The sequence below is a fragment of the Saccoglossus kowalevskii genome, chromosome 15, assembly GCF_978046115.1.
Source record: "Saccoglossus kowalevskii chromosome 15, keSacKowa6.1, whole genome shotgun sequence".
Taxonomy (NCBI): domain Eukaryota; kingdom Metazoa; phylum Hemichordata; class Enteropneusta; family Harrimaniidae; genus Saccoglossus; species Saccoglossus kowalevskii.
In genome coordinates this window covers 28207101-28351279 of record NC_140655.1, presented here as the reverse complement: position 1 = coordinate 28351279, position 144179 = coordinate 28207101, and the positions used below count along the sequence as shown (strand labels likewise).

The 144179-nt window shown below is 36.3% G+C and overlaps 4 protein-coding genes and 1 long non-coding RNA gene across 5 annotated transcripts; all 5 read left to right on the top strand.

The window, feature by feature from the left end:
- The first annotated feature begins 45553 nt into the window (after positions 1-45553).
- Positions 45554-53165, top strand: LOC146734295 (uncharacterized). Its single transcript, XM_085490676.1, has 7 exons — positions 45554-45709; positions 48245-48376; positions 49649-49780; positions 49937-50068; positions 51180-51302; positions 51642-51704; positions 52211-53165. Exons 1-7 carry the CDS (start codon positions 45637-45639, stop codon positions 52369-52371), a joined length of 816 nt encoding a protein of 271 aa, XP_085346802.1. The 5' UTR covers positions 45554-45636; the 3' UTR covers positions 52372-53165.
- Positions 53166-68332: 15167 nt separating this feature from the next.
- LOC144349997 (uncharacterized) lies at positions 68333-74764 on the top strand. Its single transcript, XM_085508374.1, has 5 exons — positions 68333-68593; positions 71513-71617; positions 71863-72138; positions 73141-73310; positions 73635-74764. Exons 1-4 carry the CDS (start codon positions 68515-68517, stop codon positions 73278-73280), a joined length of 600 nt encoding a protein of 199 aa, XP_085364500.1. The 5' UTR covers positions 68333-68514; the 3' UTR covers positions 73281-73310; positions 73635-74764.
- Positions 74765-76815: 2051 nt separating this feature from the next.
- Positions 76816-84918, top strand: LOC146734294 (uncharacterized). Its single transcript, XM_085508373.1, has 8 exons — positions 76816-77142; positions 78489-78620; positions 79095-79226; positions 80811-80939; positions 81249-81383; positions 82600-82725; positions 82984-83046; positions 83275-84918. Exons 1-8 carry the CDS (start codon positions 77070-77072, stop codon positions 83523-83525), a joined length of 1041 nt encoding a protein of 346 aa, XP_085364499.1. The 5' UTR covers positions 76816-77069; the 3' UTR covers positions 83526-84918.
- Positions 84919-88180: 3262 nt separating this feature from the next.
- On the top strand, positions 88181-90273 carry LOC100369852 (uncharacterized). Its single transcript, XM_085508558.1, has 3 exons — positions 88181-88662; positions 89034-89117; positions 89420-90273. Exons 1-3 carry the CDS (start codon positions 88181-88183, stop codon positions 89706-89708), a joined length of 855 nt encoding a protein of 284 aa, XP_085364684.1. The 3' UTR covers positions 89709-90273.
- Positions 90274-95425: 5152 nt separating this feature from the next.
- Positions 95426-97962, top strand: LOC100378896 (uncharacterized). Its single transcript, XR_014926584.1, has 4 exons — positions 95426-95548; positions 96145-96168; positions 96574-96618; positions 96771-97962. It is a non-coding gene; the product is annotated as an uncharacterized LOC100378896 (long non-coding RNA).
- The last annotated feature ends 46217 nt before the right edge of the window (positions 97963-144179 follow it).

The following is a 144179-nucleotide window of genomic DNA, read 5'->3' as shown; positions in this document are numbered from 1 at the left end:
ACTATACAATATCGCGAGATTTGAATTCTTTTTAAGGGAAACGTGTTGCTCATCAGGTGATTCACAGGCCAAGCACCAGCAATAATGCACATGCAATAACCAAGAATGTATAGGAAAATGAAAATAACACACAATCGTCGGTCCATAAACAAAACAATTGACAAACTTGAAACAATCTACAATACCAAAACAAAACAACTTAAAGTAAACACACTAAATACTAGTCTAGTAGTCAAATCGGAATGAGAAGAATGAATGGAATACTTGAAGTGGTGACAAGTGTATTTAAAATATGTGAGTAATTCATAATCAATTGGGGTCTGTATGAAACCTGATCAGATAAGTGACATTGATGCCATCCTAGAACATCTTTGTACCGATCTTATTGTATTTAACCACAGGCTTATTATACCTGGCAAACATTTTGTGAATAGACTCAATGGATTTACCGAACTTGCGTCTTTAGGTGCGATATCACGAACATCCAGTTGTCTCTAAATACAATGTCATCCGTTGAAGTAATCCAGAAAATTTCCCTCTTGTAGTCCGATGAACTACCAAGAGCACAGCTGACCCATCAAATACACTGCATTCTATACTTTGTGATGTATTTCTGGCCAAGATTGTGTTTTCTGGTGTGCCTTGGCTTCACCTATTTTCATGTATTTGTGAACGTTGGGGCGGGAAACGACGTTAATTCACGAGCAAGCTCAACATAACGAATTTTTCTTGAGTGATATATTTTCAAAATACTTCACGTGGAAACATTGATATAAAGAAATGACTGACACATCGCATGTTCACAGATGCGGGATAGGTAACATGGCACAGAAGCAAGAGAGGATAAGCAACAGGAAGCCATCTATTAGAAGCCATTATAATAATTTATTCACAGAAGAAGCGTAATTGACATCAGCTAGAACAAGAAACATCCTCACCATATAATGTAGCTTAAGCATATATGTTCTTTCAGGTTGCATTTTATGTTTGTAGATTACGTTTTGTGGCAAGATTAAGTTTTTTCGCTGGTGAAAAAAATTGGCAAACAAAGTACGTCGAAACAGAACCATGTATTTAAACATGATAACAATAGAATCAGTACTCCATTGTTGACTGTGTGATGAAATTACCAAGCCTCTATTGCAAATACTGAAATACCCGATGAAATGATGCTGGCATTTTTGTTAAGGCTGATTGTTTATATGACTGTTGTACGTGTCAAAGCCTCTGGGAGGTGTGTGTTGTGTGCCTGGCGGCCGGACTACAAGAATATCTCGAGAGTCAACCATACTGAATATATCGTCGCTAGTCTACGCCTACGCGAATCAGTGAGAAGTATATAAGTTATACAGTGGTTCATCAATTTATCTTACATGTATTATAATTGTACAGATTATTCAAAAACTGATAATTAGTATACAATGCTGACTATTATTATATATTTATGCTAATAGTTATGATTTTAACATTCATTAGCTGATTGCACCATATGCGCAATTTAAGTATATTAATGTTCCAAATATATATGCAATCGTCGCCGCCATCTTGAATTCATAAATTACTAAACCATACAGGAAGTGAACATTCCAATAATAACAAAATATTCCAGTATCTGAAAAATTATATTTTATTTTTTGAACTAAACAGGTCTTGTTGACTAAATCTATACGGTAGTTTAATACTATGGCGGCCACCTGAATTTATGCAAATAAAGTGTACTGGTATTAATGCAATTATGGAAAGTTAAAATGATCACATGATTAGTTTAAGAGACATTTGAGGAACAAAAATCCATCAAAATATGATGTATTTTGTAGAATCTAGGACCAGCTCAAAAATCCTATTTGGCTGCCTGACAATGTGGAATTATTCACTAGAATGGGTACATCACAATTCACCTTAATATTCTGTAATCTATCTTTATGTATATTTTAAGGCGTTGGAATTGTTGTGATTAAATGGTTGTACAATTATCTCATCTAATAATCTGTTTTATTAGCCAATAATAATGTCGTTTCAATACCTGAAAGCTAAAAAGATTTTTATAGTACGCTATACGCCGGCCAAGCGTTAGCGTCACAACGGGCAATTTCTTATAGAGGCGACTCATGGTTTTGCTGGTCGTAATTTTAAACTGTAAAGCAGGTTTGATCGTGTTTATTGAGTGCTCAGTGACAATACATGGTGGAAGTTAGAAAATGATTTGTTGATAATAATGTTGACCTTACATAAATTAAAGCAGTTAGTGTAATATAAATTGGTAATGCTACGGTACATCGGGAATTTTTTTTTCGGGCTATGTCCTCACAACACCCCGTTTGTCCCGTATTTAGTCTCCATTGTGGAACACTTTTGTTTACTTTGCCTGAAATTACGTAATGCATACGTGTTTACCTAGCCTACTTTATTACCAATGTTAGTGTCTATGTGAATAATCGCTCGATTGTTAGTTTAGACAACTCCTCGACAGTTAGTACGTTTGCTTGGCGTGTTAATATGCGGAATATACCATTTCAGATCTATGTATTGATGCCTGTGAGGACGCTGTTAACGGTGATTGCGATGACGGTGGTGACAACGCTACATCATCTTTTTGTGAATATGGCACTGACTGTACTGACTGTGGTGCTCGTGAATATGGTCCCGATCGTAAGTATGTGTCACGTGATTCAATTAGTCGGCGGGGTAATATCAGAACTTTATTTTCGCGATGTGTTCAATGTACATTAAACCAGATTCCGTGAAATATTATAGTAGCTTTCCCGATATATAACCATTTTTCGCAATATCAAATCAGAATCCGCGATATATTCAACCAGATTCCATATTACATTATACCAAACTTCGCAAAACAGATACTATGATATATTAAACCTTATTGCATGATATTTACCAAACTTCGCAAAACTTACTAGTATATCCAAATTCCGCGATAAACAAGTACGCGATTTATATATTACAGATTCTGTAATATAACACGACTCCATCATATATTAAACCGAGATTTCGCGCCATATCAAAGTTCGTTGTCTCTGTATTACGTTCCATGAGGAACTGTTTTTAACCCGTAAATGCAAACCCAAAGTCATATCTCACAATCTTCTTGTTCTCTCATAGTATCGTGTTGGAATACGTGCCAGTACGCCAACGATGGGTCATGTGACGACACTGGGCCGGGCTCTGATTTCAGTGAGTGTGTGTACGGGACGGATTGTTTAGACTGTGGTCCGCGTCATGATTCCGGTCAACGTGAGTATTCTTTCGTTTTAAAAATTGGTAGTCTTCGCGTCGCGTCCAGTTCGATATGGGACTCATAGCGACGTACACAAAGCGTGTAAAATACGGAAGCAGTCAACGAAGCTGTTCGTGTGAAAAGCTGTTCGAGTAAGGTTTTGTGAGCGGGCGGGGAAATACTTTATAGAGGAGTGGGCGGGGAGATTTTTCGGATTTGGGAGGGCAATTTCACTTCTATGCAAATAGTACAGTGGGTAAAATAAATTTTGGTGAGAGGGCGGGGAATATTTTTCTCGGTTGGAGGGGTGTGTTTTTTTCATGTAGTTTACAATAAGCCACTAAACAAGTCCCAACAAATCACTTTCGCAAATGTATTTTTTTTCAACGTTCGGTAACCCGCATAGCTAGAAATCCCTCAGCGAGTATGGCTCCCTTTCTCTTTACCCACCGTAACCAGTAGCGGATGCAGAGGGGGAGAAAGGGGCTATGTCCACCAGAACGCATGACGATTCATATCATCAGGATTACCTATAGCTTCTCTGCGATTTACGCTCCGTAATTTTAACGGTGTTTTAAGCGAAGCTTACCCCCCCCCCCTCACCGTAACGGCCGTTATTCAGCGGTAACCCGGCTTTCATCATTAATACACACATGCAATTTTACTTTATGAAAAAACACCAAAAAACAAACAAGCAACGTACTAGTAATACTAAAAATAAGTACTAGTACGTAACTCGTTACTGCGTTTCAGGTGACATTTGCTATTGTAAATTAACCGAAAAACACGAAATGGGCAAGTAATCCAAATACTAGTATTCTACACTTAGTCTTGCTATTATAATATATATATACTACGCATTATTATCCAATGCCTATGGGAACAAACCCGACATACACACATAACCCGTTGTAAAATGTCGGAGACTATCCACGTTCTTTTCCTTCCTGGCTGAATTACTTTTTTTTTCAAGTTGGACTGTTTTTCTGTCCGTCCCGCCTAGTTTCTCGGACACTTCAAGCAGTGGTGACCATGATAATAACTTCCCGGATGGGAGACTAGATACCGCCTATGATATAGGCCTGTTTATACAATTTCCCGAAAAGAGGAGAGAGAATGATTGGATTCCCGACTACCTAGACTGTGATCAGAACTATGATGTCAACAGTCATGCGATAAGATACCTAGGTGCGATGTTTCAATATTTATATTTTTCGAAGAGAACGGGCGCCATTACTTTAGTATTAAGTTCGCTACTATAAAAATAACGCATTACTATAAATCTTTCAACAGTTGTTGTACAATGATTCACATCGCCCTGGCAACACGACATATATTTTTTTATTTAAGAATTGGGAAAAAATAAAGTAACCTAAACAAACCCCTTCAGGGAATTCAAATAAATATGAACAAAATAATATTGCCCGTGATAAATATGGTGGTAAACAACATGTACGTAAAGATACGACGCATGCGATGTTGATCACAGCGCGGTATTTCAGACCAACGACGAGCGCTGAATAAAAAACTGTCTCTGGAACTCAAGGCTGTCCTAATGAATATGCAAATTTGTCATTGATCGATAGCACGCGCTGGACAAACGCAAAGAACTCTGGGACTGTGAAGAAGAGTGGCGCGCAATATCAGCTGACGTAGACCTGCAGTCAAGGAGTGATCAAATCGGCTCTATATTGTCACTAGTTTTCCGTTTTTTCTCTACCATGGTTAATTTTGTTGAAGGTAAGTTCATTTTTGTGTTTTCATAGATGGGTGTGAGTGTTTTCGTTTCTCGAGTGTCTGTGATCTTACTACTATTGTGAACTGCACGACCAAACAACTACCGCCAAAAACGCACAATTTTCTGCGTTCCACCAATTGTAGTTTTTTATCGTTGTTCAGACGCTCTTTGGTATAAAACCTATACTCTGATCCCGAGGTGGAAATTCTTATATCCCGTGTCGCTAAATTACTGACAGATCTCCGGCGTCCGCCTTGTCAAACTGACGGTAAACTTAGAATCACAGAGTTTTACTAACATCCTGTTGTATAATTTCTCATCTTGACCATCAGCCTTGTTATCATTCCTTTTCTTGCAAATTAAATCATACTTATGCACAAATTATCCAATCTGACATATTCTTACACGTTTAAATAATTGATCGAAATCAACTTTTGGCGCCATCCTCAAAATATTGTCATAAATCTACTCATCTCCAGTAGGCCACTAAGCCTGGAATCCAGAAATTCCTAAATTATTCGTAGATTTTTAGATTTTACAATCATAGACAGCTTCTAATTGATTCATATAATTTGACGTTAGATTCAAAATTTGTGAAATGTGTACACTGAATTGTTGGCGGTTAAAATATATGGTGGTCAAATGGTTTCGCTTGATCATTTTTTTATGGATTTGGTATACAACATTAGATTTTAAAGAAACTATAATTATATACAGTTATCCTAGAGGAGATACAAATTGTAATTTGTATACGAACTTTGAAGGAAATTTTGTTTGCTGTAAGAGCAATTATGAACAGAAAAAAAGTTTGAACAAACAACGTGCAGACGAGGGGGTTTTCCCAACAACTTTGCTGTGCCCCTCAGAACATCAACTGAGCCACCCATTATGAAGTTATTCATACATAAAACAGCGATGTTTAAATTTCTTTGAAAGCACAAAAATGGCAAGATTACAATCAACAATTTAACTGATCCTTTTTTAAAGTGTACTGTTTTTTTTTCAACTTTCACAACTCCACTAGAGTTACAGGAATATCCTGCTTAGTACAATAAATCTTATAAAGAGCTACTTAAAACATTGATAATATAAGCATTCCTTTGCCCACCGTTTTATGGTTCTTATCTGTCATCACCATTCACTTCTATCAAGATTCTAATCATGATAAAGGGTGAGGTCCCACTAATTTAAAAGAACCTGGTGAGGCTGAAAAAAATCCACTTCTCTGTGAGTCCCAACTATATTTTCAATCAGGTCAAATACAAATAAAAGTACACTGCCATAAAGCACAGAGAAATTTCAAAATCTACCTCATTAGGGCAAATGAGTTGTGAAAATATTTCTCTAGACCTGTTGACTCGCATTTTGTGCTGAGCTGTGCCTTCTGGCTAAAAAAAAATTATAAATAAAATAAACAAAAGATAACACATTATACATCTGGAACTGAATACAATAGAAACTCGGTTACTCTAAAAAACTGTACATAATGTCAATGTTAATGCTGCAACATTTCCGTCACTGTGTTTATAGAAGTGTATGAAAAAGTCTCATTCAGTCATCCAAAATTTGCCAAAATTAGTTTGAAGATGCAGGGGTTGCATTAGTGTTTGATAATGTGGAGTCCCTGGGACCCACCCCTTATAAAATGTGTGGGTCCCTTAAAAATATGTGGGGTCCCTGCCGCTATCGCACTTTATTTTTTTAAAATATTTTTTTGCACGAACTATTACACAATAAACATAAACAGGCATTAATCACATTTATATTGTACTTTATTTACATGTTCATTCCAGCCTTTACATGTCAGCAATCTGCATTATTTACTTGGTTTTCTTCTATTTTTACAGTTATTAAAATATAATTCTGCTTTTACAAATTTTAAATCATTACTGGGTTTACCCTCAAGTTCTTCATAAGCCAAGATAAATGAACTGGTGTCAGACTTAACTTAGACTTAATACGGTTCTGGCAAGAAAATGCATGGCCTCATAGAACCTGCCGGGGAGGAGATCTTGCAAATAACTAATCGATCCATGGCTTCTAGAAAAGTGATTTTTTTCTCCCATAGTCACTTGTGTTATATAATTAAATAGTTCATTGTTTCGATTAATATTGTCCCAAGAAAACAATACACCCAAAATTTGTACATACTAGTACCAGATTCTGCAGTAAATTTGCCTCTGGGCAGTTTGGGTTTTTAAAAAAATAAAATGGGACCAAGAAATCGGCGATTTTTCGGCAGATTTTATTTAATATTTGTTATTTAAATATTTAGGCGTAATTTTTCGGACATTACAATCTCCTGACGCCTAAAAAGAGTTTTTATTCAAGAGTATGTTTTTTGTGACTAGCGAGAGTGCGTAATCACCGTCCCTCAACACCCGGTTAAGAAACGCTATTGTCTAAAGGTGTTGAGGGACGGTGGCGTAATCTTCGTTTCGGTTCGAGTTGTTGTCACTGTAAACGATGTTAAATTAGTCTTCAAATGCGCAGTTTATCTTTTGAAAACAACTATTTTTTGATTTGAAAAAAAAATCATACCGTTTTTCCATGAAAATCCAATCATTCCTGACGGCTAAAATAGTCTAAGTTTTACCGTAAGTCATTGACGTCTACTCAAGAGTATGATTTTTATCGAGACTAGCCACAGTCACTTGGGGGCTGAAAATCAATAAATACTAATTTTCAATAAAAATCATCCGCTATACGTATATAAATAAACAAGTTGTGAAACACGGCACCGAGTAAATCGACACCCTGTCGGTTTCAAATGTCGATTTCTTACCTTAAAATGCGAAACAAAAATTTTAGAGGGGATCAGGTGTTACGTTAATAACTATTGTTCATAATCGCTAACTTGGTTTTATTCAAAACTGCACAAATCCCACGTTTTCTGATGATATCCGACGATTTCATGAACGAAAATGGCCAGCAGCCAGAATCAAGGGGGATTCGCATAGAGTTCTGGGTAAATCAAGGAAATACTCGCTGTTACGGCACGCCTGATTGGCTGAAAATGAGTATGCGCACTTGATTTACCCACAACTCTGTGCGAATCCCCCTTGATTCTGGCTGCTGGCCATTTTCGATCATGAAATTGTCGGATATCACCAGAAAACTCGCGATTTGTGCAGTTTTGAATAAAACCAAGTTAGCGATTATGAACAATGGTTATTAACATAACATCTGACCCCCTCTGCACTTTTTGTTTCGCATTTTAAGGTAAGAAATCGACATTTGAAAACGACAGGGTGTCGATTTACTAGGTGCCGTGTTTCACAACTTGTTTATTTATATACGTATAGCGGATGATTTTTTTTTTTGAAAATTAGTATTTATTGATTTTCAGCCCCCAAGTGACTGTGGACTAGCGTGAACGGGTGAGCTTAGTTTTGACAATGAACTGTTATCACTGTAAACAATGTTAAATTATTCTTCAAATGCTCAGTTTATTTTTTAAAAAGAACTAATTTTTTGATTTAAAAAAAATCATGCCGTTTTCCCATCAAAATCCAAGTCAAAAGATCGTACTACAACATCGGCAAATCTCTTCCGCGTTGCGTTCAATAACATTAACATATTTAAATGAGCTATGGTAATTTGAACACGTTGGCGTCATCCAGCATTTTTATTGGTTAATTAGCGATTTGACCTATTAGGTTAACCATGCAAGACAAGGAACATGGCGGATACTCGAAAGCATCGAGCGTTAATTTGCGACCGGAATTATTTGCTTACGACGAAACGAAGTTGAATTTTATTTGCATTTCATAACAATTCAACAAATTTGTTTTTTGTACGTTATTATAGTCACTACTGAGTAATACCGGTAATCGACAATTTTGAAACGCAGCATGACTGGATTGCGCAACCATGATCATTTGTTGCTCGGCAGTTGTATTCGTTTTTACTTCGTTAAGAATATAATTTCGTTACCAATAAAATTAGGAAAAAAAAGTGTATTTGACGTACCAGGGTCGTTTGTTTTTTGAAAAAAATTACTCTGGGTGACATTGTAAGTTTTAGGCGGATAAATTAGCAGGTCACAGTGCATTCTACTTGTCTCAGTATTGACTGTCTCGCCGTACTTCAGATGGGACTTCACACATTCCATTGTGAAATGTAGATGCTAATAGGTGTTTTTGAAGACAATGGCACAGTAGTGTACGTGAATTTAAAAGCTCTATGAACTTTGTATGCGGGACAATGGCATCGCAGACGCACACAATGCCTTTAGACCTATCATAATACGACCGAGTTGCGTGCTCACCGGATGCGTCCCAGGGACTCACCAGTTAAAAAATTCATGCGTCCCACAGAAAAACTATGCTTCCCGGACGCGAAATTCCGCGTTAACGCATCTTAGATGTATAATTGTAATAAAGTTATCACAAGAATGCGGAAAACAGGACCGCAGCTGCATCAACATTCGCATCAGTTGATTACAGCTTCAGCCCTGTTATGACATAATGTGCATATTTTGTCATATCCTCACAATCTGTCATTTTGTTATGTAAAATAATAAAGTCACATTTGAATCTGTTGATTTTGAGTTTATTGTAACTGACGATTAGTTTATACAGAAATACTGTACTCTGACTCAACTTTATTGTTGTTGTAATACATACTTCCTATAACCTGGTTGGGACCTTCCATCCTCACATTGAGACCATTGAAATTTATTTTTTAGAACACCTCTATGGACAATAGGGAAAAAAGTTAATTTCGAGCCCCGAAATGACTATTTTTTGCCCAATTTTGACCATTTTTTGAGTCATTTAAGAGATAATTTTGCTCACTTCCAAACATGGATAGACAATGTTCTAATGTGTTTGTATGTGCCTGGGTTCGGCCAATATATGGAAATATGTGGCGTGAAAAAATCGTGTATGTTTTTTTACCCATTTTTCATCTAATTTTCAACAAAATATAATATTTTACAAATCATTCGCGATGGGAATATTATTTCCATACTTCGATTTTGCTGTGGATCATATATATGTCAACGATGTGCTGTCATAATGCCTTATAACATTACTTTTTCCGTACATGTGAAACCATGTCATATTTGTGTCATATTTTGCAACATATTTTCTCCATATTTTGTGCAAAAAGTGTCAAATGAATCAGCTTTTATGCCATAACACTGCAATTCAGTTAATTATATGTGAACTCTGAACAGTTGGTATCGCACAAATGATGTATTTGCAGCATTCTCGCATGGCAGAATAAATTGTTTGAGGGAACTCAGAAAATGTCAATTACTTCAAAATATACTTTTTTTTTGCTTTGATTTTTGTCTATTGTTAAACAAACACATTATCTCTAGCAGTTCAATTATGGTGTGATCAGTACCAGGTATTTTTAAAATAAAAGCCCAACTAAATTGTAAAAAAAAGTTTAATCAGAAAAACTCTGTGAAACAAAAAAAAAATTATGAATTTTTATGAATTATAAATTCCTGAAAATGACATTTTATTCCACAAGCTCACTGCCATATTACAATATAGTTAAATACAATTTCAAAACACTTATCTTCTACCTAATGTTCTTCTAATTGAGAGAGTGCAGTCTTATAATAAACATGACAGTGGCGAGTTTTGTAATAATGCATGTATTTTTTTTCTTCTTTCAAACGTAGGTTTTTTTCACTCAAGGTATAATAATGGAGGAACATATTCATGTGGCAGAGCAAGTTAAGTAATGTTTTATAAAATAATTTTAGTTATCAGTGTTCTTATTGGTAATATTTTGCATGTTAATTCTATATCAATCATGGATTTCATGCTATTTGGTACTTGAAATTTTGGTCAAGTTCTACTATTGCCCTTAGTGATAAGTAGTAGAACAAACATTACACTCCTGTCAGTTACATTCACATGTGGAAGTCATTGGATGTGGATATGATCACGTATAGACTATCACATTTCACTGTGAAGTAGATAGTGGATGACTTGAGAAACAGCATTGTAGATCATGTCACTTGTCTGTAAGTGCTGAAACTTAGGGACTACGTCAAAAGATCGATGTCAAAATCGATGTCGGATAAAAAACTTAATTCCTTTAGTTTTTTTCCAAACCCCCCTACCCCCCACTGAAACTTAATTGATAAATATTGGTCATGGTGTTAGACTACATTCACCATTAAATACAAATTTATAATCGAACAGTAGTATTGCATAGCAGTTGGTTGTCGGGTGGGTGTAAAAAGATTTTACAAATGCACCTTATTTGACGCACAGATTTACACTCGAACCAAACCATTTTCTCATCTTGGATGTGTTTTTTTTCCTTTTCGGTTATTTCTATCCATGATTGGATAGTAGAAAGAAAAAAAAACTACAAATACTCCAAGATATTTTTGACTTCATTAAAAAATAAAATCGTTTTTGTAGGATGGAAACTTTTTGAGGTCAAAACCCTCCACCCCCAAACTAAAGGAAATAAGTTTTTTATCCGACATCGATCTTTTGACGTCATCCCTTAGTGGGTTCTTAGAAAGAAAGAATATTATTTATTGTTCTTCAAATATTTTAGTATAAGGTAGTAATCAGATAAGAGTGTCATTTTTATTTTGTTTTATGTGTTATATTTCAAAAACCTTTTTATTGACTATTGTGAAATTTTATCTGACTGTATTTGCTCTATAAACAAACCCATCTAAACGAGCATTGCATTTACTGCAGGGATGTTTTTAAACAAGGGAACACAGTGTTCTCCCCAGGCTCAGAGGCAAGCATGGCGGTCTAATTTGCATGCTAATTTGCATATTTTTCAGGATTCACTCTCACAAAAACAAACATACAAGACAGTATTAAAATGTATGAGAGACTTTATTTAAATTACATAATACTTTACATAATATACCATAATTTGACAAGATCGTCATTTAATGTGAACTGTTCCATAAAACTTAGTCTAAACTATTCCTTCTGACTTTGTTGTGCTCCAAACATTGGCTGCCTTACTGTAGTTAAACTCGTCATAGACGTGCACGGGACTTTGTTCCATAAAGAAGATCCACTCTTTCCAGTCATGTTGTGCTTTGAGCATTAACTGCACAACATTCCTAGTGGGAAAAAATGAAAAATAATTAAAAAACAAGTCATTGTCAATGACACGTCCCCGTTCCGTTCATATTTGAGTGACATATACATTCAAAGCAGATCATGACCGAAATGCACCTGCATATGTACAATACATTGTGCTAAATCTGAACAAAATCCATCCATGCATGACTGAGATCCGGTTCTGGAATTGTGAAAATACGTGATTTTGATGCATTTTCGGCCTTAAAATGGCCATCATTCCGCTATTGTTAAGCAGATCATGAAACAAATGCACATATCTATTTGTGACATGATGTACCATGTGTGTGTGAAGTTTGAACTTGATCAATCCAGACATGTCTCGGATACGGATCCAGAACTGAATTCTTTAAAACAAAATGGCCGCCAGTCGGCTATTTCGAACTCGATCCGAAAAAAAAAATGACGTGCATCAAGGTCCTATTATGTTTAATGTATGTACCAAATTTGAATGAAATCCGTCCATGCATAACTGAGATCCGGGTCCGGAATGGTGAAAATGTGCGATTTCAATGCTTTTTCGACCTTAAAGCGGCCGCCATTTGGCTATCGTTAATGAGATCATGAAACAAATGCACATACATATTTGTGACATGATGTACCTTGTGTGTGTGAAGTTTGAACTCGATCAATCCAAGCATGTCTCAGATACGGATCCAGAACTGAATTCTTTAAAACAAAATGGCCGCCAGTCGGCCATTTCGAACCTGATCCAAAAAAAAAAATGTTGTGCATCAAGGTCCTATTATGTTTAATGTATGTACCAAATTTGAACAAAATCTGTCCATGCATAACTGAGATCCGGGTCCGGAATGGTGAAAATGTGCCATTTTGATGCATTTTCGGCCTTAAAATGGCCGCTATTCGGCTATCGTTAATCGGATCATGAAAAAAATGCATGTGCATATGTCCCATATAATGTGTGATGTATGAGTGAAGTTTGAACTTAATCGGTCCATGCATGTTCGAGATACAGGTGATCACGGACGCACGGATGCACGGACGCACACAGGGCAAAACATAAGTCCCCGTTTTCGGACTGCGTCCGAACGGGGACTAAAAAACAATGAGAATTGAGGTTCAAATAAATGTAAACATAACGATTGAATTGTGCCACGATCGGGAACCCAGTGCCGTATGGATAGCATTTCGTCTGCAAAACATGTTGTTTACATGTTGGTTTTGTCAGGTCAACGACAAGGAGACTCGGGAATTTCGAGGAAAAAAAACATGAGGTCACTATTCAATTAAAATTAAAACGTAACGATAGAATTATGTATACAAATCGGGATTCCATCGATCATAGCGCGTGATGATAGCAGCTGTCGTTCGCAAGACGTTGACAGGCCGCCATCTTGGAAATACACTGTACCTACACAGGTCAACATGTGACCGGAAGATTACAAAATTCGATTTTTTTTTTTGCTTGGACAAATTATAACATACGCGTACCCATTAATCTATGAAGATATCCATAAATAATCTAAAAAAGTTGACAGTAACGAGTGATGTTTTTTTTTTTCATGTCGTGTCTATACCAGCCTCGTGTCTAAGATGTTGATTGAAATCGGTGTAGGCCTACCATGTTCGGTGTTCTTACGATCGGCAAAACATACACACACTGGCATTTTATTTCTAAAATTACGAAATCTTACCTGAACAATTGACCTTAACCAGGGAAATGTCTTTTTCCACGACTCATCAAAACCAGCCTCACGCCGTTTCCGTGTTTCTACACGCTTCCGTTTCTGTGCTGTGCTAGCAGTGATTGTACGTTTTAGCCGGGCGGCATCACCTTTTTTTCCTTTACATGTTTTGTCATCTAGCATCTCGGTGTTTGCAACTTGAGTGACAATTTGTTCCCCATTGACAGCGTCTGTACTTCACACGTGTTTAACAATGGGACTGTTTAATTCGTCCCGGCAAGTTCAAACCGCCGTGGCGTAGACGGTGATAATTTATGCAGTGCTACGTGTGAGCGGGTCAAATGGATGTAAACAATGCATCCTATTAGCATGGCGGTGAAGTTGTAAGCATGGCGGTCCGAGCCCAAGCGTGGCGGCCGGGTCGCCAAGCATGGCGGTGCCGCCATGCTTTGTTCTATGTGGGGAGAACACTGGAACAGGGTGCAGTGCCATGGCCATGTGCCCCTTACCCTGAGGAGCAGATCCTCTGGCAACCATAAAATACTGATTGACCAGGGATCACATGGCCACAGTCTTCAACTTTGACCTGTCTGATAGTAATTTTGGCCACAAGGAAGCCATAGAATGCTCCATTTTAACTTAGAATCAGTGTTCTCCCAGACTTCATGTCAAGCATCACGGCCAATTTGCATAACAATGCATCTAATTTGCATATTTCTTATTTGCATAATCAGTTTTTCCAAATATTGTCAATCTACAATTAATTAAAGACAAGATATTTTTATATCTGATAAATTTTATATCATTTTACTGCATTGTATTTTATGTTTTTGTATCAAGTCAAATAAAGTTTGAAATGGAACAGCATAAAAAGGAAAAATAATTGAAAGACTTGTGTTATAGGCCAGTCAGTGAATATACTGTTATCCATGGATGTAACTGGTTCATCATTGTGTATAAGTTTTAGAGCCCATGTCAATGTCGGTTCATATAAACGTCGGGGGAAAACATTTTTTGGTTAAATTTATAAAGTCGGCAAGATATCGAAATATGTTGAAATTAATAAATCAATAATTAGAAACAAATTCTACAATGGCAGTTCGGCGATTTTTCATTGCAATATACCTTGTGAGTACAACACTACGATCACCGTAACATTGTCAGCTGACGGCATTGCGTTGGACAGGTATTCACCGCTGCTATTGCAATCATCTGTATCTGACTTTTTGGTGTGAAATACACAAATTTCTTTTAAAACGATTCATTGACGATTATCATAGGCATTACATCAAAATCGCCAACGAGATGTTGTTTTTAAACATCGCGGAAAATCATGCATTCTGCGCCGCCATCTTCGTTACCTCGATCAGAACCCCTGGTAACCCAGCATGCATTGGTCACAATGTTGCAACGTGCATTGTGTCGCTTTAGGGCGGCGTTCTTCTGTACTAAGGCACCCTATGAATGGGGTATTTCCAGAAGTCAGAGTTTTTTCTCAACCCGTTTCGTCTGCTGTTGAATTATTCATACTTTTCTTTCCAATGCGACTTAATTTCACTTGTTTTTTTTTTTTAATTTTGGGGTAATTAATGTCACCGGCGATTGAGTGATAGCAAATCAGAGTGCAGCAAATCGGGGTTGATCTTCGCGACGTACGCCGTGAGTTGTTTTGTCACATTGTTGCCGTTGCGTGTAATGGGCAAATTATTGCTACTCTAGTTAATTTTTTGTTTGATTTGGAGGCTCTGCACCTTTGAAAGACTTCGCAACATATTGCAGACTTCCGTTTTTATCACTGTCTTTGTATGGCTAACGAAAGCGGGATTACCTAAATTGATAAATGTTATTGTTTTAAATACGTGCAAGACGAGACTGACACTTGTAAACAAAAACATAAGCATCACGGGCGAGTGACCAAGCGTCACGGTACCGTGTCGCTTCAGAGGCCTGGGGAGAACACTGTAGAATTATCAAAAACTACACACCCTGGTAGAGAGAACCCTATCTCTCACACTTGGTAGCACGCTGAATTGCAGTGCTCCCTCTTTCAGTTTTTTTTCTAGAAACAAAAATATTGTATACTGTATGGTTATTTTTACCATACGATCACTTCATTCATGCATTTCTAATTTAGTAAGTTAGTCAACTTTGTTTTGACAATAAGCTGTTATCACCATAAAAAGTGTTAAATTCTGATTGAATGCTCTGGATGAGCCAGAGTTGCTTTATTTACATGCGTGGATGTGGTGGACTGTCACTAGTTATGATATCCCTGTCCATGTCCGCCACCCAGGAAAAACCAGAAGTAAAAACCCTCTGGAAACCTGTGTCTGAATGCAATGCAGTACATAGTAGAGGGAAAGTGTTGGACTACATAAAGGTGAAAAAGTGAACTTTTAAATATTTGAGGTAACTGAACTTGAACGTCTGTCAGTTGCTGACTAGACTGACTACCACTATTCCCTATCTGGGAAAGAATATGTCTTCACTATACTCTCATTCCACTGAATAAATTCCATTACACTTCATTCATTCAATAATGATGGATGAGCCAGAGATGCAACAGCTTTAGATTCCACTAAAGAAGGGAAGGTTGTCAAGCTATTTGATTACAGACTAAGGTTTTGGGATACAAGCAGTTAAGATTCCAGTGAATCATCAAGATGTCCTTTGCAGTTTAGAATTTCCATCTATCATGTTCAAAACCTATTTCATTGATGTTGACATTAGCAGCAGATGTTGTTCCCATGCACTGTAATGAGTGAAACTCTATCAGGGCAATCTGTTTCAATCTAGTCACAAGAGTTTCCAGTGCCCTGGTATAACTTGAAGGATTGTTTTGAAATACACTTTACAGTATCCAAGCAAATACTCAAAAAGTCTATCTCAAAGCGAGGCATCTACACTTTGTATCAGACAGCTCTGTCATCTGTACATTGTATGTAGATAGCATCCAAGTACTCAAAAAGTCTATTTCAAAATAAGGCATCTACACTTTGTATCAGATAGCTATGTCATCTGTACATTGTATGTAGATAGCAGCATCCAAGTACTCAAAAAGTCTATTTCAAAATAAGGCATCTACACTTTGTATCGGATAGCTCTGTCATCTGTACATTGTATGTAGATAGCAGCATCCAAGTACTCAAAAAGTCTATTTCAAAATAAGGTATCTACACTTTGTATCAGATAGCTCTGTCATCTGTACATTGTATGTAGATAGCAGCATCCAAGTACTCAAAAAGTCTATTTCAAAATAAGGTATCTACACTTTGTATCAGATAGCTATGTCATCTGTACATTGTATGTAGATAGCATCCAAATACTCAAAAAGTCTATTTCAAAATAAGGCATCTACACTTTGTATCAGATAGCTCTGTCATCTGTACATTGTATGTAGATGGCAGCATCCAATTACTCAAAAAGTCTATTTCAAAATAAGGCATCTACACTTTGTATCAGATAGCTCTGTCATCTGTACATTGTATGTAGAGAGCAGCATCCAAATACTCAAAAAGTCAATTTCAAAATAAGGCATCTACACTTTGTATCAGATAGCTCTGTCATCTGTACATTGTATGTAGATGGCAGCATCTATTAGTAAATACTCAAAAAGTCTATTTCAAAATAAGGCATCTACACTTTGTATCAGATAGCTCTGTCATATGTACATTGTATGTAGATAGCAGCATCCAAGTACTCAAAAAGTCTATTTCAAAATAAGGCATCTACACTTTGTATCAGATAGCTCTGTCATCTGTACATTGTATGTAGATGGCAGCATCCAAATATAATAATAATAATAATAATAATAATACACTTTATTATACCTTAATAAATAATGACAGTTCATCTTAAGTTGAGGTAATAAAATATATATAAAGTATATATTTGTTGGATGTGGAAATTACCCTAAATACTAAAAAGTATGTCTCTACACTTAGTGGCTGATAACCGTGTCACTTTTACACTGTATGTTGATAGCTATCATTACTTAAAGTTTCACAGTTAGTTTCACCTTTATTTTATTGAAATGAAACGACCCTTAGAATGTGCAAGTTAAAAATGTGTTGCACTTATAATGTACTATTTATTCTTATGTTAGATCTGTCTTGTTATTTCTGTAGATAACTCAACACTGGTCTATGGGCAAATCTCTCAGTAATGATAAAAGGCGTTAAAAAAACAGTAATTTTGTGCCCACACTCAAGCTGAATGTCCGAGCTTTTCAATCCTGGAATTGTAAGAGGAGATACATTAGGTGCGAAGCTATTCAAAAAATAGTTTTTTTGGTTGTTGCTTTGGCAACAGTGGCCCGATATTTTGTTATATTTTACCACCTAACTAGATTGAAAGTTTGAATTCATGCCGACTATTTATAAGTTTAGTTGCAATAAATTACTAATTGTCATAAAAATTTATATTTATGGTGAATCGAATGTCATAAATACTTTCGTAAAGATTAAAAACTCATTCACAGGAAACTAGGTTATTGCAAGAATACTAAAATTAAAGTATGCCATGAAAATACCATGAGTGTAACAGTTTCTTAGGTGCTGCTCCACTCGTAAACCCAATCTAGGTGAGAATACTGACGCACCAAACCCTGATGCATACACCTATAAAATTGCTACTTTTCTGAATATGGCAGTCTACCGAATTGTCTAAAATATAACTGCTGTCATTGTTTTGAAATGTCGTCTCTTAATATGTTGATCCCATAGATGATCATAGCTTATGTCATGTACAAAATATGACTTTAATTATTGATCTTTTTTTTGACAGGATCTGCCATTAAATGAAATATTACACAATCCAGTATGGATAGATGACTACCATCTTCATGAATCTGATAGAACTGAATTACTGACTCCTGGGACTGTTATCTGATCTTCATGTAAATGCTGCTCAGAAGCTATTACAGCAGCAGTTTCCTTCTATTAGTGGATTTCAAGATACTTTACTTTCTCAGAACAATCAATTCTTTCCTATTACCTCATAGTCTGTCCAAATACTATTCACTTGTTCAGCACATTGGGTTGTTGTGTCTAGTGTAGGGAATGAAATCTCATACTATGACAGCATACCATCTAGTGCTCCAGCAGTAGAAGTACAGAACCAAATTGCTTGTATATATCGCTTCTTTGAAACTTATGCATGCCACAAATCCAACGACAGTTAAGAGGTTCTAACAACTTTGGTATTTTTGTCGTTGCCAATTCATTAGAGTTATGTCTTGAAAACAAAACAAAATTGCCATATATGAATTTTGATCAAAATAAAATGCGACAGCATGTTGTCTCATGCCTTGAGGCCAAACAATTCCAAGCATTTCCAAAGCTTCAAAATGTAACATGCTCCAGCAAAAAGGTAAAGTTTTTATAATAATGCTCTACGGTTCTTGTCGTTGGCCATACAATGATGGTATGATACATTATTGTCAATGTTTACAGTGGTATCACAATAGGTGCATAGGTACTGTTCACAGGAGTTGCAAGGACTGTTTACAAAAATGCATCTCAAAGATTTACAAGCATTAATACTAATAATTTAGCTTCTACTTGATCCCTGTATAGCAGTCAACAATTTTGACTGAAGCTTGAATAAAATTAATTTTCTATAATTAGTATCACTTTTTACCTTTTTCTGTACAAATACAGAGGAGCTATTTATACCATGAGGTAGTTTGTTTATTTGCTGCTTACCTGAGGATTGTAGACAAGATATATTGAATTTCAGAGCAACAAGTACATTGTTTTATGATTACTAGTATATAGCTGAAGTGATTCTCTGTCAAAATGTTACTTGTATAAAAACATGTTTTTTTTAGAATGTTGCCAGATGTGCTTTATTTAAAATGAATGCTAGTACCCTAATAGTATTGTAATTGTTTTGGTGTTTTAGCTTTTCTGGTTAAGGGGTTCACATTAAGACAGCCACAATATATGATGTGTTTTTGAAGCCTGTTTTATGTAATTAAACATTTTCCAGTGATTTTCAACAAATGCGATTGCCAATTCTTGTGACTACATACATATCACATGTCATATTTTATGAAAATGTATATTCAGCAGCCATTTACTGTGTGCCTAATAGAATCATAATTAAGTAATAAACCACCGCCGGAGGTGGGTATACCATGAGATATTGCACAATTCACTCCATATATGGAGTGAATTGTGTAATATCGAGTGGTATATCTGACTCCAGCGGTGGTTTATTGCTATTATATTATACCAACTTCATTTCTGTAGCATTTTCGACACTCGGCCTTTTTACAAAATAAGAAAGTCGTTTTCGAACGACGTGTAATGAGCATCGGCTGGTCGACACGGTGATTAGATGAAATGGGCCCTGGAACCAGTATGTAATCTCTTATCACACACTCGCACAAACGCACAGAAGAGCAAGTTTAGATATCATCACAATCAAAGGGAGTTTATTTCTACAACGCAAGAAACTAGCAAATAATTAGAAATTGAATAAACTGAACAAGCTGAAAGCTAAATTTACATATGAATAGCTGTGAATAAAGTATCATCAGCAGAAATTACAGGCAGCGTGCACTGCGCTCCATTTTTGAAAACGTGCTGTGGACTTAATATCGTTGTCGAATTTTCTATTTTGTGTTTGTTATGCTGACATTAATCGGTCCACTAAAGGTGCAGTTATGGAACAAAGCAGATGCTGCATGTGTACTTTGATTGTGGGTATTAGAAATAGAAGCGGTGCCAGATTCTGCGGGAGTTGGTCCAGACGCTACTATGCCGGTGTTTTCTGGGGTACGGATGACGTTGTCGGAAAACCGGCTTTGATCGCTACGGTCACTTCTCTATCAGAGGATTTGTTTTTATACCAAAAACTGCAAGACAGGATACTGGATGTCCCTTGACTCTGATTATTGGTGACTTTGTTAGTGTAGGACCGAACACTGAAATACATAATTGTGTCTGGTTTCAATTCCTGCCGAACACAGTGTGCTCAGTGGATGTGTATGAATTGTCAACACATTTGCTGCTATCAAAATCTCTTTCATCATAGATTCCAATTTATTTTCATGAATACCAGACTATGTCAGTGTGTGTTACATTTACATGGGGTCCCTGAAACAACACATTTTGCAATTTGGACAAATACATTTTGAAATACTTCAACGGGACAATTTTCGCCGCCGGTAGCATACATTTTAGCCTGCGTTTCCAGCTCCCGAACATGATACTCTGCCATGTCTATGTTGCAGACAACGAAAACATGTCGCAAAGAATAGCCTGCGAAAATTGTAGGTTGTACAATTTTTACCTTGCCCGTACCATCAAAGATGGAAGGGAAAGATATATTAAGGGAAAAATTTCTGTCCGGCGTCGTCGTCGTCGTCGTTAATAATGTTATTGTGTGCACAATAACTTTACTAATTCTATTCCAAACTTTATCAAACTTGGTCACCTTATTCATGAATATAAAGTATTCCCTGGGTATGAAGAACAGATGTCCTGTATGAAAATATCAGGCAAAAATTGAGAAAATCTGATAAAATATTTTCTACTTGACTGATCACTCCTGATACACATTCAAAGGTCACTGATCCCAGTGTGAATGTGCATTGCTGTATGTGTTCAATGAAGCAAATCATTTATCTTGTAATAATATTCTTGGTAATGTATATATATGCTAGACTGGATTTCAATGCAAACTCATGGAGAGAGTTGTTGCACAGTCTGATTGATACACATTTTGTCAAAATTGATACACTGGGTGCCAAACTTTGATCAAGATCTGACGCTAATAGAAAATCTGTTTAGTTCAAAGTTATCAAATCAAAAACAATACATAAAAAATACATAAAAGGCAAAACATTTCATCTACATTTTAAAAAGAAAATTGTTCTAAAATATATGTATTCTGTATTTGACAAACAGTTCATTCGACAAATGAAAACTCGCAGGAATATGTTTCAGCTATTAGAACAGAATGATAGAGTTTTTATAATACTGGTTTAAAAACGCACTTCAAAGATTGCAGTGTTTGAAGATGTAGATTCTCAGGAGGCAACAGTACTGTTGACTTCTCCCTCCACTGGACACCAACTAACTATTTGATTTGCATACAAAGCAGAGCTTGCAACATGATAGCTATTCATAAAGGGTGTTTTTTTTTTTTTTCATATAATACAGTAGTCACACAATGAGGCAGTTCATAATTGTCTCAGTGAATCATTAATTTTTGACAGACACCTGTACAAAAAACTTGGACAAAAGCCAGCTAAGATTTTCTGTTATCTTGCATGTTTTATGAATCTATTCACGTCTAAATGCAGCACTTTTTTTTTTGCAATGAGGCATTTGTTTTTATACTAAAATATCTGAATTACTTTGAAGAAAGCTGGAAATTATGTCCCTTAAAATAATTAAACAAATAAGGCACAAATGTTTTTGTAAGATATTTACATCTTTAAAGGACATTCGGTAGACTGATTCCCCACTGTTAGTTCAACCCCAAAACTTGTTTGTATTCAAAATTAATTATGACAATGTATATTTATATTGAAACAAATATGTTAAAGGGAATTGTATTATATAACAAAGGGCAAGGTCACCAGAGTTCAACTATGTTTATTTTATTTAACCACTGCCAAAATAAAATATGTATATAATATCTTCAAATCATGCTATCAATATTACCCCAAAATTTCCCTAAAATTTAAATGCCTTTCCCTTTATTTGTTTACGAATTGAACTTGTATTCATATTCTGGGGCCTTATTTGGAACACCATAACTGTGCATTATGCTCTATTTAACCATGGCTTGCATAAATTAAAACAGTCTCCCAACCAATCACATTGATGGCAGTGATACACTGGTATAATATAATTAATAGTAATGTTTATGTATGACAATTTTTGTGTAAATATAGAAATTAAATTTTTATTTACACTTGTTTACCTACTGAGTCTATGCATATATCTGTGTCTGTATGTCCCCCTGGTTGATTGTGCAGTATTGCAGATAGTATTAATTATGGTATTTCTATGCCTCTAGGATATTGAAATAAAAATGCAGTAAATACTGATCTACTCTTTTAAAAGATAACTTTGTGAAAATGGGAAGTGACATTTTGTTGTGAATCATTAAAAGCTATTTTCAGCCCAATCCTTCCAGACAACTTAAATGTGTATGTCTTAACAGAAGGATGGGAGGGAGAGAAAAAAATGGTCACCATCTCTTGATTCCAAAATGGAGCTCTAATTTTGTACAAATTCTCATCACCGTGGAATTAAGTATTGCCACTCCCAATTTTTTTTTCACATCTTGAACAATGGGGCAATTTTCCGTTGCTATCACTTCATGGTACTGAGATAAAATGATTTTTTGTTTGGCATATTTCTTAACATATCTGTATTGGATTCACTAGTTCTGCCAAATTGTACCCAGTTTTGTGCAAAATTTATCAGGCATGATTCTATGAGAAAAAAAATAGTAAAATCAATTTCTGTGGAAATGAGTTCCCCTAATATCTATATATATATATTTTTGTTTTCACATATAAAATTCTCTCTACAATTAAAGCCAATGTTCAGCATGGTAAATAAGAGTGGCTTAGCCATCTTAAAATCACCTTTCATCCACCTTCATAAACTTCTACAATTTATAACACACATAATGGCAAAGTACATAATTTCATTCATGATTGTGATTAAGTACTTCAATGCAATGTGTTATAGATCGGGTGTATTTTAGGTTTCTGCAGCTATAAAATGGTGTTACAGTTTGGACGAATCAGTTGAGCATTTTCGGGTTTGTGCACTATTCAATAGTTCAGTAGTGAATGACTTGTTTGTTTGTTAATGGTATTGTAATGTTGTATATTGCTATTCAGCTTGCTTCGCCATCCAACTTCCATCCAGTGTCCCTTAAGGTCTCATGCCACTAATCAACCAATGGCTGCTCGTAGCCCAATTTAAATGTCTTGCAAGAACCAATGAATTTTTTTAAATATTTGTTTTTCTTAGGTGCTCCCTGTTTCAGGGCGTAATCACCTGGGTCAAGGGTGAGACCAACATGTGGTCTTTTGTTTACTACTTAGCGGCTGTGTACCTGTGGGTATATTCTGTGTGTATTTGGATGTTCTAATCTTGGTGTTTTTCCAGTGATTTCTCTTGGTGCAATCCAAATACAAAATGTACAGTAGATTTGTCTTGTTTACCTGAGATTTGCAAGAGTTTATGCCAACATGTTAGTTTTTTTCATATGGTTGATTACTGGCATGTTGATTTCCCATTTTTGAGCCATATTTTCAACTTTCTTCATCATTTTTATATAGCAATCTCGTCATATGTTAACATTGTCGTCTATGGAAATTCAATTAGTGGTATGAGCCCATAAGTCTTGTTTCATAATTACCACTAGAGGGCGTTATTTTTTGAAGAAAAATAATGTTCATGAAATTGTTTGATTTTTGATGTGTAATGTGTATGGTGATACTACTTTGGATACATTTTAATTACAGAAGCTGTTCGACCAAAAATGTTCGTTAGTGGGAGGGGAACACATAATTTTATGCAGTGGGGAAAGGGGAGGCAGAAAATGAAAAGGGCGGGCAGAGTTTCAATTCCACAATGGGAGGGCACTTTCTGAAAGGAGTAGAGGGAGGGCACAACCCGAACAGCTTTGGGGTACCCTAATTTTCGTGAATGACATTTAAAATCGATAGGAACAACTACATGGGCTTTTCCTAATAATTTGAATGAAAATTTGTAAAATCGTTCGTTGGCTGCTTCTGAAAATACATTGTTTGTTTACATGAAATTATAATACACTCTGCGCGAAGTCTGATTTCGAGAATAAGTTATTCACAAATACGCATTTGACAACCGTTCTGTGTCAGTCCTTTAAGTATGGAATGATCGCATGGGTACATATGATGTAAGACATTATACTAACGACATCAAGTACATGTCCTGTTCAAGTAGATTTAATCTTAAATTATTGGATTTCACTATCCGGGGAAATTAGGAGCTAAAGATATATCCTAACTTTTCCCTGTGTTTTCTTCAACTTTATATGTGTACTATATTCTGTATCTCACATCATCTCAAACTGAAACTTTCCATCTATTGAGTGTAGGGAACACTTCTTCAAATGTGCCCAACATCAAATCATGTATCCAATTATTTCCTGCAGGCGAACGGTACTCAGATGAATAATTACCCCTCTTATTATTCACTTTCACATAACCTTAATGAGCACGTATTGTCATTTATTTTAGTTTTTATCTTATGTAATACTGTACAAAAAATATCAATGTAGTGTACATAATGACAGAAAATAACTAGGAGTCAGACTAATCTGTTTGCGAACTAATATTCATTTGTAGCCATTAAACATGAGTATATGTCACGTGATCTGCCACATTGGCCCCCTAAAATAGTATGTTTGGCTTAGTAGGACATAGATTCGAAAATAACAAGAAATGGTAAACCTCTCAGGGTAAAACATTAAATTAAATATCGAATCTGACGATGGTTTCATTAAATTGATATAGAATAATTTGTAATTTGGCAAATTTCATTTGGATATCAGCTTTGGTGTTTCGAATAAAAAAAAACATTTATCTCAATCATGATTTTATTCTTAATATTGTCGTCTTTTCTGTAGCAACGTGTTTCGAGACTTGCGTATATTCAAACAATGATGAATGTGACGATGGTGGACCAGGTGCCAACTATACAGATTGCTTTTACGGCACAGACTGTGCAGACTGCGGTACAAGGTATCACGAGTTTCAACGTAAGTCAACAGTTTTCGAACGATTGAAATGAAAAGAAATGTAATTTTTTTAGCAGTCTACAATATATTTAGTTGAAATATATTTAGTGTGTTAACAAAAAGGGCGAACAAAAATTGATATTATATAGGAAACAAATAAAAAAGGCGTGTTCCAATTATACTAGACCATCTCTAATCGTCAAAAAGATCTGTATATTTGACCCCTGTCAAAAGTGCCTTTTTCCACTAAACACTAGATCAAGGGTATATCAACGTGTTAAGTTAAGTTGAATTTAATAAGTATTTTTGCATTTGCTTTTTATCGATTGTGATAATAAATTCTAAATGGGGATTTATATATTCACAACTATGACGAATCCATATGTGCGTCATGTCATTCGTATGCATATGCATTTGTTTCTCGATCCAATTCAAAATGTCCGAATGGCAACCATTTCATATACCACTACTTCAAAATGCAAGCATTTCTGCCCTTTCAGAGCCGGATATTTGTTGCGCGGGACCGACACCTAATTCGTTCAAACTTAATACATATATTACAAATATCTAAGGAGGATACACCATGCAAAAATAGTAGTGTTGTAGAAGATGAAATTCATTTAATTTCAACTTGTGACAATCACATCAATGAACGCTAAAAAATGTATAGCCATTTGACGAAGCAAATTCTGGACTTTCAATTCCTTTCGAAGACAAACAAGTTTATTACAATAATGAAAAATTAAAACATGCACCTGATAAGGTAGTTGATTATTTAAAAACTTCATTTAGTAAACATAGCACGTTTTCAAAATCAGATTCAAAATGGCTGATTTAAATAAGTGGCCATATTGTTTAATTTGCATAATGTTGTTCCGGGGCATATATCTGAACTGCCTTACCTGATTGTATTTACACAAACATTCTACATTATATAACGAATGCGCATTGAGATATATTCAATAAAATGTGTTAAGATTAAGATTTTTTGGAACTAGATTCCAGGTTACCGTGGATTGATTTGCTTTAAATGTGATAGATACACTAGTAATAACATTTTTCAACATTATCACATGTTAGTTCGTAATTTCAGGAGTTCGTTATTAAGTTTTCTAAATCAATATTCACCATCTCGGCATGCATTTGAACAAACACTTTGTTTCTATCGAGTTTTTCTACACATTAGCTAGTTTTGTTACGCTGTTACTCATCCAATACTACCCTACAAATGATCAATTTTACCCATTGCCAGTCAAATCCACTTCCCAAAGTTCACACACATGAAGATTTAGTGATCTAGATGTGAAGTAAAATGTATTCAATTCGTACACTAAGTAATTATGATACTATTTATGTTATTTTCAGCGACACTCTGCACTGACACGTGTGATAGTGCTAACAACGGCGAATGCGATGATGGCAGCTTCTTCAGTAGCAGTTTTAACTGTTATCTTGGTACAGACTGCTCGGACTGCGGCATACGAGGAGGTCAGTAACCATGACACTGTCATGTATTCGGCACCGCCAAATAAAATTTGCAACATTATCATGGATGCTCTTCAGTTTCAGAAGAAAAAAATCCTGAAAAAATCTCGGTCAACTTTGGTAATTTGCATAAAAACTCGCACATGCACTACAACAATTTTTCACATTACACCATTTTATAATATCTGTTCAGTTTTACCAGACCTGTACCTTTTACCAACAACGGCAAATAGTGAGACAACGGTATCGACAATGTCAACATCGATATCAACGACGAAAGAAAACGTGACAGGTGAGTATAGTCAATGTTAGTCTGGTGATAAAGCAATACAGATCTAAGAACCCTGTTCTGAAATGAAATCACGTAAAAGTATAGTTTGTATTTTGTAAAAGGTCTTCTGGTTGGCTACCAGATTCTGTCACAGGAGAGCTCAAGTTACGAACATCGGGTTACGAAACATCGAGTTAAAAAAATGACCACGCCCATATTTTGAAAATATGAAATACTTGTAAATTTGTGCCATATTACACTCACTTTCAGAAGACAGTCAACAATCGTGGATGATTATCGGAGTGGGTACTGCAAGTGGTGTCCTCATTTTTGCCATTCTAATAGTTACTACGGTCGCGTGCATAAAACACCACAGCCATATGAAAAACCAAGTCACGCCCGTCCATCTGATACAAGAATAAGAACCCTGCCGTGCCGTTTAGCCTGAGTGAGCGGTCAATATATCCAGATTTATCATGCGATTATCATAGCTACTAGCAGAACGACGACGACCGTGGGCGCCATAGAAGTCACACGTTCAAATACAACACATTTTTACAAATAGACGAACTGAAGATAGACAACTGTATTCAGTTATTGTTTTGTAAACAAAATTAAATTAGCATTTATTTCGAATAATTATTTCTATTAGAAAACAAAACGCGAAGATTTACGGGTTTAATAAGTTCATCGGATTTACGGCGACCTACGTAACCGGGGTTGCTACAAAACTCGTATACAGTACACATTAAACTCACAATGAACACTGGATTTACGTAAGTCGTAGCCAGGTTTATTTAAGGAAGATGTTACACTTTAACGACGTCAGCGCGTGAGAATATATATATCCACGCCTTATCAAACATTTGTTGTTTATGTGCATTTCAATCTATATCTTCACCAACCTTATTTAGCTGTCGCCTCATCGTTATACATTGGCAGAATTCCCTCTGTAAACCTGTGTTCATTCTCGACAAAGTCAAAGACAGCGGCGCGCGCTCTGGTGCGGTACCATGGTAAATGGAAGGCGAAGTCGAGCGTAATCGAACGTGAAGTCGCGTGCTTACGTAATTTTTAAGCATGCCCCTCCCCGTGGTTTAAGTTATGTATGTGATATATGACGGCAACATATATTGGATCAATTTTGAAATTAATGCGAGTTGTCGTTACAAGGACGCTAATTGGTGGATCCAGTACCCCGGAGCGTCCAATCAAATCATTCAATGAAACTGAGGACAAATACAGATTTCCCTAACACGATCACGCACGGGTTCATAAGCACGGCATTGAAACCGTGCGATTCGGAAGATGTTCAAACTGTCATGATTTATATTTCAGCCTAATGGTGGTTGCCATGGCATCTACTGATAGGGTTAAATGACGAGGCCAGTCAGCTTAATAGTGGTTGCCATGACATCTATTGATAAAGGTTAATGATGAAGCCAGATGGCGAACTAGTCGAAATCAGCCAAGATATCTCATGAGTTTGCAACTTTTTAAAGATTACAAAGTATGGGAATGGTAATCCTAAACCAATGTTGTTGCGATTCTAAACTCATGTGGTATCTTTGTGGAATGTTATTGCAAGACTATTAAACCCATAAATATTAGTTGGCGTTGACAATATGATAGTGATTTTCTTAATAGCTTGACGATTAATCAATTGATTATGATGTGTAAAACTTTCATGTGATTGGTTGTTTGTTTGAGTCTCTTATACTGATTGTAATTGGTTAAGGAATGACAAGTAATAAAGGGTGATTTGAAGCTGTCTCGGGCGGAAGCTGGAGACTGGTGGAGAATCGATAGAACATGAATGGAGCTTGTGCGTGTTTTTTTGTGAGTCCAGCGTGGAGAACAATCGAATCCTGGTTACCTAAGTGAAAGGTTTTCAAACATCAAAGATACCTATCACACGTGGTGGAGAACCGGGCAGGTGTTTAACACACATTGTCATCCTGTGAAGAAAAGTGAAATGGCGAAGATATGTCTTTCTTGTGAACCGAACTAACAGCTCGACGACTCAGAAACCGCGCTTGACGACTAACGACTTTACCCGAATGACACCGATGTACAACACTGAAGACATGAAGACTTCAAAGCCCCTACGGAAGGATGAGTATCGTATAGGACAGTATAATTAAGAATAGAGCGACATTAAAGACAGGAAGAAGAGAAAGAACGACCCGGACTAACCCGACAAGAGAAGAGACGCTTATAGACTTTGACTTTAGCTATTTGCTTAGACAACCGCTCGTTGGACACTGTAATTGACACTGTGTAACTCAAGGACGTTGAACTCTTTTCCACAATCCTAACCCTATTGTTCGGTAATGTATTGCTTGCTTTTCCTATCGTTTTTTTACCCTTTTTTTGTGGTGTCGAATTGTATGTATGTGGGCGCCCAGATTTTTGTTTCGAACTGATATTTAGTGACGTTCGAGGTCCTTTATAACGATTTAAGCGCGCCTCAGAGGATAAGTATTAGCAACACAGCGTTATGAGTTTTGTGAAGTTTTATGGTGTTTTAATGAGTTTATGAGTAGGGATATGATGGGGAAAGTAATGCCCCAAAGAGTTTTTCAGAGTTTTGAGATTTGTCGATGTACAGAGATATCGACGTTTTAAGAGTTGTTTTTGTTTACGTGTTGTTCCGGAATACTTCTGACGCTTTTTGAGTTTAGAGCACCTTTGTAACGTTTTTTAATGTCTTTTTGGGATAAGAGTATGGTGCGCCCATATACGTATTGTTTGATAACGCAAGCTTTTGTTCATGATTGACAGGATTATATGTAACTCAGTAGATTTTATCGTTTTAGCCTTTTTCCGTCTTATTGCCAGAGGAGTAATGTGTTTATATAGCGGCTTTATCTTTGCATTCCGTTTCCACGCCTGTATGACTTTTTTTAGATTTGACGATGAGTTCAGTTGAAGTTTATAAGCGTATAAGACAAGAGTTTGATTAATAGCTTGTTTATTCATTGTTTATTAGTGACCGCTTTGCAATGCTTTAACCGAGAGACGCATCCCTGGTAATCACGTGATCGTGCTGTCGACGGCCGCGATTGGCCGATCGCTTGGTTACACCGCCATGCCTTAGTTTTTTGACCTTTTGATATAGAGTTTGTAACGTTAGTAACAGAGACAGTGCAGCGAAGGGTTACCCTCGGCGGACCCTTTTGAGAAAAGTGAGTCGATTGGTAGCCTTTCCCTTGTTTTTTGATTCATAACCGTTGATGTTTGAGACTTTATAACCATTGTATTTAGACATTATAATCATTGTACTTAATTAGTGTGTTTTACTCTTTTTGATTTATACCTTTTCTTAGTATTGTATTTAACCTGTATGACGATGAGTAGAGGACGGTATCTTTGATTTGTGAACGTGTTATGCCGGGAGGCATATCTCAGTTTGGGTGAAAGGATGTGTCATGAATTAGTTTACGCGTATCTGTTGACCGACTTAATTAGCTGATTATTAGCGAATTGCTGTGTTATGTCTGTCATTGTTTAGGCCTATTTGAAGTTTTGGACAGAACTTGGCTCAGTGATTTGGAACTAATTACGAGATAACCGTCGCTATTCTGACTATTAATTCTGACAGTTGGTATCCATAATTATTAATGTAGTGAACGATTAATCAAAAGATATGACGTATTCAGTACTTAGTGTGATTGGCTTTATGATTGAAAGTTACGCCCTAGAGTCTTTTTACTGCTTTGTAATTGGTTAGAGTTTTGAAAGTGAATAAAGTTGTTTTAGTTGATCTTGGGGAGCACAGCACGATAGACGCAGTCGAGTCCAGTCCTGGAGAGTCGAGTCCTGGAGAGCCTTGGGGCGAGTGTTGACGCAGTCTAAGAGAGTCTTGGTTCAGCCTTGCGATAGTCTTGGTGATTTTTCCCCAGGGCCCTGTGTCTTATAGAGTGCTCGACAGTCCGACTAAGACGAGAGCTGAAACGTATTTCGTTGTGTGTGTCTTATTTGACTGTAAAATATAAGTGACTTTCCCGATCCCGCACCTCGAGGGGACGAGATATAGAGACGAGACGAGATTCCCCCCTGGCAAGTGTGGAGAACCCCGAGAGAAAAGATTTTCCCCCTGATAAAACTATGGATACGCTATAAACCTCGATACCGGGCCTTGTTCGTTTTTTTTTAATATTTGTGAACGGCCATCATTCGTTGACCCGTTTACGTCACGACATCTCTAGGGGGCGCAATGACAACCATCGCGGTGAAAACAAAGGCCAAACACTCGCAGAAAACAGTACTTTGGGATGGTTGTTGAGACTCCCCTGAACAGTGTAACAAGATTAGCCATGCACGTGTAACATTTTGGTTGATCAGGATTACTTCTAAGTTAAGTTTGTGTTGTTTTCTCGAATTTTCACCGGCTCGACCGGCGTTCCACAGCAGCGCGCACGGAGCCCATAGAAATGCATGGTACAGTGGTGTGACCGAGTTTTAGCGACGTGGAACGTCTTGTGACGTAGCTCCGCGCCCGAGGATAATCTTTACAAACAATGAGCGGTATGCCCTCGACGTGCAGTGTGAATTTAAGTTCCTTTGTATTTACGCACGGTAGCGAAATACACTCGGTATGCAATGATTATGCCAATGAATGCATAAAGTCTGGTAGATGGTGTTGATAAGACGGTATTCAAAATATCTGTATACCTTAAGTTCGCAATATGATTGCATAAATCTAAAAAAAATACCCATGAACCACTGCGATTCCATTCAGAATGGATATGTCACTAACGTATAGACAGTAGCAACATCGTCGCATCACGTTCATAATATGTTTCTATTGATTTTTTTTTTTCACAACATTGCGATGATCCTGCTTGTATCAAAGAAAAAAATACAGCAAATCTTTACGCTGTGTTCACACGTGTGCCAACAAGCCAGTTTGCAGACCAGCTTTATAGTTAAGCCGGCGTTGAAACGTGTATGAACAAGATAAGCCGGCGCCACGCCGATTTAGTTTAAGACGTCCTAAAATGGCACGTGTGAACAATAACGCCGCCTTAAAAAGCACGCCCTCTATGTCAGCCTCGCTCTGGAGTTCCGATAACAACGCCGACTCAGTTCAGTCTTTATACGCGAATGAACACATAACCAATTAAAACCAATGATAACGATTGCTTACCGAATTAATCCAGAGTTATATTCAAAACCGTAAGTCAGAATGTTTTCAAATTTGATATGCAAGTACCTTGGATGGTTCTTTCTCAGATTTGTTCATTTCATTTCAAAATCCCAAATTCTCTATTTTTGGTGAATAATGTTGTCATTTTTGGTAAAAAGTGATATTTTCGACTTCTTGTAAAAAACCGCAAGTCCGATTACTTTTACATTACATATATAGGTACTACATGTGGACCTCTCTCAGATTTGTTCAGTTTGTGATGATATCTTTAATTTTCGAATTTTTATGAATATTTTTGTCTTTTTTTGGTAAAAAGTGATATTTTCGACTTCTTGTAAAAAACAGCAAGTCCGATTGCTTTGATATTACATATATAGGTACTGCATGTGGACCTCTCACCAATTTGTTCATTTCATGGTGATATTTTCAATTATCTAATTTTGATGAATATTTTTCGAATTCTTGTTGAAAACAGCAAGTCCGATTGCTATGATACTATACATACTGTACATTTTCTAATGATATGTTCAGTTTTTTAATTGAAATGTGTATCGCTAACAGCGGAGCTATCTCGACCGACAGGCTGCTTGTTTACCTTTTTAAACTACCTCGCTACTACGGAAATATTTTTTTTTATTCCTCGGTACCTTGACTTTTTAAACAACATTTTCAGCTCGGCAATGAGACCCCGGGGATCCGATTTGTGGAAATACCTGGAACCCGTGTCTGTGAAAGGGGTTTTCAAAATGACCCTAAGCACGTTTTAAAAGGTTAAAATTCCGTACCCTTTTCACTGTTAGAAAGCTAAAAGATCAAGCACCTTAAACTCGCGCCTGATCTCGCGATATTTGAGCTTTCTAACCCTTCAGTGTAAGCATGGGGTTGGTCATATACTGTGATCGTCCGTGATCGAGGGTCGTTAACCAGGGGAACGGACGTTTTCCTCGTTTTTGCAATCATTGAATTCTTTAAAGCAATAAAAAAACGATAATGTAACACTTGCCACGCGTAGACGTTCGCAAGATATACTCGTATAAGAAATCAACAACGTTATATGGATCGCGCCCTCTTTCGGTAACTACAATCTCAGTCGACCTGTTCGTTGTCATTTAATTTCTTATACTGAGCGAATAAAAACCATTGTCCTTGTGTCGATATTTGCAATAGTCTCTATTCGTTGACACGGACAATTGTTCTCTACGCACACAATCTCCAATCACTATCAATTTAAAGACTGAAAACGATCAGCACTACTTCACTTTCAAATCATTCAGGCGTCGCTAAATTGACTACACTTGATTAGCGTTACTGAGAAGATAATTCGATCAACAAACACCAAGAGAGACTTACAGAGTTCGTACTATAAATGCATTCTATCCGGTTTTTATTCCCGATTTAATTGAAATTTAGCCAGGAGCAGCTATATTATATTTGTTGTTGTCTGATTACTTTATTCTTGAATGCATGAATTGCAAATTAAAATACAGATCTCACAATTATTAAATAATGAAATATTGTAGAATTATACAACACTAGTCAATAGTCATAGTTTTTTTTCACATATATATATGAGACGGCTTTTCGACATTTTTGTTAGATAAAGAGGCAATATAGACGAAAGCATATGATTTTACATATTATTTTTGAAACATCACACTGAAGACCAAATTAGATTATGGGTTATCGAGAACTACAAATATTGCGTTTGAAGAAGTGTTTGTAAATTGAAAAATCAAAATCACTAATACAAATGTGCATTGATTGTTATTGTACATACTAAAACAACCGGTGGTCCACAGGCGTATTTGGGAATATTATCCGTCCTCTTATCGCACGAAAACTCGGAGGTATATGCTACAAGAACAGCGTGTTGTTGTCATGGTAAATCATAGTCCAATATATTCATATGCATTAACATAATGTGTCAAACGAAAATATTGAAAAGTACATTTTTTCTTCCATAATGCATCTTCAAAACTCGTCACAATGAATGACCCACGAGGCATGCGTGGTGTAGCGTGTGAAACAGTTTCTATAAAGAGTCCGCAAACATGGGAACGAGACGGATAATTAAAACGAATACCTGTATAAACACAGGGTAATTGACCGGTCAGCCACAAAAGTTAAATAAACTATTTGTAGTGAACTGGTTCTTTCACTAAAAATCTCAATGAAGGTTTCATTATTGTAGGCTGTTAGTTGTTATTGGAAACGTGCGGGAGGTGTCTGAGATATAAAGATGATAACACCTGCGTGGTCAACCCGAACACGTGACAACGAACACGTTGGCTCATTCGTTATAATTAAAAACAAACGCACAATAATAAAAACAGACACGTAACTTGTTGAGACACATTTCATATATACACCTGTGACATTAATATCATTGTCTAGATTTGTAAAAAAAGAAGCTTTTATTTTTGTATTGTAAACTAATGTTTTATTGGTTTATGGATTGTTGGCGTATGTCATTATAATGGACGTTGTGTGCTGTTTGAAATGTCGTAACTATCGTTACGCTGTCTAGTAGAGAACGACAACTCGCTATTTGGGGCAAATTTTAAAATCAAATTAGAACAAGGCCAACTGAACTATGGATATAATGATTCATTAAATTAATTAACATAATGTTTGGTGTTAGATAGTAAAATTGCTGTGGTTGGCTTGCAATCGCGTCATTAATTATACAAAACTATGCGAAAAGCAAGGCAATGTAACTTACACAACAACTTTTGTGAAAAAAAAGAAAAAGAAAACTGCTCTTTTCTGATTGATACAGTCACGTGATGAGTAGAATTATTTAAACCCGACAATAGAGATTTGACCCCTTAACTCATCTGTCAAACAGTTCTGTATAAAGACGAACAAAAGTAAGATTGCAAAAAAATTGTGCTCATTTAAGTGAGTGTAGGTGTATTTGCTGCGATACGCGTCACTTGATAGACTCAATCCCATTGGCCGAATCGCATGAATATATGTAAGTATTAACGATGTGCATATTACGTGGCTCCAAAAAAACTTGTCATTGATCTACTCCATGGCTACCTGCAATAAAAGAGAATGGCAAAATATATACCATAATTATATATGCCGTCTACTTAGTTCAATCTCAATGGAGCACCTCAAATTTGTGAACAGGTTGACAAACTGTAAAGTTTTCTGCTCATCATCGTACATTATTTTGGTGTCATATATAGATATTTGTAACAGGGAAATAATCTTCGAATAATACGACTACACGCCCTAGTCAATGCATAGTCGCCACAATGCGTACGTGACTAGCATTGCAACCTGAATTTGCATGACATTTGATTTTTGTTTTATTCGGTATACATATTACTATTACTGACGCTTGCTGCGGTCGTTATACCGATTTGGTGACTCTTGGAGAGCATTATTAATCTCTGTATTTCGACCTTAGTACACCCTAAACATATTTCTTGCATTACTTGTCCTTACCAACCACATCTTCGGGTTTCACCGCTGTACGTCTTTGTTTATATCGATAGTAGAGATACACAAACACTGTTGTTCCACTTATCCCAGCTAAACCTGCCAGAGAGACGGCTATTGCCCAATTCCGATCTGCTGTAATGATATGAAGGTGTAAATAACACGTGCACACGTGGTGTCAACTCATGATCACGTCACCATATAGTAGAATATCGAATATCTCAGCTTAATAATAAACTCACCTGCGTTGTTGACCCTGTTTCCTTCGTGTGGATCAGAAGTAGTGTCAATGTAGTGTTGGATTGTCGTCATGGGTATACTACTTCGATCTAGTCCTGTAGTTGCAACACTAGTACTCTTCGCGGTAATTTCGTCACTGACTGAAGCAGTATGAGTCGATGGCAGTGCCGTTGTTTCTGATCCTGGTGTGGTGGTTGGCGCTGAGAAATAAAGGACGTATACAGAGTAAGATTAATCACTGGATCAAGAAAAAAAGCACCACATACATCGGGGCTGTAGTACGATATCAGATCGTCAGTTTTACGTTGTCTCTTTGTCGCTAGTTGATAACTGATATGATTTTACACGTATTTACACTCGACACGAGTGTTCCACATAATATGTGCTTGATTGAGACTATAGAAATGTTTTAATTACCCAGTGTTCTATGGTTTTGACAAACAACGAAACTCATTAATGTTATTGGACTTTGAGCATCTTATAATATATACGGATTCAATTTAATGCGCATGCATTCATATATTCCCTGAGTATCTACAAACAGCATAAACAGAGAAAGGTACATCAGAGGTACGGTGAATACACACATATCACTGCCCTGTCAGACACGATTCGAGAGTTTAGGGGGAGTTTCCCGTACAGTGCACGTCGTTAGCATCGCAAATGTCCAGAATTTGGACAAAGTACTTCTAATGAACTGAATTGCTAAGAAAAACAATTGCAAACAAATTTAGACACGAATTATTTGACCAGCTCACACAATAAGAAAATAGTCACGTGTCATACCATATCGTTTGCCACAGTCATCGCAGTCAGACCCCAAATAGCAGGCTCCCGATGATGCGTCAATTCCGCCATCCTCACATATCCCGTTACTGGAAGTTTCACCAGTCGGCTGATTACATGAGTCCTCACACAAATATGCTGTGAAACGTATAATAGAAATAGTAGAGTGAGAGTATATAATTGGTGGAATTACTGCAAGGTGGCCAAGTACTACCATTTGCGGGTATCATGGGATGGATTACGATAACTCCGAAAATGTTACCCCGTTCAAGATTAGTATTTTGTATTTGATTAACTTACTTCCATCGTGGGCGTACGGCCATGTTCGCTCTCCACAGTCGCTGCAGTCAGTTCCCCAGAAACACCCACTGTTGTCCGACCAATTGGTGCCTCCATCTTCGCAAACACCGTTGTTGGCAGATACGCACGTATTTGAACACAGCTCAGCTGTTATGTCAAGAGAAGTACATACACTACCACGTATTAATGTTTATATTACACATTCATACAACCGTTGTTTAATGCAGTTGAGACGCTATTAAACTGTTTCACCACTGTACTAATGTGTTTATGATATCGTGGTGATATTGTGTTTGTGATATTGTGGTATTGTTTTTTGTGATATCGTAGTGATAATGTGTTTATGATATCGTGGTGATATTGTGTTTATGATATCGTGGTGATATTGTGTTTGCGATATCGTGGTGATATTGTATTTATGATATCGTGGTGATATTGTGTTTGTGATATCGTGGTGATATTGTGTTTGTGATATCATGGTGATATTGCGTTTGTGACATCGTGGCAATATTGTGTTTGTGATATCGTGGTGATATTGTGTTTGTGATATCGTGTCCGTGACATCATGGTGATATTGTGTTTGTGATATCGTGGTGATATTGTGTTTGTGCTATTGTGTCTGTGACATCGTGGTGGTATTGTGATTGTGACATCGTAGTGGTATTGTGTTTATGATATTGTGGTGATATTGTGTTTGTGATATCGTGTTTGTGGAATCGTGGTGATATTGTGTTTGGGATATCGTGGTGATATTGTGTTTGTGATATCGTGGTGATATTGTGTTTGTGATATCGTGGTGATATTGTGTTTGTGATATTGTGTTTGTGATATCGTGGTGATACTGTGTCTGTGACATCGTGGTGGTATTGTGTTTATGATATTGTGGTGATATTGTGTTTGTGATATCGTATTTGTGACATCGTAGTGATATTCTGTTTGAGATATCATGTCTGTGACATCGTGGTGATATTGTGTTTGTGACATCGTAGTGGTATTTTGTTTATGATATTGTGTTTGTGATATCGTGGTGATATTGTGTTTGGGACATCGTGGTGATATTGTATTTGTGATATCGTCGTGATATTGTGTTTGTGATATCGTAGTGATATTGTGTTTGTGATATCGTGGTGATATTGTGTTTGTGATATCGTGGTGATATTGTGTTTGTGCTATTGTGTCTGTGACATCGTGGTGGTATTGTGTTTGTGACATTGTAGTGATATTGTGTTTATGATATTGTGGTGATATTGTGTCTGTGATATCGTGTTTGTGCTATTGTGTCTATGACGTCGTGGTAGTATTGTATTTATGCTATTGTGTTTGTGATATAATGGTGATATCGTTTGTATAATATTCTGTTTGTGATATTGTTGTTATTGTCTTTATGCTAATGTATTTGTGATATTGTGACGATATTATGTTTGTGTTATTGTGGCGATATTGTTTTTATGACATTGTGTTTGTGATATAATGGTAATATTGTTTTTATGACATCGTGGTGATATTGCGTTTGTGATATTGTGGTATTTTTTGTGATATCGTGGTGATAATGTGTTTATGATATCGTGGTGATATTGTGTTTGTGATATCGTGGTGATAATGTGTTTATGATATCGTGGTGATATTGTGTTTGTGATATCGTGGTAATATTGTGTTTTTGATATCGTGGTGATATTGTGTTTGTGATATTGTGTCTGTGACATCATGGTGATATTGTTTTTGTGATATCGTGGTGATATTGTGTTTGTGCTATTGTGTCTGTGACATCGTGGTGGTATTGTGTTTGTGATATCGTGTTTGTGGGATCGTGGTGATATTGTGTTTGGGATATCGTGGTGATATTGTGTTTGTGATATCGTGGTGATATTGTGTTTGTGATATTGTGTTTGTGATATCGTGGTGATACTGTGTTTGTGACATCGTGGTGGTATTGTGTTTATGATATTGTGGTGATATTGTGTTTGTGATATCGTGTTTGTGACATCGTAGTGATATCGTGTTTGTGATATCGTGGTGATATTGTGTTTGTGATATCGTGTCTGTGACATCGTGGTGATATTGTGTTTGTGACATCGTAGTGGTATTTTGTTTATGATATTGTGTTTGTGATATCGTGGTGATATTGTGTTTGGGACATCGTGGTGATATTGTATTTGTGATATCGTCGTGATATTGTGTTTGTGATATCGTAGTGATATTGTGTTTGTGATATCGTGGTGATATTGTGTTTGTGATATCGTGGTGATATTGTGTTTGTGCTATTGTGTCTGTGACATCGTGGTGGTATTGTGTTTATGATATTGTGGTGATATTGTGTTTGTGATATCGTGTTTGTGCTATTGTGTCTATGACGTCGTGGTAGTATTGTATTTATGCTATTGTGTTTGTGATATAATGGTGATATCGTTTGTGTTATATTCTGTTTGTGATATTGTTGTTATTGTCTTTATGCTAATGTATTTGTGATATTGTGACGATATTGTGTTTGTGTTATTGTGGCGATATTGTTTTTATGACATTGTGTTTGTGTTATTGTGGCGATATTTTGTTTGTGATATAATGGTAATATTGTTTTTATGACATCGTGGTGATATTGCGTTTGTGATATTGTGGTATTTTTTGTGATATCGTGGTGATAATGTGTTTATGATATCGTGGTGATATTGTGTTTGTGATATCGTGGTGATAATGTGTTTATGATATCGTGGTGATATTGTGTTTGTGATATCGTGGTGATATTGTGTTTGTGATATCATGGTGATATTGTGTTTATGACATCGTGGTAATATTGTGTTTTTGATATCGTGGTGATATTGTGTTTGTGATATCGAGTCTGTGACATCATGGTGATATTGTGTTTGTGATATCGTGGTGATATTGTGTTTGTGCTATTGTGTCTGTGACATCGTGGTGGTATTGTGTTTGTGATATCGTGTTTGTGGGATCGTGGTGATATTGTGTTTGGGATATCGTGGTGATATTGTGTTTGTGATATCGTAGTGATATTGTGTTTGTGATATTGTGTTTGTGATATCGTGGTGATACTGTGTTTGTGACATCGTGGTGGTATTGTGTTTATGATATTGTGGTGATATTGTGTTTGTGATATCGTGTTTGTGACATCGTAGTGATATCGTGTTTGTGATATCGTGGTGATATTGTGTTTGTGATATCGTGTCTGTGACATCGTGGTGATATTGTGTTTGTGACATCGTAGTGGTATTTTGTTTATGATATTGTGTTTGTGATATTGTGGTGATATTGTGTTTGGGACATCGTGGTGATATTGTATTTGTGATATCGTCGTGATATTGTGTTTGTGATATCGTAGTGATATTGTGTTTGTGATATCGTGGTGATATTGTGTTTGTGATATTGTGGTGATATTGTGTTTGTGCTATTGTGTCTGTGACATCGTGGTGGTATTGTGTTTATGTCATTGTAGTGATATTGTGTTTATGATATTGTGGTGATATTGTGTTTGTGATATCGTGTTTGTGACATCGTAGTGATATCGTGTTTGTGATATCGTGGTGATATTGTGTTTGTGATATCGTGTCTGTGACATCGTGGTGATATTGTGTTTGTGACATCGTAGTGGTATTTTGTTTATGATATTGTGTTTGTGATATTGTGGTGATATTGTGTTTGGGACATCGTGGTGATATTGTATTTGTGATATCGTCGTGATATTGTGTTTGTGATATCGTAGTGATATTGTGTTTGTGATATCGTGGTGATATTGTGTTTGTGATATTGTGGTGATATTGTGTTTGTGCTATTGTGTCTGTGACATCGTGGTGGTATTGTGTTTATGTCATTGTAGTGATATTGTGTTTATGATATTGTGGTGATATTGTGTTTGTGATATCGTGTTTGTGCTATTGTGTCTATGACGTCGTGGTAGTATTGTATTTATGCTATTGTGTTTGTGATATAATAGTGATATCGTTTGTGTTATATTCTGTTTGTGATATTGTTGTTATTGTCTTTATGCTAATGTATTTGTGATATTGTGACGATATTGTGTTTGTGTTATTGTGGCGATATTGTTTTTATGACATTGTTTTTGTGTTATTGTGGCGATATTTTGTTTGTGATATAATGGTAATATTGTTTTTATGACATCGTGGTGATATTGCGTTTGTGATATTGTGGTATTTTTTGTGATATCGTGGTGATAATGTGTTTATGATATCGTGGTGATATTGTGTTTGTGATATCGTGGTGATAATGTGTTTATGATATCGTGGTGATATTGTGTTTGTGATATCGTGGTGATATTGTGTTTGTGATATCATGGTGATATTGTGTTTGTGACATCGTGGTAATATTGTGTTTTTGATATCGTGGTGATATTGTGTTTGTGATATCGTGTCTGTGACATCATGGTGATATTGTGTTTGTGATATCGTGGCGATATTGTGTTTGTGCTATTGTGTCTGTGACATCGTGGTGGTATTGTGTTTGTGACATCGTAGTAGTATTGTGTTTATGATATTGTGGTGATATTGTGTTTGTGATATCGTGTTTGTGGGATCGTGGTGATATTGTGTTTGGGATATCGTGGTGATATTGTGTTTGTGATATCGTGGTGATATTGTGTTTGTGATATCGTGGTGATATTGTGTTTGTGATATTGTGTTTGTGATATCGTGGTGATATTGTGTTTGTGGCATCGTGGTGTATTGTGTTTATGATATTGTGGTGATATTGTGTTTGTGATATCGTGTTTGTGACATCGTAGTGATATCGTGTTTGTGATATCGTGGTGATATTGTGTTTGTGATATCGTGTCTGTGACATCGTGGTGATATTGTGTTTGTGACATCGTAGTGGTATTTTGTTTATGATATTGTGTTTGTGATATCGTGGTGATATTGTGTTTGTGACATCGTGGTGATATTGCGTTTGCGATATCGTGGTGATATTGTGTTTGTGATATCGTGGTGATATTGTGTTTGTGATATCGTGGTGATATTGTGTTTGTGCTATTGTGTCTGTGACATCGTGGTGATATTGTGTTTGTGACATCGTAGTGATATTGTGTTTATGATATTGTGGTGATATTGTGTTTGTGATATCGTGTTTGTGCTATTGTGTCTATGACGTCGTGGTAGTATTGTATTTGTGCTATTGTTTTTGTGATATAATGGTGATATCGTTTGTGTTATATTCTGTTTGTGATATCGTTGTCATTGTCTTTATGCTAATGTATTTGTGATATTGTGACGATATTGTGTTTGTGTTATTGTTTTTGTGATATTGTGTTTGTGTTATTTGTCTGGGATATTGTGTTTGTGATATAATGGTAATATTGTTTTTATGACATTGTGTTGGTGTTATTGTGTTTATGATATTGTGTTTGTGTTATTATGTTTGTGCTATTGTGTACGGGATATTGTGTTTGTGTTATTCTGGCGATATTGTGTTTATGATATTATGTTTATGACATTGTGTTGACGATATTGTGTTTGTGATATTGTTTTCGAGATAATGTGTTTGTGTAATCTGATATTGTGGCGATATTGTGTTTGATATTTTATTTGTTTATGACATCATTATGATAATATGTTTGTGATATCGTAGTAATATTGTGTTTGTGATATTGTATTCGAGATATTGTGTTATTGTGTTTGTGCTATTGTGGCGATATCATGTTTATGATATTGTATTTGTGATATTGCGACGATACTGTGTTTATGATATTATATATTGTGTTTGTGATATTTTGTGATAGCGATATCGATATCGTGGCGATATTGTGTTTATAATATTGTATTTATGATATTGTGTTTGTGATGTCGTGGTAATATTGTATTTGCAATATCACGGTGATATTGTATATGTGACATTGTGGTGGTTTCGTATTTGCGATATTACGGTGATATTGTATATGTGACATTGTGATGGTATCGTATTTGCGATATTACGGTGATATTGTATATGTGACATTGTGATGGTATCGTATTTGCGATATTACGGTGATATTGTATATGTAACATTGTGGTGGTATCGTATTTGCGATATTATGGTGATATTGTATTTGCGATATTACGGTGATATTGTATTTGTGATATTACGGTGATATTGTATTTGTGATATTACGGTGATATTGTATATGTGACATTGTAGTGATAATGTAGCATTTATAACTTTGTTAAAATTGTAAAAACAAAACAAATATCATAAAATAGCAACAACAAATGTGTACTTATATTGAATTACCAGTAATACTATTGTAATATGCGTCATAGACAGTTTTTACCTTCTGTTACTTTCTGCATCAAAATAATCACAAGAACTGCAAATACTAAACAATGGTAGAACGACTGATTGGTGCACATGGGCTGGTGTATGTTGTCGTACATTGCAAAACGTGTTCTCCGTGCAACCCACATTGAAAAACTTCTTGGCTGGCAGAACGTATCAGCAATAACCAGTAGTACACGCTTGTCCGTAAAAGTAAATTAACATCCAGCGTTGATGAAAGGCGATGCCGTTACCAAGCAACCGAGACAATTCGCGGTTCTGAAGTACTGCTGTGAACACTTGAAAGTTGTACCAACAGTGATATTGAATGAGTCTAACATTGAGATAATGACTCTTTGCGAATTATTCCTGATTGACGATTCATGTTTAGTGGTATTTTAATACTAAATCCATGTGCATAATAATATGTTTGACAGATATCATCTCCAAGGTCAAATCCATCAACAAATGAAAGTGAAAAAGTCGCTATGTGCAGCACAGAATAGCTTAAAACCAGTGTGGGCGTATACACGACGTTAGCATATATAATAGCGAGGTAAACACTTCTGACAACAGATAAATCAAAACTATTTAACATTGCAAACCAAGACAACATCTCAGCAATACAAACTGTGAAAGAAACTTAGCGTATGTTAATCCTGTTTGTTGGGAAATGTTAACGTGCGCTGAGTTTTTGCGTATTACTCTGACAGAGTAGTACGGCTGCTGAGTAAAATTAAATAAATAAATAAATAAATAAATAAATAAATAAATAAATAAATAAATAAATAAATAAATAAATAAATAAATAAATAAATAAATAAATAAATAAATAAATAAATAAATAAATAAATAAATAAATAAATAAATAAATAAATAAATAAATAAATAAATAAATACATGTTTTGCTTCCAACTAATGTACCACATGACATCGTTCACATATGATTGAAAATACAAAAAAGATAAACTCAACAAATATCATATATGATTAAGACCAGTGGCTGCATCGATACGGTGCGATGCGTACGAATGCATGAAGTCTGACATCGCCCTCATGAGGAACGATTATTCCAGCTATACACTAGCATTGTCCATTGTGACTGTGCGTGTTAAGAGACACACTGCCTCGAACCACCTATCTCGTATATGACGGATGATTGATGATTACTTTTACTGTTCGGTGGGATTTCAATGACAATACTCAGGTTAGGTTAGGCTACACAAAATTAAAACATTGTTTGACGTCAGTGCAATCTTTGACTACTGGCGTTTTTCTTGCAAATGTGAGATCATTTAGGATCAAGACTCCTATTATCTGTTTAGCGACATTTTAATCTCGTGATTTTACAAGTACCAACCAAAGTTGCTGACCAATTGTTTGTTTGCCAGTACTAGACTTGTTCACCGTTTGCTGCTTAAAGCGAGGGAGTCGTCACCTGCGCATGCGTCAGATGGCCACAGCGTGTAATTGTTTACAAACGAGCGTCTACCCATGGGCCTTTGCATTTTTAGCGTGTGTTGTTATCGTCGCTTGGGACTAAATTCTCGCGCGTGCGCAGGTGACGACCCTCCCGCTTTAAGTATATATAAGTGGAGGCAAGCATATGCTGCAAAAGTGATACCACATCCCGTTATTTCCTCTGTTATACTGGAATTATCGGGAATAATCACTCAAGGCGATGCGACAATCCAAGAGTCAGAAATAAGACTAAAAATAAATCCCCATTCAAATTATCTACAAAGATACGATGAAAACTTGTTATGTTTACAGTGCGTCACATTTTAGTGTTTGCACCCATGTTTAGTACTATAAAAGATTACTCCGACGTTTTCGTAAAAGATTCGAGATTAAGAAAAACGAAAGATATTTCGCGAGTTTTAATACAATGGACGCAGAACCCAAAAGATCTGTAAACTACAAGGTCAATATTTTGGAATAGATAATTAATCTGTCCGCCGCTTTTTCTAAATTTCAAAGTGACGTAAAACATATTTCTATGTATATGTGGCCTTATCATCGAACTGACTCCAGTTGTCGCAATGCTGATTGGCCGCACTTGTTTTCAGGCAGATTAAGTTTTACCAACAAATACTCGGATACTATTGGATTGTTTCTAAAACCAATTCCGTGTTTGTGTAGGAATTAGGAGTGAGTGACAATTGGCGAGAATATATCACTGGTAAACTGGTAGGATTCAAGTTTAAAAACACCGGATATACTAACTATCATGAATATACTTTTATCAACTTTGGTTGTCCTCATCGCGTTATCAATATCCACCACAGGGATTATGCCGCTCGGTGAGTATTCTAAACAAAATATTGTGGAAATACAATATTCTGTTATTAATATTAGTATGATCATCCGAGACAATACTATTACAATAGAATATTATGGTATGAAATCATTGAATGCTACGCATACCGGGTCGTTTTTTATGTCAGAGGAAGCGCTCCCATGTGTGAGAAGGTGAGTTGCGAAGATATAAATATGTTCCATTTCTGTTCAGGGAAAGTTCTATCGAAGCTGTCAATTTACCGTACACTTTCGTGAGATTACTATGCTATGCACTGTCAACTAATTGTTGTAACGCTGTCGGGCTCGGTATTTATGAACTAGTTTGAACGGCTACACACTCACGCAATCACGTCCCAAAGGATGTCGCCGTGTTTGCTGTTGGTATCTGTTCCCGTGAAGGATCAGTATTACGCTACGTTAAGACCATGCGTAATTGATGTTTAGAGACTTACCCCAACCTTACTCCTAAAGTTATACATTTTAGAAATATATAGAATTGTATTTACATAATTAGACTGTCAATAGTCTCTCTGGTCGAATATATAATTACCGACTGTATCAGAATTGAATACAATTCATCTACAAATTTGTTCACCTCGTTATGGTATCTCCAAATCACTATTTTCAGAGATTATCTTTGGTAAAACATTATATTTTTGTTAATATATATTCGTTGAAAACAGTCGAATGCGAGTGAATTCTCTGTTTTCTGAGAAAGATTTGCCAACTGTAGCCACGATCTAATTTAGAATAAAAACAATAGGATATTTAAAAGTGAATTGTGATGTTCAAAGGGCTTTCGAGTTTGTATTGGTTGCTACTCAAACTTGTATCAACTATGTCTGACTATTATAATGCTCCCTTTTATGATCTTCCGTTTCAAGATATTTTGTCACTTCACATACTCAGAATACTGTGGGAAGAACTTGAATGATTGCGCATGCCAAAAATATCACATGCATTTACAATACACCTACTTACAAATTCAAAAAACAAACAAAAAATAATGCGACTGATTTTTTTGCTGTAAAATTCTGTTATTTTTGATTGATTTATTAATTATTTACTTGGCATCAACAATAGTAATTGTCAAAATGCAATATAAAAATAACATATAGCTGCATTCGTATTAATTTGCTTACAGCTTCTTACAGGACGAGGAACCACTTTGCGATAAACAGGTTAATAGTTACTAGTGACGTAATTAGCAACAGCTCTCTGAGAATAATTACACTTACTTATAATCACTGACATGACTAGATCCAAATCTCTTTATTCATTACCCACATGTTTAGTTACAGTTGGATCAAAGAGCGGAGAAGAACAATAATCATAATAATGTTGACAAAAATAGTAGGCTTTCCAGCCAGCTAGGCTTTATACGAACCTTACTGCGCATCTATTTTCGCATTGTGCATAAAACTATTTTACCGAGACTCCGGAGATTCAACTATGACTTTATCAAGTTTATTGTAATTGTGTATTTGGATATTTTCCACACCATCACCCAGGTATGCATCAATATATGTTTACGATTATTGTCTATCCGTCGGGATTACCTAAACAAAAAAATAATAATCCACACCCTGCACAGATCGTCACCACTATACGATTCCCAACAACTACTATTTATTTGTTTGTTGAAATGATTCTGTTTATTGACATGTTTCAGGGTGAGATTAAAACACAGCACTACGTACGGTACATAGAGACGGCAGACGTGACTCGCACACCAACAGCGCGTGCGTGTGCCACTCTATTGGGATGACGTATTTCGTAGATAACATAACATCAGCCTGTCTAACTTATAATTAGACGCCTTCACAAAACAATTTCAGCCAGACCTATGAATTATCCAATTATCTTACCCTGTATTCAATATCGACGTTGTTGTTGTGATGAATAATACGTACATCCCATAACAAAATGAACAATGCACACCGCCGAATTGAAAAGTATATATTGCATCACATTTACGGTGTCAGGTCTCGGTAGTTACAACAATTCACGTCTGAATGCACACACTCCTAATAGACATACGGCACAAAGCGTCCGTTTGTATGGCGGTTGTTTTTTATCTATTGTAAACGATGACGTCAACAGACATCTTGCCCCGGGCGTCGTTATAGGCAGATTTCACTAATACTACTTGGATACTTTGTAACGGTTTTATGAGAAGCTTAATTTAACATTTTTCTGTTTTATAACACCTTTTATACCCATCGGCGCAAGATCGGCGCCCCCGGTAATATTACATCACATGGTTCACACGGTGTCAATCACGTACACCATGCTCTTCGTAAGTAGAGAAACACAATCATATTGCTACTAAATTACGGCCACAATTTATCAGTTAGCGGACCCTCAGACGACGACACACCCTTTGACGTCTCTCTAAATCTAGTGTCCTACCTATTTAATAATATACCATATCACCTTGAATTTATTAAAAAAATAAAAAAAACAATAAATAAAGTTAAATACAGTAGTAATATCATAACAATAATATCGTTTCATACACGGTGTTTTTGTTTCAGACATGTGCACCGATGCCTGTGAGGACGCTGTTAACGGTGATTGCGATGACGGTGGTGACAACGCTACGTCATCCACGTGTGAATATGGCACTGACTGTACTGACTGCGGTGCTCGTGAATATGGTCCCGATCGTAAGTATAGGTGTACTGTGTTGTCAACGACTGTTGATTACTGATATATCACTGTATGAGTAGGTGCATGTTGTGTGGTTTCACTGTTTAGCGTGAATTCGCCCCCTGTGTACTGACGTAAACAATTCTTACACAATTCTACATATATGAAGACCAATCGTTGCTATCTTATCTACATTATAGAACTTTTTTTTTTAATTCATATCCACGCACTCGTCACAAACCATTTTTATGGTGATTCTTCATAAACATCGACCGACAAATTACCTGAGTAGTAAATAATATATTGCATGTCTTGGCATGTCTTATAATGACATAACATTTTGAAGAGCGATTTTTAAGTGCATTGCGGCATTAGAAAGAAATTAACCCAGTTTTATGCAGTGAAGTTAACACTTTTTATGGAACTTATTTTCTTGCAGTAATTGTAAACGTCCATAAAAACTACCCAACTAAGATTTGCAGGGAACGGCACCTCTACATGAAGTCCGTCTTCTCAAATAAATCTACGGCGACTAAAGGAAACTTCTTAAAATATTTGTTTCTGAAAAGTTAGACATAAATTGATTTATTTTGTACAACCACGTCATTGGTAATAAGCAACAATATTATGTTGCCTGTTACGGTACAACAGTACTTCGAGAACATAATTTACTGCACTTTTTAAACCAGTTTCAAAGAACACTAAGTTGAAGCGACGCGACACAGCATTTCTTATCACTTTTTAAAATCTAGATTTATGAAACTCTAATACCAGAGTGTACACCATTAATCAAGATATATATATGTGATGACCAGCTAAACAATTGAGAAATGGCAAATTATTTACGCCATGATAGGAAGCAAGGTATCTAGTAGCCGACAAAGTGGCTACCGTTAACAGTAAATATATAACCATCATTTTCTCAATTTATTTTGATGAGTCTAAACGTTTTTTAAGTCAACATATTGGTCGACAATACTGCCATGTTTATTTCAAAATGGATAAATTTAGGGTATTTTAAATGACATGAATTAACAATATAATTTCCACGTGCGTACCCTAGAATTACGTCGTTTTAAAGTGAACTAAATACAACAACTGAATCTCCTAATCAGTCAGGTGGTTCGAATCCCAAGGAATGTTACATTCTTTAGTTGGTTGTTGTTGAGTTTATCTTGAATCGGTTGTTTAACTGACATATTGCTCAATTTACAATGAATAACTTAATTAGTCGCCTGGCTAATCAATTTTCTCAGCAATGTCCGTTTTTTACATAACTGTTTTTACAGTGTCCTGTTGGAATACTTGTACTTATATAAACGATGGGTCATGTGACGATTCTGGTCCCAACGCTAACTTTAGTGAATGTTCCTACGGCACTGACTGTTCAGACTGCGGTCCTCGTGAAGATGCCGGGCAAGGTGAGTGTGATTCAATTAAGTGTCACCATAGCTCGAAGTAATCCGATCACCGTTCTGAAACGTCAATACTTAAAATCGACGAAAGACTTATTGGGTGGTTGTCGTCGAGCGTCAAGACGACCACTTCCTTTTAATATATATTTCTATATATTCTAGCAACCTGTTTCGAGACTTGTGACTATACAGACGACGGATCGTGTGATGATGGTGGACCGGATTCCGACGAAGCATTCTGTTTTTACGGCACTGATTGCTCCGATTGTGGTGTTAGATATCACGTATTTGAACGTAAGTTGACATTCTCTACACATCCATTCATTGTTGTTTACACGACGACCTTCACATCTTTAAGTATACGGAGCAAAACACATGTACCACCCCACTCCCTTCAGTCCGCAAAAAAATGACAAATAAATTGACAAACCCAGCCCTCCGCTCCGTTTATCCCTTCAAATTACTTTTGTCACAGTAATCTCAGAAAGTATTCTTTTATCCCTCGTTGTCTTGTCTTTTGAAATTGTATTTATAGTATTGCTGGTTCAGTGGACATTTTTACGAGTCTATCTTCTTTCAAGACATCTGTTTTAAATGCCATAAGTTGATCTTTGGGTGTTTCTTTTTATTGTATAATATTTTTGTAAATATTTTTGTATTTGTATTTTATGAGTGCTTGTAATTGGGGAAACCTGTTGGTATCTAGAATAAATAAATAAATAAATAAATAAATAAATAAATAAATAAATAAATAAATAAATAAATAAATAAATAAATTAATTAATTAATTAATTAATTAAATTATAACTATAGTGTATATTTGGTTCCGAATCTAATGTTACAAATTTGAGAGTTTATTATACAGCAACGTGTATTGGCCTCCGTCGCATGAGACCGATATCGCGAAATATCGTTCCCGAGTGGCTGTTAGTGGGCCAAAACGCAAAGTTTCCAGTCATGAGACTGATCACATTGACTGTCTCATACTAGAAGGATAGTATTGTATTTTAGGTGATTAACCTGTATGTATGGTGCATAGTAATAACATTGGCGGATTTAGATGGGGCCGAGGGGGCCGCCTCCTATTTTTAACAACCAACAGGGCTTCGCGCCATCGGCGCTCGCGAACTTGGCCTTAGGCCAACTTATCGCCTATTCCAGAATTCTAGATCCGCCCCTGAAAAATAATGCTGGACCATGCACTTAAACGTGCTCCATGCGAATTTACTTTGTTATAGCATTGAGGTAAAAGGCAGATCTTCCACGACAATTTTTAATATGAGGTACATACGTACTCAAGTATTAAAAATGCACAATCGTCTTGAGCTTAAAATATGCATTTAGAGCTCCCTGCGTATATTTCCATGTAACATAATGTATGAAAAAATGTTTTGACCTTTTACAGCAACTTTATGCACAGACACCTGTGAGTGGGCTAATAACAGTGCGTGTGAAGATGGAGGGATATTCAGCAACTCATTCGACTGCTTTCTGGGGACGGATTGCACGGACTGTGGAGTGCGGGGAGGTATAAACCATGCAACTTTATTGTACGACAGTCGAGTATGAAATAATGTGTTACAATAATATGCATCGGGTGGTAGGAAAGGTAGTATGCAGGGAATACGTTAACTTCATATCCTGCTTTCCGCTCCCGGCCCCCAAATACATAGTGATCCATTCACGATATTGTCCAATTTGTTTTTAAATATACACCAAGTATATTGTTAATTCCGTTTCATTTTTTCATAGGGACTGAAACATATTCCATTACTTGTATTCATGTATTGTTGAACCGTGACATGTTAGTAATTCGTTTTAATATATTCATCAATTTGTATTTTATATATTTGTATATTATCTTCAGTTTCACTGGAATTATATCCCGCACCTATGTATTCCACGGAAACGCCGACTGAAGAAGAGACAGGTAATAATTATTTTATTATTAATTCATGTCCATTACGCACGCTGTAATTTACATGATTTACGGTGACGTGTATTGTGAAGAAAGATCACGATCCTGAGAATGAAGAGACAAACATTTGCTTGCCCTCGATGAGACTTGGTGTAGAGTTCAACACTGTTATTGGTTTAATCGACTACATGGAGTCTCACCATTGTCTAATTGAATTACGTGATTAAAAGTGGTCGAATATCTAGTCCGGTATATTGCGAAAAATCAGCACCCTAGTGCACTCTCACTCTAGTGTCGCACATTCCTTCAACCCGCAGTGTTAAAAGAGTCGGTCATCCATCGTCATCCATGGTTCCTGCTAAAATAAAAAATGGAATGTATATCCCTCAAAACGTTGGCTTCATGCCTTCTATTATCAACGAGTTCCATGACTCGTTACATTGCTTGTTTTCTTGGCGAACCAGTAGCATTGTATTTAATACATACAAAATAGCTAGCATATCTCGATTATTTTTCAGACGATTCCTCAGACGACGACGATGATGGCGTGTCACCAGTGGTTATCGGAGTCAGTGCCGCTGGTGGCGTAGCTGTTGTAGCCACCATGGCTGTGATCACGGCAGTGATCCTTATAAAACACCACAAGTTGAAAAACACTGTTGGGGACCTGGAGAAATAGAATTCAGTTTTCCGGGCAGTTTTCATAACACAATTGAATACTTGAATGGATGACGCCATTGATGTCAACATGCAATGTTAAAAACATGTTAGAAAAGAGTAACTTGAATCAAACTTTATACCATGCCCTCTACCAATTTTGTGAAGTAGCGGGTCAGTCGATTCATATTTTACAAGATTTTCACGATTCTAAATCGGAGGAACGTATATGTAATCAGAGTTGTCGCTTCGATTGGCTCAGCTTTCACTACCTCATCTACGTCATAGCTTATTCTTGAAAGCATCTTGTCGCTAGCAGGCGCTACTTACAGAATAACACACGAGACCCGTAAAAACACGTGATTAACAAAGAAGTAAAGCAATGCTGAATGAGCATTAATTGTGCAAATTTTTTTTTATTTTACGCATCACTGTTTGTTTTACCACGGATACTAATAATATTAATATATGTATTACACACTGTAGACCCATGCTCGACGTACACAGATATTAACACAATAGAATTAAAATGATTGATGACGTAATGAAAACATAAAGCAAGTATAAGATATATACACAAGTAATTACAGACATTAAAGTGATTAATTTAATATCTCCTTTCGCAAAATTAAACGGACATGTACAGATTAGAAGTTTACAAACTTTTACGGGACGGGAATCTTCAACATAATATTGAAGTATATATTTGTCCTTCGGGGTTTTGAAAACGAGAAAGTTTGAACAGATATGATATTATTATATGACTTTGTTGATGCAATAAAGTACATGTCTCTAATCTGGAGATATTAGTGAAAAGTTTGTCAGTTTCAATTTTCAGTTAACGCGCAGATACACATAACCTGAACAGTGCAACCCAAGTAACTCTAAAGTATCCATTCAGTGGGTGCATACAAATAAGTATACATGAATCTGTAAATTTCAATATGACTAAAATATCATTTTCATTGTAGAAATCATAAACAAATTAAATTTAATTTAATTTAAAATCAATGTAAAACATGTCTTTTTATTTTGCATGTTATTTTAGCTAATTTAGTTAATCAATATTTTCGCTATGTCGCTAATTTGATATTGTTGGCGCTTTAACTAAATTACTTAAGATTCTGTTATTTCATGCTTTGATTTAAATCATCGCTAAAACGGCATACAGCGTGTTTTACAGTAAACCAGCATTTAATCGTATGAACAAAACTACTGTGAGTAGAATTGTTGTTATCCCGAAAACACTATTTTCCACAAAAGCAAACTTGAAATACACCTTCCATCTAGCGACATAGTGTCTCTGTGACGTCATTTGTGTACGAGAAGCCATTTAGGGCGTCGATACTGTTTTCATAAATAAATAATACAATTTTTGAAAGTTTTGTTATATTCTATATGACAACTGAATACACGACAATCAAAATTGTCAATTTCAACGAAATTGCTTACACTCATGTTGACCGGCGTCATGTGACAAGAGCGCTACGTCGGCAGAGGGCGCGTTATATGAACGGTGTACTTAGAATGTTTCAGAATCGTAACAAATTCTTGTGCACAAAATGCGAATATTTCAAACAAAAATGTATTTCTTTATTCCAAGCGCGTTGGTAGGACACCATTAGTAAAATTGTTGTGCCGCTTGACGCAGAGGACCACGATTACCACCATTAATACAAGTATGAGGGAACCACATCCAACACTAACTCCGATGGTCACCATGGGCAAATCTTCATCTGAAATACAAATTAATGCAGTTTTCAGTTAGTGTTGGAATACCTGAACGTACCGGACTCACATAGTACGGAACCGTGTGATACCAAAGTCGTTATTGTGACATTAAAGAGACCTAAACCACTCATTGTGTTACATGAGTCGCCCCGTCGTATAACTTGGCATAATACAGCAGCTTGTCAGTGAATCGAAAATCAATGATTCAACATTTCGTACACGCTATATTTCCTGATTCTGACTGTACCTGAGCTATTCGTAACTCGGTAGCTAATAAATAGTGGCGTGAACTGTTTTCCAATGGTTTCCTCAATCCTTTGTAATGACGACTTCATTCGTAAACGGCCGTCGAAATCTCGTTGCTGGCGAGAGAGCCACGCGACTTCGAGTTGTTTTGTCCCCAAATAGTGTGCCATTTTACCACCCTTGCGTCCACTTTTCTAAATATCATGGTTACATAGGTCAAAAGAACAGTAGACGCGGTGACGGCTTTGTTGGAAGAGCAAATCGCGCGATTCTCGCTCTTGGTGAGATCTTGGCAACCATTTGCAAATGAGCTTTGTTTATCTACCAGAAAATACTACAAATCTAGTTATTCGACTATAAATACCGACAAAAACTACGGCTTTGACTTAAAGCCCACTCACCATCAGCCAGCATCGTTGTATTATCAGACAAGGTCGACGTTGGTGTTCCCATTGTTGGATCCAGACCCAGTGACGTTGGTAATTTCGGTAGCACTGAAAAATGGTCATTGTATGATTTAACAATCAAACAAACAAAACAAACACACAAAGTACAATACAACGTTCAGTGTCCAATCATACAAGTTTTGAAAATCAACGCTAACATATATAATTTAATGAGGCAACGATAAACATGTTGTATTATGTGTGTCATGTCACGTCATGTCATATATACTCACCTCCTCGTATCCCACAATCAGTACAGTCTGTTCCCAGGAAACACTCGGCTGAGAAGCTAAATAGTCCACCATCTTCACATAATCCATTATCACTCCCTACACACGTCTCCGTACACAAAGTAGCTGTTGACGACGTGGGAATAACAACAATATTATAAATTCTGTAACGATTTTCGTAATACCGTTATGATATCTTGTGACTGTTCGTAGAATGCAATGAAAGTGTACGTGCTACATACTGGGTCTTTTTTTTTCTGAAGATATAAAAAGGGGCAGTATTCGGAATTGTTTCTTTTTGCGTTCATGAATACTAGTTTGACGTATAAAATCATTGAAACAATTTGAATGACATCTGTGTTGAATATAACTTGATACTTGATGACATGGGAAAAACAATCAACTTGCCAAATCGCCGGGATCTGTGACAAAATTGTCCTGAATATTCAACGAACATTTACAAATTGTTACTGCGAAGCAATTCCGTGACGTAATAATGACGTACACGAGTGACAACAATGTCGTTTGAAACAAAAATTGTGTTTGATGTTTTATCATTCGTTAATTATTTAGAGCAAAACTTTGAAACATATTTACTGACGACTGCAGAACAAATCAATTCGTGGTTCGCCACTAGAGGGTGCAAGTAATAGGGAAGTCGTGTTGACTACTAGTATATTCGAGCAATTATTAATGAATGTTTGAAGCGCGGTGGTCGTCGCGCAGTGCGTGTTCGAATTTCATGTAAATAAACAATGTATTTTACACGCGTTGTATACGTCGATATAAGTCCCATATCGAACAGGACTCGGCGCGACGACAACCACCCTTTAACTATCTCCAACTCAGCACTAGCTCCCAGTTAGCAGGCCAATTTTAAAGTTACTTTTAATTATTCGTAAACTTACGTTGAAACACATGGTCTCTGGTGCCACAGTCTTCGCAGTCAGTACCATAAAAACAGACCGCATAATCAGCATTCGGACCACCGTCGTCACATGAATCGTCATTTGCGTATGAACATGTATCGAAGCACGACGCTGCAAAACAAATAACGTGTTTGTTCTCAAAATATAATGCAGAATCTAAAACTACATATAATTTTGCATTTGAACAAATAACAAAATTGAAGTCTGTCCGTGGGATGGCAGAGATACTACTGCATGAAGCGAAAAGACGTTTACCGAAGAAACTTTATTAATAACCAGTCGGGAGTTTAGTTCGAACATATTCGAATGTGCGAGTCGTGTGCAAAACTGCCTTGTAATACGTAATTGAAGCTTAGTGACGTCTGCGCAACAGTCAAAGTCGCATCTTTGTTCGGTCTTGTGCGGGATAACGAGATAATTCCGACGTCAAATTCTATTTTGTCCAGCGACAGTGTACAAACGTGCGCCGGTGTCGGAGACGATCACGGTGACCAGCTACACCAGAACGGACATATTTCGCATCTAACTCAACCCCATGCAACAAAAATTGATACTATGTGTTCATTATGGTCCATTCTTCCTCGACGAACAAGTACATAAGTGACAATTTAGTCAAAAATGAGAAAACTGTACAAGAAATTTGCCTTATTTACACGTATCGACAATGCAAGCTGCCATGCGACTTCCCCTTCTGACGTCACAAGAGGAATTTATGTATGCAAATGAGAAGCTAATGAGGAGCCTCGTTTTAAAATACACAAAAATAAAGTTGCCGTAGACTGAGTTTAAAACTCATTTTTTCACTTAAAAAAATAATTCATGCTTAGAAACATAAAAATTAGTGATATTTATATATCAATGGCTAATTTTTGGCGTTAAAATAGCAGCCATTTCACAGGCACTTTAAGTAGCACGTATCAAACTGTTTGGAGTTCTGGTCAATACAAGGAGTGCTGCCATCACGACTGCTTACTACCAATAATGATGTAATGCTAAATAGATAACCGCTCTAGAATACATGTACCTCTTTTAAATTGTACAGTATCTGCAACCGCGTCATTTGTCCAAATCACGCGAGATCTCGCAAAGCTGAAAATTTAACTTTTATACAACTTACGTTGTTCGACATCAGGCCGCGGACCACAGTCAAAGCAGTCAGTACCGTAGGCGCATTCACTATAATCAGAATCGGCGCCACTGTCATCACATGACCCATCGTCCGTATATATACATGTATTCCAACACGACACTATGAGAAGGAAATACAAAATAAATATTTTACAGAATTATAATAGCGTGAAGATCATATTGTTTTGAAACAACACAACACAATTATATCAATTTTTATTCATTAAAAGCAATAAAATATTTCAGCAATTATTATGTATTTCCAGTCTAATTTATAATACTAGTATATCTAAGCAATGCTGAAGTGTCAGAATATCGGAATCTTATATTCACCATCAATATGTACACTTTGGATACATCCCAGTGCAGCAGATATTTAAATACACATACATATTCTTAATTCACAATATATTTATATTATATTTTGTAGTAAATTTAATTTTCGATGGAATTGATACATACAACATAATGTATTTCATTATTTGTAAAGAAATAATAACCAAATAATCACATGAAATGTAAGAACTAAAGTGAAAGTTTAACATGAAGCCAGAAGTTAAACCTCTTCATCAACCCGTAAAGTCCCTTGCCTAGATCCCGGTCGAGATTCGCCAGTAACGCAGGCGATGACACGCAATGCCATGTGCTTATACTCACACACAGTGACAGGTACACATCACAGGTGCAGCAAATCATGATGACATGTACACATATACATGATGACATGTACACATATACATGCACGGCATGAAATCGCGTGTTTTCGGTACGGTTACACAACGATTACATGGCGGTTATGCAGTAAATCCGCCGCGTAACCGTCGCGGAACCGTCGGACTATGGGTGCGGCATATCCGTCGCTTAACCGTCAGCCGGAAATGCTACGTTTGTCGTCCATTCAGTCCAACGTAAATAAACGGTAATTTCTGAAAAACCGCAGATTTCCGTTCAACGTTTATAACGTATACTTTTAAATAACCGTTGATTAAGTTGGACGGAAGAAACGTAAATGCAAAAATATACGCCAATTTACGTTGAAACTGAAACAACATATACAGCTGGGTAACCGATCATTACGTGAACGGTTTCCGGCGTATTCTTGTGTTTTTCCACGTCATGTACGCAGAGTACGCCCATTGTAAATTACATTTATTTTGACGTTTTCCGGGAACTGCCTTATAATATTTATCCTTACATGGTGTGTATCACCGTTTACAATTTAAATGTGACATGTACTCCTATTCATTATGCCATATACACATGCTTACGATGACGTCTACACTCAATCACGATGACAGGTACACCTACACATAGCGACATGCACGCATAAACACGATGATAGCACCTGTGTGCATCTATACGCCTGACACGTCATGAAATTACTTTAAAAAAAAACACGAAGATCATTGTGTATCGCGCCAAATTTTCTGATTACGTAATATAAAACGCAATAACCTGAGACAGTCTCATACGTGTTTTTAAACGTCAGTACGACCGACGAAACTCACAGTGATGTCATTCACTTGGATCCAACTAAAATCGACAGAAAGTGGACACATTCGCTGAAATTATAATTATGGATACACATTCGGCATTAATAATTCGTCAAAAAACGGTAAAATATAACAGCTGGTCTCATATACTTAGTAGTTGACAGAGTTAATTTTGTTTAATCAAGTTATCAAAACACTGAAACCCTGAAACACTGAAAGTATCTGTGGGACATTATTAGAATAGTTAGATTGATACCGTTTAACAAGGGATTTATTTTAGTTGCCACATGTGCATATGCGCCCGCGACCCGAAAACCCTTTTACGGATATCGCAGAGCATGATGGTAATTATACACCCTGAGAATTTCTACACGCACTACTGCACGAAGTTGAGCAGGTATACACACTTACGTTCTGGCTCAGCTTCACGGAGACCGCAGTCATAACAGTCTGTCCCGTATTCACACGTAGCTGACGTGGCATTGGTCGCACCGTCTTCACAGTAGACATTAAAAGAAGTATCACAATCGTCCGTACATAAATCTGAAATTAAATCGAGTGCGAGAAAGAGCTGAGTAAAATAAAGGCACTTTCATTTTTTTTGTATGGAAAAGTTTGATAGAAATACGCGTCGGTTAAGTTTTATAAAACTGTAGTGGTTTGAGCAAATTTTGAATGCGATTTTAATGAAACTGAATTTAACAACATTTATAGACAAGTATATACAATATAATTAAAAACTAAATCAATAAACTATATAAACAGAATTATATCCACAACAGTGTTGGTTTCAATTGTAAACAACTTGAACGCAATTACCGAATCATACCAATGCTAAATAACAGGAAAACAAGTTTATACAGCGAAACAAAATCGAGAGTACGACAGCTTTGACTGAAATATGCATAACAAAACATGAATACCGTTACAATTTGGGTATCACACGTGATAGTAGAGACAGGCAAAACATGTGTCTAAGAATAATCATTTTCATTGCATTGTGTCGACGAAAACAGGTATAGGAATATTGATTAAAAGATTTTTAAATTTTGTTTTACTCACCCTCTCCGAAAACTCCTGGAACTGGAAAGAAAGTGAGTAAAGTAATTATAAGTAGCGTTGTCGATGATGTGTTTGCCATGATCTTACTAGAAGTGTGGTTCCGTAACTGGGTGTCAATTTGTGTGTGTATAGTCATCAAGCAATACCCGCCGGTTTACTGATAGATATGTCTGGTTTCAATAATCTTATACCGGGCATATCTAATTAAAATGTACATGATTATTGTAATGAACAACACACCTGTGGCAGAGTCACGTTGCCATTAGTATGGACGGTATCTTCCACCCCACCTCTAATTAAGAAGTCTATTGAGATTGGCGGTGATAAAGCATTCCACGCACACATCCGCACGTTGTCATGGATACCAACTTGATCACGCGCAAAAAGTGACCACTGATCCACGAGTAGAGGTTCTTAAAACTCTGTCTTATCAATTTAAAAAAAATGCCCACAAGTTTTCAAACAATCTCGAACAATGTCAGCTGTCATATATAGCGTATAAGATATCACGTCAATCAACACCAACGAACGGCGTGGTCAATAATAACCCAGCCGCCAACACTCGCTGACAAAACAAATCAATGTTCGAATGTGATACAAACACATCTTTCCTTTGCTTAACGTTGTATATAGATGTGATACAAACACATCTTTCCTTTGCTTAACGTTGTATATAGATGTGATACAAACACATCTTTCCTTTGCTTAACGTTGTATATAGAATAGTTAACCCAAAAAAACTGTAATTAACATTAACGTCATGATGAGGCGCTTATATTATTTCAGTTTAGTAAAACATTTATTGAAATTCTAGCTTTTACGAAGTTATACTTATTTTGTGTGTCTTGGGGTGACTTAGTGATTTGGACTAGAGTTCAAGGAAAACTGTGAACATGCTCAATGTGGCAGAAATGAATCATTAATTCAAGCGATGTGAGTGACTCAGTCAATGATGTATTCATACTGGTCAAGGAGAATAATTGTAATTAGTTCTCGCTAGTCTAATATCACTATGGTGAACGGATTATTTTCAGCGTGAAATTATATTTACTTTCAGTGACAATTGCAAGTGTGGATGCTGTTCTGCCCCAATGGCGCTTACCACCGCTAGATATCATATCATATATGTTGATTTCATCACATAGTCGTTACAGATTCTGTGCAATGATTGATCACGTGATCTCAAATAGAATTACGCCATCAACTGCACATGGTGTAACCTAATTTTGTTGGAACTTGAATATATCAGGGAATTTTATTGTCGCAATGTCGCGTCACATTGCATGCGTACACGCTTAGGAACTTGTATACAAAATGGCGACGGGTGTGTCCACTGCTTACAACACAAGACGACATCTTTCTGCTATTCGCCCTGTCAGAAGAGGAATTTGTTAACCAAGTAACCAACAAGTGTCACCGTGACTCAAAAATAACTATTCAACTGTTGTAGGTGAGACAACATTACTTTAAGGGTCACACAGTACTAGAGTAAATTGTGTGAATGTTTCAGCGTAATTTATAATGTATTAGATTAAACAGGTGGAAAAGTTAAATGGCGGTGGTCGTCCCGCTGCGCATGTGCGACATTTGTGTTGATAAACATTGATTTTCCCACAATCCAGTGCGCTCTTCTAATGAAATAACAAGTGTTAGGTTTGCACTTGCACTAATTGCCGCCGGTTACTCCTTCGATACCTTCCAAGCACCTAAAAATACCTAATTAAAGCTCGGTAACGTCTCAGTTTGTACTTGTTTATCTGCGCAACAGGCAAATTCGCCATCTTTGTTTATATGAGACCCATATATTTCGCGCATGCGTGGCACGACGACTACCACTCTTTAACGTTCAGCATAAATTTGTTCGTTGTATTAGTTTTGTAATAATAATTACACACTTATAAAGTATGCAACGACATATGTGTCGTATCTGAATATAGGAAGTTATTTAATTAAACTTCGCCATATGAATTTCCCATACTTTAGAAACGATATCCATGCATACCTCTCTCGTATCTATAAGGTATGTATTCCCGAATTCATTCGCTATGCCACAGTCTGTAGTACATATGCATACACTTTCTTCTTTCCATCAAAATATCAAACGAAGAGTTTTGTAGAGAACGACTAGCCTTAACATTCAATATGTCTTTTTGCATATATAATGAGCTTATGGTTAACATTACCGGAAAGTCAAACATCCGTCCATACATTTAAAAAAACTAACGCGTTGCTTGAAAGCAGGAGAGGTGAAAAACTGATTTTAACATAGGGCTCTATGGGAAGATGCGAGTCCCCCCCCCAAAAAAAAACGACCTCTACAGTTCATTTTTCTGTCCCACAATCCTTTGCAAAATCTAATATGGAGTTACCATATTACATTATGTACTTCCTTATAGAGTCCATCCATTTTTTCTTCTTACTGCTTGGACTATGCACGCAGTGTCATTATTTGTCAGTCATTAGTTGTGTGCTCTTGGATCTGTAAATTTGTTTCTGATTATGGACTTGGGTATGTTGTGATTTTCTCTGGAATATAGCAAGAGACTATAATGCATAATGATAAATTCACTTACGTAATGTATAAACAAATTGGGGCAGTAAAACTACAAATATCATAAAATATAAATTATACTTTGGCTAAGTGTAGATTTATACGTGTGTGCAATTTCTAGACTACCAGACGCTCTAAGTATGCCATTCATACAAGGCCGCCATTTTGTATACAAAGCATGTTCACAAACGGGATGACGTCACTTTGCAAAAAGGCCGCTGATAAATTACCAGAATCACGTTATGAAAATCATCCATCGAAAATTATACAGTGGATGGCATGTCATGGCGTGTTACGCCATTTAAGTTCACGTGGCAAATCCTTACACAGAATTTGTAACGACTATGTAATGAAATCACCATATATGATATGATATCACGCGGTAGTAAGCGCCATTGGGGCAGAACAGCATCCACACTTGCAATTGTCGCTGAAAGTAAATAATATTTCACGCTGAAAACATTTCTATCACCATAGTGATACTAGACTAGCGAGAACTAATTACAATTATTCACTTGGCCAATATGAATACATAATTGACTCACTCACTAACACCGCTTGAATTATTAATTCACTTCTGCTACATTGAACTCAAGTTTAAATCACCAAGGCAACACAAGGTAAACAAAATAAATAGAACATCGCGAACTTTCACACTTTGAACGAGGTCGAACTTTCGAAAAATGGAAGTAATCCACCTGTTTTGTTAGGTATATGAACACACCATTGGGACACTAATGTTTAGAGTTGTTTTGTTAACTGAGGGTTAAAGGACGACTACGCGAACGCGCTGACGGTAGTTAACGACCTGTTTGGGGTTGAACTCATGCGGGCCTCCGATGTTTACTCGGACCTCAACCCCACAGAGGCCGTTAACTGCTGTTGAAGTACAAGTTGCCGTACCTTTAACGAAGTAATACTGCGCGTCTAGCAATTTTTTGGTTATTTTCCTGCAGCCCCATCGTGGGTTATATGTTCTCAAAGCATACTTCCTTTGTAAATAGAATGATAATGGGAAAATGAAATGTAAAATCGCACCTGATTCAGATAGGTATCATAGTAAGCTACATGTTGCATTCCACCACACATAACCTACTAAGTTCATTCTTTTTTTAGCTCCATGATTCATCAGAGTGACCATGCATTCACACATCTTGTCTCTATGAAAAATCGTTGGTTGTAATCCAGTGGTGGTATAGACTATAGACAGACTTGAAAATCGTTGCCGTAACTTCTAAAATAAAAAATACGTACTCGTACTCTTACCACTGAATTGGCGAATGCTATGGGAAACGAACATGTTTTGTTTTCTAGTGAATTGCGCATTATTCCGGTAAACACGCGTGTCTGTGCTTCTGTATAAAAAACAAAAACAAGCTTCTCTTTGATTGGTCTGATTGTTAGGTGTTCGGGTCGGGTAGCCAATCAGACACAATCTTGCAAGTAGCTTCGCAGTGGCTCTAAGTAAAGAGTAAATGGTAAATTATCTTTACTAAATAAGTTTTCTACCGCTACTCGAATCTACGCAATCTGATTGGTCAGCTACATGTGTACAAATGAGGTCAACTTTTAAAAGGATACAAGCTGTTTTCATAGCAACGGGGTGGGTTGTCTGCATGTCAGTTAACAATTAAATAATCTGTATGTAGACAAACCAAATGATGTCAATTAAAACTCAGTTTATTGTCAATAGCTAAGCTTGTACACACGCTATACTGTAACTATATAGCATCTTTATTTTGAGCCAGAACAAAATGCGGTGTGTGTAATCCATTTATCGGTCGTTTTCGCACAGATATACGTATTTCTCGTTACTAGTTGGCGATTCTTTACACTGCAAATGATTGGATTAAAACCTCAAAAGTCGCCAATGTTCCAGTAGATTAGTGTTTGTCTTTTGAGCTGCACACGTATGTAACCGTGGCATGGATCGGAACATCTCATGGAATGTTACAACTGAGATTAAAATCACTGTATTGGTTTTTTAATATTGGTCGGTCTTAGATCATGTGACCAATGTGGCTCTGGCTTGGTAATGTTTAAAAATGTATAGAACGTCTTTTCCTCTCACAAGGACGGGCTAGCTGAGTCAATCACGTACCCGGTTGCTTCGACCAAAAGCAAATAATGTAGCACTTTTACCACGATCAACGCTGATTATCATATAAACGACTGCCGTCGCAATGGCACTGATGTCAGGTATGTACAGTGATAAACGGATAGCATATATGTAAAGTAAACTATTTTTTTCTGATTTCAGTTAGGATGCGATTAATTCAATTATGAATACTTTGTGCAAATGTACGGTATTTGACATCTACTTCAGTTTGTTGTATATAGCAAAAGCTGATTGAATAACCGCTCGGACATACCGCTAATCGCACCTGTAAGGTAAAGATGTGATGTCTTAGCGTAAACTCGTCAGTATTTGGTATGACGGGTATTTGAAATGGAGAGGAAATTACGTTTTATCGTCAAGTATTAACACTCAATTATAGATGACAACATGTATTTTATGAAAGAGTTATTTCTTCCGTATTTTCATGTCATACTGGGCCAAATTGTCCCTAAATTTGTGTATCAAATGAAAATACGTGGAGTGAACACCACATAGACAGTTCAAATCTAAAAGATTGTTCAAAGAAGATATTGATGTGCTCTCATTATATATATATATATATGTATACACCATTGGGCGTGGTATATCACGAATTCTGTACAATGTCGTTGTGACTGTTGGTGAACACGTTGATTTATTGGAAACTGGAGACGTTGCTTTCGCTGCATACACAAAACAAATGTCATTTTCTCGTTCCGTTGCGTACAATTTCAAGTTGTAAGTTCACAAGAAGAAACATAATCTCTACAGATTCTCCTTTTCAGTCGACAGTCTATGAAGGGGGTGTGGAATTACTAAGCCACATAAAGCATAGTTAAGCACAACAAATTGCTGTTTCTGGAGAAACATAAAACACAAATTTTATTTGACCTTTTAGAAATCCTCGATGAAGAAACTGGTTGTACTAAACAAACGCGACAAACACATTTATGCACTCTTTAAAGGTTGTACATTTTCGCAAAATCCTTTGAAATGGGTATCCATTTCGCATTTTGTAATATTTCGAGAGTAAATGGTACGGATATAGGAGCACTGGCGGTACACCTCTGTCTTATTGCCATGGTAACCCCAACGTACCGAAACCCGAGTTAGTAGAGACATCCTCATTATTGCAATCACATGTGACCAGGTAACACGACAAATTGTAATCTTTACTGGCGCCTGGAAACGAATTGGTCTTGTTGATTTCAAGTTCCGTAATCCACCATGACATTGTTGCTGTTGAAGTACACGGCAATTTCGGAAAAAAATTGTAATTTTTAACTCAAAACTTTGTGGACGGATTCTCATGAAAGTTGCAGGAGGAGTTGTGGATCAATCTATGAAGATTTTGGTAGATATTCAGAAATGGTTGCCATGGAAACAACAATTTCGGGAATGGTCAACTTTCCATAGCTCGGGGGAACCATCGGTATGGAGTTGATTCGGCTTGAGATCTGGTTGCCGTGAAAACGGGTTTTATTCAATGAATGTTCGTTGCCAAATAACAAAAAAGTTAATGAAAATAATTTTTGTGTTTTTAAGGGTAGGGTTTCAAAAAACACAAAAAACAATCCATTATATTTCAGAAGAAATCTGAATCCAGATGCTGTGGAACTATTTTTAACGTCTTTTTCACCATTGCCAGATAGCGTCATCATTGAGAACAAATCTATTGAAAACTCAATTTAGCCTGTCCTTTCGAAAAGATATAATAAGCTATGTGAGTACGATAAACATATACAATAGACCAATTGGGCATTTTTCATCTATGGCGGAGGTTTGTGGGTTCGTGGCGAATGTCTTCCAGTAGTTTAAGACGAATTAAAAAACAAACCTTGCCACAACATTAACAAATCCAAACAATTATATTTTCGTTTATATCTCTTTTGTCATATATTGCAATACAAGATACTAGTACTAGTGCATGATTGTGTAAGTTATGCATTGCATTGGGGTATATACTATATATGTAAAATTAAACCTAATGATGTGAATTCGTTTTGCTATTTTTCTACATGACTTGGTCAGAACATCGTTACTGTACATATCGCCATCTACGTTAAAGACCGGCCATCTATCAACGATAAATATGTCTATAATATCCTCGTATACAGGTAAAGTAGAGCTATTTATTATGGTATCAGTGTCGATTACGAAATATATAGTGTAGGGGGGTACGACAACCGCTCTTGGAATAATTGCTCTAATTATTCACAAGTTTGAAATATACATTCGTCGATGTTTTCAATCAGAGATTACGGGGATGGACGGACACCAATGTCTCAGGCGTTATTATTTGTCATTATATAGTATGTGAATAACATAGCGACAGTTTCCAAACTATCAAAGAGTGCAGTGGGTGTCTGCAATGAAAAAATAAACACGTTAAGTCAAGTTTGGTAAAATTTGTGCCTAGAACTACATAATTATCGTGAATGCCGAAAGTCTAACACCCCTTCCCCGTATGGTATCGACCGCATTATCGCCTGAAAACAGAGAACTCAGAACATGTCTGTTAAAATATAGGCAACATTATTATTTATTATGAACTATAAAACGAAAAACTGATATATTGAGTATGAATATAAATATTGATTCTTTTGTGACTTCATCTATCTCAAAGTATATGCTATTATTTCTTTCACAAAGACGTTTTGCCTAACATTTACGACATGGGTACCCTTATCTTGAAAATATTGCTTACCAAATATTTCTCACCAATTTGTTCTTACCAAAGTTTAATCATCAATTCAATTTCCTACCCAATGTATTCCGTGATTTTGTTAATTATATTAACAGCTGTTTCTTGTGAGAGGGCGCTATTTGTTGGGAGAAAACTTTATGTACATAAGATAATGTTGAAAGCATTTATTATTTATGAGCATATTTAAATATTTGTGTTTGATGAGCGCTGTCTTGGCAACAAACATGGCAGTAGCCGTTAGTTGAAATAATGATTAGTGCCCGGAATTACGTATACATACAAATAATTCAAATAGCATGCGTACTCGAGTTTGTATTAAATTTTGACAACTCTTTTACGATATAGCATAATTTATTTTTTGCATCAAAATAGCAGGGGTGTAATAGACAACCATGGCTGGTGTCGGTGACGATCGGGCGCAACGTGAAAACAAATGACGCACCCTTCCAAAGAAAGAACTTAGATGACGATCTAAGATAGGAATATAATTATAACACTACAATTTCTAAATTACTGCGAGTTACAGAATATGACAGTTTGGTCACGTTACCAGGGAACATACTACGCCATCGACGAAAGAAATAAATGTCCATATTATGGATGTTCTAGCTACTAAGTAATTCAGCATAAAAGTTTACTATTTATAAAAGTATAGATCAGTGTGAAAATGGACAAAAATGATCTGTTAACAAGTGAATTCTGACATCGGAAATAATCCATTGCCTACACAATCGTCAGCATGGGAATCTTGTTATCTGAGTGTCAATGCATTACTAAACAACGTATGTATTTTAAGTCCTGTTTGTCTGTGTGATGTCCAATAACCAACAAGATGTATCTGTAAAGCTCCGTATTCATTTTGGGTTATATAAGCCATTTAGAATCCATCTTGTATTCTAGTCAGGTGCGGGTTTGTTTATGTCTTTTCTTGTGCGTCACCTTCGTTATGGTAACGGCTCTTGGTGTGAGTCAGTGTCGCAACCAAGGTACAACGCTACAACTGATCTGGGTGGTCTTCTACTTTGCCAAACTGGTGCGTACGAGTACGCATTGATGAAAACATCGGGCGAAGGTTGAAAACAAGCTGGCTGATTGAAACGAGAAGGTGGACGTCGACGGTGGTGCCATGCGTTATTGGAATGGTTTTCATTCAGTCCGATGTCACTATGGTAAGATGACGCATGCGATCTACACCTGCCGACGACACAATCTGTCAATACAATGAAGCTCCAGCTCTAATTTGAGGTATACATCAGCCCGATTATAGTCTGTGACCAGAGAAACTATGGCGCCTGGTAGAGACTGTGGTATCTCCGCGAAGAATGCGGTAACAACACGAGTGACTGGCCAACCACTCAGTGTTTACGACATGCCCCCGCCGCACCTCATCGTAACGAGCACGCACACACAGTCCACATGTATTATCCACGCCGCTTAAACACAACGTCCCATGAGTCATTTTATTCCGCTGTAATCTGTCTTATTACCGCGTACAATACCCGCATAATTTCAACAACAGCGTTGGCTTCACAACATTGTGAAAAATGGCTCATGCTGTCAAATTCTTGCTTGGACTACTCACCATCACGATCATAATGGCAACAGTTGGCTCTTTCACGGCAGGTAAGGAATGATATGAAATACATATTCTAAACAAGTCTTCCAAGTGTAAATGTGTGTTATTGCCATCCGATCCAACTAACAAATATAAAGACAAACTAATAATGTCCTTTCTATCAAATGGCGGACACCTGATTTGAATTTGACGTTTTCACAGTTGTTTGGTAATAAATAAAATTTTCATTATCGGTGAATAGAAATCTCTAAAGACAGTATTTACAGTGACATCCCAAGTGACGTACCTTCTTCAAAATTAATAGAAATGTACAAACCTACCTGCCACGAGATCCTACAATACAAATCTAATTTGAGCGATGTTATGTCTTTTCGGTAACTTTTAAGTTACGTTTTTATATTCTTTTGAAACACCAAGAGAAATTTGTAGTAAGGTGCATGGTTTTGTGAGATGCGACAATGTGACCGTGACAACACGCCCGGTAATCCATTCACCTTTTCTAGTGAACACGTTTCTACATTGGTTTCAATGTTTGATGACATTCATTTCAATAATGGTGACGTTAATTGAGACGTGTATATAAGGCCAATCGATGAAGGCCTCCATAGGGTAGGGGTTTCTGCAATATTTGACTGACTAACTGAACTGGGTATATATCTGTTACGTATCTTAATATCTAGAATGGACCACGACACCGTAACAAAAATGATTAAAAAATAATATGTCGTATCGTACATACTTTTTGTGGCGTTTATGAACATCTTAAGTCATGTGTCAAAGCGCAAGTAAGCCTCTGATGCCAGGCTCATGAATAAAAGCTCTAGGCCTGCTCTGTGCGGGGATATGTTTGTTTACCAAACACACAGACGTATTTCGTGTAGCTTCAGTAGATTCGGAACAAATTTACTCATGAAATTTCACTTAAATATTATGTTGACGAATTTTACATTTTTCAAAATATGTTATACATCCTTGCATTTCGAGTCGTACGTATTCAACAGGTTTGTGTTCAATCACGGGCCAAGTGGTAACGTATCGTATTAAAGGGTTATTACCCGTATTTAAAAAACAAAAACATTTCAAAATGTATATGTTATGTTATGCGGACCGTGTTTGGTTGAATGTACAACAAAAAACGCTTTGTCTTAATTATGGTGGATGAACATGTATGTAAGTTGCAGCATTGTGTTAAGGATATGTAAAAATATGGCAATATAAAACCGCAATACAGTAATTATCGTGACTCTGAAATAAGATTTGGCATACATTCCTCCCGAAACTGCTGTAGTTGAAATGACATGTAAACCTGGCCATGGTATCGAACGTTCACATTATATCTGGCGTCTTTCGATATACATATACTGTAAACACTTTGAAATAGCTACATCCCATTTTAGCGAATTTGCATCAATGCATAAATTAACTGAATCTTAATTTAGCTAAATATATAGAATAGGGACATCTTAATTAAGCGAAATTGCGGATAAGCTAAATTAGCTAAAATAACCTGCTAGCTAAAAAGACGTGTTTTACAGTATATTATGAGAGCGTTCCTTTGTAGCCATTCAACAATTTTCCTTCGCCGTTGTCGGTGTTCACATACACGCATATAAAACACGCCGATAACTGGTTCCATTAAATTACGACGTGCACAAGTAAAACTTCTACATTATTTGTTTGATTTAAAATTATATTTTTGCGCTGCTTTATGTTAAATTACGAATATGTGGTATTGCATCTGTGTGTTAACTAGGTCTAGAATTTATTATACTCAGTATATCACGTTAATAATGAGTCCGTACTAATCCTTTAATGCAATTTAATTTGTAACACATGATAGCACATGAAATACTGGCAAACGAACAATAAAATATAACAAGAGCACAGACAGACTAGACAACATTAAAACGACGTCAGTCGGGCCTTCCATGTGTGCATAACAGCGAACGTATTGAACGGAACAGAAAGATATATCTAACCAATACGTCAGCACAAACGGTAATTTCGACTCAGGCGCATCGCACAGGAACATGGCTATAATATATGTAAGATATGTCGCTAGGCATCTCGTCATTGTCGTAATCGTCCAAATATTTTGAAATCACCGTAATACATGAACGTGCATGATATTATATAAAAAAAATAGCACTTTGGGAAATCACTTTGAAATGTAAAGCACCAGCTAGACCTCGTGCATTGTGCTTTCGCATAGGACCTATATCGAACACAACACAGCGCGATGATTGCGGTGCTTCAACTTTCGCTTCGCCCCATAATGGGTATTCCGTGTAAAAAAAATGTTTTGCTTCAACGAACTTAGAACACCGATGATCCACTCCCATAATCACAGCGTCAATGTAATCGAGCGTAGAAAGTAGAAAGTTGTAACGAGTTGTAGTGACGATGCCTATATGAGTACCATGATTACACCAAGCACTGTACATTGCCACAGTGTAAAGACAGACATGTCTGGTGACTGATACTGTCTTGGGAATCTGTAAAGCTTTTCAAGTTATTCGAATCACGCGCATAAATTAAAATTCTGTTTTCATAGCCAGAATTGTTGTTTTACGAGATAGAAACCATTTTCAACTACTGATGAACCTACCATGGCAAGCAATCTGCCAAAAATGTCAAATGGTATACTTTATTTACGTATTTAACGTACACCATCATTGAAGTAAAAACATTTCACACTTTATAATGATAATGATTGTATTGAGCATACCATCTAAATTGTAAAACCGTAAATATAACGACTTTGTTCAGAAATGTACAATTTGGTAACGAGAATGCTTCGTCCAAATTCGAGGTGATCACCACACGCGCGTGTAAATGTTGCGATCCTATCAGAAAACTAATTAACTAATTGATTGATGTTGTAGTATTACTTGAACTATATATGAAGTAGTTGATAATATCACACGTGACTGAAATACAACCGTATTGTTCACCTATACATATAGGTGCTCCGCTTTTTGGGCGTACTAGAAAAAATGGTCACACATTTCTGAAGAACCTAAGCAAGTTGAAGTTGCCCACACGGCTGGAGAAAAGAGGACTTGTAACAGGTAATTCAACGCTTTATTCTGTACACTAATACATTAAATGTACACCGTGTTTAGTCTTAAACGTGTTACCCTTGCGATGACGAGTTGTTTTGTTCAAGTTGGGCAAGCCACATTGTGAAACATTCTATTATTACCGTCGCTATTCCTTGCGGTTTTAGCTGTGCTTGAAACGAACAATGAATGCTTCACGAGACATCTATGATTTCCCACTTCTTGACAAATATAACACCTTTCCCATTTTGTAGACACTATGGGAAATTCAACTGGATACGACTCAGGCTCTGGTTCCATTGATTATGGATCTGGATCTGGGTCTGGGTCGGGCTCCGGTGACTACAGTTCGTATTCCTATTCGAGCTACGACTATTGGGGAAGTGGCGGTGGTGGAAACGGTGGTGGAACCGGTGGTTGGAACGGTGGCGGAAACGTCGACAATGTATACCTATCCTACTCGTATGGATTCAGCCCTGGCGATGGAGAGCATAAGAAAGGCCCACGGACATTCGTAATAGAAAGACAAGGTTTGTGAACTATCACTCATCATCATTATTATTATGCGATCCTAGTTATACCAATCCAGTATGCAAGTCGTTTCAGAAACGGAGAATAAACATCAATTGTTGGTATTACTAGTATTCATTTTTGTGCCGTACAATTGCATTTATTAACATATCACAACCAGGGACACCTTTTCTAGCGCATATTGAAAGAATATCATTTACCAAATTTTAGTCTGAATTAAAAATCAAACCAAACTGTTAATGGCAATGATGCCATGCTTTTAAATTGTATAATCTCAAATGCATTGAATTGAGATCTCATAAATAGTATAACATTATTGGCCAGTTTTCCTCAGTTTACCGCGACATACCTTCGTTCCACACAGCTTATATATAAAAATAGGTATTTTTATTTGAGAATATCTTGTTCATTTTATTATTTGTTAGAAATAGTCTCACTTGCGATATATACGTGTAACCTCAGGCAAATTATTTCGATGTCAAAATACACACGCACACACACACACACACACGACTACGGATATATAGAGATATGTCCCTTTGTGTTTTTAATTGAAACTGCGTAAAACGTACTCGTTTGTAACAGTCGTTGTGTGGGAGATATGTTTGTGTTCGTAGCTAAGCGTACGTTCCCCGACAGTTTGATTACATCGTGGCGTCATTACTATACATCATGTATGTTTGGAAATTATGTAACATAATTTCCAAACCCAATTTGTGAAAAACGTGGGTATATAACCTGTTAATTTAAATTAGATTGTTATGTACAATTCTAATAAAAAAACAATTCTAATTCAAATAATCGGTACTGATGTCAAATATATGTATATGCTTTAGAATAACGCGTCTTCGCATCACCGTTATCATTTGGCAATATCAGCGCCCTCTTGCGAACTGGATTGCAATATGCACTGACAATGCGATGAGGCAAACACAAAGTCCAGCTACATCGGTGGTTAAATTAGTAATCACAGATTTCTCTATGTTCATTTTTCCGCAAAGGTTCAACCAGAACATTGGTGGTTCTTATAAGCTTAACAACGTTTGTTATCGGGACCCTCCTTACTGTCTCTGCTGTATGGATTTACAAGAATTACTCGACACTAAGAAGAGTTCTGGACAAAAAACAAAACAGAACTTAATCTCTGATCAAAATTGGGGAGTAAGCGATGGTAAGTTAGCAATAAAAATAAGTACTCAAAGCATACCCCGTATGTGGCATAAAACAACCCCTCGTAACTACCCCGTATATGGTATATAACGATTCCACACACTTACCCTGGGCATACGCCGTATATTGATGTTATATCGATGTTAGTGATGTAATATAGACGACAATGCGACCACATGTCATTTATTACTTTTATATTCTAAATTTTTGTTTTAACTTGCGCATTTATAATAGATTGACGATGACAGAAAACAATAACGGGCGTATAAAATGGTTGTTATTGCTTGATTTAAGTTACGTAACTGTTTTGTTTGTTTAATTTCAGAATCAAATCGATTTGCATACAACAACAAGTGCGGTGTTCTTAAGAATCAGCTAATCTCGGCGTTGGATTGGCGTTGATAGAAGCACCCTGTACAGTTACACAATAGTTGCCATCGAAGAGATAACGGCGCATGCAACAATTAAGACCAGTAGTTGCACAGTTTTTTAGTCTAAGTATAGCACTGTTAGTTGTCACAATAGTTTGTCATAACCGTGTCGCTTAGCGTATCGTGAAATCATAGCCCAATACACACACGTTGCGTTTTTTTTGTCCCAAGCTCGCTTATTTAGGAACCCCGCTTCTCGTGTACGTTTCAGTCAAGATTGCTTATTAAACACGCCAATGACACACCGCTTGTACAACTTTGTCTTGCTATAGGGTTGAATGTTTTATCATTTACTGTGTATGGAGAGCCGTATAACTTTTTTTTTCTTGCTGTTCATGTGTAGTGCATGTTTAGTGTCAGTACGTAGCGCACATAGATAATTTTACAAAGGGGGAATCTTAAAACAACGCACCGTGCATTGCATAACACAACGCGGTAATAATAACAGGTGCACTAACTGTGGTGACGGGAGACAAGTTGCCGGAAAACTCGACATTGCGGTTTTTGGACGATGTTACCTGACGCGATTATATCATAGAAACCGGAAAATTCTTGAGTCAACGAACCAAGCAATACACCTGTTGACCCATGCGAAGCCCCGCCTTTATCGCGTCGCCAAGATGGATCGTCAACTGGTCGCCAATCGTCACAATTAGTTGTCTCGTTTTAACCGTCATTGCCGTCGAGTTACCTATTGTGTTGCTTGATGCGTTAGCTAATGAATTTCTCGTGTAGAACGGCCTTTATTCGTAATGAAATTGTGCATATATATATTATGTGTTCTCAGGTATCGAAAAAATAATAAGAAACGACAAGGGGTTCAATCAAAATATCGTTATTTTATGTATCTGAGCGGTTTCAATTCCACTAGTATGCGAGTCGAAGTTAATCATTTGTTTTGTTTTCTTAGACTAAATATCCCTATATCACTTGTGTTCAACAATTTCTGGTTGGGTTTTTCAACTTTCCTTTCAGTATTTCATTTCCTTGTGGATTTTTTTATTAAAAGAATATAAGAACGACACTCTTGTCCACTATCGCCTAAAAGACAAAGCAGTGAACACCTGCTTCTCCCATTGTCGTCGATCTATATTGTTACAATTCACGAGTATTATGGCATCTCCCGGAGGCGGAAACTTGACAACAATTTCAAGGATACTATGACTCATATGTTAATTAATTATTGGTAAAAAATGTCGACCAGGCTGAAAGGATACAAACCTCGATGCATGGCGAGTAACTCCTACAGTTTAATCATGTAGGTGTCTCTATTATCCTTTTCCAAGTTCAGCGGATTGGTCGAAATAACAATTAGCGTATCGGTTACTTACGCTCATTGTTGGTGGGCTCGTTTTTAAATTGTCAAAGTGGTCATGCTCATTTCATTCTCCCGAGTGAAGCCACTGATTTCTGTCTCTCTCTTTATACAAGTTTGATAACTCATGCGTGCCATCTTTATTCCAATCCATGTAACCAACATTGGTAGTTTTTCCGTGCATATCCACACCGATAGCGAACTATGAATGCCCGACACCTCAGATAATGTTTTGATACAGTATGAGAAATATGACAATGCTAGGCAAATAGTTGTATGTATTATAGATACGACCTTGAAATATACATTACGTTGTAGCGATCTTGTTCTACGACTGTGTTAGTGGGAGGGGCTCCCATTTTCACTGTGTCAACACCGCCATAGAAAACAACTCGGTTATATTAATAAGTACACATACATTTCTACAGCGGTGTGTGATCATACCTCGCTGCATGGGATTATAGTATATAGGTATTGTCAGGCCTATCAAGGCTGTCATATCGCATCAACAGTCGCGGAAGTCGTACCTGTATTTGAACAAATCAACACAAGAAAATTAAAGATTACATCATTCAAGGATTTACAGAAATGTTTGAGTACTGGTACACTGCTGCCGAATTGAAAGCATTCTCCGTCTTATTGTGCATATTTTGAACCTAGGTGGACAGGAAGTAATGTTACGCGGGTGAGATCATTGTAGCCCAAATTCCAAATTTTCTGTCCACTATATTACATTGTGTTGATGACTTCGCCTCGATATATCACCGTAGCTATGCTATAGTGTTGTGTTAAATCATCTTAAGATTGGTTGTATGTAATTACAAAAGTCACACGTTGTGCTAAGTATTTGATGCAAACGTTCAAATATTAATAATATTTATTAACCCCTATGGAAGACAAAATTCGTCACACATAAAAAAATAAGTAAAAAACAACAACAAAAACACAATTAACAGCAACTGTCTGGTCTTTCTGAACTGAGCTATAGAAAGTGACATATGTTTGCTGTCATAATGGTATTACATTTATAACTCCCGCTACTGGTTCCAACCATGTAATGTACTACACATATTTGTGTAGTGTATCGGTTATGTGTTCATATCATCACATATTTTAAAGTTTCATATCAACAAATTATAAATGCCTCATGAATATTTTACAATAGGTGGGCGACATAGATATTTAATTCCTCGTTTACAGTCTCCGGGTTATCGCGTTTATGAAATTCCTAAATCCTTAAAGGCACATCTACGAACTTGTTTTACATTTACTAGTATATCATCGGCACTGCGATTCACAGTGTATAACAACATGTTGTTGTTGTCGTGAGAACTATTCAAAAGTTTGATACACGTTGTGTATTTTGTACCACATAAGTGTCTACCTTGCCGTTTCTGTCAACTCGAATGTTAAGTCGAGAGTATACAATACAGCTTGGGATGGAATGTAAATGGATCACATACCAATCGCAAGTGGTTTGTAGCATCATTATGCTAACAACTTGAAATGAGAACTTTGGTACGGTACATGCGTAATATAATATCATAATCACTACATGTGTAGCTATGTTCACATGTTCTCTCAGATATGATAAAGAGATTCATCGCAGTTTGGGGGCAAAAATCGTTCTGATCGGGAGATATAAGTGAAAGAACGAGTCTGCATTCAACGTGTGCAGCAATGGATATTACCATAGTGAAACTGCTCGCCCGGGTCCTAATTCCACAATAATCACGGATGACTGAGACTGGAAGCTATGCGCCTGTTCGATTCTTTGAGATGAGAATAAGAAGGATATTGAAACAAAGCTCCGTTGTTGTTCTGTATTGCCTTGGTTATGAGAAAACGTGGAGGCAACACACAAATATCGCACCAATATGTACAACTAGATGAGCCCTACACACTAATCGGCCACTACGTCACTGTGGGAGTCAAGTACAAATAGAAGGTCTAGTCGCAAACCTAGTGGGTGTAGAGGATTTGAGTCAGTACTCAGATAACAAAGTGCTGCAGTATGGAACCCACGAGATTGATTTATAACATTGCACTGATCTCCCTGATGCTCTGCACTTTAGCGAAATCGACAGGTAAGCCTGATTTTTTTTTCACGATTCTTTTTCATACTCTTGCGTCACCTGTTGGAGACCTGAATTTCATTTCTTCACCGGCCGTAATTGAAATACAATTAGAAACTTCGTACATTTAAACAGCATTGTGACATATAGAGTGTACCTAATACTGTGTACAATCATAATGACATAACCTTGGCACGAGTCTTTTATTTCAAACAGTTGACTCTTTTTTTTCAACTGAACGGTTTAAACACGTTAGATTGAACAAACATAGGGAGTGTATGTCACCTGTGTGTTGACCATTATAACATACTTAATCTGAAGGACAGTGTCTCTGTTAGTGAGCGGTACAGATTTCAGCCCCGAATAGAATTGATGTAATGATGATATGAGTGCAAACGATTATGTCAAGTTGAAGTTTAAAATGTAGGAAACCGGTATCCGAATGTCACACAGCAATCGAGTTAAATTTAAAGTATTTGGATTATAATCTGGCGTGGATTTTTCTGGGTTGATTTGTCGCGAATGTGTAAGTCAAACATCGGAAGGTATGCGACAATTAGAGAGCACTGAATACCTGCTAGTGGTCTACGTAATGGCGCATCGATCGATATACTGACTTCAATATTTAAAACGAAAGCGAAAGACAGAGTAAAATAATTCGACTTATTTGTTGCGGGATTGGAACCTAAATAGAGGTAGTTCTCAAAATTAGCGTCGACGATGACACTGTTGATCCCGTGGCCATGCTAACATGTATGGTGTCAAAGTACTTGTATCGACGACAAATACAGAACATAGAAGTCACACGGTTGCCAGTGTTTTGTTGACACTCGAAATGTACCAGTCAAAGACTAATTCAACTCAGCATGAGGTGTAACAAAAAGACTTCCCTTTGTCACATTTTGACAAATCGCGCATAACTGTTGTTATCGAAATACATAGCTGGGCGTCTTAATTGGACACCCCCGCGAATAATTTGGAATGTTCCGTGATGTTGTGTTTATTGTACTGTGGGTTAAGTTATCAAATCGTAGACAATACAATATTGTAACGTAACGTAACGAAAAGCAAAATAAAGTTAAATAATTTGGAATGTTCCGTGATGTTGTGTTAATTGTACTGTGGGTTAAGTTATCAAATCGTTGACCTACAATACTGTAACGCAACGCAACGTAACGTGACATAACGTGACGTAACGTAAAGCAAAACAAAGTAAAATAATTTGGAATGTTCCCTGATATTGTGTTAATTGTACTGTGGGTTGTTCGTAGACCCTACAATATTGTAACGTAACGTAACGTGACGTAACGTAAAAAAAATAAAGTAAAATAAGTAAAGTAATGTCATTCTCGTTGTAGTGATTTGCACAGATGAGTGTGAATACAGTGGAGATTCCGAGTGCGATGATGGGGTGACCAATGCAACGACGGCTAAATGTGATTATGGTACTGATTGTACTGACTGTGGTGCCAGGGATACCGACGTTGATAGTACGTATATGTAGTGTTTCCCTTGGTTGCTATAACATATAACAATACCATTTATAACATTATTCTGTGGAAGATAATACCAACTCTGGCAACAGTTCACATGGTGCTCAAAAGAACCGTCGAACACAATGCTTCACTTACTAGTTCCACTTATGGTGGTGCACTTACTGGTCGCAATTTTCAACTTTTGCCGGATTCGTCTTTTTGTATTGAATTTAATTCTCCAGTGCTTTGAATCCCGCTACATTACCATGGATTCGCCCGAAAAGTGACTCCTGACGAATTAAAATATTTTTTTTTAGGTTTGCCCATATCAAATAACTACAATGGTTTCAAACTGTTACGGTGCATTTTAAAAATGGAGTATTTGGTAAAGTGCATGTGACGTAGAATCCCGCAAATATATTGACTGGTATTGTTATGTTTTTGTTTGTAATGGCTGTGTACTAATATATGCGACTATATTTTTTGTAGTGCTGTGTACTGATATATGCGATTACGCTGGCGACAGTCAGTGTTACGATGGAGGATTTGACGCCCCGGGCTACGAATGTAAATACGGAACCGATTGCACGGATTGCGGACCACGCGAACCCTTTCCAGGATGTAAGTGTCTAGTATTTACTGCGAACCACCAGAATATTGAGTCTGTTCACCGCGGTTTAATATGTAGGCTTAACGGCACATTCCGCGGCGACAATAACACGATTAGGCGGAATAACTTTGATTTTAAAACTATTTGGGGTTTCCCTCGTGATCGATTTGCTAGATTACTGACCAATTTACACGCATATTTGATGCCTTCAAGCAACTTTCACGGTATTGATTATAATAATGTTAACTCCTTACTACGACACACAATCAATTAATTTACTTGAGTTCCTTCTTCTAACTGATGCGTTGGAATGTTATACACAATCTCAACTCTCTCGTTCTCCAAAACGATGTTATCAGCGGGAATCAGAACTATAAAATATTCATTGTTTTGAATCTGTGACACTTTTTCTTTGCATATTCCACGCTGAGAACGCGCAACCCAACTCAGTTAATTGGACGCACGCAGCGTACCCGGCGGATTGGGTTTAATGTTCCCAGCCCGGTAGTACGATGACGGATTGCAAAACTTATGAAGCTCGGCATGCAATAATTTCGGTTATTAGGCATTCTTTTAGGAAAGACCGGTTGTCTAATAGAAGCCACGCTGGAGCGTACAGGTGGGCGGTTTTTTTGTGATGTGGTAGACAGTTCAATAAGGAGAACACATCGCGAACTTACATCTAGAGCGAACAGCGCACAATCGGCATTTCCTCTTGAATTGAATTGAATTGAATTAAATTAAATTAAGTTTATCATAAATCGCATAATTATGTTCCTTTCGAGTTATTATGTTCTAAAATTAGAATAAAGAATCATCATGGTAATAGTAAACAAATTTCTGTTATGTAATATAGCACCGTATTTTTTAGAAAATTTGCCAAATATTATTCGCAATTTTTATTTGTGAATAATTAAAAATAACAAAATTACCCCAAAGTAACCAACCAACAAATTGAGATATTGCCTACATATCTTTGATACAGACAAAATGAAGATCATGCGCTTAAAAACAAAAGCTTTAATTTTCAAAAGAAAAAAAAACTAGGGCCCTAAACGTGTGTAATGTAAGCATCTTTATTGTAAGTATGGCCAGTCACAGTGCATAGTATTGCGTACTTTATACACCTTCTGTTGAGCACCGTGGACTCTGTAAATAATGATAAAAATCAGTTAGTTTGGCCACAGATCATGAAAGAAATTAGATCTCTGACACTATCCTGCCCTGAAAACGCCAACACAATTTTACTCGAATAGTTTTTTTTTATTTCGATTTAAGAATTCTGTTGGATACGATTTGTCACGAGCTGTAGAAAGACCAAAGCGTTTATGATGTATATTTTAAAGCACACTTTGCGATAGAAGGAATGCACTTAGTGCTTTGTCACATATATTAAACTTATCTAATTACACCAAATCAATTCCGTCCATTTATGCCATTGTAAGTTGTAGTTGACGTTGTGAGTTCACTGATTAAAATATATTCCCCTTACTTCCATGCGCATGCGCATTGTTCATTCCAAAAGCTAACAATTTACACCATCGAACGATCAGTCAGATAATTGCTAGGTAACAAGACGAATTATTGATTTACAGATGCGTGCTGGAATACTTGCATGTTCACCGAAACGCTCGAATGCGAGGACCAGGGGGACGATCCACTGTGTGCCTATGGCACGGACTGCTTAGAGTGTGGTCCTCGGGACAACTTTAACACATCCCTCCGTAAGTCTCAATAATTTGAATATTATAATTTCCTACATTTTGATCAAAAGTTAAACACGTACGTTCTAGAAGAATGACCCACTCTGGTTGTACAGTTTACTCACCTCTTATGCAGGCTGATTTTGAAAGAGTACACACATGGGAAATGTGTGACAATTTATTGTCTTAGAAAGGGGTATTTTTCTTAGTTTAAAACGCGCTGTTTTCACATATAGTTCATTCAACGAGAAGGTTCACAGAAAAAAAAAGTGAATACAAAACTGTTTGACGAACATAATCAATTTACCTTTCCATATTTCTTTCCCGAAGCTTATTGTAAAAACAACTGCGGGGATTTCATCAGAGATGGAGTGTGTGACGATGGTGGACCAGGCGCCAACACTAGCTACTGTTTTTTCGGAACTGACTGCGAAGACTGTGGAGCCAGGCTCTTCTATGGAGACGGTACGTACGGAATCTTCTTGTTTTAATTTGTGGCATTGAACGTTGACTATCAATGCATGCATAGTAATTCGGCTTACAGTTGGCTTTATTGCGTCAGATGAAATGTCACCAGTCAAGTGTCGAAAAGCGATACGAGATGAAGGCAAAACCAATGTTTTAATTCTACGTCACGAGAAATAGCGAGTCGTTACCCGGCTAAATGGAATGCTTATATATTTGTGGCAGGGGTCAGCTGGAGCCCATACAACTAAAAGAATTATTTGTCTGGGGATGGAAACAAAGGATTGTTACGAGAGGGTTAGATACATGGGTGGATATCATCAGTTTTGCCTCGGGACTCGTTCTTACTCTGACACGTTGGAAGAGTCGATACAGGGACGCGTAACTGTCGCTAAACAATGGTCACCTTTTTTCGAAATTGAAGGGCAGTGGTAGTCGCGCACCGCGTATTCGAATTCGGCGAACGCATCGTCGTCTTATTTACCACAGAACGGGTCACAGACAATTCATACAGAGACTCTGTCGATGATTCGTAGATTGGTTGATTGGTCGACGTCATATACAATTTATGTTAGCCCCCTTCACCCCGGTAACGGTTTACGCCCTCACAAATACTACACCAGACAAGTAAAACTTTGCACAATGGATCCTTCCATCATGCTTTAATTGGCGAATCTTGACATCTTTGCAAGATTTGTTCGTCAAGTTCGAAAAAGCATTGATCCAATGATTAAAAAATAACTCGGCGCGTATCACGTCAATTCGTTGAATAAATTGAAGAATGGAAAGCAGGTCAACATAACCTAAATGTAAAAATATGTCTTGAATCTCACTGAAAATAAGCGTATATTAATAAGCTCCAAAGTTATGTTATGTTTGAGAACACGTTTATAATATGATATTTTTAATTCTAAAGATTGACCTCGGTACTTACTTGCTGTTAAACAACGTTTTATACGTTCCAGGTGTCATCCATGATAACTCGGTGAATATTAATTAACTAATTTGCATATCAACCATGTGGGAGTTTTAAAATTTACTTAAAACTTGATGTGGTGTTACAAAGCTGTGACTCCTATACACAGTGCCTGAATATATTTCAAGTTTATTCACCACAAACATTTGTTTTTGTTTGACTATTCTCTAAAATAAAATGATCAAACAAATATTTGGATATGTTTGATTAGTATAATACGACATTCGAATTTTATTTCAGAGAGACTTTGTGACAACACCTGTGTTTTATCGAATGATGGAATGTGTCAAGATGGCGGACTTGCTTCTTTTGAAGCCTTCTGTTACTACGGAACCGACTGCTCCGACTGTGGTGCAAGATATTATGGTATGACATTCATACACTGACTGTGCATAAGTAGATAAGTGGCGTTGAAACAAGTATAATACACAAGTAGTTCCAGATTACCTAGATTCCGTGTGGCCCAGATTACTCATCACATGATTATTGTCGCAGCAGTGGTACCAACTGAACGTGGTTATTGTTATCTTCGCAAATGCATCCATCAAAACGAGTCTTTTAAATTGTTGAATCTAAAATGTTACATAACGCCTTTAATCTATATATTTGCCTTCTTGATTTCAGGTCTGTACGATGGTCCACCAATCACCCCCACACCTGGAAACTTCACAACCATTGTTATTCAGGGTACGTCAATGGGACTTCCTTTACCTGGTTTTCAGTCGTTATATCTACCAAACACATACACGTGACTGGCGCTAAGCATTTTTTTTTTACTAATTAATTATTCATTTATTTGGTCGTTTTACGCTCATTCATTCATTCATTCATTCATTCATTCATTCATTCATTCATTCGCTCTTTCCTCTGTCCTTCCATTTATTTATTTGTTTGTTTATTTATTTATTTTAATAGATGATGAACTTGTAAATACTTTGATTGGATTGCTTGGCTGTGCTCTTTTCATCATCATCGTCATCTCCCTGGTACAAGTGTACCTGCATCTAAGGCTACAAAAATTGTCAAAGATCAGTCCCGGTGAGCCATCGCCAACATCAACAAAGGCATCAAAGAGATCGCAAGTGGCGCCCTCTAGGGGCAACGATACTCTCGCGCTCGTCGAGACAACAGAGTTCAGCAATGCCGCTACTAGCAGTGAGATGTAATGTATTCAAGACGTTCGATCGGGAATCAAACTATATGAGCCGACGAAGGGATTACATTTCCCAACGCAAGCAAAACAATTTATGCTGCGTCATATATTGCGACAGAAAACCAGTCGTACTGTTCATATGATATTTATTTGAGGAAACCGCATTATGTGTGCATTTAAAATCAAAATCATTTGTGTGTTTCTCTGTGGAGATGATATTTCACCGGCACAATTAAATATAAAAATATCTATTCACAAGAAACGAACTTAGGTTTGCTATAAATGCCTACACAGTTTTTAAATTTGCAATAGGAATGAATTAGAGAATGTATTTTTTGTAAATGTTGTTGTTTGATTCTGCATATAAATGAACAAATTCGATTAAGTTTACTATACAGTACGTACACAGCTTAGAATTCGTTCCAAATAGAAACTACAATACTCATGTGTTTATGTGTTTTCAGTGTCAACAAACAATTTAACAACGACGTGTTACTTTCGATAATGCGTTTTTAGCGGATCGTTGATTTATTGGGCTTGGGCCTACATATTTATAAAAAAATGTCACTTTCACTTCGCATCTATGCAGCTGTCAAATTCACAGGCACCTAACATGTAAAATCTGGCAAGTATTCATTTTACTAAAACGACTGTCACTGTTTACCGTTACATGCTCCGAACAGGTTTAATATTGTTTTATATTGTTTTACGATAGCCGTATAGCAACATCTCATAAAATATTTGTGTTTCGACAGAAACAACACTAAATATTATTTATGCTAAATCAATGTATTAAAACATGCTAAAAATATCCAACCTGATTAAAATCTGATTTGTGTGTGCTTGTAGCTGGTTTATTTCATATAATTCATATATTTTCTTTTTCTTTTATATATCTTTATTACATTTATCTTATTTTATGTTACTGTAACTATCACCACAAGGTAACAGAAATCTAAACAAAGCAACTAGCAAATAAATGATAAAGTAAAATAAAATATATGAACACATGAAATAATATTTTTTCTTGAAAAATGGGGTGAAAAAAAAAAGATTGAAAAAAAAAATGATTTTTTTTACTATTCTATCCTGATATTAAGCTTAAATTCTCAACACTAAGCAGCTTCTATTATAGGAACAGTTGATCGGTGTGTAGTCACGTTATTATTAGAACAGTGCCCTCAATCGGCGGCTGTCAACAACATTGCCGCCACCAGCGCGCGGCCATCTTTTCGTTGACACAAGTTTTTGTTAATCCCTGATTTTAATATAATAGTCAATTTGCCCATGTAGCGTAACTGGGCCGTGATATCTTAACTTAAAAAAACACGATCGATGTGAATTTTATAAAAGGTACTAGTATCTAGTATAATGGGAATCTGAATAAACTTGTATTATTAATAAGATTGTGTGGTCTCTTTTATGTTTATTATTTGTCGGTGTTTCTGTGTATCATGTTAATGCGATCAACAAAACATGGGATATGTTATATTTTTATGAATGTGTTGTTTTCTCTGTAATGTCCACCAACCCTTACATAAGTTACCGTACTGGACAGTGAGGACCGGTGAGTCTTCATTTTCATACCTTCCACTCAAAGGTTTAAAATGGTGGCACTCCGTTAATTAGGTTTATCGAAATTTCATTGTTCCAGGGCTGATTGTTTTTTAAATTATAAAATTATAATTTTAGATACTCTCGCGTAATGGGTATATGTTTAACAAAAAAAATATTGACGGGAACATTTTTGGGTGATTATACTTTTATATAATTGTTACTCAAAATGAAAATAGAACACGTAGTGGTCGTTTAAAAATGTGCGAAACAGTGGGGTTCAATAACGTTACCTGCGTGAAAATGTGTTGAATGTATCCAAACCATATAGTAAAATCACAAATGATTCTAGGCACGTTAAGTTGTTATCTTCAGTTCTGTTTTTGAATAGTTGAATAAACTGTGTCACACTTGAACTTCAGAACTGTACTTTAACTTATTTATCCTTATGTTTGTATGACACATACCGATTATATTTCAATTTACTTCACTTCATTCTTGATTGAGGTTGCTGTTTGCCACCAAACACATTGCTTGTGATGCTAGGAGAAATCAAAGAACTACTGGTGTAAATGTCTGAACATCGGTTGAAATAGACCTTAAAATGTGCATCAAGACGTGCATACAAGTTGGCAGGTATAAATATCATCAGATAATGGCATTTCTGTTTGATGTTTTTTCAGGATGTTTCGACCGGTTTGACGGATGTAAAAGCACAGTCAGAGAGTGAAGTCGAATATGGAATACATAAAATCATAAATACGTCGCTGCGAATGTCACTGGATGTAAAAAAAAACGGCACATGCATTTTCACTCCAGGAATAAAATTATTTAGTTTCAGCACAGAAATACTACCTGTGAGAATGCATTGAAATCAGCCACGTGACAGTAACTACGTACATTGTCGTGCTGTTCTGCACGCGTATCTTTTCTGAGACTCAATCGTCGCTATGCGTTTGAACTGAGTAGCCTCGTAAGATGATTCAATCACCAAACCAGCAATCAATCCACCCTTACTTCCCCCACTATACAGTGTTACTTAGATTCCGTCAACAGCGTTAAATTATGTCGAGAAAACGAGAAATATGAACGGATTAAGACTAGTATGCAACTAATATACTTGCACACATTAAGTTCATGACGTGGGTTATGTTGTTACTACGTACGGCATTCACAATATGATTAATGCCAATTGACCTCATATGCATGGGTAGGTGAAAGTACGACTGTTTACAATCTGCTTGGTTGGAAGGCAGTGTGCACGTCTATTCAGTCATACAAAGGTACTAGTCCTAAATCACTCACGCGTGAAACAAGATTTTAAAAGTTGTCAAAACACACGTCGTTGAAGCAACCACGCCCTCAGCAATTGCCAGTTAGAGCGACATAACGATGGTCGGATACTCTCAAAGAGAGGTAGCAAGCTGTTGAAATGATACATCACCCGGTGTCGGAATTGACTGTCAAACAGAGTTCTTTTCAATCGTGTTTGCGTCAATTGTAATATTTTGTTTAATACTTTAAATATGTACACAGAACACGCACGCATGCGCTTACTAATGCAATATACTTGTCGAGCGTCACGGTTCACCCATCCTCATACGATGAGCTGAGTCATACCTCGATCAAGTCACCTCCTCCCCCGGTTTAATCTTGCAAGTCCCGGTAAATCGATCATCATTGCGAACAACTGTTTCATATAAATATTAGCGACTAGCAGTAATACGACGGTGAGAAAATGTCATTTGTGATATAATAATCAGTGGAAAAACAAAAACACGTGGAACAGCTATACGTTATACCTCATCAAAAAATGTCTGCATTTTTAGAGAACATTCCCCATATATTTTCCTGAATTCCCAGGATTAACAATAAATTTATATGCAAATCAATCTATCAGACTAATCTGGAATTCAAAAAGGTGATAGGTACACCAACAAGTGCATGAGCAGGAGGGCGGCCATTGAACACCGATAATGATTGGAACGCACTTGTCTCTACTTGTTTCTACTACATCAACATTCATAGACACACGTACGGCGTCGTTCGACAGAGCCATTCCCCCTATTTTATTCCTGTTCAGAGAGTCCATAAAAGTATCAAATTGGCATACTTTCATATCCCCAGGGCTACTACTTGAGTTACTACCGCTTCCCAAAATAAGCCTTTCAAATTGGCCATATCATACTGCCTGTGATTTTTACGACAAACAAAACCAGCGTTAACAATTATCCTTCTTACTAGACCCCGTGGGCTAGGAGATTACCTCTGGTATGCCCTTATACTGTTAATGTCCTTCATAACTTTTTAATAGACCCCATTGGTCATAAGCACCTTTGTGGCGAGCTACTATTATTTATTTCTGAAGCATAGTTCTACGTGCTAGATTTGTGTTTTGTACCAACAACCCTCATAACACAGAGCTGAATGCTTCAGGCGCAGCGCAAGTCTCAAAAGATTTCAACTTGTCAAGTTTGCTAGCTATGTACAAGTATCGGACTTATTTCGTCGTGTGGAGACTTGTCTTTGTCGGATCAGTTTATGGTGGGTTTCGGGTGAAGGTATTTTTGTTATCTTTCCATAAACAATCACATTCGTTATTTTTTTAATATATCTTTGAAATTTACAAGTGTGTTGGTCAAATCGAAGACCGATTTCAAATAACGAACTATTATGACAGAGTATTAGTGTTATTACTAAATTGATAGTTGTGTTGATAATGGCTGGGCGACTGAACAAGAATTTGTTCGTTGTAGCTGTATACTACGGTATATATGACCAGTGCTGGACCAGGGCTGGGAAGAACTGAGAAATTGATCAATATGTATTGTTACTCCTGTTTTTTTTTTCTTTTGGAACTATGCTACAGTTTTCTTTACATGCGTCACGTAGTAATATATTCTGGCATTTGATGGTTGTTAGTCCCGACTGACACCTGACGGATTTGTTTTCAATAACGTTCTATGCTGCTGCTTCTTTTATCTAGTTTAATACTGAATGTAATATAGATAGTGTATATTGACTCGATGGCCTGCGTTCGCGTACCTTCATGTCGTAGTTCTTTTTTTTTTTTTTAAAGTTGTCGCGCATACATTGCTATACTTATACAAAAAAATGGCATTTGTTGACACTGGGTGTACGTTCCTATGCACGACATGGCAATACAAAATATTTAATTTTTGTACAATATATGTTATTATAAAACGAACAGCTTCCTCGTGCGGTGAATGGACTGACTGGATGGACGATGAATTTGGAGGTATCGTCGATTTGACCACTGGTGAATTTGAACTAGTCGACGACCTTCGAGCTAATTTCAGTATATGCTCTTCGCCGTCGTCCTTAGAGTGCCAGACGGCGATTCCTCCGTTTCTGTCCTATGATCAGACTGGACAAACAGTCACGTGTCAACTTCCACATGGATTAATATGCTTTCATACAGACAACGTATCACCATGTAGGAACTATGCTGTAAGGGTTTTCTGTCCAAGGGAGTGTACTACGCAGAACCCAATAACCATGGGCAGCGATTTGTCAACCGAAGGTAAAGAGATCATACTCATTTTAAAACGTACACAAATATTTGAAGCTCTCATGTCTTTTCCAAAAATGAAAAAAGTTCAGGGCGTATATTAGGATCAAATATAATGCGAGGAACACTGAGCGGAAATAGGTTAGATTGTAGGTTCAAGAATGATACGATGGAAATTATGGTCGATATTGGATTAGGAATAAGTCTGGAGAACGGTGGGAGACAGAGTGAATAGCGGGTTACTGGATTCCACTGGAGACGTCATCGGGAACGGGAGTATAAGGTGCATACATGATGATGAGGGCACTATTAGGGTATTGGGTTCACGAATGAACAGATGAATTCAAGAACACACATACACACGAATGATTGAATGAACGAATGAATGACATTTAAGTTTAATATGTAAATTTATTTATTGATTTTTCTCAATAGATTACAACGACAGCATTACGAATATATCTACACCAAGGACAGTAAGCAATTCATCAGAACTACATTCAATGCGATCGTCGCAAGGTAAACTATCGGCATTTATCACATATTCATACATAATTATTGCGTTACATTTATTAAGCAAACGTGTAACATAGTGTAGCATTTTGACTCTACAAACTCGACACATCATTGATAGTGGAAGTAATGAAGCTGATTGGTATATCGGTTAAACACGTCACGTCTGATGAAATGTATACTTGAAATATTGTCACGATATGAGTCGTAACATGAACCAAAATATCTAGTCGGCTCGCGATCAATCCACGATGTGGTCTCATGTTTTGCCAAAAATTAAAAGAGTTAATAATGTTTGTTATTTTTAGATGTGGGAGTTGTATTGACAGTGTTAGGGGCCACGATCGGGTCACTAGTCCTATTAGGCGGGACAATTGCTGGTGCTATCTACATATCAAAGAAATACCAGAAGAGTTCGTGAAGAGGTGGGACACTGGTTGTGTGGCAATGGTTAGCTTTCACACCTATCTACGTGATGGAAAGTTGTATATTGGAAACAAATTCCGACCCATTCGATTTACGCTCAATGTGGGATGGTTCTCTTTTGTCGTCAATTTCATCGAGGCGCAATCAATAGTGCGACAGACCGTATTGTGACGAGGACTATCCCGGCTCTGTGTGTGTGCGTGGCTTGAACGCGATCTCATGTCAACAGGAGGAAGTCATCGACTTATTTTTCGTTATTTATAGATATTCATACGGAATGATGACGTTGTTTTGTTGGGCAAGCTTTTTTCCAGAAAAAAGTGGTTTAATGGCAGTCTCGAAAACCTACTCCATGCCTCAGCAGTTTTAGGTCAATTATACTCTCAAAGATAATTTGAAAAGCCGTAATATGTGACTGACCACTCTGGGATTTGATGATCAGAATTCCGGTCTACTACTTTCTACACACGATTAGGATGTCCCATTTCACGCATATACTTTATAATGAGTTCATTGACATACAGATTTATATTACGTAATGCCACCTCCCCTCCTCCTTTACGACCAACCCACACATGCACGTACGCTCAGCGGGGTGTTTTACATGTTCTTTGGTCCATCTATACAAATTGTCACCGATATCTCGTCGAAGGCGAGAGCGCGTCTAAGATCTATCAGCGATATCAATCATCATAGCCAATCAAATGTGTTATTTGATTTCTGAAATGCGGCGGGTGAGGGCTCACTTCAAGTATTTTCTGAATCTATTTTGAGGAGTTATTGACCGAATACCTATATTTCCAACATAATTGTTGTTTTTTAATGAATTGACGCACTGAACCTGAAAAACAACAATTAATCAGTTTTGTGAGGATTATATAACGCCCATATGTTGTTGTTGTTAAGCAGTTGACAATCCACGCAAATATTCATCAAAATTATATTCACATTTTTAACTAGGAAAACTGCTGTTAGAATAATTCTCCGGAACGTCGATTCTGTCGATGTGAATCAGTTTATAGTGGATTGGGATATTCGCAGCCTTCAAGCGCGCCACCAACGGCCATTCATTTTATTTATTTATTATTGAACTCTTGAAACGACAAGACCAACTTATACAAATACCTCATATGCGCGATAATCAAAATGCTCTAATCGTTTTTTTCGACGGTCATTTTAAGGTTGTCCCAACTGAATAAGACCAAAATAAAAAGAGCCGGAAGTGAGGCAATTGATGTAAGACCGCCCTCTTCTGGTGAAAGATTCAAATATTTGTTTTGAGACAGACATATGTATTGTGATTAAATAAACTTGCGGTGTATGTACACAAATATTGACTTCGTTTAAGTTTAATAAATAATGCGTTTTTATTGTCACATTTATGATATACGTTTGAAATTACCAAGTGGGAAAAGCAAAGATTATGGTTGTACTAATTCTCGTAGAGTAGAGTTTGTTATTTAAATAAATATATAATAAATAGTAAATATATCAAATATTGTGAAATCATGCACGAATTTTGCATCATATTTATTGCATGTATTTGTCATGCAGCTTCGAAAGGTTATAACCGATCGCCGTTCATTAGCAGCGAGTACTGTCAGTTACCCCATAGTGATTAGAAAATAAAGTTGTTTTTTTTAGAGCTATCACCATATTCACGGTTTCGGGAAGCATTAGCAACATATTATGACAATTTAGGTGATGACAATGGAAATTTTGGAGACAATGCAGACCGTGACATTTGGATACATTGAGCTTGGGATAATCTGAAATTATGTTTTAAATACATGCGCCAACTATCAGAAATATTCAAATGAATGTAATTCATAATAATAATTCAAGTAATATTTTAGAAAACACTACGATAAAGACTTTCCGTTTTTGACATTGTAATATTTTTTCGTTTTTTGGGGGGGAGCTGAAATCAACTAATTTTGACAAGAAAATTCATAAATATATTAAAAATAATTCATAACGAAATATTTTCCGTATGCACACCAATGACATTTTTCATAATTACCGTTTACACAAGGTTGTAACGGAAGAGGGTAATTTGCCATATTCTCTATATTTATGTCTTTTATTTATTTGCTTTGAATTATGACTGAAATTGAAGAAGCTGAATAAAATTACCTGTATAAACAAGAACTTTAATAAATATGATTTGGCATGATAAAAACTACATAAAAACGAAGGAATTTTACAATGTCGAGATGTTCACATTTCTATATATTTTTGCGTTTTATTTGTCTTCAATTGTGACTGAAAGACGCTGAATGAAATTACAAACTATGTAGTGTGTTCAACAACTCATGTATGAACAATAACTTAAATAAATATGATTTGGCTAGGTAAAAAATACTGTATTTTACCTCATAAAAACGAACGAACTTCACAAAGTCAAAACGGGAACTCGTTATCGTAGTGTTTGACTATCCTCCAAAAACCCATTAAGCATTTAGAATATTTTGTGATTGTCAATTATGATAATAAAAGTTTAATCTGCTTGCATGAATCAATAAGATCATGGATTTGTATTACACAGTATTGCATTATTACCTGTTTTAGTACGATGAAACACCATCGACAATCAAGAGAACGGAAACGAATTGTGTTGTGAAAATCGTGTTATAAAGCGTGATATCGTGACTCAACTTACATTGGAGACGAAAATGAAATGAATATGCTCTTATATGTTGAACTGTCTACAGATGAAGGAAAACACCCACTGTGAAGATATGGAACTGTGCAACAAAAACGCGGATATTCTTTTGTCAACAGGAAGGCTTAGAAACAGTGTGGTTTTTATTGTGTTCAGACAGCGTGTCACCATTAAAAAGGTGTATCATTATAAAAGACAGTTTGGGATGGTCCACAGTGTCAGTACCAGCGGTGATGGCGTACAATACCCGCTAGTGTCCAGCGCCATGTCATGACCATTAAACGGCGTGATCAATCGGGTTAGTATCTACATATCTTCCACTACATATAGTTACAATATTGTGCCTTAATGATATATAATCGCAGCTTAAGAGTTATGTTCCGGTTCGAGATAGTCTCTCGTATATCTGCTGGGTTAAAGTACCTTCTCTGTTACCAGCAGTACGGTATTTGCGATAACACAGTCGGTAATCACTAGTCAGCCGTATATATACTAAACGCCAATCCCTCGTTGGCGATTGTCTGCACTTATCTGGGGGACGCGAAGGTGTAGGTGTCCTGCTTAGTTTACTTGTGTTCGCAATGCGTAAAAGACGCGCTATTCTCACCATGCGAAGACCAATATTATTTTTCTACGATGAGATATTAACAGTGCTTATATTGCTTTCATGGACGGGCTTCGTGTGTATTTATAATAACAACTGGTTTGCGCATTTAAATGTGGGTTGAATTGGTTGTTATACGCATTATATAAACAAACTCGTAACTCACTTGAATTTGACGGCCCACTAATACATGTACATTACCCTAGATCACAGCAAGACCAGACAAGTGCGGTCGTGCCTTTCGACCCCAATTCATTACGCTGAGAACTACTACACCTTGGGGCTCAACTTTCAATTCACAATTTGAAATCACTGAGCAATAATGGATGTCTTTGAGATTATGTTGAAAACAGCGGTAGTTGTGGTGGCTGTGTTAAACCTCGTAAGTAATTGCACTATATGATATTAGTAGCTACGATTCGATACCATATATCACATATCATTGATCAGGGTATCATTGATTATATAATGTAATATATGATATGGCAAGACACGCGACAGGACATGGCAGTATATGCAACACAATTACATGGGATAAGAAATGATATGACAAGACACGACATAACATGACATAACAAATGATACGAGATATGATTATGTGAACAGGACATGACATTACTTAACAAATGATATTATACATGATATGACATGACATGACATGATATGACATGACATGACATGACATGACATGACATGACATGACATGACATGACATGACATGATATGATATGATATGATATGATATGATATGATATGATATCGTTGTAATTCATTAGGTGCATACGTCATGTGATACATACGGATGTGAACACCTTTGTGTTGATGTCGCCAATGACTCAGTGTGTAGCTGTAATTCGGGATACGCATTGGATAACGATGGTTTGCATTGTAATGGTAATTATCATTAACTTTACTATTTTACACAAAATAATAACTACAGTACACTAAAACAGTGAGTACGTCAATACAAATATATATATAGACAGCTGAGCGTTGCCAGTTGTGATTGGGAATCTCATCGGTGATTGATGTTAAATCTTCCTGATATGTGCCTATATATATAACTGTCAACTATACACTGTTTATTTTTATTTAGATGTTGATGAATGCTTGCACGGAACATCAGGATGTTCACAGGTGTGTATTAATACAATTGGCGGTGCGGAGTGCGAATGTTACGCTGGATACCAACCTCACCCGAACCGACGGTTTTCACATTTATGTGTCGGTAAGTCCCAGGGCAATATACAATACAATAATATACAAAAGTTGGCCCCGACCAACAGATTTGTCAACCCGAAGAGAGTAAATTATTGAATCTGAAATCTGTATAACGACCGCGACAGAGTCAATATTTGTATTATTCTGCCCACGCGTATATACAGAAAGAAACACTGTATACTGGGTTCACTAAGACCCAACAAATAACTTTATTTGGTGATATTTAAGATTTGTTCTGTGCTACTCAAATGTACGATACCCAAACTAATTGGACAACATACAATTTCATCGCATCAATTAACTTCCATAGCAACAAACATCAGTACATGACAATGTCGTATCATTATTATATACAGTACAATATATGAAATAACTTTTAATAATAAGACAATAATTGGAATAGAAGGGAATAGTTTGTTTACTACTGATTTTAGATCTAGATGAATGTTCCATCGATAACGGTGGGTGCAGTCATAACTGTACGAACACAGAAGGTAGCTACAACTGTTCCTGTGTTGATGGATTCATACTCTGGGAAGATGACCATTCATGCGGTAAATACATCATTTAACTTATATTTGTTTAGTATAGACAAGTAACCTTTTTTACGGCTACGTATTAAAGGCCGGCGACATAAATATATTATTATATTGTTATGATCAATACCTAAGACTAGGCCTGGGAAACATCATGTAGGAATGTGCATTGCACACAACCCACTACCTCTTGCCGTCCTATCATTTCAACTCTCTCCTTCATTAGCATTGTTGTATTCTTGGAATAATTAATTTAGTTAATTTGGTATTCCAGGCACCAAAACGACTAGAATAAGTGAACCTGTATGTCCTAGATTATAAAAACCGACTGCCACCCCAGTCGCGTTTATACTTCAGTTCTCATATGTCGGTGTACAACTTTCGATGGACTTTACATTTGTGGGTGGGGATTCAACTAGCAAATGGTATAGGGGTTCATTTACCAACCACAGAAGTCACAACCATGTTGAAGTATTGTGATGGGTTTTATAGGTATACATGAATAAGTTTCGCATGTCAAAAAACTATAATTTGAATACGACAGTGATTGATAAATTTCGCATCGTCAGAAGAACTTCCTCCGTGTTGTTTCATCGTAACATCAGATACATTTGTCGCGTGTTTAGGAGTTTACGGAGGACGTTGCTAATGCCATATAATATACCTTGTCACTGAGAACGATCCCCTTTCCATGGTTTTCAGCGCGCGTCATTCGAATTGACAGCATTTTTGCCAATAACAGCGTGACAGCAGCTCATCGCATGTAATATTGCTGTTGTCAGCTGCTAGTAAATATTAAGGCAGAAAATACTATGTGAGCGTCATTGATTAATCATACATTTTTTTTTTATCTACCGATTAGATATTGATGAATGTGTAATACAAAATGGAGGGTGTTTCGATTTGTGTATAAACCATTTAGGAACATTTGAGTGTACCTGCCAAGATGGATATTATCTCACGAACGATGGAGTTTCATGCGAAGGTATATGTTCATTATATAATAGAGTGGAATAATCAATTCGTGTAAGAATGCGTGAGCAATACCGAGACGGCATATATATGACATGCATGATGTATGCGCATACATTTGAATAAATGTTCCCGAACGAGGTTCTACGGTGACCGGCATCATTGGCCCAAAACGTCGTGCTTTGTTTCTACTCCTTCATCGGCTCCCTGTTTATAATATTAAAGAGGGGAGGTTGTCGCGCCGGGCTCTAATCGATATGGGAATCGTAGCAACGAACAAAACGTGCGTAGAATACATTGTTTTCATGAAATTCGAACATGCGCTGCACGACGACCACCGGCCTTTATCTAATACGCCATTCCTAATAATCGTGGACCGCCTTCATTTGTGACGTAAAGATGACGTATATTGTCAAAGGCATTATCACATTCAAATCGACAAGTGTGTTATATTGTGTAGTCGTTCGACATTTAGAATATAGTAAAACCTCCAAAAAATAAATCTTCATCGATGGTCGTCATAGAAGCGTCTCTATTAAAGAAACGATGTATTGCACACATATGAAGTATTCGTAAAATGTGTAATGCTTATAATATGTTTTCTTACAGAAATTACGGTTTCTCTAGCAACAGGTAAGGAATTGTACTCAGGAACCAATCGACGCCGAGTGTTGTGTCGTGATTTCGCAATTATGCCAATCATACAACATAGCTCTTCTGATGCTTTGGAAGTGATGTAGACCGTCGCACTTTGACGTAATATGTTTACATTTTTGCCAACCGGTATACAAGATTGTGATAACAAAAGTCAACGTAAAAACCATGAATTACGCGGACACATCGCGACAGTCATGTATTTGAGATTTACAAACATTGTGCGTAAATGCGTTTGTAAATGCATATCGGGGTATGCATTCATGTGATGCGAGTCTCGCCCACGCATGCGTAGTTTAGAGTACAACAATAAGTACGATGCTGAACAACGTCTGAAATTATTTCAACTCTTATCTAACATATCATTCCCTTTTATTTTTGTAGAAAACAGCACGCTACCAAGCCAAGAAGCATCAACCTCTTCTCAAGGTACAAATATTTTATACATAAGCAATTATATTTTAGTTGATTGGAAATACTTTGAAGCGGCGAGGTCGTCACCTGCGCGACGATAACAACGCACGCTGAAAACGCAAACTCTCACGGGCAGACACTTGTTTTTATTTGTCGTTTTTCTTTAGATATGATGTCCTTGGTATCCATCGCAGTGGCCGTGATAGTAATCGTCGGCCTTCTCATTGGGCTTTCATTCACGCTAGCCTGGTATTTGAAGAAAAAACATCAGTTGAATTCGGCAGTGCACACAGAAGGTTATTGAACTCGATGGCGGAACTTTTTGTGTACTCTGTTATGAACAAGGAGTTCTAATTTAAACAATCCAATAAAATACATTTACTGATATTATTTTTTTTTCACGAAGTTAAGTTTGATGAATCTACAAAGACGTCCCAACGTAATTTAACATGATGTTGAATATTAGAATTGATCCAGTCTCCGCACAGGATCACCAATCTATTATGGCTGAAACAATGATAACTTGAGTCTCCGACCTTATCATTAGAGATTGAGGTCAGGTGATGTGCAAAGGATGCTTTCGAGAACAGAAGCTGTGGCATCATTTCATATACTCGCGCATTATAACGTACTATACTGTTCGTGTTTTAAGCAAGGGGTGTGCACGTGGCTGTCTTCATTCGCTCTGAAACTTGACATAACGGGACAACGTAGATGCTCGCATTGCACGAACGAGTTATTAGAATAATCAACTATTATGTGTGGTTTTTCAAAAATGTAGGATGGATTTGATGAAACATGCGAAGTTGTGGTCACACATACTCAGAGAGGCAATATAACGTTCATAATGTTCAGGATAATAACGCTAGTGCGCATGCGGCACAGATTTTTCCGAACGCACTACTTATTAGAAGCGCATGCGCATTAACTTTTCAATTATATCATTGAGGAATTAAATGGCGTGTTTGCTGCCGTCAAAAATGTATATGTCAAGACGCGATGCCAACAAAATAAATGGCAGGTGCTAAACAATTGTCAATTGAACGAAATTAATGTGACTGTACAAAGTGTAATAATACAATGAAGCTTCGCAAAGACATTTTTATTTTCATTTTTATTTGTATTAGTACAAACACATTTTTTACATAGAACTTCCAAAAATATAAAATCTTTCCTCGACAAATTTCAGATTGAAGTGGTGACAAGTACCACTGAAAACATATAATTATTGAAGTATATCAAAACAATATGCAAATATATGCAAATTAGACACCACACCACGTGCGTATCCTATAATTCATGTGCATATACATTTCAAGTGATAAGCTTAATTTCTGAATAAAATATTGTGCACAACTATGGGTTCATACTTGTGAGTTGAATTCTGAATAGTACGTAATCCTTTGAAACGTTTGCTTGTTGTGGTCTCAAGTGCATTCTTTATACACTTAATCGGCGCATGCGCATTTTCTACTCGGACTGTGTCAGGAGATTAAAGCTTTCAATAAACAGATGCCCTTGCTTTTGAAGACGATAACAATATATTTTCTTTGGGGATTTACAAATCACTGACCATCCATTGTTCGCCGATGAATGGGTATCGATAGAAACTACAGTCATGCGTTAAACAGTATAAAGAACGTTATAAAAACTGACATTTCCAAACACCACTTATTCCTCAGCTTCTGAGAGCGAGGTTATTTGTAGTTATGTTGGCGATCGCCACTGTGTCTGCGCATGGAGCTCTTTTTTTAGCTCCATGGTCTGCGGAAGTACTATGAAGGATTGCATGATGGGAGTGAAAAGTCTTTTGATCAGTAAAATAATTTTAGAAAAGTGAAAACTAAAGTGACTGAGAAATAAAGTTTGGTTTTAAATATTAAATATCATGAAATTTGAATGTAATAATGAAAGGAAATTGAACTGGTATGAAAGAGCAGTAAATGTAGCCAGAATGCAAGGTCAGAATCCAGGGGTCAAAATACATCACAATACATCCATCAAAGCGGTTGCAAAGTGTCAACAACTATGGATGAGGTAAAATACTTCGTTTGCAGTCAAGTTGCGTGAATGGCCGAGGAGAAAAAATCATGCAAATTATGTGCTTCAGTAACAGTATCTGCTACTTGTTTGTGCAATAGAAATTTATACAAAAAATGCTGCCAAAAGGCATGTCCTTCTAGTAAACAAAACAACCTTGGGACGTTTATCTTGAGAAACTGAGAAGACAAAAATCCCTTGGAACAGTTGTTGTGAAACAATAGACATGCTTCGCCAGGGTATCAAGGTTATTTTGATTATTTGAAGATGGAAACTGCTGATTTATGGAAGAGCAATGTTAAATGTCATTGGCAAAGTAATGCCGTTTTTAGAGGGGTGACTCGCTAGAAGTATTCACTGTGACTCTGGACTTTTCATTCGGGTTTATGCAACACTTACTTGTTACTATCAAGAAGGTTTAATATCTTGTTTGTATTTGCACAATGTGAATGAGGGGTTTATTGTCAAAATATATACAAAATATATATTACAAATCACTGACCATCCATTGTTCGCCGATGAATGGGTATCGATAGAAACTACAGTCATGCGTTAAACAAAAGAGGGTCTATGGTTAAACAGGATAAATAACGTTATAAAAACAGACATTTCCAAACACCACTTATACCCCTTGGAAGCATAAACCTTCCAAGTGTTACTGAAAACAGAGAGCTGTAAACTCAGCGGCAATAAGTAGAAGATTAATATATGTATCATTCGCCACAATGCCGCGACTATTTGATGGAAGAGCCCGTTTTGTTGTACATTCCAATTGTTATATATAATTACGTGTGCACCTATTTTGAGATTTGTGCATTCAATCATTGTGTAGATTTCACCGAGGTTAAAAGCTTCCCAGTACAATAAATTGGGTTAGAAAAATTGATTGATGAAACAAATTGGATTTAACTACTAGTATTCTTTGCCTGTTTTGGCTTTCTACATTCAATTTTGAAAGACAATATTCAGTAAAATTAACAATGCACAAAACTCTGAATAAATGCAAATTGTATCTGTTGTCATGGGTAGAAATTTCCATATGTTAGGATCAAATGTTATATATATTTGCAAGTAACAGTGTATTTAAACCTGCTGTGTAATTTTGTTTTATAAACAAAGGAAAGTTTTTTCTCACTCCTTTTATGTGCAACATGTATTCTGCTTGTGTCACAACTTTCCAATAGACACGCAAATTAATTTAGTAAAACTATTTATAACACGAGTTGGAACATTGTCTTCGTCATTGCAGAAATAACACATATGGCTTATATTTTGAATAATATTTCAATTAATTAATTACAAATGTGTTGAGCGACATACCTTCATTTGTATGTTTATTTCAGCAATCGAGTAAATGGTACCCCGGGGAAAGAAAAACCCCATAACTTCTAGTGGAAAATATAGTATATGCAATTTTAACAATACCAGGAAGTATCGATAACAATGTATTACTTTTTCAGGCCATGCTAACCGAAATGATTAATTCGAAAGCTAAAATATAAGTATTTATTTCCATACTTTTTCAAAGATTTTGATCATGATCTTCAGTTATATTCAATGGAAATTCTGTCAATGTGGCCCAAAATTGCCGAAAAAAATGTGTAAAAGAATGTGTAAAATATTTTGCCGGGAAAATGTCGCTTAAACTTGTAAATGAATGAGTTCCTACCCAGTTGGAACGTTTTATTTTTCTAAAAAGGCTCCGTGGCCTTTTGAACCCCATGAAACAGATGTGATTCACTTCCAAAATTGAAGTACGGTCCAATAGTTTTAAGACCGGGTCATGTTTTGAAGTAAATTGTTATTAGTACAGCCTTTTACGAGCAGCTTTCGATGACTTCGTAATTCCGACTCCATTCCTCGTGTTTTCAAAATTTGTACATGGTACAATTATGTGGAATATCCGCCATCGACACAATCGGACACAACGCGAAAGGTGTTATTGCACCAATGATATGAATATATATAATCATGGATGGTAATCTCAAATAATAGCGGGAAATCCCCGAGCAGGTCAACTCCATTCTTTTGAGTGAAATCATGCATTGGTAGCGAAATCTTCACTCGACCAGGCTCGACTACCTCGTTACAACTGTACGAACACAGAAGGTAGCTACAACTGTTCCTGTGTTGATGGATTCATACTCTGGGAAGATGACCATTCATGCGGTAAATACATCATTTAACTTATATTTGTTTAGTATGGACGAGTAACCTTTTTACGGCTACGTATTAAAGGCCGGCGACATAAATATATTATTATATTGTCATGATCAATACCTAAGACTAGGCCTGGGAAACATCATGTAGGAATGTGCATTGCAAACAACCCACTACCTCTTGCCCTCCTATCTTTTCAAAGCTCTCCATCATTAGCATTGTTGTATTCTTGGAATAATTAATTTAGTTAATTTGGAATTCCAGGCACCAAAACGACTAGAATAAGTGACCGTGTATGTCCTAGATTATAAAAACTGACTGCCACCCCAGTCGCGTTTATACTTCAGTCCTCATATGTCGGTGTACAACTTTCGATGGACTTTACATTTGTGGGTGGGGATTCAACTAGCAAATGGTATAGGGGTTTCATTTACCAACCACAAAAGTCACAACCATTTTGAAGTATTGTGATGGGTTTTATAGGTATACATGAATAATTTTCGCATGTCAAAAAACTATAATTTGAATACGATAGTGATTGATAAATTTCGCATGTTCAGAAGAACTTCCTCCGCGTTGTTTCATCGTAACATCACGATACATTTGTCGCGTGTTTAGGAGTTTACGGAGGACGTTGCTAATGCCATATAATATACCTTGTCACGGAGGACGATCCCCTTTCCATGGTTTTCAGCGCGCGTCATTCGAACTGAAAGCATTCTTGCCAATAACAGCGTGACAGCAGCTCATCGCATGTAATATTGCTGTTGTCAGCTGCTAGTAAATATTAAGGCAGAAAATACTTTGTGAGCGTCATTGATTAAATATACATTTTTTTTATCTACGATTAGATATTGATGAATGTGTAATACAAAACGGAGGGTGTTTCGATTTGTGTATAAACCATTTAGGAACATTTGAGTGTACCTGCCAAGATGGATATTATTTCACGAACGATGGAGTTTCATGCGAAGGTATATGTTCATTATATAATAGAGCGGAATAATCAATTCGTGTAAGAGTGCGTGAGCAATACCGAGACGGCATATATGTGACACGCATGATGTATGCGCATACATTTGAATAAATGTTCCCGAACGAGGTTCTACGGTGACCGGCATCATTGGCCCAAAACGTCGTGCTTTGTTTCTACTCCTTCATCGGCTCCCTGTTTATAATATTAAAGAGGGGAGGTTGTCGCGCCGGGCTCTAATCGATATGGGAATCGTAGCAACGAACAAAACGTGCGTAGAATACATTGTTTTCATGAAATTCGAACATGCGCTGCGCGACGACCACCGGCCTTTAACTAATAAGCCATTCTTAATAATCGTGGACCGCCTCCATTTGTGTCGTAAAGATGACGTATACTGTCAAAGGCATTATCACATTCAAATCGACAAGTGTGTTATATTGTGTAGTCGTTCGACATTTAGAATATAGTAAAACATCCAAAAAATAAATCTTCATCAATGGACGTCATAGAAGCGTCTCGATTAAAGACACGATGTATTGCACACATATGAAGTATTCGTAAAATGTGTAATGCTTATAATATGTTTTCTTACAGAAATTACGGTTTCTCCAGCAACAGGTAAGGAATTTTACTCAGGAACCAATCGACGCCGAGTGTTGTGTCGTGATTTCGCAATTATGCCAATCATACAACATAGCTCTTCTGATGCTTTGGAAGTGATGTAGGCCGTCGCTCTTTGACGTCATATGTTTACATTTTTGCCAACCGGTATACAAGATTGTGATAACAAAAGTCAACGTAAAAACCATGAATTACGCGGACACATCGCGACAGTCATGTATTTGGGATTTACAAACATTGTGCGTAAATGCGTTTGTAAATGCATATCGGGGTACGCATTCATGTGATGCGAGTCTCGCACACGCATGCGTAGTTTAGACTACAACAATAAGTACGATGCTGAACAACGTCTGAAATTATTTCAACTCTTATCTAACATATCATTCTCTTTTATTTTTGTAGAAAACAGCACGCTACCAAGCCAAGAAGCATCAACCTCTTCTCAAGGTACAAATATTTTATACATAAGCAATTATATTTTTAGTTGATTGGAAATACTTTAAAGCGGCGAGGTCGTCACCTGCGCGACGATAACAACGCACGCTGAAAACGCAAACTCTCACGGTCAGACAGTTGTTTGTATTTTTCGTTTTTCTTTAGATATAATGTCCTTGGTATCCATCGCAATGGCCGTGATAGTAATCGTCGGCCTTCTCATTGGGCTTTCATTCACGCTAGCGTGGTATTTGAAGAAAAAAACATCGGTTGAATTCGGCAGTGCATACAGAAGGTTATTGAACTCGATGGCGGAACTTTTTGTGTACTCTGTTATGAACAAGGAGTTCTAATTTAAACAATCCAATAAAATACATTTACTGATATTTTTTTTTTTCACGAAGTTAAGTTTGATGAATCTACAAAGACGTCCCAACGTAATTTAACATGATGTTGAATATTAGAATTGATCCAGTCTCCGCACAGGATCACCAATCTATTATCGCTGAAACAATGATAACTTGAGTCTCCGACCTTATCATTAGAGATTGAGGTCAGGTGATGTGCAAAGGATGCTTTCGAGAACAGAAGATGTGGCATCATTTCATATACTTCGCATTATAACGTACTATACTGTTCGTGTTTTGAGCAAGGGGTGTGCACGTGGCTGTCATCATTCGCTCTGAAACTTGACATAACGGGACAACGTAGATGCTCGCATTGCACGAACGAGTTATTAGAACAATCAACTATTGTGTGTGTTTTTTCAAAAAAGTTCGATGGATTTGATGAAACATGCGAAGTTGTGGTCACACATACTCAGAGAGGCAATATGACGTTCATAATGTTCAGGATAATAACGCTAGTGCGCATGCGGCACAGATTTTTCCGAACGCACTACTTATTAGAAGCGCATGCGCATTAACTTTTCAATTATATCATTGAGGAATTAAATGGCGTGTTTGCTGCCGTCAAAAATGTATATGTCAAGACGCGATGCCAACAAAATAAATGGTAGGTGCTAAACAATAGTCAATTTGAACGAAATTAATGTGACTGTACAAAGTGTAATAATACAATGAAGCTTCGCAAAGACATTTTTATTTTCATTTTTATTTTCATTAGTACAAACACATTTTTTACATAGAACTTCCAAAAATATAAAATCTTTCCTCGACAAATTTCAGATTGAAGTGGTGACAAGTACCACTGAAAGCATATAATTATTGAAGTATATCAAAACAATATGCAAATATATGCAAATTAGACACCACACCACGTGCGTATCCTATAATTCATGTGCATATACATTTCAAGTGATAAGCTTAATTTCTGAATAAAATATTGTGCACAACTATGGGTTCATAATTGTGAGTTGAATTCTGAATAGTGCGTAATTCTTTTGAAACGTTTGCTTGTTGTGGTCTCAAGTGTATTCTTTATACACTTAATTGGCGCATGCGCATTTTCTACTCGGACTGTGTCAGGAAATTAAAGCTTTCAATAAACAGATGCCCTTGCTTTTGAAGACGATAACAATATATTTTCCTTGGGGATTTACAAATCACTGACCATCCATTGTTCGCCGATGAATGGGTAAACAGTATAAAGAACGTTATAAAAACTGACATTTCCAAACACCACTTATTCCTCAGCTCCTGAGAGCGAGGTTATTTGTAGTTACGTTGGCGATCGCCACTGTGTCTGCGGAAGTACTATGAAGGATTGCATGATGGGAGTGAAAAGTCCTTTGATCAGTAAAATAATTTTAGAAAAGTGAAAACTAAAGTGACTGAGAAATAAAGTTTGGTTTTAAATATTAAATATCATGAAATTTGAATGTAATAATGAAAGGAAATTGAACTGGTATGAAAGAGCAGTAAATGTAGCCAGAATGCAAGGTCAGAATCCAGGGGTCAAAATACATCACAATACATCCATCAAAGCGGTTGCAAAGTGTCAACAACTATGGATGAGATAAAATACTTCGTTTGCAGTTTGCGTAAATGGCCGTGGAGAAAAATTCATGCAAATTATGTGCTTCAGTAACAGTATCTGCTACTTGTTTGTGCAATAGAAATTTATACAAAAAATGCTGCCAAAAGGCATGTCCTTCTAGTAAACAAAACAACCTTGGGACGTTTATCTTGAGAAACTGAGAAGACAAAAATCCATTGGGACAGTTGTTGTGAAACAATAGACATGCTTCGCTAGGGTATCAAGGTTATTTTGATTATTTGAAGATGGAAACTGCTGATTTATGGAAGAGCAATGTTAAATGTCATTGGCAAAGTGATGCCGTTTTTAGAGGGGTGACTCGCTAGAAGTATTCAATGTGACTCTGGTCTTTTCATTCGGGTTTATGCAACACTTACTTGTTACTATCAAGAAGGTTTAATATCTTGTTTGTATTTGCACAATGTGAATGAGGGGTTTATTGTCAAAATAATTACAAAATATATATTACAAATCACTGACCATCCATTGTTCGCCGATGAATGGGTATCGATAGAAACTACAGTCATGCGTTAAACAGGATAAATAATGTTATAAAAACTGACATTTCCAAACACCACTTATACCCCTTGGAAGCATAAACCTTTCAAGTGTTACTGAAAATAGAGAGCTGTAAACTCAGTGTCAATAAGTAGAAGATTAATATATGTATCATTCGCCACAATGCCGCGACTATTTGATGGAAGAGCCCGTTTTGTTGTACATTCCAATTGTTATATATGATTACGTGTGCACCTATTTTGCGATTAGTGCATTCATTCATTGTGTAGATTTCACCGAGGTTAAAAGCTTCCCAGTACAATAAATTGGGTTAGAAAAATTGATTGATGAAACAAATTGGATTTAACTACTAGTATTCTTTGCCTGTTATGGCTTTCTACATTCAATTTTGAAAGACAATATTCAGTAAAATTAACAATGCACAAAACTCTGAATAAATGCAAATTGTATCTGTTGTCATGAGTAGAAATTTCCATATGTTAGGATCAAATGTTATATATATTTGCAAGTAACAGTGTATTTAAACCTGCTGTGTAATTTTGTTTTATAAACAAAGGAAAGTTTTTTTCTCACTCCTTTTATGTGCAACATGTATTCTGCTTGTGTCACAATTTTCCAATAGGCACGCAAATTAATTTAGTAAAACTATTTATAACACGAGTTGGAACATTGTCTTCGTCATTGCAGAAATAAAACATATGGCTTATATTTTGAATAATATTTCAATTAATTAATTACAAATGTGTTGAGCGACATACCTTCATTTGTATGTTTATTTCAGCAATCGAGTAAATGGTACCCCGGGGAAAGAAAAACCCCATAACTTCTAGTGGAAAATATAGTATATGCAATTTTAACAATACCAGGAAGTATCGATAACAATGTATTACTTTTTCAGGCCATGCTAACCGAAATGATTAATTCGAAAGCTAAAATATAAGTATTTATTTCCATACTTTTTCAAAGATTTTGATCATGATCTTCAGTTATATTCAATGGAAATTCTGTCAATGTGGCCCAAAATTGCCGAAAAAAATGTGTAAAAGAATGTGTAAAATATTTTGCCGGGAAAATGTCGCTTAAACTTGTAAATGAATGAGTTCCTACCCAGTTGGAACGTTTTATTTTTCTAAAAAGGCTCCGTGGCCTTTTGAACCCCATGAAACAGATGTGATTCACTTCCAAAATTGAAGTACGGTCCAATAGTTTTAAGACCGGGTCATGTTTTGAAGTAAATTGTTATTAGTACAGCCTTTTACGAGCAGCTTTCGATGACTTCGTAATTCCGACTCCATTCCTCGTGTTTTCAAAATTTGTACATGGTACAATTATGTGGAATATCCGCCATCGACACAATCGGACACAACGCGAAAGGTGTTATTGCACCAATGATATGAATATATATAATCATGGATGGTAATCTCAAATAATAGCGGGAAATCCCCGAGCAGGTCAACTCCATTCTTTTGAGTGAAATCATGCATTGGTAGCGAAATCTTCACTCGACCAGGCTCGACTACCTCGTTACAACTGTACGAACACAGAAGGTAGCTACAACTGTTCCTGTGTTGATGGATTCATACTCTGGGAAGATGACCATTCATGCGGTAAATACATCATTTAACTTATATTTGTTTAGTATGGACGAGTAACCTTTTTACGGCTACGTATTAAAGGCCGGCGACATAAATATATTATTATATTGTCATGATCAATACCTAAGACTAGGCCTGGGAAACATCATGTAGGAATGTGCATTGCAAACAACCCACTACCTCTTGCCCTCCTATCTTTTCAAAGCTCTCCATCATTAGCATTGTTGTATTCTTGGAATAATTAATTTAGTTAATTTGGAATTCCAGGCACCAAAACGACTAGAATAAGTGACCGTGTATGTCCTAGATTATAAAAACTGACTGCCACCCCAGTCGCGTTTATACTTCAGTCCTCATATGTCGGTGTACAACTTTCGATGGACTTTACATTTGTGGGTGGGGATTCAACTAGCAAATGGTATAGGGGTTTCATTTACCAACCACAAAAGTCACAACCATTTTGAAGTATTGTGATGGGTTTTATAGGTATACATGAATAATTTTCGCATGTCAAAAAACTATAATTTGAATACGATAGTGATTGATAAATTTCGCATGTTCAGAAGAACTTCCTCCGCGTTGTTTCATCGTAACATCACGATACATTTGTCGCGTGTTTAGGAGTTTACGGAGGACGTTGCTAATGCCATATAATATACCTTGTCACGGAGGACGATCCCCTTTCCATGGTTTTCAGCGCGCGTCATTCGAACTGAAAGCATTCTTGCCAATAACAGCGTGACAGCAGCTCATCGCATGTAATATTGCTGTTGTCAGCTGCTAGTAAATATTAAGGCAGAAAATACTTTGTGAGCGTCATTGATTAAATATACATTTTTTTTATCTACGATTAGATATTGATGAATGTGTAATACAAAACGGAGGGTGTTTCGATTTGTGTATAAACCATTTAGGAACATTTGAGTGTACCTGCCAAGATGGATATTATTTCACGAACGATGGAGTTTCATGCGAAGGTATATGTTCATTATATAATAGAGCGGAATAATCAATTCGTGTAAGAGTGCGTGAGCAATACCGAGACGGCATATATGTGACACGCATGATGTATGCGCATACATTTGAATAAATGTTCCCGAACGAGGTTCTACGGTGACCGGCATCATTGGCCCAAAACGTCGTGCTTTGTTTCTACTCCTTCATCGGCTCCCTGTTTATAATATTAAAGAGGGGAGGTTGTCGCGCCGGGCTCTAATCGATATGGGAATCGTAGCAACGAACAAAACGTGCGTAGAATACATTGTTTTCATGAAATTCGAACATGCGCTGCGCGACGACCACCGGCCTTTAACTAATAAGCCATTCTTAATAATCGTGGACCGCCTCCATTTGTGTCGTAAAGATGACGTATACTGTCAAAGGCATTATCACATTCAAATCGACAAGTGTGTTATATTGTGTAGTCGTTCGACATTTAGAATATAGTAAAACATCCAAAAAATAAATCTTCATCAATGGACGTCATAGAAGCGTCTCGATTAAAGACACGATGTATTGCACACATATGAAGTATTCGTAAAATGTGTAATGCTTATAATATGTTTTCTTACAGAAATTACGGTTTCTCCAGCAACAGGTAAGGAATTTTACTCAGGAACCAATCGACGCCGAGTGTTGTGTCGTGATTTCGCAATTATGCCAATCATACAACATAGCTCTTCTGATGCTTTGGAAGTGATGTAGGCCGTCGCTCTTTGACGTCATATGTTTACATTTTTGCCAACCGGTATACAAGATTGTGATAACAAAAGTCAACGTAAAAACCATGAATTACGCGGACACATCGCGACAGTCATGTATTTGGGATTTACAAACATTGTGCGTAAATGCGTTTGTAAATGCATATCGGGGTACGCATTCATGTGATGCGAGTCTCGCACACGCATGCGTAGTTTAGACTACAACAATAAGTACGATGCTGAACAACGTCTGAAATTATTTCAACTCTTATCTAACATATCATTCTCTTTTATTTTTGTAGAAAACAGCACGCTACCAAGCCAAGAAGCATCAACCTCTTCTCAAGGTACAAATATTTTATACATAAGCAATTATATTTTTAGTTGATTGGAAATACTTTAAAGCGGCGAGGTCGTCACCTGCGCGACGATAACAACGCACGCTGAAAACGCAAACTCTCACGGTCAGACAGTTGTTTGTATTTTTCGTTTTTCTTTAGATATAATGTCCTTGGTATCCATCGCAATGGCCGTGATAGTAATCGTCGGCCTTCTCATTGGGCTTTCATTCACGCTAGCGTGGTATTTGAAGAAAAAAACATCGGTTGAATTCGGCAGTGCATACAGAAGGTTATTGAACTCGATGGCGGAACTTTTTGTGTACTCTGTTATGAACAAGGAGTTCTAATTTAAACAATCCAATAAAATACATTTACTGATATTTTTTTTTTTTCACGAAGTTAAGTTTGATGAATCTACAAAGACGTCCCAACGTAATTTAACATGATGTTGAATATTAGAATTGATCCAGTCTCCGCACAGGATCACCAATCTATTATCGCTGAAACAATGATAACTTGAGTCTCCGACCTTATCATTAGAGATTGAGGTCAGGTGATGTGCAAAGGATGCTTTCGAGAACAGAAGATGTGGCATCATTTCATATACTTCGCATTATAACGTACTATACTGTTCGTGTTTTGAGCAAGGGGTGTGCACGTGGCTGTCATCATTCGCTCTGAAACTTGACATAACGGGACAACGTAGATGCTCGCATTGCACGAACGAGTTATTAGAACAATCAACTATTGTGTGTGTTTTTTCAAAAAAGTTCGATGGATTTGATGAAACATGCGAAGTTGTGGTCACACATACTCAGAGAGGCAATATGACGTTCATAATGTTCAGGATAATAACGCTAGTGCGCATGCGGCACAGATTTTTCCGAACGCACTACTTATTAGAAGCGCATGCGCATTAACTTTTCAATTATATCATTGAGGAATTAAATGGCGTGTTTGCTGCCGTCAAAAATGTATATGTCAAGACGCGATGCCAACAAAATAAATGGTAGGTGCTAAACAATAGTCAATTTGAACGAAATTAATGTGACTGTACAAAGTGTAATAATACAATGAAGCTTCGCAAAGACATTTTTATTTTCATTTTTATTTTCATTAGTACAAACACATTTTTTACATAGAACTTCCAAAAATATAAAATCTTTCCTCGACAAATTTCAGATTGAAGTGGTGACAAGTACCACTGAAAGCATATAATTATTGAAGTATATCAAAACAATATGCAAATATATGCAAATTAGACACCACACCACGTGCGTATCCTATAATTCATGTGCATATACATTTCAAGTGATAAGCTTAATTTCTGAATAAAATATTGTGCACAACTATGGGTTCATAATTGTGAGTTGAATTCTGAATAGTGCGTAATTCTTTTGAAACGTTTGCTTGTTGTGGTCTCAAGTGTATTCTTTATACACTTAATTGGCGCATGCGCATTTTCTACTCGGACTGTGTCAGGAAATTAAAGCTTTCAATAAACAGATGCCCTTGCTTTTGAAGACGATAACAATATATTTTCCTTGGGGATTTACAAATCACTGACCATCCATTGTTCGCCGATGAATGGGTAAACAGTATAAAGAACGTTATAAAAACTGACATTTCCAAACACCACTTATTCCTCAGCTCCTGAGAGCGAGGTTATTTGTAGTTACGTTGGCGATCGCCACTGTGTCTGCGGAAGTACTATGAAGGATTGCATGATGGGAGTGAAAAGTCCTTTGATCAGTAAAATAATTTTAGAAAAGTGAAAACTAAAGTGACTGAGAAATAAAGTTTGGTTTTAAATATTAAATATCATGAAATTTGAATGTAATAATGAAAGGAAATTGAACTGGTATGAAAGAGCAGTAAATGTAGCCAGAATGCAAGGTCAGAATCCAGGGGTCAAAATACATCACAATACATCCATCAAAGCGGTTGCAAAGTGTCAACAACTATGGATGAGATAAAATACTTCGTTTGCAGTTTGCGTAAATGGCCGTGGAGAAAAATTCATGCAAATTATGTGCTTCAGTAACAGTATCTGCTACTTGTTTGTGCAATAGAAATTTATACAAAAAATGCTGCCAAAAGGCATGTCCTTCTAGTAAACAAAACAACCTTGGGACGTTTATCTTGAGAAACTGAGAAGACAAAAATCCATTGGGACAGTTGTTGTGAAACAATAGACATGCTTCGCTAGGGTATCAAGGTTATTTTGATTATTTGAAGATGGAAACTGCTGATTTATGGAAGAGCAATGTTAAATGTCATTGGCAAAGTGATGCCGTTTTTAGAGGGGTGACTCGCTAGAAGTATTCAATGTGACTCTGGTCTTTTCATTCGGGTTTATGCAACACTTACTTGTTACTATCAAGAAGGTTTAATATCTTGTTTGTATTTGCACAATGTGAATGAGGGGTTTATTGTCAAAATAATTACAAAATATATATTACAAATCACTGACCATCCATTGTTCGCCGATGAATGGGTATCGATAGAAACTACAGTCATGCGTTAAACAGGATAAATAATGTTATAAAAACTGACATTTCCAAACACCACTTATACCCCTTGGAAGCATAAACCTTTCAAGTGTTACTGAAAATAGAGAGCTGTAAACTCAGTGTCAATAAGTAGAAGATTAATATATGTATCATTCGCCACAATGCCGCGACTATTTGATGGAAGAGCCCGTTTTGTTGTACATTCCAATTGTTATATATGATTACGTGTGCACCTATTTTGCGATTAGTGCATTCATTCATTGTGTAGATTTCACCGAGGTTAAAAGCTTCCCAGTACAATAAATTGGGTTAGAAAAATTGATTGATGAAACAAATTGGATTTAACTACTAGTATTCTTTGCCTGTTATGGCTTTCTACATTCAATTTTGAAAGACAATATTCAGTAAAATTAACAATGCACAAAACTCTGAATAAATGCAAATTGTATCTGTTGTCATGAGTAGAAATTTCCATATGTTAGGATCAAATGTTATATATATTTGCAAGTAACAGTGTATTTAAACCTGCTGTGTAATTTTGTTTTATAAACAAAGGAAAGTTTTTTTCTCACTCCTTTTATGTGCAACATGTATTTTGCTTGTGTCACAATTTTCCAATAGGCACGCAAATTAATTTAGTAAAACTATTTATAACACGAGTTGGAACATTGTCTTCGTCATTGCAGAAATAAAACATATGGCTTATATTTTGAATAATATTTCAATTAATTAATTACAAATGTGTTGAGCGACATACCTTCATTTGTATGTTTATTTCAGCAATCGAGTAAATGGTACCCCGGGGAAAGAAAAACCTCATAACTTCCAGTGGAAACTATAGTATATGCAATTTTAACAATACCAGGAAGTATCGATAACAATGCATTACTTTTTCAGGCCATGCTAACCGAAATGATTAATTCGAAAGCTAAAATATAAGTATTTGTTTCCATACTTTTTCAAAGATTTTGATCATGATCCTCAGTTATATTCAATGCAAATTCTGTCAATGTGGCCCAAAATTGCCGAAAAAATGTGTAAAAGAACGTGTAAAATATTTTGCTGGAAAATGTCGCTTAAACTTGTAAATGAGGAGTTTCTACTCAGTTGGGATGTTTCATTTTTCTAAAAAGGCTCCGTGGCCTTTTGAACCCCATAAAACATGTGTGATTCACTTCCAAAATTGAAGTACGGTCCAATAGTTTTAAGACCGGGTCATGTTTTGCAGTAAATTGTTACTAGTACAGCCTTTTACGAGGAGCTTTCGATGACTTCGTAATTCCGACTGCGTTCCTCGTGTTTTCAAAACTTGTACATGGTACAATTATGTGGAATATCCGCCATCGACACAATGGGACACAACGCGAAAAGTGTTATTGCACAAATGATATGAATATATATAATCATGGATGGTAATCTCAAATAATAGCGGGAAATCCCCGAGCAGGTCAACTCCAGTCTTTTGAGTGAAAACATGCATCGGTAGCGAAATCTTTACTCGACCAGGCTCGACTACCCCGTTACAATGTCTTTATTATTCAGTCACGCACATCAGCGACATATATAAGTTCTGGTTCATAGTCAGATTGGCTGATTTGTTTAGGTTTATTCGGCACAGTTCACAATTCGTCGCGTCGTGTTCGATGTGAGTCCCATACGACGTATACAACGCACGTAAAATATATTGTTTTGGTGCTTTAATATTTATTGAAGGAAGGTTTGGGAATTGAGATTCTTGTTGTGTTGTGTTGTGTTGTGTTGTGTTTGTGACGTCTAAACGGTGCAAATGACACGCGTCATAGCCGTTTGAGTACACCATCGTCGTAACTATGTGCGTGCAGTGCGATACACTTTCTTCCAAAACAGGTATACCCAAGAACAAATGTAAAAGGCTAATGTCACTTTAAAGGGCCGTAGTCGTCGCACTGGGCATGTGCGACATTTGTGTTGATCACAATCCAATGCGCTCTTCTAATGGAAGTCGTAAGTATGAGGTTTGACCTAGTCGCAATTTGCACTAGTACCTCCGGCGACTCCTTCGATGCCTTCCAATCAACTACAAAATATTTAATTAAAGCTTGGTAACGTCTCAGTTTGTACTCTGCGCAACAGTTAAAGTCGCCATCTTTGTTTATATGAGACCCATATAACTCGCGCATGCGTGAAGCGACGACTACCGCCCTTTAACAAAGCACTTTGCTAAACAGAGATTCCGACGTTAGCTGGTTTGGGCTTTATAAAACAAAAACACTCACTTATTAAAGTCGTACTGTACTACGAGTCTACCTTAAAGTACAGCCGTGTGTTATTACTACAATACAAACAAAATCACGTACATATTTAGATTGTACATGTAAGTCATTTATGTACATGGGTGAGTGGTCTTAGTTGAATCATATTTCTGAGGCGGGCTTTTTTTACTGCGTCCTGTAAGCATATTAAATTGGTTCAGTGGTTTGACTTCATTACTTCATTTTAAACCGTACTTGCACTGTTAATCTCAGTTAAAGTATAACGCGTACTTCGATCAGAACCTAAAGACTGCAGAATTCACTGCGTACAAGTTAACGTATGATCAGCTATCACTATAAATACTGTGAATGCTTGGGTAGATAGGGGTATACATTTGACAATAACGCTTCGACCGGTGAGTATTTTACTAGCTTTAGCCCGAAAAGTCACTATATATTGTGACATGCGACCGAGCATTGTGGACACGTTCGCAAGCAAGTTTGGTAGTTTTATCCTATTTCTGCCAATAGATCTTGACGGTGTTAGAAGCTGCAGATATTACGTTTAGGTAAGTATATTACTCAGAGTATATATTGCTAACTTTCATGCGAATGTTCTTTTTTTAGACAGCGCTTAAATGTGGTTGACTGCTGTCACGCCCAGCCCGATAACATACATATAGCTATTGAAGTCTGAACCAATAGCGAACATTTGTAAAAGTGTGACATAAACAGGATACAGAACATGTTGTTCGATTTCTCTTTTGTAAATGTTTAATTTATTACAGGTTCAAAGATGGACTCCTTTGTCATGGTAATAATAACGCTGTGTCTTCTCGTAATCAGGTACAACACATGTGAGGTAAATTATTATGTTTGTCTTGTTTTCTACGCCTTGAAGTTAAAATGTGTTTATTTCACCCATATTCAACTACGACAACATTTCTCGACCCGGCGCAATTTCTTAAGTTTCCAAAAAAAACTATCGATACAGCGTAGCTATTGAATTTTAATTGTAACCTTCGACAGATATGTTTCTGTGTTTTTTGTTAAGCAGGCGATTGAAAGTTGTGCTTCATTGGATTGTGATCATGTATGCTCACTGAGCGGTAACGTAGCAAAATGCTCGTGTAACTCAGGGTTTGCACTGGAGAGCGACGGTGTCACGTGCTCAGGTAAATCGTCATACTCAAACCAGTATGATTATTATATTCGGGCCCCTCTCGCATGTGGGGTCTTTGTGGTTGGTAGTTTTCTCACAACGAATGAGTTATTTCACCAAGGTGAACAGGCGTTCACTTGACCTAGTTTGAATGTCCCTTTTGACTCAAAGACGTTTTGTGGTGTCATAAAAAATGGTAGCAAGCATGTATTCATAGCCAGACCAACTTTATCCCTGTACATACGATGACAGGATCAAATACTTGCAATGGTTTTGTTTGCAAAGTAAAGACATTTGAAGAGTGTGTAACGCTGTTATTTTCTTTTCTTTTTTTTTCTTTTTTGAATTCTGTCCTGTAATTAGACATAGATGAATGCGAGCTAGGAACATCGGGGTGCCAGCATTACTGCAATAATACTATAGGTGGCGCCGTATGTGGTTGTAACGATGGGTACAAGCCCCATCTAAGGCTCTCGCATTTGTGTATAGGTATGATTATCCACCCTTTCTTTGACTTTAAATACCCAGAGTGTACGTAATTACTTCCCATTGAATCCATAGAGTGTTAATATCTCGCAAATGTATCCTCGGGGGCTGTGCTACGTCACAGACGTTCCATGTTGCTAAGACGCGCACCACTGTACCATGCATTTCTATGGGCTCTGTCCGCGCTGCTGTGTAAAGCCGGTCGAGCCGGTGAAAATTCGAGAAAACAACACAAACTCAACTTTGAAGTAATCCTGAACAACCAAATTTATATATGTTACACGCGTAGGGCTAATCTTGTTACACTGTTCAGGGGAGTCTCAACAACCATCCCGAAGTACAGTTTTCTGCAAGTTTTGGCCTTTGTTTTCACCGCGAGGGTTGCCAGGCGGTGAAAATGCCCGGATGTCTGCCCCGAAGATATGTTTCAACGTCTGATCTTTGATTGGCATGCGCCCTCTATTTTATCACAGTCAACACTGCACATAGTGATTAGTCATAGGAGTTGAATCCGGAGTTGTTTTGTTTTGTTTTAAGTATGTATTATATAGGCTGGAACCATATAGCAACGTGTACTATACTGTACTTTTCAGTTGCCAATCAAAACCCTTTTCATGCGACACTCGGTTATTTTTTTTTCAGTAACTTTTTCAAATGATTATATTTTAATCTAGACTTGCTATCATTTATGTTTAATCTAGACTTGCTATCATTTATTTTTAATCTAGACTTGCTATCATTTATGTTTAATCTAGACTTGCTATCATTTATGTTTAATCTAGAATTCCTATCATTTATGTTTAATCTAGACTTGATATCATTTATGTTTAATCTAGACTTGCTATCATTTATGTTTAATCTAGACTTGCTATCATTTATGTTTAATCTAGACTTGATATCATTTATGTTTAATCTAGACTTGATATCATTTATGTTTAATCTAGAATTCCTATCATTTATGTTTAATCTAGACTTGATATCATTTATGTTTAATCTAGACTTGCTATCATTTATGTTTAATCTAGACTTGATATCATTTATGTTTAATCTAGACTTGATATCATTTATGTTTAATCTAGACTTCCTATCATTTATTTTTAATCTAGACTTGCTATCATTTATGTTTAATCTAGACTTGCTATCATTTATGTTTAATCTAGACTTCCTATCATTTATGTTTAATCTAGACTTTCTATCATTTATGTTTAATCTAGACTTCCTATCATTTATGTTTAATCTAGACTTTCTATCATTTATGTTTAATCTAGACTTCCTATCATTTATGTTTAATCTAGACTTCCTATCATTTATGTTTAGTCTAGACTTCCTATCATTTATGTTTAATCTAGACTTCCTATCATTTATGTTTAATCTAGACTTCCTATCATTTATGTTTAATCTAGACTTCCTATCATTTATGTTTAATCTAGACTTCCTATCATTTATGTTTAATCTAGACTTCCTATCATTTATGTTTAATCTAGACTTGCTATCATTTATGTTTAATCTAGACTTCCTATCATTTATGTTTAATCTAGACTTCCTATCATTTATGTTTAATCTAGACTTCCTATCATTTATGTTTAATCTAGACTTGCTATCATTTATGTTTAATCTAGACTTGCTATCATTTATGTTGAATCTAGACTTCCTATCATTTATGTTTAATCTAGACTTGCTATCATTTATGTTTAATCTAGACTTCCTGTCATTTATGTTTAATCTAGAATTCCTATCATTTATGTTTAATCTAGACTTGCTATCATTTATGTTTAATCTAGACTTCCTATCATTTATGTTTAATCTAGACTTCCTATCATTTATGTTTAATCTAGACTTCCTATCATTTATGTTTAATCTAGACTTCCTATCATTTATGTTTAATCTAGACTTGCTATCATTTATGTTTAATCTAGACTTGCTATCATTTATGTTTAATCTAGACTTCCTGTCATTTATGTTTAATCTAGAATTCCTATCATTTATGTTTAATCTAGACTTGCTATCATTTATGTTTAATCTAGACTTCCTATCATTTATGTTTAATCTAGACTTCCTATCATTTATGTTTAATCTAGACTTCCTATCATTTATGTTTAATCTAGACTTCCTATCATTTATGTTTAATCTAGACTTCCTATCATTTATGTTTAATCTAGACTTCCTATCATTTATGTTTAATCTAGACTTGCTATCATTTATGTTGAATCTAGACTTGCTATCATTTATGTTTAATCTAGACTTGCTATCATTTATGTTTAATCTAGACTTCCTGTCATTTATGTTTAATCTAGAATTCCTATCATTTATGTTTAATCTAGACTTGCTATCATTTATGTTTAATCTAGACTTGCTATCATTTATGTTTAATCTAGAATTCCTATCATTTATGTTTAATCTAGACTTCCTATCATGTATGTTTAATCTAGACTTCTTATCATTTATGTTTAATCTAGACTTGCTATCATTTATGTTTAATCTAGACTTCCTATCATTTATGTTTAATCTAGACTTCCTATCATTTATGTTTAATCTAGACTTCCTATCATTTATGTTTAATCTAGACTTCCTATCATTTATGTTTAATCTAGACTTCCTATCATTTATGTTTAATCTAGACTTCCTATCATTTATGTTTAATCTAGACTTCCTATCATTTATGTTTAATCTAGACTTCCTATCATTTATGTTTAATCTAGACTTCCTATCATTTATGTTTAATCTAGACTTTCTATCATTTATGTTTAATCTAGACTTGCTATCATTTATATTTAATCTAGAATTCCTATCATTTATGTTTAATCTAGACTTCCTATCATTTATGTTTAATCTAGACTTCCTATCATTTATGTTTAATCTAGACTTGCTATCATTTATGTTTAATCTAGACTTCCTATCATTTATGTTTAATCTAGACTTCCTATCATTTATGTTTAATCTAGACTTGCTATCATTTATGTTTAATCTAGACTTCCTATCATTTATGTTTAATCTAGACTTCCTATCATTTATGTTTAATCTAGACTTGCTATCATTTATGTTTAATCTAGACTTGCTATCATTTATGTTTAATCAAGACTTGATATCATTTATGTTTAATCTAGACTTGCTATCATTTATGTTTAATCAAGACTTGCTATCATTTATGTTTAATCTAGACTTCCTATCATTTATGTTTAATCTAGACTTGCTATCATTTATGTTTAATCTAGACTTGCTATCATTTATGTTTAATCAAGACTTGCTATCATTTATGTTTAATCTAGAATTCCTATCATTTATGTTTAATCTAGACTTCCTATCATTTATGTTTAATCTAGACTTCCTATCATTTATGTTGAATCTAGACTTGCTATCATTTATGTTTAATCTAGACTTCCTATCATTTATGTTTAATCTAGACTTCCTATCATTTATGTTTAATCTAGACTTGCTATCATTTATGTTTAATCTAGACTTGCTATCATTTATGTTTAATCTAGAATTCCTATCATTTATGTTTAATCTAGACTTGCTATCATTTATGTTGAATCTAGACTTGCTATCATTTATGTTTAATCTAGAATTCCTATCATTTATGTTTAATCTAGACTTGCTATCATTTATGTTTAATCTAGACTTGCTATCATTTATGTTTAATCTAGACTTCCTATCATTTATGTTTAATCTAGACTTCCTATCATTTATAGTCCAATACATGATAGTCACGTGATATTGAAATGTTGTTCATTTACGTCATCTTAAATTTCGTAAACAAGAGGCTGCTTAAATTATGTTAATTTTCTTTGAGATATTAATATTTACGAAATGTCCGTGAAATATAGAAAAAGTGTATTGTTTCATCTTGGTTTCCATTAAGAAAATAGCAAAATAAATAAAGTAAACTCACAGCAAACCCCTATTTGAAGGACTGGTAAAGAAAGGACTAATATCCTTCCTATTGTGAAACCAACATTAGCTGACGCTCAGAAAAGCAGCAACGACTGAATAGGTCGAAGGCATAATTTGTACTGCCAATTTCTTGGAAACTATTCTGCAACTAACGTAAGCTATTAAAATAACACGAGTCTTGTTGTATAATATTGTTTCATTGTATCAATGCTTGGTAGACATCGACGAATGTGATTTGGACATCGATGATTGTGAACATATCTGCGCCAATACAGAGGGTGGATTCCAGTGTTCTTGTCAAGAAGGATTTTACTTGCAAGACGACAATCGCACTTGCAGTAAGTAGAGTGACTTTAGTATTACAGAAAACTATTAATGCAATCCAGACAAACCTGTCCACTAACGGAATACGATGGGGGAATATGAGAGGCCGGGCAACATCGTTCTTAAACATATACATTCAACAAGTTTATGTAAAAATTCCCAGACTTCGACGTTTTAGGAATATATTTCTCTAAGACATGGCCGATACATGGAGTTAGGGAGGTATTTATAGTGAGTAATCCCCGTTCCCCGTGTGAATTAGAAACTTTCAGCATCGTTCATAAGATTACATTGTATTCACTTGCGAGCCCACTGCCGTGTCGGTTCCTTAGATGAGCAGTACGCAATGACGATACCAACACACCACGTGTAAAAAATAATAATGTCAGGGTGATTGACGAATATATTATAAATTTCCTTTTTTGCCGTTATTACCAGGTAGAATGCTATGCGACGACACGTGGACCGAATGGTTCGACGAGTCTAATACAAGTATTGGGGAGCTGGAATTAGTGGACTCACTTAGAACAACACACGAATTTTGCAGTAATCCGACAGATATTGAATGTCGATTGGCGGCACCCCCTCATACGCCTTACGAACAGACTGGTCAAATAGCTACCTGCTTATTACCAAGTGGTTTTGTTTGTTTTCATGATGACCAGCGAGGACAGTGTAACGACTATGCCGTACGAGTTCTTTGTCCAGCAAACTGTACAGAGGAGAGTTCCGCCGCATCCATGACAACCACTGCATCACTGATCTCCACCGCATCTTTGACTACCACCTCACTATCGTTACTAATTGAAACAACACAGTATGACGAAGAAACAACATTCAGTGCGCCTTTTTCACAAGATTCTATGCACGTGTCGCTACCATCAGGAAGAACATCCCGCGAACAAACAACATTGTCACCGCTTAGCACGACAGAGACACTGAGTGTATCGACAATAATAGCATACTTAGTCACTATTCTCGGCACCACATCAGACTACACACCAGCCACAGTAGTATCCGCAACTAATCCCCGTTCATCTCCTTTAAGCTATTCTCGAAACGAAGACATCACCACAACTACCATGGCCGATGTGCTCGGAATTACAAGTACTCATACAAATGCTCCAATCGTTTCTGTCGCAGATGAAATTAAAAGCAAAACGCCGCCATTGTTTTCACCGGCAGTAAGTCTCCAAGCAGAGCATTCGATAACAACGGAAATTATGTTAACGCACACATCGGTAGCACAGAAAACTGACGCCCGTCAGCAGACGATAGCCACGACTGTGGTAGAATCTGTACGAGAAAGCACAGTGTATACAACAGGGCTATGCAAGAAACCAGCCCCACATCACTGTGAAGGTAACATAAATGGACGAAGGTTTCAGCTGACATTTTCTGTAGAGGGAATTGAGTGGAGTAGTGATTTAACGAACTCTGAGTCATGTGACTTTCACAATCTAGCTGCCGATGTTAGCGCCTCTGTAAGTAAATTAGGTGATCTGTTCGTATATTTTTACGCTCCTAGTAAAATTACGTACATGGCTCAGTGGACGAAACTTAAGTTCTGAGTAAAATTCGAGCATACGCCTCGTATATTTTTGAAAAATAAGTTTTCAAAAGATGCATCATACATTTAGGTCTAAATAATTATTAATTATAATGATTACCAAGTCGTTAATATTGCTGGTGGTGACTTTCTCCTGGACAATTGCAAGTCGTCTGTCCACCTGTGTGTAACCACTGTCCACCTCAACTGCTTAGTTCATTTGTAATAATATTTCATGAGACGTGACGTGTTCAATAAATAGATTTAATTTTATCAACCACGATTATTGTTTGACCAACCGTCTTAACCATTAACACAATACCATATGTTCTGGTAAAAATATTGTCAAGGTTAATGTACAATGATAACAATACCGAATGTTTGAATATTCTTGTTTCTAGCTTCAACTAACTTTTGAAAGCACTAATCTATCAGGGACATTTCTCTGTTTCTACATCAACAGTTTCAGGTACGTACATTTTACATGATAATGAAGAGTACCATTTTGACAGTGATTTCTTAAATATTGTTGAAAATATTCCAGTGATTGGTTATAATTATTCAAAGTCAAAAGAACAAACTTTAAGTACCCGAACTAGTTTAAGAGTTTTATCCTCAATTCTACATATTTTGCCCAATTTATATTTCATTGTGAGCGCCCGTGTGGTGTTTAAGGTTTCTGGGAAATGTCAAAGTTGAAATGTTTCACTGAGGCCATCATTACGTACTAATTCACGTACGAATTACTAAAAGAGCGATTTACATAGAAGAAAACAAATTAATTTGGTATGTTTATCTTCAACACAGACTGACGTTACGTCGAAGAAGAGATGTCAGCAATTCCACTGTCGAGTTAGAGAGTGAACTGCCAATACTAGACATTTATACATGGGTGACGGAACATGTCATATCAGACGCGTTTATCGAAGGCGTTATATCAACCAACGCATTCCGTCGGTACAGCATGTCAGTGATCATCGGAACTGAGGTCGTCGTTGAACTTGGTAAGGCTGTTTGCTTCGTTGAATTTTTGTGAATCTGTACAAAATGATAACATAAATTTGAGAAATTTTAGATGTTTCTGTAAATAACGCTCATTGTAAATTGATCTCGTTTCAAGCATTCATGTTCAAGTGTTCGGTGAACAAATCTTCTGATTTTGATGTAGTTACGTAACACCCATGCGCAGCGTCCTTCTAATTCACGAGAACGTACTTTTAGCAATAACCTATAAACATGTTTTATTTTTTTGTTCATTAATGAAATGACTATGTTTCGTTTTGTAAATAATATTTCTAGACCCAATTGCTGGTCAAGGTGAAGTGGCAGTCCCCACAATGTCTGAAACAGGTAAAATTGTTTTACTGATGTCTAATATTGATTTAATATATAATATTGTTTTTCATCGCATAAATATTAGTTTTGCTTTGTTTGCTTGAGTGGCTTTTAATACACTAATAACTTTAAGCACTTGCATCGCATTAAAAACATATAAGTTCACAGATAGGACGAAATCATAGTGATACTACTCCTATATGGAGTTCGTAACCGGGAACAATTGCTTACAATTTGCAGACTGTTATCTAAGCACATTGGGTTTTTTTGTGACCTCCTGACATTTGACCTCACATTATGTTCTTTTGGTAACGCAGGCGTCATTTTGTGTCAGTATTACACAAATTAAACATCCGATAATATGATAATTCTGAGTCATAATTAAAGTACAATTCCCGATAATAATAATATTTTACTTAATTTAAGACAAGATAAATCAGCAACGATTTCTATAAACAACATTATTTCTACACACAGAGCTGTCACGGTGGCACAATGAAATTACTTCACGATAGCCTGACATGGTCGGTGATAGTTATTGCGCCATTACCGGCGGATTCACTCGGGCGCACAGCGAATCCGACGGACTCGAGAGAGCGCAATAACTATCGCCGACCATGTCAGGCTCGCGTCATGATTGACGTAAATAAAGTAAATGTGGGAGCACACAAAGACGAATCGACTTTGCTTACTATTATAGTATTCACATCGAATTTGCAATTTGGTAAGGAATATCTCCATTTAATGAGCGCCCCTACGACATGTAATACGTTTACTATTACGTCATGATCTCTCTATATCATAGCAACCGGTATACTTATGGTGGTTGGCATTGCACTTGGGACTATATTGATCATTACGATAGCCTGGCTGACCTCCAAGGCATGGAAGCGCTACTCATCCAAAAAACAGCGAGGCTACGAGAGGACATACCTGACAGATTTTGAAGATCAGGGCTTACAACTTGATTGGAACGTCGGAAACCCGCAAGAGACACCATGTCGTAATACAAACTCTCCTTCATACGACAGCTATCCTGGACACGACTCGAAGATGAGCGTCAAATCAAGAGACCGACCTTGGTCTTATATTTACGGGTACAGCGATGACAATCGTAACGAGCAGCACGTACGAGTTACGCTCGAACCTATGCAACGTCCGTCTAAATACGAGCGATTTCTTGAAAATAACGGAATTAAAATGCAGTTACAAAAGGTACTTGCGATTGATTGTGTTTGCCGCGTTTCTATGAATTGCGCCCTCTATCGTCAAATACTAGTGTGACGTTTCGAAACATGTTCACAGTGTCGATATTGTCTTTATCGGTGACCGCCTGTCATTAAAAACAAGATTATTTATAAAGATTTACTTTATTCAAAATAACGAACGCCAACACGACTATACAGAGAATCTATTTAAATGACAGTGCCAGCTGTTTACTTACTTTGTCGTTAACCAAGCATTTTGTCGCTAGAGGGCGCAACGTATGGAAAAGTTTATTGCATGTCGTTATAATATTTATCTCGCTACGCAGTTATATCACGCCAAACGTTTAACGGTTATTACTTATAATGACACCCAGACACTCATGATATTGTCAATTATATTTCCGTTTTTTAGACTTCGTCAGTGGATAACTATATGCCAAAGGTACAGCAAGTTGTCTCTTCTAGCTTGGCAACGCACCCCAGGGACCTGAATGGAGGTACCACAGATGTCATTGTCTGATTTATCTTCACAGACATTGTCAAGTTACCGAGTTGCAGAGGACGCTATCACTATTAGTTAATGTGAATACAGATTGTGAAGAGCTTTGCTATATCAAAGTTTGTGTATCTTATGAGAATGGTCTCTGTACCAAAGAAAGTTTTACTTGAGGTAAATAGAAAGTGTTTCAATTTTATTTGGCAAGGTCATGACCGGGTGGCCCGCAATGTTATGATTGCAGACATAGGAGAAGGTGGCTTGAAAGCCCCTGATATCTTTACAATGTACGATACATTTCGTATAATGTGGTTGAAAAGGTACTTTGACCCTTCAGTGACCCATGCATGGAAAAAATTATTCTTAAAAAGGTTAAAGCCTGTTGGAGGCAACTTAATATTTAGTTGTAACTACGGACTTGAATATTTGAAAATCAACCTGTCCGAATTTTATCGTGAAGCCTTGGTAGCTTGGTCTACTCTTCAAAATTTAGATATTAAAAATCAAATATCACATCATATAATTTGGAACAACAAGGATATACTAATTGATAACAAATCTGTGTTTTTCCCTACAATAGCCAATAAGGGTATCAGTTGCATTGGTGATTTATTTCCAAATAACACACCCGTTAGTATTGCTGTCTTATCTGCTAAACATAACCTAACCAGACTTGAAATATATCTTGTGGGTTGTGTTTTTAATGCAATTAAAAAAACCACGAGGGAAGCTTGCTCACATGTTTCCTATCCTATCCGAAGGTTTTCGTACGATTCAGTGCCAAATATTTGTATTGATGGTAAGAATATACTGGCATCTGTGCTAAGTAAAAATTGTATAAAAAATAACTTTCTTCGTGCAAAGACTATTCATCCAAATAGTTCAGAGTATTTTATAAAAGATTTTAAACTCAATTTTGCTGAAATGTCTAAATATTACGTTTTACCATTTAGGACAGCAATCGACACGAAATCAAGAGAATTTCAATTTAAGTTACTACATAAAATTTTGTTTACTAATTATGATCTTTTTAAAATGAAATCATCAAAGGTTAGTAGTCCGAATTGTTCGTTCTGTCATCAGGAAACGGAAACTACTTACCATCTTTTTTATTATTGTAAATATACAAAAAAAATTTGGTTTGCCTTTAGTGATGTATTTAAAAACATCTTTGGTCCAGATGCTCTTTCCCTCAGGCAGATAATTTTAGGTTGTACTGATTTTTCAGTGTTGGCGAATTATTTGGTACTTTTAGGGAAGCAATATATTTATAATTGTAAAATGAGTAAGAGTCTACCGAGTGATGTATATTTTCATAAAGTGGTAACTGAAGCATGCGAGATTGAAAAGCATATAGCTATATCTAAAAACAAATTGGAATTACATTTACGGAAGTGGTCTATTATCTCTGATAGTGTGTACATTTTTTTGATTTCAGTGTATTAGCAATTATTTTGTTTTTATTTTATTTTTTTACTCTTGTTTGCTTGTCTTTGTCGTTTTGTATTATGTAATTAATGTTTACTGTAATGTTTGTAATCAAATGAAATAAAATTGTGTTAAGAGAAAAAAATGTGAATAGTATTTAATAAGGATACTGTAACAAAATACAATCAGGGGATTGTGGGTAGATTCTAAAATACGTAATTTCACCGTGACTAACTCTCCATGTTAGGCCAAGGGGGATAATGGGGTTTATTCAGCGTCCCAGAACTAGTGAACACAAAATTGTGGACTAGATTATTAGATGTTATAGATAGAAGCCAATACAGACAAAATTCACATGACACTTAGCATGTCCGGCTTTATGTTATTATAGATAAAATGACACTCAGGTATTCTGACAAAGAGAAGACTGTGTGGCACGAGGAGGAGTCATTAAGTTCAAATTCTGTTTCGATAAAGTGTAATCTAAAGTGCTGCAGCCGTCGCGGCGCGTCGTTTTCGATATGGGACCCATAGCAACATACTAGTACTACGCGAGTATAATACATCGATTATTTACATAACATTTGAACTCGCGCTGGGTGACAACTGTAGCATTTTAATCAGAGATTATACAATAGGGAATCAAATGTTTTTTTTTTATTGTTTTTTTTTTTATTTTATTTTTATGAATAACATTTCAAAATAAGAAATAGAATAGTCTCGAACCATCAATATAGGCATCAATTTGCCTTACCCATATATCAGGAACACTGTCCACTCGATCATCGATACACCCCAACGAATGTCTGTTTGACCGAATTTACGTTTGCCCTATTATTACTACTATGACGGCAGATGGCAACGAGACGGTTTCAGTCCAACTACACGGCTTGTCTATGCATAAATACATGGTGGGAATCCCTTGCACAGAAAAATACAGTTGACTAACACTGGCTTTCCAACTAAACAAAACACTAAACAGATTATACAATAAAATAAAAGTAATTAATAGATCAAGACAGACTTCGATTTCTTATCACTATAAGCAAATACAATTATGAACAAAATATAAGACTGTGTTAGAACGTGTAAGTGAGATTTAGCTAGCGAAGGATTGGCATTATACAAGATGTGATAACAAAATTAAGTAATTAAAGATTCGGGCGCACTTAACATGGGGATTAATGCATGGAAACCTGTCTAAACTGGCCGGATTGATAATGTGGCAGCAGCGAGTTATAGCGTCGTATATATTCTCCCGGGTTGCCATGACCACAATTCAAACTGTGGCGTTTGCTCTACACATGACAAGAATACACGGAGAACTTGTAATATATTCTCAGCTGTCACTCAAATGTTGCCGACACATTCCAATCGTTAATAAAATGACAACTGTGGTTACAGATACACGATTTTGCGTGTCTATTTATGACGTAATAATACGATATAACGTATGTGTTTTGTGCATTAAATCTATAGTTTGAGTGTGTGAATTTTTTCAGATATATGTGATGCAATCGATAATTTATGTTGTCATAGAAAATCCTATGAAAGATCGAGCAAATGTGGTGTTAATCTCCATTGGTTTGCTGGCGTGTTCGCTCCGAACTCGCCACTCGGGAACATCTATGCCGGAAAATCTAAATTATCTACCACGTTTTGTGGTGACATGTGACATAAGGACATTTAGAAAAGGGGACAACACATACACATATACAGGCGAAAGTGGTATTGGGAAAAGAAATTAAAAAGCCATGCTACATTCCAGACAAATTTTAGGAATCCATTGAATATGCTTTGATGGGACCTAATTGATCTTGTACAGTGCCCATTGTTTGGTTGTTTACAGAAAGCTGGACCATCAACTGGCACTGTAATTGCTCAATAATTGCAATGCTAAAAACTCCTTAAATATTTAAACTGTATTCACTAATATTTCACTTCACATCTTGGATTATAAGACCCGCTGCAATTTTAGTAATTTGGGCTAGAAAACAAACAGTTTTTTATCATTCCACATTATCACAGTGATAAACATTGTTGGGATTCAAAATTATGACTTTACTATTTCTTCACATTGCGATTGATGAGAATCATGCCCAAATATACCCCTAGACAAAGCCATAAAGATGTTACTATAGTAGTTCAAGGTCAAGCCATGGGCGAATTTTTATGACATTAATGAACATTAAAAATGGGGTTGTCTTGTCGCTGCCCTCACTCAAGACTTTATTATTTCCCTGATTTTCCAAAGCTCAACGTCTGTATTTTGACACAATGCATTCCACTTTGGGCACGACTGCACATAAAACCTGGATAATTACGCAGTCTTTGTTCAGTCCACATAACTTGAAGGGCAACCAGAGTATCATAGAGACAAGCTGATACAGTTAAAGCAATCACAAATGTTCGTTGTTACAAGGTTCAACAGGTTTTATTTTATTTGGAAATATGAGCATGCTTTTGTTTTTGTTTTTCTGAAGCGTATAACCGAAAGGAATTGTGCCAACTTTTGCTCACAATTCATGTTCAATTTCGACCAAAGTTATTCGTCAACTGGTTAGGTAAATTATTTGTAAGTAAAAAACGTTGTAATAACAATATCCACGATGTGGAAATGAATTAGCAAGTGATAGGACATGAACAATTCTACAATAAATGTATAGTCGCAATATTAAATTATGAAATGTATATGTTCTATAAGTTTTAATAAATGTTAACTAATTAACAAAATAATTATTATTGTAAACAGTGACTAGGTCTTAAAATCTTCATTCGATCTAATCATAGTTATCATCATGTCTGAAATAAAAAAAAAGTGGTGACGTCATTGTAGTATATCAAGATTGAAATAACTGGGACAATATTTTCAATATTTTACTTCCGGCATTCTATAAAAAAATTATGTAACAACACACGATCTCTAGCATCAAAAACACGTAAATATTTATAGCATCACTATTCTTTGATATCTTTTGTTTCCAGTCAAAGAAAAATATTATTTCGGAGTGTTTGCAATATTATAAGTGACGAACGCAAACACAACTAAACATTGTTGAACACCCACAGCTCTGTGTTGTGGCTCGGTTACAATGCAAATCTATACACCAGTCGTCTTATTGTGTCTCTTCAATTAAACATAAGTGATTTTAGCTAATCTAATTTCGATAATTTAAGATGTCGCTAATTAAAAACAATGTATATTTTAACAATAAAATTGTTGGCATTAAATTAAAAATATGTCAATTCTTGGATTGAGTCAAATTCGCTAAAATAGCACGTAGCTATCTATAATTTAAACGTTTTTTTTAACATTATTCCATTATATCTTGGTTATATTGTATTGAGGGTACAATAGTATATATATATATATATATATATATATATATATATATATATATATATATATATATATATATATATATATATATATATATCAGTATTACCTTTTCCACTGCTATTGTATTCCCTTTCTTACATCGATAGCATATGTATATTAACACCACAATGCAAATCAGAGTTGCAATAGTTGCCACACACCCTACTATGATTGGAGTTGAGTCTGCAAAATAAAGTTGGGCAATTTGTGACCAGATATATACATTCATGATACTTGAACAAACAAACAAACAGTTTTCTGTTAGTCGTGGTTTGAAACTATTATCCATAATGTGTGAACAGGTCGTGTACTTTGTGGTTGTTCAAAGCTAAACTGTCTATATCTGATCAGATACAGAATAATCACATGTCGTGACGTCATTGCCGCGGCGAAACGGTCTACTCAATTTTGCATGTCGTGCTCGCTCTTGAGGCTTCGCGGTGAATAGACAAACCCATGTGATATGACGCACACAACACGATAGAATATATTTTTTCAATATTATATAACTTTAAATATTGTTAAGTATTAAAATATATCCAATAGTGGCACACAATATTCTGACTCGTAATTTTTATTTTTATTTTTTCTTATAAAAAAAGTGACGAGAATTTTTTTAGCTTTTTTAGCTAATTGTTGCTTTTATTAATTTTTGGCAAATATTAAACATTGCACAAAATCCAAATACGTCAATCTGTTGGCATCCAAAGTCGCATTGTGTACGTGCCTAACACATATGTGTATTTATTATAAACATTTATATTTGATTTTGTTCTGTCTAGCATTATGTCAGAAACTGACATTTCAAACATGTGTTACACGTATTTATCACTTATCGATATTAAACCAATGTGTTATCACTTAAAATGGTATGTGTTGGATTTTTAATATGTCGCATACCGGTATCTTCGCCATTACTTGTTTCATCGGTCGTGGAGGATTCTTGTGAAATTGATAATTCCAAACCAGAGTCAGTTCCAGCTCCCAATATCACTCCCATTGTTGTATGTACTACTTCATCAGCTGTAGGAGCAGGTGTAGTCGGTGGCGATGGGGTTGTAATGGGTGCTTCAAAAGCAAGAAAACAGTAAATATTTAATTAAAAAATAAATAGAAAAATATAGAATTATATATAAGTATTGAAATTTGTATTTTTGCACTTATTTCTCGGGTAAAATTGTTTTTTCATAGTCATGAGTTATTTAAAAAATAAATTCCCTTCCACAACACGTTGCACATATGCGCAGTAAAATTTTCAATAGTGTTCATTTGGGTCGACTCCTTTAAATGTATTTGTATCATATACCTTCTTCATAAATGAAAACATATATGGGACACTTTTTCAAGATGTTTCCCCTGTGATTCAACAAACTCATTTAAGAACACTACAAGTACAGCCATATTCCACTCGTATACCATTTGATTTGTCTCCGTGTGACAGGTAACAATTTTTCATTTAACAATAGATCGTGAAATCATACATCGTTCGTTCACATGGCTACTTATCCTTCAAACATTTTTCTCCATTGAATTTTACCTGGGCATTTTATTTTGGAAATTAAACTGCACATAATGTGCATTTATTTATTTATTTAGTATTTGTGGACGTATATACCAGTAACCATACCTTCTCTGGTCCCGCAGTCATCGCAATCATCACCCAGAAAGCAGCCTGGTATTTCTGCGTCCGGACCACTGTCTTCACACACACCATTGAATGCTTCGCTTCCATCGCTATCGCATGCATTGCTACACAGAGACGCTTCAAGACCACACAAAACATCAAATATAAAATGATTAGAAACGATGTCATGATGAAACATTATGTAACTTGAACAAAAAGAATACTTCAATAAATTGAATACGCCCAGCAAATTCCAAGATTAGCAATACTATCTTTCAACGATTTATTTATTTTTAGGAGAAACATATTGAGTATTTACAATGTTTGTACTGCCTACTTATGTTGCATATAAAAATAATATTATTTAGTACGTGCAAAGAGGTGCATTCTATAATATGATTGCACGCACAGTGTCATGGAGGGTATCCTATTGATATATCGCTATTATGAGTTGTACAGTATAATATTTTCTTTTGTGTGCTCGCTCAAAAGATTACCTGATACATCGTACAAGTACATCGCACGTATTGCAACAATTCATGATAATTTTGTATACATGAACTTTTACCCTGTACGTTTTTTTAACGTTATTATATTTGAACTTTAACGTTATACGGTTTTTCATTTCTGCGTTTGAAATTATTTCTAAATTCTCAAAGAAATTTGATGCAATGACGTAAACGTTAATTAAATTATATCGCTTGCCATCTCGGCCTTACTTATAGCAGATATGATGAAGTCGATCTTATCCAAATATTGGCTTTTTATTAGAAAAAAAACACTGAATTGCTCTAATTTGTTTCGATTTAAAATTTTTCAAAAACCAGCACGTCCCTGATGGAAGTATTAAGTTAGAAATGCTCTTAGAGTTTTTAGCCACGCAGTGGGAAAGGATATATTGATATTAAATCGTCTCTACTTACAACCATCGTGGGCGTACGGCCACGACCTCGTACCGCAATCACTGCAGTCTGTTCCATAGATACACCCAGTATGAGTTGTCCATTCTAAACCACCGTCTTCACATTGGCCATTGTTAGCAGTGGCACAGGAATCTGTGCATAACACTATAAGTGCAACAGTATACGTATATGACATTATATGTTAACGGTGAGCACAATGGTTCACTATTATATTCATTCCCATGCATGGTATGCGAGTAGTTTCCATGTGAAATTGCTAGAAAATTACTAAAAGTGAATTTGAATAATTTGGATGCGATGAACATAAAATTAGTATTGTCGCGCGAGTTCCACTCGGACTCATGTAAATCGAATGCGATCTGACCAATTTCATATTACGATATCCCATTTGTCATTGATTTGAGACCATATTCAAACTTATTCTATCCATGTCCGTCACAGTTTAACATCTTTAACTGATTTTATATGAGCTTAGAATATTAGTTTGCTGGTCTTTGGCAAACAACGCCTAGGTACGAGACATTTGTCATTACATTTTGCATTCTTCCACTGATCGGAGTTCGAGACAGCAGTCAGGTTCAACAACGATGGCGTATTCATCATGTGTGAATACATCGCATCTCAACTAGTATGCATAACTTATAGTTGGATTAGCTACACTATGCGTATAATATATGTACAAACCAAGGGCGTTAGGCAAAATGGTTAAATCAATGGTACATATAGTTTTTAAATGATTTGTGAAAATAATATAACTGCACTCGTTCTAGTTTCCATGGATATCTAAATATTAGTAGAATAATATACGTAATAAATATACACTCCAAAAAGATACTGCGCCATTTAATTTCTTCTTAGGTTTGTTGTATTTGATAAATACAGACGTAAGTTATTATTAGCGACGCACATGAGAGTGGCAAGAAATATTTAGCAGCGCCACCACCGATACGAAATACGATTGCGAATACATTCCGCTGAAGGACTATAAAATAGACGAGGGGGGTGAAACAACACATTCTGTTTTCTGATATAGAGGCCTAGGGTACCAGACTTCTCGTACGCGAACGGTATATATATAATCATAGAGGACTGTCAAAAACAAACAAGCTAAATCTTAATTATTTTACTTTAAAATGGTGTGTAATTTGTATGTTATTGTTTCAACATGTTTTTATGAAATACAGAAATTTGCCATGTATATACTGAAAACTTTGCTTGATCGAGCATGTCCCGATGTGCTCACAGCCTGGCGGCGAAAACATTGTTAAAACATAAATTAAGTCGAGTTAGCCAGTTAGGTCGTTGCTAACAATGCATCATTAGCTGTATTACTGCAACGGTATATCTTTCTTATCGCCGGTAAGATTATTTCGTACGTCATTGAACTAAGTTTAAATATGCACAGAACGGCAGCCATGCATCTAGTTACAGCAATGCACCTTAAAGAGTGTCTGCACAGCAATGAGTATTAAAGATTCTGGATTTTACAGCAAACACTTGGCACTGAACCCATTAACTGGTGCGTACCTTGTTTTATAAACGACCAACGTGCATTATAAAGCGAAGAAAAGTACCTGGTTATCATTTGTTCTATGTAGCGAACAACGTACGGTACCTATTGGTCAGCTCGAGGCGTATCATACCCTGTCTATTTATTAATTCGAAGTTTTCAACAATCGGTCGCGTTAGAAGTAGATATTCCAAAACTCGGAGTCTGATCAAGGTGCAAACCCAATACGAGTTCGAGTTAAAACATGTCACCACACAAACATGTAGTACTGCTTTTTCATTTCTGATTGAATGTTACTATTAACTTATTTTAGCTCAAAAGGAAGTTAGATATTAATGTATTATGTGTTATCTTTAGTATTGCGTTTACCCAAGCACGTTTGCCTATCACCTTTGATACGCCTGTATATCATACATAGTCTTAACTTTCCCTGCTTAAGTAAATGTATCCCTAATAATCTTACAAATTGTTATTGGACATAGTCTGTCCGCATCATTATGATATTTCAAATCTGCTGGAATTACAGTCCCGTGTATGTCTGTAGATTTTATCTGGTAATTACAGTCGGGCAATAGTATTTGTTTTGTGTCGCCATCTTTGACAGTCGACTTTCTCTGATAAGACAACAGGAAAAATATTGATCACTCAAGATTAACGTCTGCCTATGTGTATGATCAATAAAACACGTTGTTTGTCATGGCAACACAATACAGTACATAGTTCCCTTATTCGGCTTCTGTTTATTTGGCATTAGTTCCAAGCTATTAGATCAAATATTCGTATAATAAGCAAAGCCAAAAAACCAATACGGTCAAAGATCAATGGGGTGAATGGTTGCCGTCGATCTTTCAGCTTGATTGCCGGCGGTAGGCAAGACCAAATGCGCCGTAATAAGTGGTACAATTGGATAGGTTCAATGTCACCAATAGCTTGACTACAAATACTCTAGGTAAATTGTGAATCGTTTGATAGTCAGTAAAATTAATACGGCTGCATTGAAAATATTACGATAAAACAGGATTACCTTCTGTTTGTACCACTTGGATTGACCAGGATGTTGAAAGAACCATTACCACGATAGCAAACAAACTACGATAGCAGTGGAGATACTTAACATCTATGGTAAGTTGTCGTCTTTCCATAGTCAGTGTTGAATTACATTCGTGAAAATACGCAGGATTTGAGAAATGACGAGATCTAAACTCCGAGGCTGTTGTCTCAAAGACTCGTCTGTTAGTGTTTGGTAAACTCGTAAGACATCGCAGATAAGTTTCGGCGTTACTAAGTAACCACGACGATCCTCTTGTTATGTTGTGGATGTAACCTGTCAATGTACATTGTAGTGGTATGAACTGTGGATCGTGTCCCGTGGACAAAGGTTCTATCAGACGACGTTTTCATTGTATACGAGATTGTATCGCGTTATTTCCAATGTGATTGGAAAGGAGGAGTTTCAAAATAAAACAACAGAATATTTCAATGTACTGTACACCAATCAACCGTGGAAACTAAATGTCAAATGTCAAACAGTTTAGCTCCAAAGTTAAAAAATCGATACATTACCTCAATTTTAATCGCAATTACGATTAAATGTAGTCTTACTATTTTTTGGGAACAAGATAATTTATAAATAATTAACAAAACTAAATTTTGATAATATTTGAAAAACAGGTGCTGAGAGAGTCACTGTGGAGCGTTACTTTGCAAGAGTTTTACTTACTTTTATGCGCTCCAGCTCCTCCAAAGGTCAATGTGTATATATCTTCTGAAAATATGACCGCCAGAAATAATGGGCAAGTAAAATAACATTTATTCTTAAGTTCCTGAGATACTTTTCCATTTCCGAATATATCTCCGGTCATGGTCTTCTCAATAACGCTTTTTCAACATTCTCGCGTTCACAATTGTTGTCTTGCTTATTTGAAACTACATAAACTATATTTTAGATCTAAACTATACAAGACCAGCATTTTACCCTCATCGATGCATATGAATATTGAGAATCGCGTCTAAATACGGTTCCAACGAAGACGACGAATTTCACACTCACGCATCAAGCAACTCAGGTGCAAATCCAACGCCACTGAACACTAACAATGGGGTTTATTTGCTGATGGCCACGTTCAAGTGTGATCGTCAGTTATATATATATATAAGAGACAGTGCAGAAACACTAACATTTACCCATAAAATCATTCTATGTTCATCTCGCGCAGTGATATTAGTTGCGCACGGTAATCGTTTTAAATTCAGATGTTAATGTAAGTTTACGTAAGCTTTCAGCTCGCGTGTTTTTCCTCCGCTCTTCGCCAATAGTAACGCCAGCACTTTCAAATCACTTAACTTATGTATGTTACGTATTGAAAAGGGGAGATGTGTGAGTGGTGTAACGGATTTTACCAACACTGTGTCAAATTAGCCATTCGTATATGTAGGATGTTATCGATAAAGAGCCATTGCTCGAAATTTCTAGCTTTTTCGAATAGTTACTTAGGACAACGATAACCAAATAATGTCTACTATATATAGGATGGCCAGGCGTGTCCAAAAAACATGTTCGTGCAACACTTTCTGGGAAAAGGTGTTTTTAGAAGAGTAAAGATCAGCATAGGGTTGTTGGATCAAATTGTGGCCATCAGTTCACAAATCTACATGCCCTAACATCACAAAGCAGAGCCGGGTAGTCCATCCAAAAGATCCATTGTTAAATACTCCAATTGTCAGATGACTTTAGCACTGATGGCTGTTAATAGAACATGTGCGTTTCACAGCATGACAGACAACCTGCTTTAAAGCACAATACATTACTTAATTTCTTCACACATTTGTCAATAGATAAAGTAAGAAAATGCACGACGCTACGAGTATAGGAATTTCGAAAAGTCCAAAATACGGTTCAGTAACGAATTCTTAAATGTAAACATTGTATGACGTGTGTTAAGTACGAGCACACCACACCTGATACATCAACGCATGAAAGGACACTGTAATGCATTACAGCGCATCTACTTAGAACAATCTGGATATGTGAGCACTCCAAAACTTGACTGATCTATAGAAACCTGGTTTCAGTTCAGGTCCTTGCCACTAGGGAAGGTTTCGTTTACTTGAGGAAAAGCAATGGAAAAGCAGTATGGATCTGAACATTTTTGTCCGTATGTTTCAGCTCTGCTTGGTAGTTTGTTATCCAGACATTAAATTTCCGCATAATATAATACAATACAATAGTATAAACGTTACATTCGTGGTTTAACAATAAATAAATTAGGCGTCAGTTTAATAGCAATTGACTCTGCAAGCTCAGACTACCATATAATATTGGCATAGATTGTGCAATATGTTAGTTTATTGTTTGCTGTACATAAATCCAATACACCGGGGCAGTTTAAAAAAGTAAGAGCACATAATCAACCTTAAACTAATTGTAGATTGTCAAAAACATCAGGCATCGTATATTGTGCTGACTTGAATGAAGATGACAGGTTTCTTTCTTCTTTCCGATCAGTCTTCGCTCAAACATGACATTGGTAATCTCTTGTAGTTGAATGTCTTGGTAACCTTAACGAATATCATTATCTGCCAATGCTCAGAAAATTATTCAGCAATAAACTTCATCAAGCATGGCTCGTAGTGCAATTGATTCCATTTTCTTAGTTTATAAAATCATTGTGCAATCTTTACTGTGAGCGCAACCCTAGTTAGCGTAAACACTCCAAATATTTCGAGAGCGAGAGAGCAACGAGACTTGTTTTTGCTCCTCAAAGAGTGTCAATTGTTCCAAATATTATGGTTATATACATTTGGAGAACAGTGATGGGAAGAAATGAAACACAAGAAATACTTCTCGTGACTTGTTTACGAAACCTCAGCGGCCATTTGGGTCTGCGATCCATTAACATGTGGGCGATTAACCATTAAATCAGATGTCACTTCTCTATGTTGTTGCGTATTATTGTGATACGGTCCAATTCTCTCGATCTAAACGGCACATACTCCAACATTGTCGGAACTGACAGCCTTATGACCAATATTTTCCCCATTCCATTTCATGACCTAGACTACGGGGTATGACGTTCTGCTTGCTAAACATTTCTCTACATAACAGTACCCAACACGAATACGAATATTCTATACTTGAAATGTATTTTATTCAAAAATAATAACATTTTTATTTGATAGAGTTTTACCGCAATATCTAACACACCTACTAAACATTGCGTGGAACTACTCTTCGACTGATCCTGGACTGATTCTATGACAGTATCATTCATATTACATCACGTGTCTATTGTTCCATTTCTTTGTAAAGATTGATCAATTCCATTTTCAAAATGGCGAGTGCAGCTAAATATAGGCTCCGCAGTAAGGCGTCTTAAATTGTAGTAACCAATTAAACGCATTCATAATTAATTGATATCATCTTGTGATAACGTAATTTTTCTTGTACATCAATGAACCGTTTCTATACATCAGTGCTTTCATCGGGTTTCTAAAATTAAAAGAATATATTAATATTTAGAATGCGTGTTGTATTCATGTCGTTTAATTTATTGAGAGTTGTGTATCGTATCGAACGCATGTTTTTGTATGAAAAATTAGAACGCGCTGCACAACGCGACAATGGCGCTTCGCTAACCTACTAATAAAACATTGTCATAATGACATCATGATTTATTGACTCAGTTCCAAGAGAGAACCTTTTAAATCAGAACATGCAAAGGTATGCGCATGAAATGTTTTCGATACAAGGCCCAGGATTGCCATAACAGCGTGTGATGACATATTGTGATGCCATATTGTCTACGTACGAAACGAAGCAGGAGCATTATAAACCACTGACACATGGTCGGTAGGACTGGGTGTCCGAAATTAGTAAGTATGTCACATCGTCACACCCATCACAATTGGTTCAAATACAACTGCTAAATGTCAAGAAAATACACGTGAACTTCACATGAGATGGTTTATATAGCCATGAACACTCTCTCAACATTGATCTGGCAGATCAGTCATAAATTTAAATTAAAAAATAATAATAAAAGTGAACATAATTATCTTAAAGTTGCATCCTAATTGTATGATCAGTAGGAAACCTCTGACGTAATTCAATGCATAATGAGATGGGTTTGACATTATCTTCAAAAAATATTTCAATCAATTTTCAAAGAGTTTTGATAGTAAACACTTCATTAAACATGTCTTCGGTTAAGATACTTTTCTACGTGTCGTGATCAAAAACACTTTCTAAAATGTGTGTCCAGTAAAAGCACTTTCAAAACTTTTGTGATATTAAGCATTCTTTATACGTGTTTTGATGGAAACATTTTTCAATACGTGTTTTTAATGGAAACACTTTACATTATGTGTTATGTGCCAAAAAATCCCTGAAATTTTGCAATAAAATCACTAACTGCATGTGTTTCCATCATGCACGCTTCTCGTAATTATGCATATTATAAACACTTTATGTGTTTTTAAAGTGGGGGACAAGCTTATAAACATTTTATGTTTTATCACAAAATAGTAAAAAGGTTTTATTTTAAAATAGTAGTGTTGTAAAATAACTCATTGGTGAGTTCAAGAAGAAAACACTTAGTTATAAACAAAGTGATTTCAAAGTGGTACAAAAATGTGTAATATTTTAAAACACCTTGATTTACAGTGTATATTTATTAATAAGAGGCGTTCTTCATATGATACATAGTGGGAATGCAACGTTATTTCGTGTAACCTTTTTTTTGTCTTCAAAGCTATATATAAATATTTGAACATTTCTTCATTGGATGGAATGTTACATATTGATACTTGATAATCATAAAATCGAACTTATTCCATATATCAAAAAATATAGTATGGAATACATTTTTTCGTTATAAATTGGTGAAAAAGGTAACACCTTTATTTCTGGCACTGATTCAGATCAGTAAACCTATATCATTTAAATGAAAGCGTTCACTAACGTGTATGTGTGAGCACTTGAAGCAAGTCGATTACACGTAAATAGAGGGCGGCATTCGCGAAAACGTGAAACTCTACGATTTCAGCCCAAGTTCGAAATCATCCAAGGACTGACAGGAGAAATGTCCACCACTAAATTTTCATTTCGTCATTTTTAGTGACAATAATAAGTAAAAATACAAGCGATTCTGAATTATGTAACACAAGTAAACGCTACACGCTCGTCAACACCGCTTTCGTTACCGCAGATAGCAACTGTCTAACATCGACCTAAATTACTAATAAACCGTTGCAGTAAAGGCAGCCAACTTTTATGTAGGTAAACATCGAAATATAATGTTCTGGAAACTTTTTATTCCATATAATATATATTGTTAACATTTTTCATAGTTTATCATTACGGCTATAAGTTTTTTCTCCCATGTCTAGTAGTGATTTGTCGAAACAATTAGAATGGTAATAAACCACAAAGTATACTTTACTAATGTTCTAGTAACTTGAGCCATTGTTGGGATGTACAGCAACAACAAAACAGAAGAGCGCATGCTCAACCGCCATAATCGTCATGACCGGTTTACAAGTCCGATAGCTTCTCAAATAACTATATTTTTAATCGCAATATGGCAAACCAACAGTAATCGGCGTACATGCATGGTGATCGGTTATGCAGATGAGCAAGAACGCTCGACTATGTTTTGAATAAACGCTCACAAATATTACACTTTGTTATAACTGGATATAAAATTGATACAAGGGATAAAAAGATTATTACATTGGAAAAAAATAAAAATACTACATTCGTTTAATAAATCTGACACTGTAGGCCTTATATATATCGTCAATATATACCAATACATTTGTGTTTTTACTAAATTTACTAAAATAAATACACGGCTTAATGTATGTAGAACATATTGTAACGTTGACCGTCTTATATCAGTATTACCTTTTCGTCTCTGTCTTCTATAACATTTCGTTTCTTACATCGATAGTATATGTATATTAATACCACAACGCACACCAGAGCCACAGTCCCCGACAAGCACCCCACTATGATTGGAATGGAATCTGTAAAATAAATTAGGTTTGTTTTGTAGATAACACAAAACATTCATGACACATGTGAACGGATATGTTATCAAGTCCCACCTTGACACATCCTCGGCACATTCTAATATATTGCCGTAAAATGACTCAATGTCAAGGTGCGATAAATAATACATACATATTGTGTGATTATTTATCGAATAGAATGAAATGAATTTGAAAATGTAACATTATTCAATATAAATTCTGTGATGTAGTGATGTAGAATGAGTTGAAATATCACTTCGACCAAGAAACTATCAGCGATAACATAAAATTTACAAAAGTTAATTAAAATAATTATGATCATATTCAAATCTACATACTTGTTTTGTTGCTATCATCAATTTCATTAGTCGTGCTCGTTTCAAAATCAGCGCCAGTTCCCGATTTTGCTCCGTTACTAGATTCCGTTATTCCCCATATTGTTGTATGCACTATGATGGATTCTGATGTAGTTGTTGGAGACGTTGGGGTTGTGAATGGTGCTGGTAAACCAGAAAAGTACGTTCACAGTTGTTACACGTATGAATACAGTTTATAATTTAACTGGATTTAGTTTAACAGGCTAACATGAGTATAACACTACTATTGTACATATCAACTACTATAAACGATTTTGACTAATAACTAAACTATTTCAACTAATGTCTACTAATTACCATATATAGTAACTACGAACTTGCCATCACTAACACAATACAGGAATGGGTATTTAAATAATAAGGTTCTTAGGAAGATATCTCAAAGTATGCACGAAGACAGTGGCAGTATCGACGAAGCGGCAGTATCGACCGACGAGCAGCGGAGTTCGATGCGACAGCGCACTGTCTGAGTGCATACTTTGAGCACAGTCAGCTGGCGCACACGTGATAATAAAATAAATACGATATTTACTATATGGGGGCCGCCATCTTGAATGACGCATAAAACTAAATAAGAGAAAGTTGCGAAACGCGTTTTTCAGATTCCTACAAATCAGGACAAAAATACCAATCTTTCACAAAAATACGGTCCGTTGGGGTTATATTAAGCCAACCGATAACAAAATTCGGCCTAATTCGTCGTTTTTGTGTGGAAAAATCCCTTGCATACGAACACCTAATTACGCGAAGAACCTAGAACACTAAGTCGGGGTATTTGAAACCGAAATTGTCATCTAAGCGTTAGGCCGTCGCTGATTGGCTGCTGTGCTGGAATGCCAATTTTTAGTTTCAAATACCACGGCTTAGTGTTCTAAAATAATAACAATTATTTGCCCTATATTCTCAAAGCTTACATCATTACCTTCTCTTACTCCACAGTCTGTACAATCTTCTCCGAGATAACAATCTGCTGTTACTGCATCCAGACCTCCATCTTCGCATATACCGTTATATGCCTCACCTCCTTCATAACAGATATCGTTACACTGGAAAGCTAAAAAGACACATAAATTATAATCTATTCGATCTGATGAATTTGTAAAAGTTCCTATCACACAGTAACTTTGTTGATGTTATGTATTTTGAACAACGTCTAATGTTGTCTAAATTTAGCCTTTTTAGTTATATTTCAGTAAGGTTGGTCAGGGATTTACTGGTTTAAAATAATGCAACATTGAAACTACTTACAACCATCGTGGGCATACGGCCACGACCTCGTTCCACAGTCACTACAGTCACTTCCATAAAAACATCCAATATGAGTTGTCAATTCCAAACCACCGTCTTCACATTGACCATTATTAGCAGTGGCACAGGTGTCTGTACATAACACTGAAAAAATAATAAATGATTTTTTTTTTCAGTATCAACATCTCTCATTTCACGATTTTTTCAGATGTATATGCAGATTCAATGTATATGCAGAACAGAGCACGTGACTGTATTATATTAAATTGTACAGAATGGTTAATGCATCGTCAAATATTGTTGACAGGATAGGTGGACAAATTTAATCTAAATCATAAAAGAAGGGAATTTGGAAAAGCATTATTTTGCAAAACCAAGAAATGTTCCACCAGTGTTGCCAGGTGAACACGTATTTAAGTTGTTTTTTTTTGTATTTTTTTCTGTACAGGCTTTAATAGAAAAACAAGGGCAACCAATACACAAGCTGTTTAAACAGCACAATGTGCTCCATCCATTGAGACAGCGCCATCTAGTATGAACAACGCACACATAACGTAACATCACGCAACAAGGGAAGGCATTAGCTATGAAGTCTTGGCATCCAACTCTACACCTATGACCAGCAGTTATATCAAGATTGCCAAGTTGGTAAACATGCGTCGGTCTGATGATTTAGAAAACCTTTTTCACACAATGAAGTCCAAGCCATATCTTCTTCAACATATATAGGAAATAATTTGGCGTTAAGGTCTGATAGTTATGTTTTTAGATCCAGGAACCTTTGAACCTAGCACAGTGGAAAATGTAATGGCTGACAAACAATTAAATCGTTAGAATGGATATTTGCATTTAATGTGCATCTGTAGCTCTTTGTGGGTGATTCGAATAATCATGATATTAATTATAATTAACACATGTGATGCTATTGGTTATAACAAAATCACATGATCGTCAATATAATATTGATCCTGGCCGTGGAAGTTAATATTGTCTTGTGTGTGCGTATTGCCCCAATGTATCTCATTAATAGGTTAGTAATGCTCCATGTCATGACATCCGGGACACGCAAATAGTAGACGACAACAATATGGTTGACACTGCCAAGTATTCGTCTCGTAAAACTATTCCTAATAATTGACATGTAAATTTCACGGAACCTCCCACGCGGTATTCAGTACTTCGCGAATTGTACATCACACAGTCGATGCCAAATAATCTAAATATGTATAATCGGTGATTTCAGGTCTATTTTATAACACATTGCTTGATTTGATAACACAACACACAGATGATCGATGCCTGGATTTCTGCTTAGTTCACGTCACCTTATTACGGGCTCAGATACTCAATAGAAGCTAATCAGGTACTGAAGCACACGTGAATGGACGATCATTACCGACCTATCGTGTTGGCAATGGGTGGTAAGCAATACCAAACGTACCATAATAAGTGACACAATTGGATACGCTCACTTCCAATGTCAACAATATCTATATACCTATATATAACTATATACACTGTAGGTAAAATGAAAAAAAAATTCTGGGTACCACGCACGGCGGTTTTTGACTTTAAAATGACATTACCTTTTGCTTGTATCACTTGACTTGACCACGACGTCGATAGAACCAGAATCACGACAACAAACAAGCTATGATCGTTGAGAAAACGATTAGTACCCATGGTAAGTTGTGCTCTGTTCACAGCCAGGTTTGATACGCATTCGGTGAAAATAATCTCGAAACCTTGGAGGTTGTTTTCTCGTATAAAGCTCTATTCCTCGGGTATGAAAGCTTGTCTGACATCGACAACAAATTTCAGCGTTACCATATAACAATCCAAGCTCTATGCTCAACTTTTCAAAGCAAAGTTGTTTCCGAACTATTAATCGCGCCTTGTCTACAAATAACTCATTTGACAACTTAAATGTACAGACAAATTCGCGTCTGACGGTGTTCTATGTGACGTGGCTTAGTGGAAAGAAAATATAAAGGTGAGGGAGGAGTTAACGCATATGGACACAACGAATGAATTTATTTGAAAAAAACGATAAAATGAACAATTTTAGACTAAATTGAGAATCAATATAATCCTCTGAAAAGGGCAGATTTCTGAGCTTTCTGAAATGCAGCATAAAAACCTTACCATAGGTCGATATGTAAATAATTTGTTTTCAAATAGCCACTTTCGAAGATTGGTAAAAAAAATCAACCGTACTTTTATACTCCCATACTGAAATGGTTGTATTGATATGTAGACGGTTAACCCCACAGTTGTATCTGTATGAAGACTGTAACGATATTGAATTCACTTGTAGATTACGCTGTAGTATTCATACACAGATTGTAAACCGGTATTGATTGAATGATTTATTGACCAGCCTTGTATTCATCAAGGATGCACAACACAACAAAATACCCAGAATTCAGTGGGATTTTTACACTTTTACTTGATATTTTAGACAATTTAAGATCA

Bases quoted from the DNA above. Each gene is read 5' to 3' on its own strand.
- LOC146734295 (XM_085490676.1), top strand. From the start codon at position 45,637: ATGAATATACTTTTATCAACTTTGGTTGTCCTCATCGCGTTATCAATA. The intron at 45,710-48,244 runs GTGAGTATTCTA...TTTTTGTTTCAG, and splicing joins CACAGGGATTATGCCGCTCG to ACATGTGCACCGATGCCTGT. The intron at 48,377-49,648 runs GTAAGTATAGGT...CTGTTTTTACAG, and splicing joins TCGTGAATATGGTCCCGATC to TGTCCTGTTGGAATACTTGT.
- LOC100369852 (XM_085508558.1), top strand. From the start codon at position 88,181: ATGGCATTTGTTGACACTGGGTGTACGTTCCTATGCACGACATGGCAA. The intron at 88,663-89,033 runs GTCTTTTCCAAA...TTTTCTCAATAG, and splicing joins CAAATATTTGAAGCTCTCAT to ATTACAACGACAGCATTACG. The intron at 89,118-89,419 runs GTAAACTATCGG...TGTTATTTTTAG, and splicing joins TTCAATGCGATCGTCGCAAG to ATGTGGGAGTTGTATTGACA.
- LOC144349997 (XM_085508374.1), top strand. From the start codon at position 68,515: ATGGCTCATGCTGTCAAATTCTTGCTTGGACTACTCACCATCACGATC. The intron at 71,618-71,862 runs GTAATTCAACGC...CCCATTTTGTAG, and splicing joins GAAAAGAGGACTTGTAACAG to ACACTATGGGAAATTCAACT. The intron at 72,139-73,140 runs GTTTGTGAACTA...TTTTCCGCAAAG, and splicing joins ATTCGTAATAGAAAGACAAG to GTTCAACCAGAACATTGGTG.
- LOC146734294 (XM_085508373.1), top strand. From the start codon at position 77,070: ATGGAACCCACGAGATTGATTTATAACATTGCACTGATCTCCCTGATG. The intron at 77,143-78,488 runs GTAAGCCTGATT...TTCTCGTTGTAG, and splicing joins CACTTTAGCGAAATCGACAG to TGATTTGCACAGATGAGTGT. The intron at 78,621-79,094 runs GTACGTATATGT...TATTTTTTGTAG, and splicing joins CAGGGATACCGACGTTGATA to TGCTGTGTACTGATATATGC.